Source organism: Xenopus tropicalis, chromosome 3 (genome assembly GCF_000004195.4).
Source record: "Xenopus tropicalis strain Nigerian chromosome 3, UCB_Xtro_10.0, whole genome shotgun sequence".
Classification (NCBI taxonomy): domain Eukaryota; kingdom Metazoa; phylum Chordata; class Amphibia; order Anura; family Pipidae; genus Xenopus; species Xenopus tropicalis.
This window is the reverse complement of record NC_030679.2, coordinates 105290573-105392735: the sequence shown is the minus strand read 5'-3', so window position 1 is coordinate 105392735 and position 102163 is coordinate 105290573. Positions and strand designations below refer to the sequence as shown.

At 39.6% G+C, this 102163-nt stretch overlaps 1 protein-coding gene across 1 annotated transcript; it reads left to right on the top strand.

Annotated features, from left to right (window-relative positions):
• The first annotated feature begins 4917 nt into the window (after window positions 1–4917).
• homer2 (homer scaffold protein 2) lies at window positions 4918–93114 on the top strand. Its single transcript, NM_001016054.2, is given in 9 exon segments — window positions 4918–5359; window positions 38994–39150; window positions 60482–60613; window positions 72704–72796; window positions 76016–76155; window positions 78537–78693; window positions 82666–82776; window positions 85767–85847; window positions 91929–93114. Coding segments are annotated over 9 exon segments (1065 nt in total). The 5' UTR covers window positions 4918–5354; the 3' UTR covers window positions 92118–93114.
• The last annotated feature ends 9049 nt before the right edge of the window (window positions 93115–102163 follow it).

The following is a 102163-nucleotide window of genomic DNA, read 5'->3' as shown; positions in this document are numbered from 1 at the left end:
GCTTACATAGCAAATAAATCACTCTACCATTGAAAGTTTTATTCTTGAACCAACAAATGTATTTTTTTTTAGTTGTAATATTGGTGTGTAGGCAGCCATCTCAGTGCATTGTGCCTGAGTCTGAGCTTCAGAAGGAGCCAGCGCTACACCTTAGAACTGCTTTCAGGTAACCTATTGTTTCTCCTACTCCCATGTTACTGTTGGAGTCCCAAGCCTGACTTGGATTTCTTACTGTTGAGTGCTATGTTGATACCTACTGGGAGCTGCTATCTTGCTACCTTCCCATTGTTCTGCCGATTGGCTCCTGGGGGAAGGGGGGTGATATCACTCCAACTTGCAGCTCAGCAGTAAAGTGTGACTGAAGCTTATCAGAGCACAGGTCAAATGGCTGTGGCACCCTGGGAATGCCCCATGTGAAATTTCAAAATTGAATATAATTGTGTTTTTAAAAAAAGGGATTTCAATGCAGGATTCTGCTGGAGAAGCTCTACTAACTGATGCGTTTTGTAAAAAACACATTTCCCCATGACAGTATTCCTTTAAGCTCCTGTCAGTTTGGTCATACAAGGCTGCAGTTCCTTTCTCTGGACAGTAGAGGGAGTGCCTGTGTTGTCAATAAAGTAAATAAGGTTAAGTTAAAACATTTTTATTGGCTAAGTTTAAAAACTTAAGATGTAATGTTCTATAGAAAGACATATTTATTTTATAGAACAATAGTCCTGAAAGGTTGCTATAAAAAATCACTTCAATTAGAACACAAAGACTGCCTAATGCCTCTATCTATGGCTTTTTGCCTGTATTGGTGGCATTTTGTGCCACATTTTTTGACCCATAAATAACCTCATGATTATCATGGTATGGCACTTATCCCAAGCCCTCTGCTCCGTTACTTAAAAGGGGTACATATCTGTAAATAGCAGTCCTTGCCTAACCTTTGGATTGTCACATGCAAAACACATTACACACGGAAATCCGGCTTAATCACAGGAAAATGTGAAAGAAGGCATTTTTCCATACTGAGTTTAGATTTTTGTGCATAACATGTTTTTCATATGGCAATCTGAATGTTAGTCAAAGGCAGGGTCTGCCTGGGGGGTGCAGGGCCCACCAGGGCTTCTGCCTTAGGAACCCCTGCACCCCTAAGGGGCCCTGCCATGGGTTTCAACCACCCCCACAGGGGACCCCACAACCCGCCCGACCCCTTCCCCTAAGTGCATGTAATTTAACCTTATGCCAGCGTGTCAGGGGAGGGAGACCTGTGGCTCGGGGTTTCCTGGTGCCCTGGAGGCCCAGTCTGACCCTGGTCAAAGAGAAGGTATCTCTAGATTTGTCACCTATGTGGCACAAGTTATTGCGGGTGACAAATCTCCTGTTCTGCCATCACCCTAAAAAGGATCATTCAACTATAAAATAACAGCATTATTGGATCTCCTCATAAATCCTATCTGGTCCACGTCTATGATACAAATGTGTGGTGGGTGCTAATAGTCCAACATCACAGTACTAAAGGGGTATTAAAAGGGTGACATTGGTTGAAAAGTATAAAAAAGGTGTGTAACACAATAGGATATCATATACATCCCCTTTAGTACGGTGGATTAGATTGCTTTATGCTTTCATTAAAAGTCCCTTAACTAGTCTTTAAATTAATGTAGTTTTAGTTCTCATTCCTACAGTCATGTAAAGAAAACAAACTTTGAGTCTCAAAAAGAGTCCAAATAAACATGCTGAACAGCAGTTTTTGGCATTAAGGAAGTGGATATAGCCTACTGTATATTTACACTCATGCATGTAAGTTGCCCAACTGCTTGCCTCACCTAGTTACACTGATATATTTTCCTTGAACAACTACATCTTGTGTTTTTTTTTTTTTTTTTAAAGAAACGGTAACACCAAAATTGTGTTTTATAAGTAATTACGATGTTAAGTACTGCTACCCTGCCCTGGTAAAAATTCCATGTGTGCTGCAGAAAGACTGCTTTAGTTTATATAAGTAGGCTGCTTTTCATCCACAGGGGCAGCCATTTTAAGCAGAAAAAGGGGGAAATGCATATTACTAGCAAATAACAGATAAGCTCTGTAGAATACAGTGGTTTTACAGATCTTATTAGTTATCTGCTAGGTAACCTGTACCATTTAGCCTTCTTTCAATTTAAGTAGCTACGCCATTACTACACATCAGCTTAATTTATATAAACTATAGTGTTTCTGAGGAAAACACATAACTTTTAACAGTGCAGGGCCACAGTTTATTATCTTTTGAGGTTACTGTTCCTTTAAGCTAACCTGTACTGTACAAAATCCAGAGCAAACCAGAACCTTAGTTTTACATTCTTAAATTTCTCCCCCCCAAAAAAACTATTTATACTACCAAGAACCTCATCTTATATTTTGTTATTAAATCTGTGCTGATGCGTCCTACACTTCTATTAATGGTGTCAGTGAGATTAATGTGAAATTGCAGCTATGATGCATCTAAAAACAGTGAAGCACCAACACTGGGGCAAAACAGATCAAAATTGAGTTACATTATTCATATAAATTACAGTTGTCACCCTATGGCCTCTCAGGTGTATGTGACTACTGCAAGTTGTACCTTAGTAACTCAAATCAATAGATTGGGCAGCAGAGATGGAAAGTATTAATGACATCATATTACCTCACCATACCTTCTGTCTCACAGCCTTTCTTATAGGGGTTATTCCTCCACTGCTATTATAGGCACCATCTCTCCCCACTATACCTGCTATCCCACAGCCACAGTCCCTTCCCAGAGGCTATTATCCCCCACTGCTACTATAGGCACCATCTCCCCCTACTATACCTGCTATCCCACAGCCACAGTCCCTTCCCAGAGCCTATTATCCCCCACTGCTACTATAGGCACCATCTCCCCCTACTATACCTGCTATCCCACAGCCACAGTCCCTTCCCAGAGGCTATTATCCCACTGCTACTATAGGCACCATCTCTCCCCACTATACCTGCTATCCCACAGCCACAGTCCCTTCCCAGAGGCTATTATCCCCACTGCTACTATAGGCACCATCTCTCCCTACTATACCTGCTATCCCACAGCCACAGTCCCTTCCCAGAGGCTATTATCCCCCCCACTGCTACTATAGGCACCATCTCTCCCTACTATACCTGCTATCCCACAGCCCCTGTCCCTTCCCAGAGGCTATTATCCCCACTGCTACTATAGGCACCATCTCTCCCTACTATACCTGCTATCCCACAGCCCCAGTCCCTTCCCAGAGGCTATTATCCCCACTGCTACTATAGGCACCATCTCTCCCTACTATACCTGCTATCCCACAGCCACAGTCCCTTCCCAGAGGCTATTATCCCCCCACTGCTACTATAGGCACCATCTCTCCCCACTATACCTGCTATCCCACAGCCACAGTCCCTTCCCAGAGGCTATTATCCCCACTGCTACTATAGGCACCATCTCTCCCTACTATACCTGCTATCCCACAGCCACAGTCCCTTCCCAGAGGCTATTATCCCCCCCACTGCTACTATAGGCACCATCTCTCCCTACTATACCTGCTATCCCACAGCCCCAGTCCCTTCCCAGAGGCTATTATCCCCACTGCTACTATAGGCACCATCTCTCCCTACTATACCTGCTATCCCACAGCCACAGTCCCTTCCCAGAGGCTATTATCCCCCCACTGCTACTATAGGCACCATCTCTCCCTACTATACCTGCTATCCCACAGCCACAGTCCCTTCCCAGAGGCTATTATCCCCCCCACTGCTACTATAGGCACCATCTCTCCCTACTATACCTGCTATCCCACAGCCCCTGTCCCTTCCCAGAGGCTATTATCCCCACTGCTACTATAGGCACCATCTCTCCCTACTATACCTGCTATCCCACAGCCCCAGTCCCTTCCCAGAGGCTATTATCCCCACTGCTACTATAGGCACCATCTCTCCCTACTATACCTGCTATCCCACAGCCACAGTCCCTTCCCAGAGGCTATTATCCCCCCACTGCTACTATAGGCACCATCTCTCCCTACTATACCTGCTATCCCACAGCCACAGTCCCTTCCCAGAGGCTATTATCCCCCCCACTGCTACTATAGGCACCATCTCTCCCTACTATACCTGCTATCCCACAGCCCCAGTCCCTTCCCAGAGGCTATTATCCCCACTGCTACTATAGGCACCATCTCTCCCTACTATACCTGCTATCCCACAGCCCCAGTCCCTTCCCAGAAGCTATTATCCCCACTGCTACTATAGGCACCATCTCTCCCTACTATACCTGCTATCCCACAGCCACAGTCCCTTCCCAGAGGCTATTATCCCCCCACTGCTACTATAGGCACCATCTCTCCCTACTATACCTGCTATCCCACAACCACAGTCCCAGAGAGTATCTGCTATATTACATCTCCAGTCCCAGAGAGTATTAACCCTTCTGCCCATACCCCTTACATTTTCATCAGTGACTACTGTTCTGTCTAAAGACAGTGCCATTATCTAGGCATTCCGAGAGGGAAGCAGATGTGGTATCTGCCCTGGCACAGAGTGGCACAAATAACAGCCTCATATTGAGCAGTTTGTTATGACTTTCCATGTAGATAACTGACCGATAAAGTAATTAGCACTTGATATTTGTGCTACATTATCATTTCGGAGACGTAAGTAAAATTCTTCAGCCTGGGACCCAGGTTACAGGATGTTGGCAAGGGTACGTCCCTCTGTAGCCGAGCCCGGAGCACTTGCCCAAAGAGCCGGAGGCCCCCGGGGAATGGGCACCTTAGCAGCGCTCCCTAATTAGCCGCACTCGGAGTCGGAGGAAAGAAGCAGCGAGCTGCAGGCGTGGGCAGGCGGATCAGGCTGTCCCTCCTCTATCTATGTGGGAGGCTGCTGCTGCTGGAAGCAGGTGGGATCCGTATCGCAGCCGAACTCCGGAGATCACTTCCCACACTCCCATGCCAGGCAAAGAGTGGGGTGCCGGCAGTACCTAGGCAGGCAGAGGTTAGGATCGCACTAACCCAGAGCCCGGCGTTTGTATGAATGGGAGGGCACTGCTAAAGCCTGGGAGGGTGCTGCTATAGCCTGGGAGGGTGCTGCTATAGCCTGGGAGGGTGCTGCTATAGCCTGGGAGGGTGCTGCTATGCGAGCAGTGAAGCAGCGGGAGGAGATCGCTGGATAGAAGCCTCTCACGCCTACTGGAGCGCTCCTGTGCCGGCTGGAGCCTGCCCGATGGGGATTTAAATAGCAGCTGATAAGCCCAAGCGCACCGTATGCACGAAGTCCAGAGCAGTCCCTTCAGGGGAGCAAGGAGATCGCCTGCCTGTGTGGGAGAGGCTACTGCCGAGCCGCCAAACATGGGGTAAGTCCCACAAGCACCTCTCCCCCTGGTCAGCTCCTACTTACACACTTCTACCTGCCACTGCCTCTTAGCTCAGGCCAACTGGCTCCTATTATTCTAACTTTAGGGACATACACCTGTACACTAGCCATGCTCCCACACACACATGAACAGGTAGGGCACCACACAGCAGGTAACAACGTCCATTCTACAAATATCTTTGTGCATCTTTACTTCGTTTAACAGTGGCTGGGGGGGATAGACAGAATGGTGGACATCAAGGGGCACTGGGGCAGAATCCTATTGGATTTTTGAAGTGCATTTTTCAATGGGTGAAAGTAAGAACTCACCATTTGTTAAATACCCTTCTAAAAATCCCATAGGAATTAATATGTGGGTAAGTTTTTATGTATTAATCTCTAAACTCACATTTTAATAAATCTGTCTGTGTATATAGAAATTATACTTCACTTGCTGTAGAGCAGCCCTACAGACTAAATCAAATTAAATATGGTATTTAAAGCATTATCTTTTGAAGGCCAAATAGTAGGGTCCAGTTATTTTCATCCACTTGAAATCCCTTCTAATATTGTTACTGGCCCAGGGTTTAGCAATGCATTCATATACAATGTGAAAAGGGGGGTAAATTTACACTTGAATGTGGATCATTCCTGTGCCTTTATTAGTCCCAGATACATGGAACTGCCTAGAGCAAAAGTTTCCAGCTGAATCTCACATCTAATCATTACTGATTACTATATTTTGAAACTTGCGCAGCACCCAGTGATCCCTGAGGTTACTACTGACTTCCAACCCAACCCCAAACTGACCCCTGCATATAGCTTTTTAATTTCTTAGCAGCCTGGACTCTGTTTCTGCAGATTTAACAGTAACCCAATCACCCTCAGCCCAAGGAGAACAGCAATGCTTTGTGTGTATATTGGGAGAGTTAAGATTGAGCTATATTTTTTGCAACTGGTTAAATGTGGGGAGGAATTGCTGTGTAAGTATAGGGTAAAACTTCATATGTTTCTCTATGATGTAATCAAGCCAGTACCCCAGGGATTGTTGTCATGTACCGTGGGTTGTTATATTTTCTTCACTCCTGCTCTCTCTCTGTAGTATGCTGTAGTCTGTAATTAATCCCTTAGGTGTAAACCACTAAAAGTGCATTATAAATTCCCCCTTCCAGAGTTGGATGAAGTTAGCATTCAGGTTACACTTAGCCCCTTATCCTCGCCCACTGGGAACCCTAGGAAATACAATCCCAAATCAGCAGGAATGTAAATGCAGAATATTAACAGAATATGCTGACTAATAACCTCTTGAAGCGGCACTGCCCTTGCCAGATGAGCTGTTTATGTATGAGAGTTTTGTAACATCCACAGATTATTTGCATGATATTAATGAGAAAACCATAGGATTTAAATATTTGCTGCTTCATAGATAAAAAGTATTGTTTCTGTGGAAGTACATTTTATTGACAGATCATTATTTCCTGTTCCTCTAAACAGAAAGATGCTCCTGACCTCCCCTTGTACAGCTGCTTTAAAACACACCAGGAAAGGATAATTAGAGGGAATTCACATGCCTCATTACTGAGTTTCACTGAATCATTTTCTTGCTAGATCAGGTTAGTTTTTGGTAACAAAGCCTAGCCACTCCCCTATTCTAAAGGAAGCTAATCTGTCTTGCTAGAGGTTAGACTCATCAATTGCTATCACCCACTCCATTGATCAGTGATAAGTGTCCAGCAAGCTACAGCTTCTGTGTCTTATGGTGTAACTGAATCAGTGAAGGCTCAATGCATCTACATATGAGGAGCACCTCTGATAAACTTGTTGTATAGCACTTTCAAATGTAACTCCAATTAAAAAGTTATCTAGCAGTGTAGATTTATATTTCTCCCTCTACTAATCTGGTTTGCAAGTTAAAGGGAAAAAAGGTAGAATCACTGGGGGGTGGCAAGTTCTTCAGCACACCCAGTGATTCTACTTATTTATTTCTTACCAGGGGTAGGCCCTCCTTTCCTTTTAAAAAAAAAATTTACAAGCTTGGGGTATTTTTTCTATGGATGCCAGTATTGCTCCTGGGTCACAGGCATCAAATTGCACATGTTCTTTCACAGGGCAGGAAAGGGAATGCCTGGGACACTGGAACAATATGGTGGAGATGCTCTCACAGAAAAAATATCCCGGGCCACTACAGGGGATAAAGGGGTGCCAGACCAGGGTGGAACCATTCACTTGAATGTGAAGCGTCTGACCATGCCAGTAATGAAAGGTTCAAACACATTCATTATAGCATTTTAGACTGTAAAGAACCAGCACCAGTACAGTCAGGCACTTCCCATTCAAGTAAAGGGGAGGCGCCTTGTGCTTCTCCATCAGCTGTAATACTGTATATGCTATGGTGTGCCATAACCCTTACACGGTCTATGGAGGCAGTGTGTTTCCGTTGAAGTTATCTAGACAGAAGCTACAAGAATGGTTTCCAAGGAAAGAAAGTTTTCTTTGCCATAGTGATGCATCCTCTGCCAAGTCCTAAGTGCAAGATATAGTTATACATTAAAGGGGTGGTTCACCTTTGAGTTAACTTTTAGTATCATGTAGAGAGTAATAGTCTAAGACAATTTGCAGTTGGTCTTCATTTTTTATTTGTGTTTTTTTTTAATTCACTTTTTGTTCAGTAACGTTTCAGTTTGTAATTTCAGCAGTTATCTTGTTGCTAAGGTTTTGATTAACTTAGCAACCAGGGAGTAGTTTGAATGAGAGACTGTTATATGAATAGAAGAGGACCTGAATAAAAAAATAAGTAATAAAAATAAACAATAACAATAAAGTTGCAGCCTCACAGAGCAATCATTTTTTGGCTTCTGGGGTGGCATCATTGACCCCCATTTGAAGATTGGAAAGAGTCAGAATAAGAATGTAAATAATTCAAAAATTATAAAAAATAATTAATAAAGGCTAATTGAAAAGTTGCTTAGAATTGGACATTCTATAACATACTAGGAGTGAACCACCCCTTTAAGAGTTTAATTTGGAAATGGATACTCTAAATAGTAAAAGCGAAAAACCAGTGCCCCTTTAACGTCAGTGTGTTTCTGTTATGGACTTGGTTAGTAGTGTTCAGCCCCTTACCCCATAAAATCCCATTCACCTACTCACCAGTACTGCACCCTGGTATAGTGTAACTAGGGCACAAGAAGAATATTGCAGAGAATATATGTAAATAACAAACCTTAATACCCAAACTTTATTTCCAGATTCAAATCTGACAGAGCTATAGTACGATGATACTTTTATCCCTGCTGTGAGCTGCTTTGTGCTCAGCTATATAAATGTCTTTGGAGACCCCTTTCTGGTAGAATGGTGCAACCTTTGGCAGGAGACTAGGGAACACCGTGGTGTCATTACTTTCATTTTTTGCTTTTAATTTAAAATTAGATTCTTTTTAACTTCTCTGTTTGTGATCTATGCCAAATGCTGAACTTAGAAACACAGACTTTCATCTCTTTAAATCTAAGAATGCCTGCCTTCAGCTTCACAGACTTCTCCTACAGTTCTGCAATTCTCCATTGTGATGTTTTACTTGTTCGGTGTGAAAATGTGCATGTTCTCTCCCCCAGAGCTCTTCTATTATTAATATATTAACAGTGCAATGATACTCAAAGCCCAAAGTGTTTGTAACAGCAACATTTAAGTTGCATTTAAAAATTAGAGCTTGGTGTGCAGAATGCAATATTCAGAATCCAGAGAGCATACCATGAGCACAAAGAGTTATCTCTTTCACCCAAGAAAATAAAGAATACTTTTCTCTTTCACAAAGTAAGGCCATATGCAGGGACTGTGGGTAATACAGGAGATGGTACTAAAGAAAAATCTAGATAAAATATTAGCTATTTAAACTTTGTCTTTTGGCATAATTTACTATGCCCTTTCCTATAGTGAGCAGCCCCGTGCCTGTTATAATGCCCATGCCAGCTCCAGTGGCCCTTAAGATTCTTCTGACAATCAACCTCCCCCTAATGGCTTTTCAGATAATTTTCCTTCATACTTGAACAGAATTTGCACCTTATGTATCTACTGTATATAGTATAGTGTTGACTGCACAAAGGTATGCTTTGGGTGGCAGGCAAAATTCATGAGAATGTAAAACTAGTGGTAAGAGAAATGCTTTACATAGAGTAAAAGACTAGGGTTCACTTATGCAGTGTCAGACTGGCGTACCCGGGGCCAACTTAAGGTGTCAGTCTAGGGCCCGCCACAATAAATCCCAACCCCTGCTGCCCTAATCCCGCAGCCATCGCCACTGCATCCCCCTCCACTGTGTACCACGTCGCAGCTCACTGAAGTGCTCATAACAGTGGGGCCCAAAAAGACCTGGATTTTTCCTGGTGCCCTTGATGGTCCAGTCAGGCCCTGCATACATGTCCATACAAGGAACCTGTGTGCTAGCAAATCTCAAATAATCCAGACCTTTCATCTGTGCCACATCTGAGCCCCTTTGGACAACGGAGAATTTTTTTTATAATATCACACAAACCTTTAAAAAGGCAGCATATCCCTTTTAAAGAGGCAGTTATACCCCCTTGTTCATAATTTCTTCAAATAGGGTTGTTGCTGAACGTTTTAATCACATAAAATGCATGGTATTTATATATTGGGGTATACTGCCTTTTAAGACTATGACCTTTGACTGCTGCTGTGATCTGGGAGAGAGCCATGGCAACCAAAATGCTTTTCACTGCCTATCGCCCCCTTTTATTGACAACAAGTGAGGAACTTTTAGTAGATACAGTAGGCTACGGGTAGACACAGTTATTTTCAGTGAAAGGCAGTGACACGTGATAAAATGTTACATTAGATCTAGTTGTCACAGTGCTGCCATAATGCCATTTGTGCCATAGGCTTTGTGCCTGTTGCTTGGCGATTCCCTTAGAACAATGTACTCATACTCCACAAACTGAAGTCTGTGGGCTAGACACCGGTGCCTATCAGTGGTTATCTATGATTATTGGAATGCAATTACAATTATCTGGTGTGACCTCTGGGTTACTGTATAGGGTTACATATGCACCCAAATAAAAAAAAAAAGACCTTGGAATGTTACAAATATCTTAATCGTATTGCATTTGCATGCATCCTAAATTTTATTGTTTTTGAGCCTTTAAATTAAACAAGCTTTTCTGCCCGGACGCCAGTGGTTCTGCTATATGTAAACTGCTGCTGCCGTATCCTGTAGCTAGCCAGAAAGGCGACTATAAACTGAAAATGTTTCTAAATCCCTGTTATTATTTCTTTTTACATTCCTTTGAAGTGTTATAGTCTGTGCTATTCTTTTCTTTCCTCCAAAAACAAACTTGCAAAACAACACGTTATACATTTTCTTCTGCAGACACATAGGAACAAGCAATGGATGATGTCACAATCTGCACTTTGTTTTTATTTTTAATTAGGATAAGTCACATACTTCAGGGAAGATGACCTGTTTTATGTATATATATATAATATATAATGTGGTTTTTATTTATATCCTTATTACATAAAGGAACCCTTTATTTCCCTAGGCCACCCAACCAGCTGCTAGGTGTACTGTTTATTTGTTACATTTCTGCCAACATCATATGAGCCACTCATATTATCTGTTGATGTAATTCCTCTCATTTTCTGTTCATATTCACTGGTCTACACTTCTTGTGCTAACTAAAGTTAAAGTCACTGGTGGGGTTTCAAATTGTTAGGCATGCCCCTCCCCAGTGATTATAATAATTTACCTGAAACACCAGGCCTGCGGCCAGTGCTCCTGTTCACTGACCACTGGTCTGGAGTGTTGCTTTAGACTATGTCGGACTGGGGTACCTGGGGCCCACAAGGTAACGTGACCTCAGGGCCCTCCCGGTCCACGGCCATATAGGTAATATTTCTCATTATATACTGATATATCCTGTGGATTTCTGCACTTATAAAGAAGCTTTGTGTTGACCTCTTGCATTTTGGGCTGCCTGGATGTAGTGAAAATCACAGTAGTGTAAGTGTTTTGGCAATATCTGGAACTTTTAATTTATTTTATTAATTGTAAAATCCTAGTGGATGGGGATGTGTTTGATCCAAATGCTGACAGTAAACAGCAGACCATCTGCCAAAAAGACATTATATTGCTAATGTTTGGCTCCTAAATAATTATGCGAAGGCAATAGGTTATCAATAGGTAAATCCCTTTTCAGTACAGAGGGTGAGACAGCTGAGCCCAGCCCTAAACCAACATCTGTGTGTACACTTGTAATATTTAGCGATGATGATTTAAATGATGGATATTGACAGCGGCAGAACGGAAGGCAAAGAGAGCCCACTGGTTCTGGGGTCCCCCGTTTTTTTCCTGGTCTACCGGCAGGCCAGTCCGACACTGCCTGTAGAAGATTCTTGTCTCTATCTTCTTCAGCTTCTTCTGTCTTCTTTTCATTCCAGTCCAGGTAGGTGCATGCACAGTAGAGTAAAAGCTATACTTAGATGTGCAAAGCTGGCTTTTTTAGAATAGACAGAAGAGGAAGGAGGGTTGCACAGACAAGCTTCTTCAGAAATACAGAAACAGGCAAGTGCAGTTTTCTGCTAACAGGAGCACTGGCCCAGGGTATCAGGTAAGTGATTATAATGATACTTGTTAACACAGGGCTGTGGAGTCGGAGTCGAGGAGTCAGAGGCAATTTTGGGTACCTGGAGTCGGCAAAAAATGAACCGACTCTGACTCCTACTAAATTTAAATGGGAATAAAAAAAAAAAAATAAAGCAAGTTTAAATGTCCCAATTCCCAAACAGTCATAATTAATTACTTCTCTGCTATAAGAATAAAGCCCAATGCACGCAATGCATAAACGAACACGTTGAGTGACCATGAAGCATGCTTTTCATTGACTGTATGAATGTATAAAATACATTAGCATATTAAAAACAGAGGAGTCGGAAGTATCAGAAACTGAGGAGTCGGAGAATTTATCTACCGACTCCACAGCCCTGGTTTAACACAACATATTTTTCCTGCTGCAAAGAACGTAACCATGCTGTTTGGCAGTTGGGGCAATGCAGGTTGCTGACTGGAATGAACTTGTTACAGTAGACAAGGTGAAAGATGGGGGACAATAGCACTTTCTGCAACCCCTTTCTCTCACTAGCCAGCAGTTCTTTCAAACTTGATGGCTGGAATTGTAGCTTTCTATTATAAGAGAAAATTCAGACCACACTGGTGCTAATGTGAAACCCATCACCACAGGATTTCAAGCACTTAAAAGGATTAATTAGTAGAATGGTTGGAAGAAAACAACTGCACAACTGTTTTTACTATTGTTTTTTTTATCAAATCTAACTAGATATATTTAGTAACAGAAAATAGGTTAGTTCTTATTAAAAAACCATATTGGGTATTTATGCCAGGTAGAGTTATTTTATGTTTGTGTATGGACTCTCTAGGTGCTGGGGACCAAGGTTAAAGCCACAGTTTATTTTCATCTGAGGGTGATTTGCTATCCCTGTGCCCCTATTTATGTTGCTCTATGCTGGAACAGAACTAGGGGTAGGCAGAAGAGGTACCGGCACCGGCGGTGCAGGGGCCCCTGGCTCTATGTGCTATTAAGCATAAAGCAAAACCAAAACATTGTTTCTATTGCCAAGTTTTAATTTTGTGGCAAGATTTTGGTGAATGCCATTTTTTTTTCCCGGCATGTTAATGCAGCAAGGTCCATATAAAATGGGTTAGCTGAGATGGGAGTGAAAGAACTTGACTGGCCTGCACCAAGTACTGCCAGAGTCTTAACCTAAATGAACATATGTGGGATGAATTGGAGCACTGTCCAACCCTTTCTATTGCTATTGTGGCATTAGTGAATGCCGCCAACATTTTCCAAAATCTAGTGAAACCTTCCCACAATTAGACGCTGTTATAGTAGCTAATGAAAGACCAACTTTAATAGCCTTGGTTGGTTTTAGGGTGAGATTGGACAGGCAAGCTTCCAGATACATTTGTTAATATAGGGTATTTATAAACATGGAAAGTTGATGCACTTGGCACTTATTCCCTGTGCATTTATATATATTTATTGTATTTACCGTATATACTCGAGTATAAGCCAATCCGAATATAAGCCGAGGTACCTAATTTTACCTAAGAAAACTGGAAAAACGTATCGACGAGTATAAGCCTAGGGTGGGAAATGCAGCCGCTACTGCTAAGTTTCAATAATCAAAATAAATACCAATAAAATTACATGAATTGAGGAATCAGTGGGGTATATGTTTTTAAATATTTATTTCAAAGAAAAACAGTAAACTAGCTCTGTAAGTGGAGAAGAGGGTCAACAAAAACAACAGGCACTGGAGGGTCTGGTTGTGGGTGGCCTAATTTGCACACAAAGGACAGAGGGTGCTAGTCTGGAGGGACCCATGGCACCCGACTCGAGTATAAGCCGAGGGTGACTTTTTCAGCACATTTTGGGTGCTGAAAAACTAGGCTTATACTCGAGTATATACAGTATTTATTATATCACTTGTCCTCCCTGTGTGTAATTTTGTAAGATTGTGCAGTGCTGCGTACCCTTGTGGCGCTTTATAAATAAAGTTATACATACATACATACATACATACATATTTTGCTATTACGCAGAATGAATGAATTTTTTTGCGGTGTTGCAGCTGAAACATGCATTACATCCATGTCCAGAGTTATCTTAACGCCCATGTTTTTTCCTCTGTGGTCCTCTTTCTCCACTTTTGAAAGCAGTACCACTAACTAGAGCAGATCAATGAAGTTAGATGAAACAATCAGGGGGTTGTAACTTCAGAGACAAATGGGAAGGGACAAAGAAGCCCTATGTGAAATAAATAATTCAGCAAGCTTGCATTTAGTATTAACAACATATATAGCCCTGCTTCATTCTTATGGCATTATATATGTTTCTTTGAAGGTGTAGGCCTCTCTGTGAGCCAGTGTCAGTAACAGGTGTGCATATGTGTGTGCATATTCTAGTTTTCTCTGAAGGCACAGTCACAAAAGGCTGGCTGGGGAAATGTAACACACACCATAAGAGTTATTGGGCTACAGCTTCAGGGAGAATAGCTTTGGTGCCTAAGGGCTGCTGTACATAGGGTGTGCAGTGCATGCTAATGGTAAAGGCTACACAGACCGTCATGTTTCTGTCTTGTTGTGCTGTTCTGCGCATGACATATTTTTCTCTGAACTTGCTTTTCCTCTTTCATATTTATATTTTCTTTACTGTGTCTTTTTTTGGTTTAACAATTCTGAGTGAGCCCTATTAATCTGACATATTAATGTCAATCACGCAGCACAAGCGGTTGGTGCCATGATCTATCTAATGATCAGCTTAGGTGACAAAGGCTTGCCGTTGTTGCTTTATTCCTCTTGTTAGCAGAGCAATGCAGTACATGATTTGCTTACAGAAATATTTTTATTGTTGTACCATTTAAAGAGATTTCTTTGTGGAAGATGTATATAATGGTACATAAAAGGCTATTATATTTTCATTAGTTATTGTTGTATAACTTGTTATAAATTATGACTGAATAGCTAAGGGTGTGAATGCTGTAAATGTTTTATAATTATTATCCTGTTGTTTAAAGTAGACTATTGAAAAAGCAGTCATTTTTTTTTTTTTCTAACATTTCTTGTAGGGCTTACCATGATTCTCTAAAGATGATAGATTGGCAGTATATTTTGTCTCTGTCGCATAACTCTTTTTATATCTCCCCCCCCCCCCCACTGGCCTCATGTCCGTCTGTGTCCTGTTATAACCCTCAGACAACACAAGAGCTTGGGTGCTTGGCCAGGACCGATGGAATTTGCAATAGCAGAGAGCATGCAATGGAAAGTCTGACAAATCCACCTGCATTTGCACATAGGCTGTACAGAGAGATCATACAGCTGTGCATGGTAATAGGTAAAGAATACTTTTATGGTGACTTTAGTCACTTCTTTATAAAGGGGGTGCAGCATGCTTTGCTGAGTTAGAACTGCTCCCTAATAACCTCTTTAGGGGTAAGCTACAATCTCTGTGACCAACATGGGCACGGGTTCAGCAAACAGACTGCTAACATCTGTGTAACTGTAAGCTCTCCCAGTGAGGTTCCCTGTTATAGTTTTGAAGGCAATACATTTGCAATGTGACATGTTGTGACAGCCCAACACGCAGTCCCAGATTCTTTCTGAAAGTTCCTTATTTCCCTTTATTCTTCTGCACTGAACGCTTAAAAAGATAAAATGTTTATCAAACTTAATTAAAAAAGTAGCTTTTGGCAGAGAGCCCAGAAATCTTGTGCGCATCCACAAATCAATTGATTGTGTAAGAAAAATTCTACTATGGTGCATGGTAGGGGCTGCAGGAAAGTCAAATGGCAGAAAAAACTGCCGGGCGACACATCCATCTGACAAAGAGGGAGAACAATGGCCATTGGGGGCCTGCCAATAATATCTTTGCCCTGGGCCCACTGCAATTTCAGGCAGGGTTAGCTGGGGCCCAGTGGAAAACCCAAGTAAAAGGCCTTTCTCCAGCGCACCTCCCTGCCAATTCCCTCCACTGCTGCTGCGCACCAGTGAGTACTTCTCCTGCCACATCTGATTATTACCTGCTTCAATTGGACCCCATCTTGCGCTCCATCACTGCATCATACGGCCCTGCCATGGGCTTGCAGGCCCAACAGAGTTTTCTTCAGGTGCCCTGGAGGGCCAGTCTGACACCCGCTGTTATATTAAGGCAACCTTGTATGTATAATTTGTTTATATTATCTGTGGGTTTCTCTGTCTAGTGTTTCCATGTCCCTTGCCTTTTTGTGACCTAGCCTCAAATCTTCTCTCTACAGAGAAGCAGGAATGTATAGTTATGATGTAAAACCAACAAATCTTAGTACAATTTGTAAATTCTGACAGATCTACATAAAGATAGTAACTCTGTCCCTAGGGACATCCTTGACCTATTTGCTGCATATAGGTGAGTCCAATGGTATAGCACTTCTAAAGGAGCTTACAAAGCTGACGTGTTGATTTTGGGATAAAGGGTATCAGTTCTGTAACCCAGGGCAGTTGTTTTTTGGGTGATGTTGCAAGTTTTTCAATAAAGAATTTTAATTCAAATTTCAAATCAGCCTGAAACACTACTTTTTAAGCACATTCCTTCTATATTAAGATGAGTACAATTCATTGTCACAGTTTTGTTTTCCTCACAATATGTACCCTTTTAAATATTCTCTCTGTGCAGTTCTCAAAAGCTGAGGGTTTGGGGGCACTTGTGCTTTTGGGCAAGGCCACAATGGCCTGGGCCTATGGCGGCACAAATTTATGGGTGGCATGCTGCCCCGCCGCACCGAAGTTTTGAAATTTTGCTCCCATACGGAGCAATGGGGACGTCTCCCCACTGCTCTGTATGTGAGTTTAAATGTCCGCGCATGCGCACTGGTGGGGTGGTCCAGTGCTGGTCACAGGTTGGATGTTACTGGTTTAGGATATTTTATGGTTCCACTGTGTTAGTCACATCACCATATACATTAATGTTTACAAACATGCGTAGCCTTTCTTGTTTTAGTCCGTGAGAACTGGGTGTTTACAATAAGCATATAAGGCCGAGCTTAATAAATGTCTAGAGCCCTGTGCAACTCAATACTGTGCTGCTATATTGTAGTGCTAACATAAAATGGCGCACTGTGTGGTGAGCAAGTGATTGACAGCAAGTTCTGCTTCTGATCTCACATACCTTCTAGTAGTCTGTTGGACAGGGATGAGTTTGCTATTCTTGATTCTTTATAAAAACAAAAGAGAAACTGTTTTTGTGTTCACAGGTTTGTTTTGTATTCAGTCTGCTAACACCATTTTTCCTGTAATGTTGTAACCTGCAGAGAATCCGGCTTCTGCAAGGCTGGTTAGCTCCCAGGCCTCTCCCAGATATAAATGCAGTGTAGGATGATAGTTGCTGTTAAGTGGCATCTTACTGTTTTTCGGAAATCATTTGACTGCCTGTTCTCCCCATGCTTTAAAAAGCTATAATGTGTTTTTTTAAGATGAAAATATGGTTTTAATATACTCTGAATATTGTCTTTTTGATAAAAAATTATTTATTTAAAAGTTTAAACTCTCTACCCATATTGACAGGAGGACACCACCATAGTGGAATATACACTTTTTTATTAACTCTTGGTACTAGTGCCTGGCCGAACTGAACTTTATAGTTGGTTTATTATATATTTTCCTTTTTTCTATTACTAGCATTACTATTCTGCATATTCAGAATCGTATGAAACTGAAAATCCAAGCTGGTTGTCAGGGGCTTCTTAGCCATGAGGCAGGTTGACAAAATTGCCTCAGATGGTGGTGCCCCACGGTTTACCGCAGGTGGCAAAAATCTGCTCCTAGAAATTTAAGGGTCAGATTTATCAAACTGTGAGTTTATAGCTTAATACAAAAAGACTCACTGATGTTCTATTTATTCCTATTGGATTTTTAGAAGCGTATTTATCAATGGGTGAAAGTTAGAACTCACCATTTGATTAATACACTTCTAAGAATACATTAGGAATAAACAGAACATTGGTGGGTTTTTGTGTATTACGGTCTAAACTCACATGCTGATAAATCTGCCCCTAAAGGTCCCCATACACGGGCCGACTATAGCTGCCGATATTGGTCCCTTGGACTGATTCGGCAGCTAATCGGCCCGTGTATGGGGAGAGCAGAGCGGCCTGGCCGACCGATATCTGGCCTGAAATTGGCCAGATCTCGATCGGCCAGGTTAGAAAATCAGGTCGGATCGAGGACCGCATCAGCTCGTTGATGCAGTCCCCGAACCGACTGCCACATTGCTGCCCACATAATCCGATCGGATTATTTTTTTTTTTAACCTGTGGGGATATCGGGCGAAGATCCGCTCGCTTGGCGACGTCCGCTCGCTTGGCGACATCCGCTCGCTTGGCCAGCTTAAGAGTCCTTACTTTTTAAATCAGAATTTCGGCTCTACTAGCAATGCGCCCCCCCCCCCCCCCCCCCCCCCGCTCAACTCTGACATTGAAAAGTTAAACACTGGGGAGGGTGGGTGGGTGAGGGAGTGGCATTGTTTTGGCATCCTCAGGGCAGCAGAAGAGGCTGAAATGCCCCTACTGGTCATCAGTTCACAGTTTGGGGGTCACCAACTCTGAGTTTTACTGTTATTTTTATGTCTTTTCAGGTACTCTGCTATTAAGTTTCCATCCTGACTTCCAAACAGCTGCCTGTTTGCAGTTGAAGTTCCAAGGCAGATTTTTGCAGGATGATTTGTCTTTTTTAGAATACTGATACTAACTCTGTACACCGATATACTGCACTATGCTGGTACCAACCAGTTACATGGAGTATGAACCTACCCTCCTGTATGCAAACACAGCCTGATCAGTGATCAACTGAACCCTCAGGGCAGTGGAACTGCTGGGAAGGGGGAAGGGTACCTACATTTTTTAGTTCAGCATATTGCTGTTCGAGGTTTCATTAAAATGTCCCTAAGATGTAGCAGCATGGGAAAAGTAGATTTCAAATTCAGCCACAATTTGTTCTTGTTAATTATTGGCTTTCTGGCAAGAGACAATATTCTTATTCTACCTGTTTTCTTCTTAATACACAGAAATGTACTAAAGGCCAGTTGTTTCTCCTTTTTATTAATAAAGAGGCATACCTGGTAAAGGTTTTAGTAAGATCTCTTCTTGAACAAATTTATTCCCGCTCTATTTAATTGCCGATTCATCTCATTGAAAAAAAAGGGGAATTTTAATACTTTTATAAAAAAATAAAACCATTCTAGCAACATATATATATAAGATGTGACTTTATAACTGGCCTCTGTTTAAAAGAATATGAATGTTAGTGATTGTATCCCTCTCTATAGTCCACTACAGGACAAAACATAAGAGGATGTGTAGTGGGAATTTTTTTGTCATGAATCTGGTTTGTGTGACTATGAAACGTCTTCATCATATAATTATATCAAATCTTCATTGTTTAATCTGTGCTGCAGTTATAACAGCACATTGGCCACACAAATGTTACCTTTCTGGACATTCCCAGAAATAAAATGCTATATGCTACAACCCTGATCATAGATTATGACCTGATTTGTCCATAAACCTGTTGCACATTGTTTCACATGCAGTCTGCCACAGAGAGCAGTCCTGGCACTTCAGCATTGATATGTTAGCAGGCTTGCTTGTCAGCTTTACATCCATTGTCAAGGCTCCGCTTCTGCATTAAAGCTGTCAAGCATCCTTTTACCAACATACATTAGAGTGCGATAGTAACTACACTAAATGCCAAAAAATGGCAGAAAACCACCAGAGCTAGTTTACTGTTCTTCAATCACTTCATTTTTTGGTACGCCTAGTATTGAATCCAAACAATTTAAATTAACTTTTAAAGGGGAACTCCACCCAAACACAACTTAAGCTTTTTAAAAAGTAAACATAACTTCAAGCAACAGCATACATCATTTAAAAAAATTGCAACCTGTTCATGATTTTTAATGTAATAATATGGTTTGGAACAGTTACCTAAGCCTGGTGCCCTGTTCTCCTGCTGATCTGGATAACTACTTTGAGACTCAAAAACAAAAAAAAACAAAAAATCAACTCTCCTCAGCCTGCTTTCAACCTTCAGTCCCACAATCTCTGCAAATATCATGTCAATAAGGAAAGAAACATTGCAGGCCAATACATTGTGGGTTATGTAGTTCCTGTATGCTGTGGAAAATTGTTACAATTTATAGCATTATTGTTTTAGTCCCTCCTGCCCTGCTAAGGTTTCAAATGATGCAGAAAGGGAAGACCTGTTATGCTACTGGATTCCAGCATATAAAATGGTATTTATTCATACTTTTTGAAGGAACAGCTTACAGTGATAGGTATATTAGGGCTTTCTGTGTTGTGTGGGGCTCTTCAACAAACTTTGGTTCGGTAGCTGGAGTTCCCCTTTAATGATCAATTGATGTGAGTGGATAGAAGGAGTATGATTAAGACTTGATGATCACACTGAAAGCAATATCGTCAATGTGGCCTTTCAAAAATGTTTTTTTTACAAATCAAGGTCTATATAGCCTGCACTTTGTATAGTTTCACATAGCCAAGTCTCAGTGTGTATCCATTACATGTCTTATCCCTGCTATTTTATACAATTCCCTGATGAGATTCTTTGACATCTGGAGACATCTGTTCTTTTGTTTCCATTTAACCTATTTTTACACCATGTCTAATAGGTTTATCTGTTTATCTGGCCCCTATCATGCTACCCTTGCCATTTTTAACATCCCCAATATATTAAGTTTGTGTGTTGGCCCACCAAAAATGACTTAACATTATTTATGAACATATCCACAGTACACTTGTTGGCCATTAGCAGTAGAAAACAGAAGAGCAATTTGTTTTGTAGAGTAGCAGAGGTTCCTCAACACCAGAGACTGTCATCCTAGACTCAGGTGTCCCCCCCCCCCATATAATGGTTATTGATATGGGAACACTGGAAAGGGAAAATGTATTTAGCATTAAAGTTAGCATACCTTTTAAGTCAAGCAAATGAAAGAAAACAAATAGGGTTGCTCTATTATAAATGATGGCAATATGAAGATAGGGTATATTATGTTGGTTTCTAGAATAGTTCCGGAAATTAATCAGCCACAGGGACATATTGTACTCGTAGGTGTCTTTTTTACATGGAAAATTAAAAATGACAGTGCATGTGAATGGTGTTTTCATTAAGTTCCCTTGAATAATTCTGTTACTGCTTTTCTATTGCACAGGTTCTTTGGCTGCTTGTTAAGCATCCCGTTCTAATCAATTCTACCAAATCCTGTCTAGTTAATTATGTTTTATCATTGCCAATTATGCACTAATTAATCGCCTAAAAACAGTTGCTTTGTATTTCTTGTTTTGAGGACAGATGGCATTGCTCACAACCATATGGTTAATTAGCTTCAATCTGTTTAAGGTAAATTCACAATTACCCATACATATCATATTAATCATTTTTTACTGGGCTGGGATTATATTTAGCAGGAGGGACACACCTGTGGTTCTCCAGATGTTATTGAACTACAGTTCCCAAAAACATTGAAGGCCTACATGATGTTGGAAGATATTATACATACAAGTTTAAAGGAGAAACTGCCAACCTAAATATTTTACAGCTTTTTGTGTGTGGCTAGCAAACCTTAAGGGTAGGTACAGTATTGGACTGGCCCACCAGGATACCAGGAAAACTTCCAGTGGGCCCAGGCGTCAATGGGCTTTCCTGCTTCTATCTATTTGTCTTATTTCATGGTCATTCCCTATTTCTGTACGAAAACAAAGAGGCTAAATAGATGGAATTATAACATAAAAAGAAAAGCGACCAGATATCCTGGTCCAACACTGGGTAGGTACCCATAGTGTTTAGTTTTTACAGATTCCACTGAAGGGTGATGGAATTATTGGCTTCATTCTGGCCAGTGGGGCTGTACCCATGCTAGCAAACTTCATTGGTAGGTACTTAAAGTTGCTTTTTAAACCTTGAGGAGTCTGCTGTGTGACTTTTAAAGAGACTAAAGGTGGCCATACACGCACCGATATTATCGTACGAAACCTCGTTTCGTACGATAATCGGTGCGTGTATGGTATATCGGCGAGTCGACCGATATCGCAGGAAGCTGCTGATATCGTCCGACTCGCCGATCGGACCAGTTTGAAAATTTTGATCGGGCGCCATAGAAGGCGCCTGACCAAAATTCTCCCTTAAGATCTGAATCGGCAGAAGGAGGTAGAAATCCTATTGTTTCTACCTCCTTACCTGCCGATTCAGCCCTGAATGGTGTGTGGCGGATCTGACGATGTTTCGTGCGACCGATGGTCGTACGAAACATCGTCAGATCGCCACGTGTATGGCCAGCTTAAGAGAGACTGCATGTCTGGCCTCTGTTGGCCAGGCTGTGTATTTGGCAAAATGATTGCCTCACCAATCAACATGTGATTGGGACTTGGCCAGATTGGAAGGCTGGAGTACCCCATCAGGCAAGTGCTGCCTCAGGCCATCAATGAAACCTTTACACCACACATCTGCATGGTGACCTCATCAAAGCAACTTGTCTGCCCATGGAGATATCTTAGGTATTATTTACACTGGCAAACTGCCTATAATGTGTTACACTAGGGGGCTGATTTACTAACCCACGAACGGGTTGAAATGAGTCCGATTGCGTTTTTTTCGTAATGATCGGTATTTTGCGATTTTTTCGTATGTTTTGCGATTTTTTCGGATTCTTTACGAATTTTTCGTTACCAATACGATTTTTGCGTAAAAACGCAAGTTTTTCGTATCCATTACGAAAGTTGCGTAAAAAGTTGCGCTTTTTTCGTAGCGTTAAAACTTACGCGAAAAGTTGCGCATTTTTCGTAGCGTTAAAACTTAAAAGGTGCAAAGTTTCGCGTAAGTTTTAACGCTACGAAAAATGTGCAACTTTTCGCGTAAGTTTTAACGCTACGAAAAAAGCGCAACTTTTTACGCAACTTTCGTAATGGATACGAAAAACTCGCGTTTTTACGCAAAAATCGTATTGGTAACGAAAAATTCGTAAAGAATCCGAAAAAATCGCAAAACATACGAAAAAATCGCAAAATGTTCGTTTTCAAGTCGGAACTTTTCCAATTCGGGTCGGATTCGTGGGTTAGTAAATCAGCCCCTAGGTATAGCACAGCTCACATTTGTTGATGTTTATCATAATTCCACTCAGGCCGGCGGAACCAGTGGTGCAGCATACTACAACTTCATCCTTACATGGTGTTTCTATTCTTTGGTGCTAGTTTAAGCCAGCTTTACTGAAATCTGATCAAAATTGTGATTTGCGTAAGGCCTTAAGTATACAAAAAAATATATACATTTTTTCATGTGTGTGAATGATAGCGAAAACTGTTTAATCTCTTTTTGATTACTGCTTTATTAAAAAAAAAAACAGTGCACAATATCTGACTGTGAATCTGCCTAAATAACTAAGATGAGAACATTTATTTAAGGGGAACTTTTTTATTATAATCCTTTTTCAATGAGGTGAATTTTTTTATTTACTCCTGGAACAATGTAGCAGAAGCAAACTGCTTAACAGACCTGGAGGAGAACTGATTTCTGCTACATTGTTTTCAAGAGCCCTGCTTTGATTTGATTTAATTTATATTGGAAAGTTATATTTTCTTTCATTATGCAAAAAACCCTTTTTAATGTTAGTTTGTTGTTTGTGTGTTGAAGGTAATTTCAGTTACTGGGCTCTAGGAATGAAATTGTAAGCAACGGAGCCACTTGTACAGATCTAACTGACATTTTTATTCTAAGAGGCCACTATGTTTTCTAAATACAGTTAAAAAGTTGAGTAACTGTGTCCTTGTAGAGGTCATTATAAGGTAATAATGCGTGAAGTTGTTCAAGTTAAGAGCCCTTATCTCTTTGGAGAAATCTGCCAGGGCTGGTTACCATAGCAAGCATGGGAAATCATCATGAGACCGCAGCTATTCCAGTAACACCTTGTCACCAACAACATAAATGTAAGCCTGCTGTGCAGCGCACTTCCATTCCATTCTCTAGCTATTTCCCCACTCCCCCTTTGTTCTGTGTTTACGCCATAGACTCTGAATTACTCAAATATTTTCCATGTAATAACTAGAAAGGTTCCTATGTATTTGTTTATATTGCATGAAAATCTCTCACAAACACATCACAGGTATGGGACCTGTTGTCCATAATGCTCGGGACCCAGGATCATAATGGGGGATGCACACTGGGGCTCCCACAACCTCCAAGGGGTCCCCGCCACCCACTCAACCTCCTCCCCCAATCGCATGTGCACAATGCTTACTTTTGCGCGTTGAGGGAATGCTGGAGGGGATCGGGTCAGACCCTGTCGGGACCTGACATTTTCCAAATAAGAGGGTCTTTTCCATTATTTAATCACCAGAGTTTGTCTACTAAAAACATTTTTAATGTTTTTAGAGTGTGGCAGGAAATTGGAGAAATTAAAAAGTTAATTAAGAAGTTATTACTGCAGAAAATGTCATTTTTGAACATAATGGCTAATCCTTCACAATGCATTATGCCACTGTAGCATTCCACACATGCCTTCAATGTGACTGATAAAAATTACCATTTCCTGCTAGAAATAAACACTTTGGTGCCCCAACTATATAACATGTCTCAGGAATAGTCCTGAGTTGTGCTCAGTTATTAGCTTTTGCCGCATTGATGGAAAATTGTAATGTTAAGTAAAGGCGGGAATTGGTTCTGTAAATGGTGCAGTTTGATAATAATATTGTATTTAAAGCGTATGCATTGACCCAACCAGTTGCTTCCCATTAGTCCCAGTAATTTATCTACAATAAGACTGAGTCAGACACTGCCATAACATCACAATGTATGCATTCCTTCTGTTCTATAGCCTATCCCTTGTGTATCCGAAATATAGATGTACCTCACTTCTTCTTGCATCACATGGGGGCATTTTTAGGCACACCTGTAACAAAAATCCTGTTATCTTGTTTAAGTCTTTCATATAATCTTGCATAATCTCCTTTGCACCAATTGGTATACTATTCAGTTTCCTTGAATCTGACCGTATTTTAGGGAGATTAAATGGGCTAATCTTAATAGAGTTAAGTATTATTAATTATCTTTGCATTTACACAAAGTCTTCAGCCATTTGTGTAGACAGGTGACATCTTGGAAAAACCTGAATATTCAGGTTTTTGAAAAACAAAAAATGCTATCCAATTCCAGTTGATTTAAATATAGATTTGAAGTGGGGTGTAGATTGATTTGGGTTTCATTATTTCATAAATCTTGAATATCTGGATCGGGAATTGCAAAAACTCAAATCACATGATAATGTTAGACTTGCCGTAATAGAGTACTGTCTTCCCTGTTACTTTCATATCTGCCCAGAAATTATTAATCTTTTATTTGCTTCTCTTGTTTTGTAAGATATTCCTGTGGTAGAAGTTTGCCCAAGTGCAGTGACCTATAGCAACCAAATCAGCAGGTAGAATTTACAGGTCATCTGTTTAAGAGCAAACATCTTATTGGTTGCTATGGTTTACTGCTCCTGGGCAAATTTAGTGCCTTTTATTACATATGGGGGATACTGTTACCAGCAGGGTAAATGCCTTGTATTTGATTTATCAGTAGATAAACTGACAGCCTCCTTAATCATCCTTTTCTTCCATTCTTGCTGCATTTCTAGGTCAGTTGATAACCCGGTATATGTACCAATGATATAATGATATCAAACTGGTTGTCCAGTTTTCCATTGTGACCAATAACTTTTTGGTTCCACTACAACAGTGGCTGATTGCAAAATTTATCTTTGGAGATCCTACACCTTAGATGATATATATGGTAATGCAAACTCTATGAAAAAAGGGTGTGTGGGCAAAACTCATCCCATATAAATCGTCCCATGAAAAATATATATTATATAAACACACATAATGTATATATATATATTGCAACTCACCAATAAGATAGCTGTACTCCAGGTGCTATTCAATCAAAGACTTAAAACTTACACAGTAGAAAGCAGTCATGGCAGTAGAAAAGTAGTTATAACTCTTTATTCCTCCACACTCGTATCAATGTATTTTGATCCACAGGGGATCTTCATCAGAATATATACATATTATATACAATTTTTTTGTAAGTGAGTTTTAAGATTTGCACAGACAAAGGATGTGGTTTGTAAAAAAATGGTTTATAATTGAAATGAGAATTTTCCAATATCGGTTATTTTAAAAGTTATTTGTCAACATAAATTCTGTTCTTCTGGTTTGTGTTACTTTGTTCCAGCAGTCAAAACCAGGAAAGCGGAGAAAATGGACAGACAGAAACTGCTTTCCATAGCAATTATGTTTACATAAAACTGCTGAATGTTTAATGTATATTGGAATGTTGCATAGAATTTTATTTCATTATGCACAAAAAGTTGTTTTTTACCCCCTTGTTTTGTTTAGCCTTAACAACCCCTTCGGAAAGCCTGAGCATGTGCAGCCAGCATTAGTCTATTCAAGGCCTGGGGGCCAAATCCGGCCCACCTGGCTGTTTTATGTGGCCCTTGGTGAGTGTGTCTGCCCATCCAGCCTGATCAATTTCCATTTTCCTCACATAGTAACTAAGACTAAGGGGTATATTTATCATGCTGTTTAAAAAGTGGCGTGAAGCATTACCAGTAATGTTGCTCAAGGCATCCAATCAGTAATCAGATTTCAACAGTAGCAAAGCATCTATTGGCTGCTATGAGCAACATCACCGGTAATGTCTTACTCCACTTTTTACACATTGTGATAAATATACCCCTTAGTATCTTACTAAGTATATTAATAAAAAATTTGGCCCGCGACTTAGCCTGTGTTTTAGATTCCGGCCCCTTATGTGATTGAGTTTGACACCCCTGCACTAGCTCATGTGTGTTGATATGCTAATTTTAAGTATAGAAATATATGTATTCAGCTATGAGATCTTGAATATTGTTGGAATGATATCTACATGCTTGTAGTGGGCTTAAGAAGAACGTTCTTCTCTCCCTGTTGGAGTTCCCAGCACGTACACCTGCTAGATTCCCCAAGCTCTTTATTTGCACTTACATAGTGTGGGCAGAGTAACAAGGACAGAGTTAAATATAATCACATTTCTACGAACGCTATTCCTGAATTTCTACTGTATTTAAGCAACTACAGCACTTACAACGCAACTTATTTTCCTACCGCTTTCTAAGCCGTGTCCTTCTGTGTGATCAGGTGGCACAAGTAAAGAATTACTTTATTTCCACAGTTTTATGCCATACAAAAATGTAAATATACAAAACAAATAAATGGAAGTCCTGCTAGTTAGAGGTTATAATCGAAGGGAATTATATAAATAAACTTTTATAGCCGGGGGGGGCATTTCAGCATTCAGCTGTATCAAAAAGACAGAAAAACCGCTGATAGGGCTAGCCATACAAAAGGGGATAAAAATAGCCAAGGACATATAATGTAGAATTTTATATTTTTACTGCATTCAGGGAATATTGAAATCTGTATAATATAAGGGTTCCAGGAGAGCAGATACTTCAAAGTTGATAACAGCTTCCCATCTTGGATCTTTTTAGACCTTATTCTGAGTGTCAGTAGCTAAGCCTTGGGGTTGTTGGAAATTATGTTAACATTATCTAAAGATGAAGTTATATCTGTCATAGGATGCTGCTACAGAGCTGATCCAGAATTCAGTGGTTTCTGTGCTGCAATGTAATGTGGATCTGAAATAATTGCTAATTGTCTATGTAAAATAAACTTTATATTGTCTATATACTGTACTGTATATTTTGAGTTGGTCCCTAAACTCAGGTAAAAAAAACTTGCTTAGAGCATGTGCTGTGAATCAGCAGAAAGGAAGATGGGGAAGTACTGGTGGCATTTCTGGTGTCAACAATCCTCCATGGTGGCTTTGGGCTGGTTCAGAAGCCCAAAATATAAGGTGAAGCAATGCTAGCCTAAGCATGAACAGATCGTCTCCTTATATACCCACCTTTGATCATTTGGTGGGCCCTTGAACCAAGGACCACATGAACGAGCCCATGCGGTCTCTGAGCTGATGGGAAATTTAAACCTGCCCTAATGATATCTGGTCAATTTTAGGCCAGATATCAGTCGGGTAGGCCCAGTGGGGGTTCCCTTACATGGGCAGATAAGGTGCTGCATCTGTCTGAAGGACCCGAATCGGCAGCTGAAATCTCCCCGTGTATGGCCATCTTTAGGCATAGTGAACCACTTAAGAAGAGATCATTTTCTGAAAAACCACAAGTGAAAATATTCCAGATAATAGGTCCCATAAATGTGCAGCATATTTATTTATAGCATATTGCAATCCAAATGGTGGACTGCTTGTCCTTAGAGATATAGTAAGTTGATGGTTTATAAATACATATAATTTAGCTTATTACCTTGGCTTCTTTTAGTGTTAATATGAACTTTTGCTTTTATTTTCCCACTGGTGCAGTAGGTTGTCAAGTGTCAAAAGCAGCACAAGTTGGTAATCCATGTGTGCAGCATCTCTTGCAAACAAACGGCACATAAGGGAGAACTTGCTCAGCAAAGCATTAGATCTGTGACTCACTGCTTTCCCTGATATTGCACGTTAGTTATAAAAAGACTATAATAGCTTGAGCCTGATACTGAGAATAGGCTCACGGGGACCTATCTGTAGGTAAATGTATCTATACTCCTAGCATTACACTTCCCCAGCAAGCTGGGGGTTTTCATTGGTGTCCTGACTTCAGAACCTTTAAAGGCCTTTTTTTTTTAACCAAAATGTTACAGAATTGGGTTTTATTTTTATAAGGGGTCTTTTTGAAATCGGAAGCACAATATTCATATTCTACTTACACATTTATCATAACAACCCAATAGAATAGTTTAAGCTCTGTTTGGAATACGTTGCCTGTTGCCAAAAATATCAGAATATCTGGCTGGCAAGACTTTCACTCTAGAACTGTAACAATTTGCAAGTATAATTTAACTTTTTACCAAGTAGTTTGTATAAGGTATGTACAAGGTTGCTAATAGAAGATCTGCCTTAAAATACAATATTTCATCAGAAAAAAGGCTGGCATCACTGTAGCAGCAATTTAATTTTTGACCTATAATGGGCAGCCAGAGACCCTCTAAATCGGTGATCCCCAACCAGTGGCATGCTCACCAACCCCTTGGATGTTGCTCCCAGTGGCCTCAAAGCTGTGCTTAATTTCTGGCTTGGAGGCAAGTTTTGGTTGCATAAAAACCCAGTCAGTGCAATGCCAAACTGAGCCTCCTGTAGGCTGTAAGTTCACATATGGGCTACCAAATCACAGCTCTTACTTGGCACCCCCAGGGCTTTCTCATGCTTGTGTTGCTCCCAAACACTTTTTCCATTTGAATGTGGCTCAGGCGTATAAAAGGTTGGGGACCCCTGCTCTAAATGATGTTTACCTGTAAAGTTTAGAGTCCAAGCAGGTGTAGTTACGTGGCCTATTAAAGAATCTGGAATATATATATATTCTGGAATATATATATATCAGTAAATATTGCCCTTTTACATACTTTCCCTTGAGCCACCATTTAGTGATGGGCTGAGGGCTCCCTCAGAGATCAGCTGACAGGAAATAATGCAGCTCTAACTGTAACAGGAAGTAGTGTGGGAGTAAAAGACCCAACGCTGTCCATTAATTGACTGCTCATACTACTAAAAAGTATATTTTTATGAAAATGGTTTATTTAGATGAAGCAGGGGTTTACATATGCAATATATTTTGTTTATGCAATATACAGGTATAGGACCCATTATCCAGAATGCTCGGGACCAAGGACATTCCGGATAAGGGGTCTTTCCATAATTTGGATCTCAATACCTTAAGTCTACTAAAAAATCAATAAAACATTAATTAAACCCAATAGGATTGTTTTGCATCCAATAAGGATTATTTATATCTTAGTTGGGATCAATAACAAGGTACTGTTTTATTTCTACATAGAAAAAGGAAATCAGCTTTAAAATTCTGAATTATTTGATTAAAATGGAGTCTATGGGAGACAGGCTTTCCGTAATTCGGAGCTTTCTGGATAACGGGTTTCCGGATAAGGGGTCCGATACCTGTATTTTTATAGAGACCTGCTTTGTTTGGGGGTATAGTTTTCCTTTAACTATTACTATTATATTAAATAAATGTGCAATACTCTTTGCAGCGGTTGGATAAAAAAGCCTGCAGCAGCTGATCCCTGGCCCCTGTTTATTTTGCTACACTGTCTGCTTAGCTAAGAGCAGACTTATTGATTGTCCAGAGGTGGCCAATTTGCATCCTGCAGGGCCTACAAGTCTCAGGCTCACACTATAGCCAGAGAGCACTGATAACATTGTGGGTCATTTGGTGTCCTTCATAGCAGCGCCTAAGGGCACTGTCTGCTAGAAATGTATTCTGTCTGCTTCCAGTGAACAGCTGTGAATTCTCCCATTATTACTCTCTCCAAAGGATTTTCTTTGAGGAATCTTTCAAGATACTTTATGAAATTCAGCCTTTGGAATGATTCTTCTTATTATTTCTGTAGGTTAGATACAGCACTGCTCCTTGCTAAACCTGATATCCCTTTACTGTTACAGGGCACTGATCTGATCTGTTTATTGCATAGAAATAATATTTATTTACATTGTTCTTGTGTTGAGGTTTTCCCTGCTTTTCTGAGCTTTAGGCAACATACACTTCACCAATAGATTTCTCTGTGCAGTGCCCTTTAATAGGTGGTTCACAAGTTAACATTGTGTTAGTTATAGTATGGCCAATTTATAGCAGCTGTTCAGTTGGTCTTCATTTTTGTATAGTTTGTGAATTATTCTCCTTTCTCTTCTGACTATTTCCAGCTTTCAAAAAGGGTCACTGACCCTGGCAGCCAAAAAAACTTTTTGAGGCTACAATTTTATTGTTATTGTTACTTTTTATTACTCTTTTGTTCAGGTCTCTCCTATTCATATTCCGTTTCTCATTCAAACCACTGCCACTTTGGACCCTAACAACCATATTGCTGCTAAAATTATAAACTGGAGAGAAGTTGAACAAATAGCTAAATCATTCATAAACTACAAATATTAAAAAAGCAGAATAATTGCGAATTGTCTCAGAATAGCACCCTCTACAAGTTCTAAAAGTTCATTTAAAGGTGAATAACCCCTTGAAGTTAAATGGGAATAGAAACCATACCCAGGTACAGCCAACACTATTATTTGCTTCCATGGAGCAGTTATTTCTGTATTTTCCTTTTTCCTTTCCTTAAGATAGCCAGGGCTGAAATATATAGCATTTAACAAAGCAGAGGCCATCAGAGCAAGGGGCTTTTTAAGAGGCAGCAATGTAAAAGTGCAAGGCATTTTGCTATGAACTTATTTATCTAATGACAAGTGTCCACATTTAGCTTCCATATATCCGCATCATCAGCAAGAGATAATATTCCAACAAGTTGTAGAGTAAGGATTATAACATCCCTCACTTGACTGGGCTGCAAGTTACTATAAGTTTGATGCAGTGGTCTCTTGCACTTGGTTCCTGTCTGCTAAAATCCAAACCCCTAGAATGCTAAGGAATAAATTCTATTCTGTATGGAAGGTACCAGTCTGGTCTGTTTGAAGACCCTGATGTATTGTGCTGAGATGCAGCCCCTACTCTGACAGGAGATAAATCTATATCTTTAAATCATTTGTTATAACTTCTGTTCTATGGAGCCTAAGAGTATCTGGGGGTCTGGGTAGGCTGTGCTTGCACCTCACTTATTAAAAACACTGTATACATGTTTAAAAATCTCCTCTTCCAGTGCTTGGGTGGTTTCCAGTTTCTGCCTTTGGATATCTAAGCTGTTCCTTGGTTAAATAATTTACAGGTTCTTAACTCGCTTTAAAGTCATAGAAGTAAAACTAAACTCCAGAATCATCTTTCCTTTGCCACGAATGTGGAGGAATAGAAGCTTAAATTACCCTTTTTTCCTATGCTGAGTTCCATCAGATGCTAAGGAGGTAATATAATAACAGCTGCAAAGTTTGCTCCTGCTCTAATAACCCATAGCAACAAATGATTTGCTGGTTTGTTGAATGAAAGCAAACAACTGATTGGCTGATATGGGTTAAGGGCAGTGGCACATGGGGAGAATAGTCGCCCGTGATTAATCTTCAGGCGACTTATCTCCCTGACATGCCATCCCACAGGCAAGAATGTAAATCAGCGGTGGGATGGCATACACATCGAAGTCTCCTTGCAAGGCAGCTATGGGCGACCACTGCCCTAAGTTTGCCCATAAAAGTAAATATGTATTGAACATTATTGGTGGTATTTTCTCATGCAGCAGAATATGGTTAGAAAGGAAGGTTAAAACCTAAAGGAGAAGTGACTATATGAATGAGAGAAGTGTACCTTGGAAGCCAAGGTTATGTGAATACAGCACAGTCATTTGTTTGGCACATTAAATTATAAGCAGTGGTGTGTATGAATGATCCCATGCTTTTCAATTGCCCTTTTGTGAAGAGACTGTTAGCTCAGTATGGCACTAGAAGCTGGAGTGGCTCAGAGGCTGTGTCAGCTGCTGTCAACCTTAGTCAAGTTCCAATAAATTCCTAAGGCCCCGAACACTACAGTGGCTGCTATGTGGAGTGGGTGGTGCCAAGTACAATCACCGACTAAAGCTTTCTGCCTTCCATAGCAATCTTACATGCTGGCCCTACTAAGCTAATTGAGGCACAGTGCAAGCAAATTGGCATCTCCTGTCAATCAGAAAACTTCCCAGCCTTGAGGCTTCCAGTCTCTGACCATTTTAGGGATTACATGTTTACTCTTGCTTTAAATGCCTAGTCCAGTATCATATGCAATTCCAACAGCTTTCTGCTTTATTGTTAGTTCATTTTCACTTGTCACCAAGGTATTAGTTACAGGACATTTTTATTGAAGAAGATTTACGTATACCACTTTCAGATGCTCCTTGTGAGGCTTGCTCTATCTGGTACAGTGGCCTGTTACACTGCCACAAAGGAGCAGGGTGATAATTACTGTTATATTAGCAGAACAACATGTTGCAATCTTTATTTAACAAGCTCAGTCTTGCCTGTTATTGGAGACTCCCTTCTGTATGAGCAGTAGGAGGAATATTAGGATGCTGCATCTGTATGAAGACACTTTAGCTGTTTGTCAGGACCAGGAAATATGGAGGGTACATTGTACTGACACAATACAGACTTACACTTTTTTTGTGCTGTAAAAACCCATGTTTGAGAGATGCTTCATTCAAAAGTCTATGCATGGGCCATTAGTTCTTTGTCGACACTCTGTCCATGAAAGGCTCGCTATGGTAAGAAAATGGGTTGAGTTAGTCCTTCTATCTTTGTTCCTTTGCTTAACATATACCTTTTGTTCTCAAGTTTGCAGTACAAGAACACTAAGGGGTAGATGTATTATGCAGTGTAAAAAACAGCGACAAAATTCACCACACATCGCCAGGCTTCAGCGTGTAAAAAATCACCGTGTAAAATCACCGTAATTTTTTCAAGTGTTTTTTCTTCCACCAGAACTTAGGTAAAATCTGGCGTTCGGATGGTGAACATCTCCATTTGTTTTACACAGCTTTTTTTTACACAGTTTTTTTTCTGAAAATGTCATTTTACACAGCATAATAAATAGGCCCCTAAGTGTGAAGACACACAAAGCTACTTCGTAGCAGTTATATGGCTGCTATATGCAGGAAAATACCCTGCCATAGACATTACTGAGAACTGCCTCTGCTAAAACACACTTAGAGCCAATTATCAGTAAATGATCAGTATTTTTGTATCCACCGTGATTTACATTCTTGCCAGTGGGAGGCATGTTGGGGAGATTAGTCGCCCGTGATAAATCTTCGCTATTGCGGGCGACTAATGTCCCTGACATGCCATCCCACCGGCAAGAATGTAAATCTCTGGTGGGATGGCATACATTTTGCTTCGGTTTTCAAAAGTTGCCCAAAGTTTACTTGCAAGGCATTTATTGTGGGAGAACCCTTTAGTAACTATGTTTGCCATCTACAACTGTCTGTACTGGACTGTACTGCTTAGTTCCATAAAATAGTAGTCCCAACAGAGCCCACGGGTGGAGGTAAGAACTACTCAGCACATTGTTGCAAAGGAGAATACCTGTAAATGCACAGTTTCCCCAGTTTGCTGCAATTTCTGTATTTCATTTTGTTAATCTATTTTTTATCTGCTTTGTTATTTTAATTTCATGACATGCAGACCAATGCACCTGGTCAAATCCAGATATTTGCACAGATCTGCATTGTGTGCACATTGCCCTTTATTGCTGATGAAATGGGAGGAAAGAAGGTGAATCTGCATCATCTGGGGAATTGTGAGTTTTCTGCGAAGGTGAATGCAGTTGGCTCTGAAATAAATTGCTACTTTGCAGGAAATGGTGCTGATGTTGTAAGGTGTCAGATTGCCATGTCACCATGTTGATAGAAATTCTATGCACCCAACTAGAGAATCTGTGGAACTGGGGAAGCCAATAATAGAACAACATAGCAAAGGCGTGCTTAAACTGCTGACTGCTAACACCAGTGTGCATCCTTATTACTTTCATGTAAGGCTTTTTATTTTATTTACTTTGGAAAATGTACATTGCAAATCCTCTTGTACATTAATTTACATATAATGTTTGGGAGAAAGAAAGAGTAACCGGAGGAGACCAATGCATCGAGAGAAATGTGTATATATTGTATATGTATGTGTATATATGTGTATATATTGCCGAAAATGAACCTAGGACCTTAGTCAATGGTGTAGCTACCGTGGGGCTTGCTGGGGATTCTGAAGTGTGATTGGGTATATGTGTGGGGTGGGGCTATTGTTGCCTTACAGACCCAAGTGCTGCAAGTCAGCATTACTAACCATTGGGAATCCATGTCAGCTTTGCCACTGGCTACTATAGTCAGCTGCGTGCACCAGCAGTGCCAGTTCTGCCCCTTTCCTACTTATATTAGTTTTCCTGTGCACTTCACAATTTGTTCTGCTGACACGTTGTGTAACTTGTGTGCATATTCTTGGATTAGCAGGACCATCATCTAGGATTGGCTGTTCTCCTTAAGGAGCAGATGGGTGCTGGCACTAATCCAGAGAGGCTGCAGCACTTAAAATATGCATGGATCTGAAGGGTGGGGAAAGTGCAGGCAAACCGTGTACTACCGGCTAGTTACTTTCTCTTGCTCTGAGCAAGATCAGTCCACCACTAATGTTGGGTTTCAGCTATTACTTGTTATTGCCTTTGTAGAGGTTACTTTGGTTCTAATGAAGACATTTGTACGACCTATTGAACCCCACTTAGAAATCCTCCATCTTACATTGGAAGTGACCATGTTCTGTGTTGCTAGGTCCATATAGTACCTTAAGTCCTTAATCAAAAGAATATGGAATCTTTTGGTACCTAAAACTCAGGTAGACTATAGATGCTATGTAGTAAAAGACAAAAAACAAACAAGAATTGACATTTTGCAATGTAATGTTCATTTTATGGCAGCAAACAACGGCTCATTTTGTTACATTTACTGCACACTGGCGCAAGAGACAAAATGGCCAATGCCCCAGGAAAAACACTCTCATACACATCTTTCCCCCACACATATCACATTTAGTATATTATATCTTTGATTTTGCCAAGTGTTGTTAGTTCATATCCCTTAATACCTTAAAATTTGACCTTAGGAAAGAAAACTTTCCCCTTCATTGGCATTTGGTTTTTCTTTTTTTATTATTTTTAAGTACTTGTTCTAACTCCCGTGAGTCTGTCCATCTGATCCCGATAAGAACACCTACAGAGACACAAACCAATATCACTGCTCATTATTAACATTCTGCAAGGAAAAAAATTGGTGTATTCTTATGTTATTGATTATGTTCAGTTCAGTAAGCACCATATAGACTGCAGGAAAAATACACAGTCGATAAGCCCCTCATTTAATTTAGTTATAGGGAACTATGCTCTAAAGCTGTATGTCTGTCTGTCTTATTTTAATATATATTTTTCACTGAAGCCAGAATCCAGAGTGTTAACTCTTCTGTAAGACAGTACCAAGTGTAGAGGTTGTTTCATGCATGGTGACTATTATATAAACAAATGAGTGTCTGTCACTATCTTCATTGCTTTTTGTATGGATCTCTAACGGCTGTCTAAGACTGACACATGTGCAGCATACATTTAATGGAGTGTAATTCTCCCAGCCTAAATAAAGAGCACAGCCATAATATATATATATATATATATATATAGTCCAAATTGAATCGGCACTCACCGCTCCAAAGGCATTCGCCGGGTGCTAACCAAAGGGTAAACAACAGATTTGTAGAAAGCACTCACAGCATGGATAGGATAAAAAGTTTTCTTTATGTTTATTTAGAACATCGCATCTACGCGTTTCGATCCTCGTGGGATCGTCATCAGGATGACGATCCCACGAGGATCGAAACGCGTAGATGCGATGTTCTAAATAAACATAAAGAAAACTTTTTATCCTATCCATGCTGTGAGTGCTTTCTACAAATCTGTTATATAAATATATATATAATATATATATATATACACTATTGCAATAAAGGCTAGCACTCACAGGACTTAAAGAGATACTGACACCAGAAATGAAACCTTTTTTACATCTATGATAACATTGTCTTTACATGAGCTTTATAATTTTGCCAAAATAGTATTTCCTGATGCTTTTCCATTCCTTATCTGATCTATGAGGGGGCTGCCATATTTGTGCAGCAGTAGGCTGTTAGCATTAGAAGCTATAACTGACAGGCTGAGAAGGGACAGTCAAGTTGGCAAAACAGTCAGGTTTAGGAACTTCAAGCAACAATTACATAAAAAACCAGCCCTAACAGTGAAAAAAGATCAACATGACTTATAGGTAACTTTTTATGTAGATTCATAATTTGAAAAGTCATTTTTTCGTGTCAGTATCACTTTAAGTTAATATTTGTCAAAAATATTAAAAAAAAAAATATTAACTTAAGTCCTGTGAGTGCTAGCCTTTATTGCAAATGTATTTTGTTATTTGATTTGCATTAGCACCCAGGCATATATATATATACAGTGGAGGAAATAATTATTTGACCCCTCACTGATTTTGTAAGTTTGTCCAATGACAAAGAAATGAAAAGTCTCAGAACAGTATCATTTCAATGGTAGGTTTATTTTAACAGTGGCAGATAGCACATCAAAAGGAAAATCGAAAAAATAACTTTAAATAAAAGATAGCAACTGATTTGCATTTCATTGAGTGAAATAAGTTTTTGAACCCTCTAACAAAAAAAGACTTAATAGTGGAAAAACCCTTGTTTGCAAGCACAGAGGTCAAACGTTTCTTGTAATTGATGACCAAGTTTGCGCACATTTTAGGAGGAATGTTGGTCCACTCCTCTTTGCAGATCATCTCTAAATCCCTAAGGTTTCGAGGCTGTCTCTGTGCAACTCTGAGCTTGAGCTCCCTCCATAGGTTTTCTATTGGATTAAGGTCCGGAGACTGACTAGGCCACTCCATGACCTTAATGTGCTTCTTCTTGAGCCACTCCTTTGTTGCCTTTGCTGTATGTTTTGGGTCATTGTCGTGCTGGAACACCCATCCACGACCCATTTTCAGTTTCCTGGCAGAGGGAAGGAGGTTGTCGTTCAGGATTTGACGATACATGGCTCCGTCCATTTTCCCGTTAATGCGAATAACTTGTCCTGTGCCCTTAGCAGAAAAACACCCCCAAAGCAAAATGTTTCCACCCCCATGCTTGACGGTGGGGACGGTGTTTTGGGGGTCATAGGCAGCATTTTTCTTCCTCCAAACACAGCGAGTTGAGTTAATACCAAAGAGCTCTATTTTGGTCTCATCAGACCACAGCACCTTCTCCCAGTCACTCACAGAATCATTCAGGTGTTCATTGGCAAACTTCAGACGGGCCTGCACATGTGCCTTCTTGAGCAGGGGGACCTTGCGAGCCCTGCAGGATTTTAATCCATTGCGGTGTAATGTGTTTCCAATGGTTTTCTTGGTGACTGTGGTCCCTGCTAATTTGAGGTCATTAACTAACTCCCGTGTAGTTCTAGGATGCTTTTTCACCTTTCTCAGAATCATTGACACCCCACGAGGTGAGATCTGGCGTGGAGCCCCAGAGCGAGGTCGATTGATGGTCATTTTGTGCTCCTTCCATTTTCGAACAATCGCACCAACAGTTGTCACCTTCTCTCCCAGCTTCTTGCTAATGGTTTTGTAGCCCATTCCAGCCTTGTGCAGGTCTACAATTTTGTCTCTGACATCCTTGGACAGCTCTTTGGTCTTTCCCATGTTGGAGAGTTTGGAGTCTGCTTGATTGATTGATTCTGTGGACAGGTGTCTTTTATACAGGTGACTAGTTAAGACAGGTGTCCTTAATGAGGTTGACTAATTGAGTAGAAGTGTCTAACCACTCTGTGGGAGCCAGAACTCTTAATGGTTGGTAGGGGTTCAAAAACTTATTTCACTCAATGAAATGCAAATCAGTTGCTATCTTTTATTTAAAGTTATTTTTTCGATTTTCCTTTTGATGTGCTATCTGCCACTGTTAAAATAAACCTACCATTGAAATGATACTGTTCTGAGACTTTTCATTTCTTTGTCATTGGACAAACTTACAAAATCAGTGAGGGGTCAAATAATTATTTCCTCCACTGTGTATATATATATATATATATATATATATATATATATATATATATATATATATATATATATAATATTTTAGTGAAAGCATCTGATTCTACACAGGTAAGGGTTCCACTTTCCAGTAAATCTTGCCTCGTGCAAACATTCCCATATAGATAATCATCCTGACGAAGGGAGGGTGTATCCCCCCCAAAACGTTGATCAAGGTGGTCATAATAAATGGGTTAAGCTCCTCGACTGCATATGTATGTGTGTGCGGCTCCGTTACAGACACATATAGATAACCTTCCCATATAGTCCCGCCAGCAGGATTTAAATGGCACTGAACTTACCTAAATTAAAAATCTAATGTGTCTATTTGTTTTTTTTATTTTGTTTTAAAGGGAACAACCGATCTTCACCACAAAAGCACATGTCTTCCAAATTGATCCCAGCACTAAGAAGAATTGGGTCCCTGCAAGTAAACAGGCAGTTTCAGTTTCTTACTTCTATGACAGCACAAGGAACAGCTATAGAATTATCAGCGTCGATGGGACCAAGGTAAGGATCCGAAGATTCATGTGCCGACCAACACACCAAATCATTCTTATTAATAAATTGATGCACTGGGATATTACAGTGTAACTATTGCTACTTTTTCTATCAATAACATGTGAAAATGGTTTTGTTTTGTTTTTTAGCTTGGTAAATGATTGCACTATGCACTTTCCTTCTTTAGAGCCTACTCTCTCCTCAGTTGTGCACCACCCCCCTTACTCCTATGTATGATTAAACACCCAAGCTACCTTTAACAATGAGATTTACTTTACTAGAAAAAAGCAATATTATTCCTTTTTTAAAAAATAAAACCCTTGCAAGAATTTTTTCAGGTTTTGCTGATTGTGCTCCTAACATAAAACTATATTCTTGATATTCCTAATAGTTTTTTTTCATTTAACATTAATGACTTCTTTTTAGATATTAATATCAAGAACATCTCATTTGATATTCTGTCCTTCCTGTGCCGTAGAGACACATTTTAGCTAGAGCAGATGTTCTGCACAGCAGCAAAATAAGATCCCTTTTCATGTATGACCAATTAAAGCTTTCACAGTCATCAAAGAACCTTTTACAGGAATAATGTGAAAGAAAAAGTCTTGCTTCTCTAGAACAGGGAACCGTGATATTTACCTGCAAGCAATGAACAATCTTGGAAACAGCTTAATAGGTTAGTTAGATATAGCGGTACCATACATCAAGGAGATCCGGGCATTTGTGTTCTCTGCATTGCTTACTCTCAGTCCGACTCCCTTTGTAATGGCTCTGAGAACTGCTTTTAGATGTTGTTTAACCACTACCACCATCTACAGCAGACTAGCGGCTTAAATAAGAGAGGGTAGAAAATGGATTTTCAGTAAATAATCTGAGTGTTTTCATGAAGGTCTAGGGTTTGTTTTATTCTGTCTAACACATTGGTTTCAGACCTTTGTATGTGTCACAGTATAAAACTAGATTCTTCCCCTTCCACGAGGTTAACTAGCTGCATGTCTGTGATGGGAATATCAAAGCCCTCCAGAGTGATCCCAGCATCCTGCCCAAACAAATGACTAGAACTGGAGGTGAGGAATAGTACTTAACAACAGCTGACAATGCAAACTAAACATACCCAAGAAAACACTATACTTATCTTCTTGTACAAAGACTGATTATGTGTTATAGCATTTTCAGTCCATGGTTTACAGAAGATACCCCATGTCCTGTTTTTTCACAGGATGAAACAATTTTTATGTGTAAAGCTGGCCATACACGTGGCGAACTGACGATGTTTCATGCGACCTTTGGTCGCACGAAACATCGTCAGATCCGCCACACACAGTCAGGGCTGAAACAGCAGATAAGGAGGTAGAAACAATAAGATTTCTACCTCCTTCTGCCGATTCAGCCCTGACAGCAGATTTTGGTCAGGCGCCTTCTATGGCGCCTGAACAAAATTTTCTAACCTGGCCAATCGGCGAGTCGTCCGATATCAGCAGCTTCCTGCGATATCGGTCGACTCGCCGACATGCCATACACGCACCGAATATCGTACGAAACGAGGTTTCGTACGATAGTATCGGTGCGTGTATGGCCAGCTTAAGGCTAAGGCATGTCCTCAGTGACTTCCCACCAAGGCAAAATTATAGAGGAAGTAACCCTGCCAACTACAAGGGGGACAGGATGTATAGGGGGCACAGACTGCTAATAAGTTATTTCAATAGGTATATGCAAAATGCCCTGTCGCTTAAATTAAGGGTGGTCTAAAAATGCTTTTCCAGTGGAACCAAGTAATTGCTTCCCACCAAGGATTAAATACAAAAGGATGTTACTCAAAATGTGATAATGGGCATATAGATTAGTGGCAATATCACCCATAAATACAACTAGAACTATTTGACAACGTGATGAGCAACTGCTGAGTTAGTTGCCAACCTTCTAATGGAATTCCCTGTGTTTAAGTGTATGTCAATATGGATGAGAGGATGAGTGTTAAAAAATATGTCAGTAGACCCCCTCTTTAATAGATCACAGTGAATGTCAGCCCTCCAGTGCTGAATTCATCTAGTAAACATTTGCAAAACTGCTCTGTCATGCCCCTCTGGGGACATTTATTGTATAGAATGTCAGAAGACACCACAGTCACTAATGAATAATAATAGGCTGAGTGAAAATATTTTCCTATAGGGCAAGCCTTAAAATTTTTATCCTATTCTAGAAAATTATTTTGCAGAAAAATGTGAAAAGCAACAACAGTTCTAAAAGATTATTGAAATTGTTTTTATAATCATGAAAAATGCTCAGTGCTTTATAAATAAAACTTTTCTAAAGTAGCTTAATGAGATAAGCTTTATCAAGTATAATGCACAAAACGAAAAAGAACTCCAAACACTCCGGACACAGGGGTATGCTTAAAGCAGGTCTTTATTATTCCATTTAAAATCAGAACGCCTAACGCATTTCGTGCACGTGCGCACTTAATCATAGGCCATGGCGTTTGGAGTTCTTTTTTGTTTTGTGCTTGAGGCTTTTCCCTTCAGCTGTGGGTTCGGGGCTCTGGGCACCCGGACCACTTGTGGACGGTGAGCAATTTGATCTTCATTTGATTTTTTCATATGCTTCTGTGTTTGTGATTTTTCAGCGAGAGGCTCGGGGTTTGTACACCTGGGCCTTATCATCTTACTGGTTACTATTTGTCAATACTGTTTTACACAGAAGTTGCATTAATTCATTGATATATATTTATTATTATTGTTATATATATTCTCTTGAGTGGGACTTTGGATTATCAATTATAATGGCTTTACATTGGCCAGTTTTCATTCAAATATTGATCGTATTGATTGTGTATTATGTATATTGATTGTTCAACTGATCAATATTAAGCTGCTCTATAAATAATAATAAATGTGCCCCAGAATGAGGGAGTACAATAAGGTTAGAGTGGATCAGCTGGCACCCAGAAGTCATTCATGGAACTTTCATATGGATCTCCGGTTTTAAAACAATTCTCCTGAATTAAAACAAACGCTTGGGAACATGGATTATTCAATTAGCAGATTGGTGACTTTCTCAGCAGTTTGTCATGTCCATCAGTATTGGTGTGATAACCAGTGGGTGACTGCATGAAGTGCTGAACAGAAATCATTTGCCTATAACATCAACACCTGCATGCAGTGCTAAGGTTAACTAACTTCTTAATGTGCTCGGCTTACTGTGTATCATAAGAAATGTGATTCACACATTTGAGATATGACTCATGTCTCTTGCAGAGTTCATAATGGCATATGAACAATTCAATTCAGCCTTCAAATTACAGTAAGGAGTTTATCAGTGCTGTCTCCATTAAAGTCACGGCACATCAAAAATGCAGAATCCTGCCCTAAGATTATTTGCCCATCTATCCATAGAGTGTGGGCTTCATGAAAATGGATTATACTCTAAAAATAGCATCACTTTACTATTCCATACATTCAGAGATATAGGTTACAGGCTTTTTTTGGGTAGTGTCACAAGGGTAACTATTCTGTAGCAATTAGACACCCAGATAGTGAGCAGTATCCCCACCATGGAGCAAGACTAATGTTTATGCCATCTGAGACACTTAATTTAAAGGTTAAGCTGGCCATACACACACCGATAATATTGTACGGAACCTCGTTTTCAGGCTAGCTGATATATGTAAAAATATATATGTGTGTGTGTATTTTAGCATATATAAATATGCTAATGACTGTAGCTTATCAGCGAGTATATTTTATGACATTAGTATTCTTACAGTCATCTAATTCAGCACTTTCAGCTCACTTCTCTACTCGCCTCTGCTTTACCCTCCTTTCTCTTTTATAGCCCAAGATCTTGTAGTATATTTTTGACGTGAAAATAAACACCAATGAAATTTAGATACCAGCACCTAAAAATCACACCACCCACACAAAACTCCCCCCATTTCCACTCATGCCAGCCTGCCACAATTCTCCCCAGTTATAGTTACACGTAATTTATTTGGGTTGAAAAGGGGCCAAAGTCCATCAAGTTTAACCCCTCAAAACGAAGGGCTTGAAGCAGCGTCCATTCTCTCTATACCTGTTTAGAAAAGACCTGTGTTGCAAAACTTTGGTTTTTATGTTGACAATATAGCCTTATTGTGCTTTTCTTGCACTTGTCTACTGAAGGATGTTTATTATTGGTGGAATAGGCTGTTTTTAATTTGTTCTAAACTTGGAGGACTGCTGGCTGGATGCTGCCCTCTAATGGAGTCCTATGCCACCCCCTGGCTGCCCAAGGGCTCCATAAACTTTATGAAATTATCATTTTAGATTGTAAGCTCTTTTAGGCAAGAGATACCTCTTGTATCAGTTGTGTTTTTGTATGTAACCTGTATGTTGAGAATATACACCTCTATATTGTACCACTCTGGGGACTCTGCTGGCACTTTATAATTATGTAGCTCTTCATACAATATTAGGATAATGATACCCTGGGCATTTTCTGCACAGCTGTATTTCAGCCAGCAGAGAAAAAGTGGAACCTACTGGGTGCTGTGTTCCATTGATTTGATTGGTAACTCTTCATTTAGTTCTTTGGGGCCAGAATGCACATTTTTGTGTTTTGAGACTGAAATCCCCGTTTACAGTCAGTGACAGGCAGCTGCTGTTGCATTAAGTGACAAGTGACACAAAAGGAAATGCCTGGTGTGCCCTTAGCTTTAGTAATGGTGAATTAGAACATACGCGAGGGCTGCCCTACATACTCTCTACATGTTATGTTAGCAATGTGAACCGTTGACACTGAAAATGACAGAAATTACTGCTTGATCCGCCAACCACTATTTTATAGCCTTCCTTTTGGAATGCAAAGCCCTCAGCCATGCTCTGAAAGCAGATCCATGGGCACCAGGAGCCCACACACAGGGAGACTTATCACTATGGTGCAAATTGCATGAGAGATTAGCGAGGGGATTTAATGACTGCGTTCTGGTGTCACTGACACTCTTGCTATTTATCAATCACATACAGCTGCCATTCATCAGATGCTGATTTGTCTTCTACAAACATTTCCGACATCTGCCAAAACATGTTTTTTTAAATTTGTGACCCATCAGCTGTTGGGAAACAACAACAATTGGAAACCCTCAGCATTGACACTTGAGCTAAAGCCATGCCATTGAACTGCTGTTGAGGAACTATGATGTTTGTAGTTCAACAACAGGATAATGCTCCCATCCCACAGGATGTATATCTTGCTTAAATAAGGAGCACAGATGTATGAGCAGGCAGCACTGTTTACTGGATCTCTATTGTGGCGCTAATAAATGAGCACCTTGCAGACATACGGGGGTTATTAATGGTCTGAGTCTCAGCAGAGCGCTGCCGGAGATTATAGGGAGCCGAGGCATCTAATATTTTTATGGTGCTTTTTAACATAATGATATAAAATGAGGCCACATTAGTAAATGCTTGCTATTGTTTGCATCTTGACCTAATTACAAGATGGGGAAAAAAAGACATCAAAGCCTCTTATTCTGTGTAATTTCTTTTTGATGCCAAATGAAATTTAAACATTAAGGCTGAGACGTTTTTTACATTTGTTCTTTGAAAATCTAATATCTGGTTTATTGCGGCTAATTATTCTGGTATTCTATTTGTGTGTGGGAACGCACCGCCTCTCCCCGCAGTGTTCTGCTGAGCACTTGCCCCTTACTGTGAGAGTGTTATTAACCGGCAAATTTCCCAGGGCCTGGGCTGCCCACACACTTCTTCTTGGCCCTTATTCGCTACACACTACAAATTGCTCATTCATTTAGGACAATATCATTCCAAAATAGCTTACAGATCTTCTGCGGATATATAACCAGTACTAAATATGATCTTTATATAAAATTTAAGCACGTGTTTGTTAATGCATCCATTCCCCACAAGACCATTTAGCAAAAACCTTCTTGCGTTAGCTGAGATACAGTAGCGTTTGTTTCTCAATTATTAATGGGGAGCTATCATGAATGAAAATGCCATTATATTTGTTATGCTAATGTTTTCTTTAAATAACAGATTTTTTTCCACTGTATCACTCATTCAATGTTCCCTCTAAGCTGTGCACTCTTGTGCATGCACACAGATTTTGTACCAGCACACAACAAATTGTGGTACACAGAGAGTTTGTCTGAAAACACAAAATTTTGTATTTGTTCTGACCTGAGTGGGCACACACGTTTAACATGTGCTCTCAAAATAATTTTTTTGTGCTTATAGCCAAAAATGAATTAGAAGGAACATTGTACTTATTTCCTTTTGCACAGGCAGCTGGCCAAGATCTACAGTAGTGGTGGGAGTTATGGTTAAGCTTATTTTGGTCTGCAGGTTTTTTTTACATTACCAGTAGGGATGCACCGAATCCCAGATTCGGTTCGGGATTCAGCCGAATCCCGGTGTTTTTTAAGGATTTGGTTTCGGCCGGATCTGTGGTCCTGGGCGAACTGAATCCGGACCCTAATTAGCATAAATTAGCATATGCTAATTAGAATTCTGAAAGGGTTAAATGGCCAGTGAAAAAAAATTTGCCCCCCTTCCGATCCTAATTAGCATATGCGAATTAGGATTCGGATTCAGTTCGGGATTCAGCCGAATCCTGCTGGGTGGGTTCGGAGGTTCCGCTGAACCCAAAAAAGTGGGTTTGGTGCATCCCTAATTACCAGTGAATGCCACATCAGGCTTATACATACTGCACTGATATTTTTCTCTACATTATAGGTCATTGAATGTTTGTGGAATATACAGCACAAGCGAGCCAGCAAACAGGACTTTTTAGGTCAATCATAAGTCAGACCTATCTCCCTATTACACAATGCTGCCCACACACCCATCATTTTTCAGGACTGAGAAACCAGCCATTTTGGAAATATAGGAAACATATCTGTGTAATGGCAAAAAAATAAAATATTGAAAAACCCATTGAGTCTCTGAGGCTCTGTGGTTCTAATTATATGTGAGTTTGCATAATTTTTTGAGTGATAGACAAATATACTTACATACCCACCCACAATTATATAGGTTAATGGGAGTTTTGATGCTGGAGAATATATATATATATCCAATAGATGATTTCGATCCTTACATTTTCTTACCTGTCTTTCTTCACCAAAACTCTTCTGTTAATTGTATTCAATATAATGATGATAATCTTGGAACAGTACTCCACCTTGGGGTGTTGGGTGCTGGTATTGGGTTTAGTGATACTTTTGTAATTGCCACCTCCACCATTTTGTGCAAGGGGATATTAGATAATGTAATGCAAAAATGCCAAATGTGCAGTTAGACTTGATCTGCAATTATAAGAAAGGGCTTTACTTCCTCTGAAAAACCAAATGTTCAAGTCAGGTTGGCAGTGTGGGCCAAATTAGCAGCAGTAACTCAGTTTAAAGGTTGATTTGTATGTTTTTCTGTTTCACATGGTGTGTTTGAGATAGAGAGAATAATGATAAACTAAGATAATTACTTCTAGGTAAATTAGCTTTTCCTTCGGGTACTGCGTAACTGTGAGGGCAATTGCTTGCTGCAATAACCTAGTTTTAGCTAGCATTATCAAGCAACTAGTTCAGGTTGCTTACAAAACTAGATTGTAAGGCACGGTTGTTAAGCTTGTAACCCTGCAGCCATTGTGTTCTGCAACGCCCAGCATGCCCCAACAACTAATGAAGGACATGAACTATAGTGCAGAACAGTTCTTTCCTTACTTTTACAAATACGAGTGGGAAGTGCATGAACAAGAACCTGCCATAATTATTGCTGGCACAAATAGATGTTGCTGACTGGATAAAATGTCTACTTTCAGACACACCAGACTCTGTCCTCCCAGCTGTCCCTATTTAGACAAGTGCAAACACCTTGATTTTCCAGTTGGGAATGTTGGGAAATATGCATGCATTTTGGAAACCTCTTGTGGCTAGCAGTTATAGTGCATGTAACTACACCTTTTTGCAATATTACTTCTATGCCACAATGTATTGTAATACAGTAATACCATCAAACAATCACAATTAAGGATAGGTAAATTTTATTATTTTTGCACTTCTAGTTATGTCAGTATTTATTTTATATACTGGTCTTCTCTCTATTAGAAAATATCAGTGGAACTCCCTCTATAAACTAGTAACTAGAGGGTTGCAAAAAGCAAAACAAATTCTTAATTCTTTCCCGAAAACTTGAGTTCAGATTATCTGGGGACATTCCCCATAATCATAATTTGGGGTTATTTCAATAATGTAATGTTTTATTTTTTAAACTTTGGACTCATCTTGTGATATGAGCTCCATGCTGCATATAAAAGAAACTTATTTACTCTACCTAGGGAACAGAAATAATGATAATACGTTTATTTTCTAATGTGTTTGAGAACACCATGCATGCAACAATAGTTTATTATGGTTTGAAAAGATGAATCAAACTTACATTTTAGGTTAATGTGGTACCTTTTGCACTTCAGCAGGGCTGCTGTGGGTTTTTTTCCTTCTTCAGAGGCCTCCCTATACTTAAAGTTAAGGATTTATTTCCCTTTTGCTGATGTTCTAGTGTTATTTTTATGCCCAAAGGACATTTTCATTTCTTTTCTTGGCCATATGTAGACTGTTATCTGTGAATTTATGGATATTTATGGATTTATGCACTCTGTAGAAGTTTTATAGTGAATAATAAATATTTTCTTCTACTTGTTATGTTTTTGTTATAATGCTTGCTTTGTATCCTATCCTCAAAGCTGTGCAGGTTGGTTATCCAGTGAAGAGAGTTGGTCATACAGAGGGAGATATTTGGCCATCCGGGAGGTGGCAGGTTGGCCATTCTGAGTGAGAGTGAGGGTTCCAGGGCCTCCACTGCCAGGGGGTTGACAACTTTGGAGGCAACACGGTGGCAGAGATCTACTCACCTCTGTTCTCTAATAAATAGCAAAAATAAGAAAAATCCAGGAAAGATTTATGTTATTTATAAAGTGTAAGTTTATTTTGCTTGACAAACACAATAGAAAAGAATTGTGGAATTATTTGTGGAATTATTTCTTAGGGTGACAGGTCCCCTTTAAGTTATTTATTTAGCCCCACTTATCGATGTATCGCCCCCGTGCACTGGAAGGGTCTTCTGGTACAGCACCCAGCACTTGCACAAGTGTATGCTTCAAGGTGGGTTGAGGTCTCTATCATCGTGCAGTGACAAACAGTGAAAAGGCTTGGAATGGTCAAGCTAAGAAATCACTCATGGAAAACAGAATTTTAGGCAATATCCTCTCCTTTGCTTGTTCTTGTTTTTGGCAGTAGTGAAATACACAGCTTGGAACAATGACTCAACTGAACAAAGGCAAACCTATTGTTCCTACAAATGTGTTACTCTCAGACAGTAGAGTATGGAATCTGCCATGTAATTAGAACTGACTCATCAATGTTATCATCCTCTGACAAGTGTGTCATTCTATAGAGAGCATATTTAACACAGTTCTATGAGTAAGCAACATTGCTGCATGTTAATGGATTTTAAGATTTTCTTATTTTTGCTCTATTAGGATAAATGTTTATTGTTATACACCTAGCATTGGTAATAAGCCCTGGAAGAAAGTCTCTGCTGACAATTATGTGCATACTGCAAATAAACATTGCATTTTTCAATATTTATAACAGGTTAGGGTGGAATAAAAGACACCAGAGAATCTGCCAGACATCAGGGACCAGTGTTTAAAGGTGGAAAGCAGAACTGTGAGTGACCTTGATTATTTATAGCTAGGCTGAGATGAATAAGGAACCCAAGAACATGCTGAGGCCTATTTTTGAGAAAGATGCAAAGTCGAGGAAGGTCATGCTTGGAAGGTCAAAAAGAAACCTTAGGGGAAAAGAAATTCAAGGCTCATGAAAGAACAACATCAGCAGTATGTTTCTGTTGTGTATGACTAATGGAAATGTATTTTAATCTTTTGCTTTGTTATGCCTGTTATATACTGGCTCAGCTCTGGTTACTGAACACTTTCTGGGTGCACACCGAAGATGATGTCAGGTAGTCAAAAAAGAACAGACTAAAGGATTAATAGCACAATGCTTTTTCTCTTTATATAAATTCATCTAAAAACATGAACAATTGATTTGAAAGTAGACCTTTTAGTTCATGCAAGTATTAGTCTTACCCCAGGGGCGTTTCTTGGCCCTAGCCACCCCAAGGCAGACTTTCCTATGCCCCCCTCGCATTGCTAGTGCAGAGAGCGCAGTTACGTTCTCTGTACTAGAAGAGCCAAAATTTCAATTTAAAAAATGGAGGTTCGGCTCTTAAATTCACCAGGAGCATCTTTTCACTGCCCTCTAGTAAGCTTTTCAGCTTGTGTCATGGAAGCAGCACCCCTGTTTATCCCCCTTTATGAGCTTAATGCATCCACTTCCACGGTGCTTTACTTCCCACAGATCCACACTGGAGCATGTTGTTCAGAACACACAAATTGCAGCAAGAAGAAGTTGCACTAGTGTGATATATAATCTTTGCTCATCCAGAACTAGAAAGAATCCCTTCAGGAGAAGTGATGAGCAAAATAAATGAAAATCAGTGGCTGGAGAGGTAGGAAAGAAGAGGCAATTCTGACTGTGCTCCTATGTTCAGTGCCCTAGGCAGCTGCCTCTTTTGCCTACCCCTAGTCCCGGCCCTGTATAATAATAATTTGTTCACACCCAAATATCTGTCATAACCTTTAGAATGGATCCTGAATGTGATGAAGTGAATATTTATATTAAGCTGCGAGGAGGTGGATTTTTTGGAAAGAAGACTTATAACCATGTGTGGAATTTGAGGTTGCCAGCCTAATGGTTCTCTGCCGTCAGTTAGACTCCATTCTTCGCAACTCTTTTTTATCTCCTTCAATACACTGCTGTGCTACAACCCTCTTATCAGAACCTGGCAGTGGCAGAGCTGAAAGGTGTGTGTGGCAGAGTATGGCACACACAGGCAGCGTAAGGCAGGCAAAGTATGGCACACACAGGCAGCATAGGGCAGGGAGGGTATGGCATACACAGGCAGCGTAGGGGAGGCAGAGTATGGTACACACAGGCAGCGTAGGGCAGGCAGGGTATGGCACACACAGGCAGCATAGGGCAGTCAGAATATAGCATACACAGGCAGGGTAGGGCAGGCAAAGTATGGCACACAGGCAGCATAGGGCAGTCAGAGTATAGCATACACAGGCAGGGTAGGGCAGGCAAAGTATGGCACACACAGGCAGCATAGGGCAGTCAGAGTATAGCATACACAGGCAGGGTAGGGCAGGCAAAGTATGGCACACACAGGCAGCATAGGGCAGTCAGAGTATAGCATACACAGGCAGGGTAGGGCAGGCAAAGTATGGCACACACAGGCAGCATAGGGCAGTCAGTATGGCATACACAGACAGCATAGGGCAGGCAAAGTATGGCACACAGGTAGCATAGGGCAGGCAGAGTATGGCACACACGGGCAGGGTAGGACAGGCAGAGTATGGCACACACAAGCAGCACAGGGCAGGCAGAGTATAGCACACACAGGCAGGGTAGGGCAGGCAGAGTATACAGAAGTAAGGAGAGAGGGAAACCTATCATGTCTGTATAGGTAACTGATCATGACCACTCAAAGATAAACAGTTTGCACTGCTCCTACAGTCTGTTTGAGGTGTGAACAGGGGAACAATATAGGATCTTACAGTCTGAGGTCTCACAGGTGTTAACAATACAGGGGGATTACAGCCTGAATCTTAGATGTGAACAATGAAGAGGACCAGTTAATCGCAGTACTGATACAATTTAAAGCTTACACAAAGGTAAGCAGTCACAGCAGCCAGACAAATGGGGGCCATAAAAGAGGGGGCTGTGGGCAGCAAGTTAGACAGCACAGTACTAGAGAAAAAGGATGTTGGCTCTAACTGTGTATTGCTGGTGAAATGCCATAAACCCTTTTGGTAGGGGCCTGCAAACCTTTTACACACACATAGAAAAAATATTTATGTTCAGTTTTCTGCCAGTGTATTCAGTAAGTAAGCTCTTCAAGGGGACACCCATGGTGTGAGTTGGGGAATGTTATCGTATAGATTTATAATCTTTTGGATTACATTCTTTTTTTCAGCTTTTCTGCCTTAATGGAGAGGAGAGTGCTGAAGCGAAATCTGTCACTGGGGAAAGACCATGGCGAAAAATATAGGCAAAAGAATGGTTTAGCAGGTCCAGTCCATCTTTCAGGGCCTTATTTATTACAGTTAGAGTTAGCAGAAAAAAAAATGCAAGCACAAAAAAGACTGGATCTTATATAAAAAAAAAATACAACAGAATATTTTTGGATGTGTTTTTACGTGGAACAATTAAAATTGCATGTAAGCGAGAAACACATTGGTCTTATCTTTAATTGCTGTAGTTTCGTTTCCCATATCTGTCACCTGCAAACCTTTCTGCAGCATTGCTTAAAGGGGTTCTGTCATGATTTTTATGGTGTACTTTTTATTTCTAAATTGCACTGTTTACATAGCAAATATTTTTTTTTTATTTGTAACATTGGTGCGTAGGCAGCCATCTCAGTGCATTGTGCCTGAGTCTGAGCTTTCAGAAAGAGCCAGCGCTACACATTAGAACTGCTTTCAGGTAATTTATTATTTCTCCTACTCCCATGTAAAGGCCGTGACACAAATCTCCATTGTAGTGGGCGACTAATCTCCCCACAGTGCTATCCCATCGGGCAGAATGTAAATCGCCGGTGGGATGGCATACATGGTGCCACAATTTGCTGAAGTCACCGAAGTTTCCTCTCAAGGCAACTTCGACAAATCGTGCCGCCGCGTATGCCATCCCACCACCGATTTACATTCTGCCCGATGGGATAGAATTGTGGGGAGATTAGTTGCCCGCGACAATGGAGGAGTCCCAAGCTGGACTTGGATTTCTTACTATTGAGTGCTATTCTGATATATACTGGGAGCTGCTATCTTGCTCCCTTCCCATTGTTCTGCCGATCGGCTGCTTGGAGGGGATGATATTACTCCAACTTGCAGCTCAGCAGTAAAGTGTGACAGAAGTTTATCAGAGCACAGGTCACATGGCTGTGGCAACTTGGAAAATTAAGAATATGGCTATAAACTTGAAAATCAAATATAAAAAATCTGTTTGCAGGATTCTGCTGGAGAAGCTGTATTAACTGATGTTTAACTGTGTATGAGGGTGATGTTTGAATCTCTTTAGCAGAACAGTGTCTTCTAAATAATGCATGGGACATCTCTTGGCCTACCACCCCTGGATAGAGAGGGCCGTAAATTAGATATTGCTTGGGTAAAATAACTACAGTATACTATGTGTGATACATGTGTTCTAAGAATGTGTTCTGAATGCTTATAATTAGGGCAACCTGTTGGACGAATTTGTTGAAACTAGTTAAAATGTTTAAGTGTATATCAGACAACTTTTAGGTTTATGAGAGGGTGTGGTTATATTACAATGACACATTGCTATTGAGTATAGCTGCAGGGATTCTATAAAATTAAGAGGGACCATTAATTAGCATTATCTCAGGGGATAATAAAGAGGCATTGGCATGCAAACAAGTGGAATTAGCAGTGATAGCACTATTTTGCAATAAATGGTTTATATAATCCAAAGAGCTTCCTTTTATAGAAATTTTAAAATTTTAACCTGACATCCTTGCAACAAAAACAAAATCAATGGATATTCCAATGGATATTGAAATAATTTTCCAATATTCAACTTGGGTAATATCCAAATTACTTTTGGAACTTGCTTGCAAGAAGCTGGCAGTTCTGTATTCCTTGCTAGCCTTGCATTAGCTAGACACATAGTCATAATATCCTTTGGTTGCTTCCAATTACTACTCTATCTAATTACTACTCTATTCTTGCTTATGAATTGCAGTCCATGAATGAAGGTTACAGTATCATGTAAAGATCCAGACAATTGTTCTAGGGTGAACTGGTTGTAGGGAACCAGTTTAGTACCCAGACTCCTACTATGGAGCCATGCTGTTAAAAAACACGTAGAGTGTGGTTTGGCATTGTCTTGCTGAAATAATCAAGGCCTTCTCGCCATTTGTATGGCAGCATGTGTTACTTGAAAACCTGTATATATCATTCACCATTAATGGTGCCTTCCCAGTTTAAAGTACTCATACCATGTGCGCCAGATGATCCTTGTCCTCTTTATCCCATATGAGGGGGCATCCATGAGTTCTAAAAAGAAGTTCAGACCACTGAACAGATCTCCACTTTGCCTCCTTCTTAAATGAGCTTGGGCCTAGAGAAGGTGGCAGGGCTGGATCATGTTTATATATGGGTTCTTCTTTGCATTGTAGAGTTGTAATTTGTGGATGCAGTGACAAACTGTGTATTCCTGGGCCCATGCAGTGATTCCCACTACAGAATTGTGTCTGTTTTCAATGCACTGCTGCCTGAGGGCCAAAGATCATGCCCATTCAATATTGGCTTTTAGTCTTGGCTCTTGCGTACAGAGATTCTTCTAGATTTAATCTTTTAATATTATGTACTCTAAATCAGTGCTGTCCAACTGGCGGCCTGCGCCCCCTCTGTGTGGCCCTCCACCTGTCTGGCTGCTTTGATGGTTTACCTTTGAGTAAGATTTAAATGGTATCAGTACAGAGATTATCTGCCCCCCCCGCATGGTTCTCACCTCAGATTCAGGCTGTAATCCCCCTGCATTGTTTAAATATGTAATCCCCTGTACTGTTCACACCTTTCAATCCCTGCATTGTTCACCCCCTGCAGTGTTCACACCTCAGGCTCAGGCTGTAATCACCCATATTGTTCACCTGTTCACACCTCAGACATTGGATGTACTGCTTGGACTATGCTACCTGTGTATATGGCACACACAGGCAGCATAGGGTAGGCAGATAATAGCCTATATGGGTTATAGAGCAGGGAGAGTATGGCACAAATGGGTAGGGCAGGCAGAGTATGGCACACACGGGCAGCATAGGGCAGGGAGGGTATAGCACACACAGGCAGCCCCATGCTGCCGGTGGGAGGTGAACCTGGCAGGGGTTTGTTTGGGGGTTTGTTAACAGTTGGAAATAGCCATTAAATGGTCCCTAAGGTGTGTAATTATGTGCTGGAGGTTGCTGTGCTATCCTCAGGAGAGGAGGGGGCATATGGATTTAAGGGCATGTCTTAATATGACATAATATAATTCTTTCACATATGAATGACAGTTGATATCCCCGCAGTGAGGACCAAGCATTTGGGTTTTTGCTGCACTACCGCATTATGATAAAATAGGTGTGGTTTGAAGTGGTTTAAAAAGGGGAGTGGTCAAAACTGGCTTCCATTAGCGGCCCTCCACCATGTATGCTAGAGAAATTCCAGCCCTCGGCTCTGCAGAAGTTGGACAGCATTGCTTTAGATGATAAAACTCTTAAGGATCTTTATTGCAATATTTGCCCCCTACACAGTATATCACAGAGTGGGGTACCTTCCCCATCTTTACTTCGGAGAGACCCAGCCTCTCTGGGGGCATGCTTCTTTTATACCCAATCATGTTACTGACCTGATGCCAGTTGATGAAATGTTCCAACAGGCAATTTATTTAGCATTACACAACTTTTGTTGCCCCTGTCCCAACTTTTTTGAAATATGTTGCTGGCATCAAATTCAAAAGGAGCAGATATTTTACAGAAAACAGAACATTTTTCAGTTTCAACATTTGATATGTTGCCTTTTTTAGTATTTGCAGTGAAATATAGGGTTTAAACTGCCATAGTGTGAATGTTGAAGAGATAGATATAGGCAAAACTGGTTGGGACCAACTGGGGTACTGGCCAGAAACCTGAGGATGGGGTGCTTTTTGGGGCTGTTATTTACTGGGTTACCATGGATTACAGTCAAATTGGGAATCTAAAATTGTATATTTTCTACCCTTTCCAAGTCTATATTGTCAGGATCTGGGGCTAAGCCTCATTAGATGTGGTTATTCATAATTACCTGTTGGTAATATGTTGAGGAACCAGTTCTGCTTGTTCCATAATTTATAGATAGTCCTACATTGTACAAAAGAACCTGAATCCTAATTAAGAGCAGGGCCATTCTAGGGGCTCCTTTTGGTCCCTCTCTCTTTCATGCCACATGTGCTGCTGTGGCTGCTCCTCATGGGAACAAGTGAGCTTAATTGCTAGTTGTGTAAGCAGTGACTTGTTAAAGGAAGAGTTAACCCCTGAAGAGTTGCTCTAATAAGGGTGCATAATGCTAGTTACACATTTGACAGAACAAGATACAAAGAAGATGTATATCTCCCTGCAGCTCTTGCTTTTCTCAGCATTACAGAACACCTTAAAGGTTTTATTGTTATAAAATCATAAAGCCAATGTTGCAGCTTCTCTAGTGTCTTAGATGGAGAGAAGCAGTTTAACGTAGCTTTCATTTTTATCTGGTTTGTGCTGTTTCCCACATGTGTAGGTAAATGTCACAACATGCCCTTTCTGCTGAAAAACTGATCTCTATGCTTAACTCTGCCTCTAAGGAGAAATGATTGCTATAAAACAAGTTGCTCCTACACAACATAGCATTTTATTACATACAGGATTCTCATGCTGAAAGCTTTAATGTGATTGTTACATGCCTTAGTCAATAAGGTGGATTTGCAGAGGATTGTATAGGAGGCATATAACCAATTGTGAGGTATATGTGCCAGTAATCCAAGCAAGGACCTATGCAATTCACCTGTTTCTCATTAGCCATATTTCTTGTTTATCCTTGCTTTAATCATGTGAAGGCATGCTGGGAGTTGTTCCGCAGCAGAAAAAGGCAGATGAAGCAGAAGTGATCTGTGCATCTGGCACAAACTGGCAGTCTTTTATCACTGGAAAGAATAGTGTGGGGTGTGTGCCAGCTGCTCAGATCATGTCTGCTCTGTTGGTAGTTCGTAGCAGTGACCATAAACACACACATATGCACATAATCCATTGATTTGCTCTGTTTTGTGTTTCACAGTTAATATATGTTATAGAAATACAATGTATTAGTGGTAAAATTGTTACTTTTTAGAGTTGTTTAGATCTCCAGATCAGGGCCAGTTTTTCGCCAGGGCAGATTGCCTGTAGCTACAGATATTGTTTTTTTAGCCACCAAATTCAAATCTACACCCATGTCTTAATGTAAGAATATTTGTATTTATGTATGCAGCACTGTGCATTTTTACAATTCAGTACACAAAGGGGAACAAACTTTGCAATGAATCAATATAGACAATAATGTAGTTATTTGTGTTACGAATGTTAAGAAACACAAGGCTCCTCCTCCCCAAGAGCTTGCATATACTTATATGACATCTCTGATTTATATTCTCTTTTCTCAAACTTGAGGGATGAGTAGCATATGATTGAGCTGATGCACTCCCTGTTCTGATGGGATTTTTAAACCTGCCAATTCACATATAGCTGATTTTAAGTGAGATATGTCAGGTGGAACCCATCTGAGGGCTGATACGCTCAGGTAGACCTGCCTCGATCTGTCTGCAGCTTTCATCTTAGGCTGATGCCACACGTGGCGTTTTTACGCTGCGTATTTTCTAATTCTCTCGGCAGCTGAAAAACGCACAATATCATCATCCATAGAAATAACTTGAAAAGACTCGAAGCAAACCACACAATGCGTAAATACGCTAGAAAACGCCTTACCACAGATTTTTCAAGCGTTTCCCGAAATACGCCAGTATTTGCACAGCAAGCTATTCCTATGTATACACAAAGGAAGCTGCCAGACCTAGCGGAAATATGCGGCGTTTTTTACTATTTCGTGCTATTAGCACCATGGAAACGGGATTTGCTGTGTCACCAGTACTAGGCTGAAAAACGCCATAGTCAGGGGCTGTGTGGCTTGTGCGGCGTTTTTAGGCTGAGAAAATACGCAGCGTAAAAACGCCACGTGTGGCATCAGCCTTAACCTTAAGGTTCCAGGGTATCCAGCCTTCTGACTTCTCCTGTTTAGTTCTCTTTCAGGGGTCTTGTGTCTCTGAAAAGCTTTTTCAGCAGTACCTACCTACTACGACTACTAATAATGCTAGTACAAAAAAAATGGCTGTCACCTTGAATTTTTCATTTGTGACCACAAACGCCTATGTGTCAGGGGCTATAGAATTTAGCAATAGGCTAAATAGTAAAACTAAATCTGTAGCTTGGCCACTAATCATAGAATGCACTGCAGATGCCAAGCAATGAATATTGTGTACGTTGCTGGCAGTCTTGTCTTTTTTTCTAATGATTCATTCCAGCCACATACTATAATGCATTGTTTATACAGAAATAATCTCTAATAGAGGTGACCTTTTCATGGTATCCATCACTAAAAGGTTAATTCAGCTCATTCAGTTGTGAAAGGGAAATGCGTTTCCGTCGAGCACCTCTACATTTACATGATGACAGCTGCTGATTTTCTGCACATTGGTGTGTGATGGGAGTGAAACTATCTCACTGGCATCATGATTAAGTATCCCTTTGCCTTAGAACATGTGCGTATATTAAACACAACTGAGATGTTTAACTGCTACTAATATTTTTATCACATTTTTACCAAAGACCAAAATGAATAAGGTTTTCCCTTTATTTTAATAGCCTATATTGGCCCAGGCAGATGTTTGTGTTTTATGACATGCTCGTCCCTAGCATCCCTGACAAATCCTGTGGAATTGCTACTTCTGGGTAGCAATGACTTTAATTCCTTAATGACAGTGTAGCACCCAGTACTGTCTATCACTGCAGATCAAAAGATTTCTAATTATAAACATCCTTTGTGTTTTTTGGGACTAGTTCTACTTTGCTTTTTAGATACCTATTTCTTCACAAGTCCATATTGACGACACCTCAAAGCACTTGTAGGAGATTAGTCGCAGGTGGTAGAGGAGATTCACCACAGACAATTTGCTAGTGTGCCATAGCTATTAGCGTTACAACCCTCCTACCATCATTTGAGTGCAGGAGAGGTAATTGCTGGGTTTAGGGGGTGGCAGGGAGTCTGGCAGCAGGGCAAAGGTGCCTATGCATAGCAAACAATAGACAGTTATTTATTATCAGACTCTTGCACATTGAATATTGAATAAATAGAGTTGTGTGATTGCTATTGGGGTTATTTCATGAGAACCCTCACCATGTTAATCCATATGCCTGGGGCACAGGGTAATGAAGGGACTTGCCTTAGGTCACAAAGAGTTGACATAAAAGTCAAACCTAGGGGCTGATTTATTAAGACACGAATTCGAATTGGAAAAATTCCGATTGGAAAACGAACATTTGCGACTTTTTCGTATTTTTTGCGATTTTTTCGGCGTCTTTACGATTTGCGCTAAAAAACACGAGTTTTTCGTAGCCATCACGACTTGAGCGAAAAAACGCGAGTTTTTCGTAGCCATTCCGAAAGTTGCGCAAAGTCGCGATTTTTTCGTAGCGTTAAAACTTAAAAGGCGCGACGTTTCGCGCAAGTTTTAACTCTACGAAAAAATCGCGACTTTGCGCAACTTTCGGAATGGCTACGAAAAACTTGCGTTTTTTGCAAAAATCGGATTGGTAACGAAAAAGTCGCGATAATTTCCGAAAAAATCGCAAAATACCGATCATTACGAAAAAAACGCAATCGGACGCATTCTGCCCGTTCGTGGGTTAGTAAATGTGCCCCCTAGTGTTCTCTCAGTGTCTAGTACCAAAGCCAGTCCTTTATTTACAATACAAACTTTACTAATAAGCTGGCCATAAATTTCCAGGTCTGCCTATTCAATCTCGTGGCTGAACAAATTAATTATTGGTCAGTCTGGCCAGACAAGAGGGAGGTCAAATTGGTTGGGGTGATCTATGCTGTGTATTTTAAAAATAACTTACATGTGGCTCACAGAATATATTTACCAGCATGTGTGAGCTGAATCTCTTTAAAATAACTGGAAATTATTTGGTGCTTAGGTTTTTTTTTTTTTAGCTTTTTCAGCTCTTCTTAATAATTTGCATTTATGGCCTGTGCGTGTGTGTGTATATATATATATATATATATATATATATATATATATATATATATATATATATATATATATATATATATATATATATATATATGCATGCACAGGCATGGTTATTGCTCTTGCCCATTATAGTGGGCTAAATGGTAGATGTGCATTTTGCCTGTTATAAATGAGAACAGCCTTGATAGCTGCCACTTATTAGTAAATCTTTCCTTTGTTGTTAAGTTTATGCTCATTACTATTGAACAAATAGATACTGTACAACAACTTCCAGAAGACCCACTGACAGCTGAAGAGCTGTAGGTCAATATCCCAGTTGGTCATGTCTGACCTCCAGAGTCCAGAATCATGAACACTGCTTCACTGGAAGTTATACTGTCTCACATACTCAGCCAATAATAGACACCTATAAATCATATACATGCTTAGCTAAATTGCATTTATCACATCACCTGTTCTTCCACCCCCATGAACTCATCTTCCAAAACAGATTTCTGGCCTATTTCTAACAATGGTTCTCTGTCTAGGGATCCTGGTTCAAATATTGGTTTCAGTTCCTTGTGACCCACAACAAATTACAATTATTAAATTCTTTATTTTGCATTTAACATTAAAGGGGATACAGAAGGAAGGAGAGGAGGGGAGGGGAGGGAGGCAGGGAAACAGGTACACATATATTTAGTCATCATTGAGCTTTGAGCAGAGACTGACAACATTGCTATTAGGTAAACAAATGACAGTTTACAACCAGAGGGTTTCTGTGTACAAGAAGGCACATAGGCTTCCCAGCTGTACAAGCCATACATTACAGCGTGTCATGGGATTTCTTTCAGGCTGTGCAACTAAGGCTTTTTAGTAATAAACTGAACAAAAAAACCCACAATTTTTTAGTCAAATATATTTAGCAATTTTTTTTCTCGCTCCTCATTAGTTTGGCAGCCCCCTATGTGCCTCAGGGTTGATTTCACATGAAGTGAGAATCCAGAAGGCCCCTTTGCTTTAGGTGTACTCCATGGAGTGGTGTAAAATGCCTCCTTCAAGCATAATCCACAATCTTACCTGTGTCCCCTTATGAAATGTCCATAAGGGAAAACGCCATAAATACATTTATCTACATCGGTGCTGTACATGATTTCATTTGTCTTAACTAAGTTGTCCAGCATTTCACAAAGTTGGGGCCAGATTATAGTAAAACACTGATATGATGTGATGTAAAGAGGTCTTCTCGGCATGCCAGAGCCATATAAAATCCCTTGTAGGACCACATCTCTCCTGATACCATATTTAAATTTTCTATAGTTTCTAATTTCTGCTTATATTATTAATACTTCATATGCACTTTTCATATTTGTTTTCTCTCTTAAGGTAATTATAAACAGCACAATATCGCCCAATATGACCTTTACTAAGACATCTCAGAAGTTTGGGCAGTGGGCAGACAGCAGAGCAAATACAGTCTTTGGCCTGGGATTTGCCTCTGAACAGCAGCTGTCAAAGGTAAGTTCAATACATATTGGAGAGTATTCATTAATGTATTTTATGAATGTATTTATCTTTTTTTTTTTTATATATACATATAACCAGACTTGTGGCTTCTGTTTTTTCATGGATAGTGGATAGAACTATTAGCTGTCAGAGGGGGGGGCAGACAAGAGGTGGACATCTCTGGCCTTGTGTTACCTTTGTTGAAATTTTTCGGCTTGCTGATCTGCCCATATATGCAGAATAACTATACACAAAGTACAGATAGAAGGAAGCCACAGAGCAGGAGTTGTAGAAAGTACTACACTTAAAAATAATCTTGGTGGGCTGCTATATGACGAAAAAAACCTCAAACAGTTCCAGCAAAGTAATTCCCATAGCAACCTCCCACTTGACAGAACATCGCACGTATACATCCTCCTACATTCATTAGAGCAGTGCCTGTCTGCTATATTCAGATAATACGTATCACTTTCATGGCTTCTCTGTGTTGTGATTTCTATGCCTCTCTTTCCGTCACAGCGGCATACACATAATTCTGACTCTGGAAAACAAATTTAATATTTGTTTGTATTATTTGTGTGGCCAAAAAAGACTTGTGCTATAAATAATGCAACAACTAGTGGTTGTTCTGCAGCAATTGCCAATGAACAGCTTAAACTTCATTCTACAATGAAGGGTTTTCATGATCATGATGATAATTCTAGCACATTTGCTGCTGAGTTGTATCCAGCTTTGCAAATGATTTATTCACTTCTTGCACTCAGACTTTCCTCTATTTTATTAATGGCTGCATTTGCAAAATCGTGCACTTTAAAACTGTATAGTATGTGCTGGGATATGTGTGTGGATTTAGGCAAGAACTGCTTTATAGGGGGGCTCCATCCAAAAACATCTTTGTGTAATAAAAGAAAATGCAATTCTCAGAAAGTTTCTGATTTGCATTTAGTAAATATTTTTAGTGGTTTTACAATAATTTGCAAATGTAATTTCATTTGAAAGTAGTGTTTGTTTATCCCTTTCTATTCAGTGGTTCTGATTTTTTAAACACTGTAACTGGAGTAAGTTCTCCTCCTGGTCTTTTAATAAGCTGGCTTCTGCTGCATTGTTTTGAGGCTCAGAACCCAAGGAAAATAAACAACCAGACAGATACTGTTTTAAATAGCAATTACATAGAAATTCATGTTTTATAATATGTGTACATGTGTGTGACATATAAACATGCACAATGTGTTACAATGTGTGTAATATATAAATATTTAATACACACATTGTAACACATTTGTTTTTGGGTGAAACGTAATATAGGTATGATTGTAATATTATACATAAGAGCCATGAATATTCTATGAATTATATTCTTGTAATTTTGATCAGTGATGTAATTTCTGTCACATGACTCACTGAAACTTGTGTATTATTAAAATATGAGGATATTAGAAGTTTCTTTCTATTTTACATGATTGTAATATAATGCAGGTATGATGGTAATATAAGAGCTATTGTAATATAATGTATGTATGATTGTTGTATGGTTGTAATATTATATAGATATGAATTGAATGTAATGTAATATAGGTATGATTGTAATATAATATAAGTATTATTCTACAGGTATGGGACCTGTTATTCGGAATCCCCTTATCCAGAAAGTTCCAAATTACGGGAAGGCCATCTCCCATAGACTCCATTTTAAAGGAGAAGGAAATTCATTTTGGCATTTTACTGCTAATAGATTAGCTACATTAGTGCAAACTAGAACACAATATTTATTCGGCAGAAAGCTTTACCATACCTGAGTAAACAGCCCTAGATGCTCCCTCTGTTTGTTTAAGATAGCAGCTGCCATTTTAGCTTGGTCTCGGTAGCCTCCATGCTGTAGCTGTAGCTGCTGGTAGCTCAGATCACACATTCTGATGGGAGGAGGAGTGAATTCTTATGGAAGGGGAGCAGGAGAAGGGAGAAAGGAGAGAGCTGTGAGACTCCTGCCCCGAGAATGAACGATTTTTCTGAAAGAGTAAATCTGATACTGAAGTACATGTGTATACAAAGGAAGACAAGAAATCCTGTGTTTCTTTTGATAGAAGACTCAGTGCAGCGTTTCTGTGAGTGCTTATGGCTGTATTTATATAGATTTTTCTGATAAAGCTTACTTAGTTTTTACCTTTCCTTCTCCTTTAATCAAATAATTAACATTTTTAAAAATGATTTCCTTTTTCTCTATAATAATAAAACAGTACCTTGTACTTGGTCCCAACTAAGATATAATTAATCCTTATTGGAACCAAAATAATTCTATTTGATTTAGTTAATGTTTTGACTGAAAAAAGATACAAGGAAGAGGGAAAAGGGAAGGGGAATTGGAGGGTCTCAGTCTTCATTCGATTTAGTTGTTTAAATGTTTAGTGTTTAAATGATTTTGCCGTAGACTTTATGGAGATCCAAATTAAAGAAAGACCCCTTATCCTGAAAACCCCAGGTCCCAAGCATTCTAGATTACTGGTCCCATACCTGTAACATAATATAGGTATGATTGTAATATAATGTAGGTATGTTTGTGTATAAATAAATGTCCTGTGTGCGCTACTATTTCTTGTGTGCACTTGTGCCATACAATGTGTGCAACCACATGAGCCCACGAATGAGATGCATGAAGTTACATTCATGGCGGGGTTTGTTTGTCTAGTAACATGTGCTGTACATCTATTACATATTTTGGTAACGTAGAACAGGAGTTTTTGTTTCTGTTGCCAAGGGATAACTAAAGCTGGCCATACATTTTCAGATTTGAGTCTTCCAACGAATGTTTGGATATTAATCGTACGTTTAAATGCAACAATATAAAATTAATATTTGGACTGAAATTGTAGGATAAAGTACCAAAAATAACAAATCAGAGGATGTTCTGAACATGAAACAGTTGGCAGACACCAATCATTTGGAAGTGACTTTTATTATAGGTTCCCCGAGGATATCGTCAGATACACCATACATTCACAGATTTTATTGTTATCCTACTGAAATTTTCTAACCTGGTTGGTCGACTAACCGACTGTACCAAAAAATTACAAAAAATATTGGGACAATAATTCTGAGCCCACACATGGTCCTAAAATTGTATGAAACTTTTTTTATGGGTGCGTGTATGGCCAGCCTAACTGAGTTGGTTGTGTAATGGGTCAGTGTATTTCTATTATTATATCTGATTGCAGTGCTGTTCTGCTGTAATTAAGAATTTCAAACCCTCTACAGGCATTAAGTACCTTGGGAGCAATTGGGGTGAAATGACAGTGTGTACCTTTGGGAACATACTGTATATCCAGTTTAGTGGCAACAGGTGGACTTGTATTTGAACTGACCATCTGTCCTGTTTTGTACATAGTGAGTTATGACAACCCTTTACAACCCAGATCTGTGGTTTTTATGAATCTCCCATAGTTCTCAGCAAAACTGAGGCTGTGGGTTGTTCTAGTTCTACAACAGCTGGAAATTTAACAAATGTTACAGTACTAAAATAACAGAGAGCTTGGGTTATTTTGTGCCTGATAACTCTATAGAAACTGAACATTAATTAAAATAGCACATACCGAGAGCTATAGTTGCAGTGCAATACTGGCGGGCTTCTGTAACCTGATAGATATGGCATTTATATGAAAACATTTTTTGTACAGAGTTTTGACGTGATCCAAGAAATGATTCTTCTTCCCAAGGGAATAAGGATAAATTGTTACTTTTTCTGCTCTGAAGGCTCAGTCAGCAAGAACTGTGAGGATTCGCTGCCTCCTATGTGTAAGTTCTGGCTGGCATCTAATAGATCCAAAGATTTTACAGTAATCGGTTCTTATATTTACATTGAGAGTGGAGACAGGGTGGTTGGGGCAGGAATGTGCCACTAAAATATTTATCAAGCCATGCCTATTTTTCAGGACCATGCCCAGTTTCAAGTAACCAAGGCAAAAAACCTATGTGACTTTTGGATGGTAATATTCTATTGTGACCTTTGTAGAGTGTTTAAGCCAAGGCAAGCAACATGGCTGCTCTTGAGCCTATCTATAAATATTGTGAAGTAGGAATGCTCTTTCTATAATACAAACAAGCAATGGTGTCATTATTGCTCATAGTTGCAGACATCTGTTATATGCCCAGTTCAGCTATCCATTTAGTACCTGATCACTTGTTATTTCAGTTGAACTTAAGAATATATATTTGGGAGTTTAATATATATAATATATAATATTTTTTCTGGCTATGCTATAAGGTTAAGCAATAAATTGCTTATGAAAAAATGTTTTAAACTTGTATTCACATCATAAGCAGTTTATTGCTTAACCTTATAGCATAGCCAGAAAAAATATTATTCTTTTTCGCTAATATCATTCATATGCTGTATAACGTCCTCTCTCCACTGTCCATGCCATATACTGATTATCATTAATCTCTCTTAGCTTTCTGCTTCCCCTGGGTCATTTCTCCCTTGGATGCCACCATCCCTTTAGGTTTCATCCTGTGTCTGTTCATATTTCCATGACCGTAATTAAACTTTAATCCTGTTGTCATATGTGTGCCCAGCTCTGTTAGGTTTTCATTTATGTGATGAAGGAAATCTGAAGTCCATAAATAATACTCATATGAAGGCGCTGTGACATTCCTAGAGATGCTTGACGTTCAATGAAAGACCTTTGAGGGAGCTCAAATATGATCATATATCTCTAAACACATATTTCTCTAATTGGTTGATTCTATAGGTCTTTGGCTCTTATCTAATCTAAATATATACTGAAAAAAAGGCTTCAGTGAAGCAGAAGACTAGTATAAGTGCCCGATCTAAATTTCAGGTCTTTTAACCTCATCATTGCAGTTGCTGGCAGGCATAATTTCTAAGCAGCCTGCGTGGAGCTGGGGATGAATACACAAGTGTGCATGTTCTCTTGGATGAATAGAGCCGGCACGGTGAAGATGCTTTTGTAAATTGTCTCAGTCACCTCTCTCTGCACTTCTCTTCCATGCACAGTGAAAAGTAACAAAGCTATTCCACCCATTTTAGTTGCTTCTCATCTGTTCAGAGCTGAATTCATAGGAGTACAAGCAAGCAGGGCACCCAAACCCAGGGTCCCTAGAGGAGCAGTTTAGTGCAAAGTGAAACATACCACAGCTCTAGGGTTGCCACCTTTGTGGCTAAACCCAAACAAATGGGGCAGGGGTGATGGTATCGAGGGTGGGACAGTAAATCTAAGGGTGGGAATGATGACATCAGGGTCAGGCACATTGAATGGAGTTATGATGCCAGGGTATGGTTAATGTATCACTTACAATTGGCTGGAATTCCGTTCCGTTTTTTTTAATGGATAACTGGGGTGTCCAGTTCAAAACCAGATGATTGGCAACCCTAATTCTGTCTTTATTCTGCCTGATGAGTAAGCCCAATCCTTTCATTGTATGGGGTCTGTTATACCAGTTATCCAGAAAGCTCTGAAATTTGCTTTTTTCTGTAATAATAAGAAATAAATTGAATAAATAAAACTTGAAGCTAAGCCATGTTGATAGAAAATCTCAGTATTTAAATGTTTTTCATTTATTGTCCAGATTGTTGTTTGGGTTTCACAAGGTTGAAGACCGAACTGAAACCTGAGTTAGCAAAGCTGTAATAACACATAAAACGACCCCAAAACCCCCAGAAATGTGTTCAAACTTTAAATAGCCTGCCAAATTTAGTAAAATGGGAGTGGTATTTAGTGGGTGTTGTAACAAAAATGGGGTGTGGTCAAAACATTTTCACCGTGATACATGCGGCTTTTCTCTTTGTCCCCCTTTCCATTTTTCAAATGTTGGGAGGTATGCTACAATACAGAAAATCCCGCAGCTGCATGGGGCCCCGGGGACAGGGGTGTGCAGTCCACAGGTCCACTGAGTTTAACACAGTAATCCACTAAGCATTCTGAAAATTAATTTAGTATTTTTATTGTCCCCCATGGTATATTAATAGAGCAAGCTGATTACTGCAACAGTGTTAGAGTAGCTAAGGGTAACTGACTACAAATTTTCCTGAACTTCATTCTCAAATCTTACATTTCCCCATGGCAACTACTGCATCATCTGAAACTAATGTTAGTGAGAGACAAGCAGACCTATTCCTAAAAATAACATTGTTTGTTCTTAAACACAGTAGGCTCATGTCTGAGTGAATCTATAGATTGTGTCTTAGATGCTGAAAAAGGTAAAGTGAAAAAAAAGAAAAAGAAATGTAGAATAAACTGATTGCACCACCCTAAGTCACATGAGGTCTCAGACCTCAGAATATTTAAACATAACATTTATTACCAAACTGTGATAAAACCCCGTATGTCCAATCAAGTTAAAATCTGTAGTCAGAACTTTCTCACCTCCATAGTAAACATCAGCCAAGTTAAGATTTTTTTTTTGTGGGAAAAAAGTCACAACTTTTCCAAGGTTTTCTATGGGACAAAACTGAATCCAAAAATACTCCATATAAAACTTGTCAGGATCATGTAGAAGTCAATGGCAGATTTCCAATCCCTGGAAGATTTTTCTTTGCTTTCGAAACTTTGAGTTTCAGTTTTTGCGACTTTCCTGCAACTTTTTCCCCCTTGTGCTTTTTCAGTTAAGATTTTTTGATAAATTATTTTTATTTATTTTTTTAAATATATGTGGTGGAGGGAGGTTTCTGGAAATTTTAGTTCCATATAATTAGGAACCTTAACAATTGCCTTTACTTGGTTAACAAAAAAGCCCACAGATAATTAAGTTGCCTCTGTGGTTGGAGCTGCTGAATATTCTGGGTAAGGAGGGCAGGGTGGATTTGCCAGTGCCCTTCCCAATTAACATCTTATCACTTCCTCCTTCCTCTTGTGTCCTCGACTCTTAACTTATTGCTGCTGTATTTATCTGTATTTATTATTATACTTTGTATTTATCTATTATCTTATTAACACCCTGTTTGTATTAATGTATTCTACTGTACAGCGCAGCGTACATAAGTAGCGCTTTATAAATAAAGATATACATACATACATACATACTTCCCCATGGATATGGCTCAACACCGTACTCTGCGGGATCATATAGTTGCTCCAAAGCCTAAACATTTGGATCAGCACAATTTGTGGCCTCAGGTGGTCCAATTAAGTTCCACTTATTTGGCTATATTAGCTGATCTGAGAGTATGGCTGACTTTACTGTTACTTTACTGTCAACACCTCTCTCCCCTTTAGTACAAAAACCTGCGAGAAAGAGCACACATAGCAGTGTATGTATTTCTGTGTTGCCAAATGTTTGGGGATTGAGAAATACTTCAATACTAATTCATCAAGTCCAAAGCCAGTTTTTATTCCTCTACTCATAAGTAGGTCAGAGGCAGCACTGTATCAACATTTATACATGCTATTGGCAGGCTGTTTCTGTCCTGCCTGCCCATCCAAGAGGTAAATTGTTTGTACTTGAGCTTCCCCACAGCGGCTGCTTAGTGTGGCCCACAGTTTTAAAGTGGACCTGTCACCCAGACATAAAAAGCTGTATAATAAAAGTCCTTTTCAAATTAAACATCAAACCCAAAATCATTTTTATTACCACATCCATACACATTATAAAGGCATTTAAAAATCCCAGCTGTCAATCATATATTGCCTGCCCTGCCCCTATGCCTAGGCATAAAGGTGGGGCAGACAGTTACTTTGAATTCAGAACTTATTAGATGTTGCTTCTCTCCTCACATTCCCCCTCCCTCCTCACCATGTAATTTTGTAACCAGTGCATGGACATGGGCATCAGGTCCCCCCATACTGGCACAGAAACAAGATTTTAGCAGGATGCAATGCCTGCTTTGATAACAAAACACCACAAAATGGCGCCTGCCTGTTTGCTGCAATTGTAAATTCCAAGGATGAAGAAAATACGATTTAAATAATTTATATGGTGTAAGTAAAGTTTATTTTGCTTGACAAACACAATAGAAAACAATTTAGAATTATTCCTTAAAGGACAAGGAAAGGTTAATATCAATTAAAAGTAAGTCTAAAGGCATTCTTTTTAAGTACTTACTGCATATCTAAATTCCCAGATCCCTGCTTGCTTCTCTGAGATATGGTGCTGGCAGCCTACAGCAGTGTGAAGCCTACAGTGACATCACTGAAATCTCTCTCCCCTTCCTGTAGGTGCCAGTGGCAGCCTTCCTATTCTCTGAGCATGTGTGTAACTTGATCCTCTCTCCTGTTCTGAGCTACACATGCCCACCAGCCAATCAGAAGTGGATCTGGCAGAGGGGCGGGGGGAGGGAATGAAACACATGTGCAGTATGAAGCAAGGAGGGAAAGGAAGGGAGAATACCTTTTTAAAGATGGCTGCCTGTTCTAGAAAATGTGAAGTAAGTGTGACTGAGTAAATATTTGATTAGGTGAGCCATAACTGTGGCGTTTTTACTAAACAACAGGAGGACTATTGGGCAGTATGCTTTTTACATTTTGACTTGCATTCTCCTTTTAGGTGACAGGTCCCCTTTAAGTAATCAGGGCAGTCACTCCTGTTTAGACCCCCCCTGATGACAGCTCTGCAAATGGCAGATGATCAATGGTGATGTTCCTTCTGTTATTTTATTCACAGTCAACTTTCTGTTTAGTAAATCTGCCTCTTCCAGGTTAAACTCAGTGAATTGATTCTGTAGGTCTTTGGCTCCTATCCTATAAATATTAAAACAAATCAGTTGACTCTAGAGCTAGAGCAAGTGATTAAAGGATCAAACAATATGAGAGGCTTACAATTTCCATATTTATATCAGTCTCAGCTTGCATTAGCACATAAACTGATTGGTGTGGGAAGGTACACTGAAGTGGAAGATAATGAAACATCTGAATGTTATTTGTTTTATTAATGTTTTTTTTTACTGAAATAAGATCTCTTTAAAATGCAAAATTATCTTTTAAAAAGCCAGTTTACATTAGATGGAGCAGATGATTCTGCCATAGATGTACCCTATTGTTTACTAATAACCCTTTGGTTCCCATAATATGTTGTTGTGCAGCAATATAATTGCCAAAGCAGGTGGGGGTAAGGCACATATAAAAAAAATATTATACACCTCGTTATATAAATGCTAAACTGATTTCTTCTAAACCAATGCTGTTTGACACCTACATATTCTTTTTTTTTTTTTAATTGTAATTTTTGCTGCTTATGTTACATACCTGTAGTGGTGTTGATGGGTAACGGTATACATACATACACCACATTGGCAGATATTATGGATAGAAGCCAATAGTTTAGCCCATGAGTTCAATTACTTGTACCAAATCAGGCTGTCAAGGAGGCTAGTAAGCAATGTTATATTGTTAGATTGTAGACATGGAGCAAAATGATTGGAAAAGAACAATGGCACAATGTCTACCAAGCACTAAGGAAGTTTGAAATGAATTAGCAAGGGTCACAAAGGCACGTGTACATCATACAGTTGTCAGTTGTCTTCAAGCAGTAGTAGATGATTAATACATGCTATGTATGGGTCAGTTGTAACTTGGAGACAGGTCTAACATAACGCTGACTGTAGTACAATCCCAGAGAAAGAAGCCCAACTGCAGGGGTCTTTCATCTCAGATAATATGTGTGTTGGGGACTACATGAAACTGCAACCTTATGCCAACCTCAGGTGTGGCAGAATCACTTTAAAACTGTATTGAGATAATGAAGAGGTGTGTACTATTCTGCTTAATGTCCACACTTTTGCTTAATTGTAAGCTCTTTTGTAAAAGCATAATTATAGGTGTACGTTGACAGAAAGGAATTACATTAGGAGAACAAAATCCTAGCAATGAACATAGCTAAAAATGCTATATTTTACATACTGAACTTACTGAACCAGCCTAAAGTTTCAGCATCTCAATAGCTGCAATGATCCATGACTTCAAACTTGTCACAGGAGCTCCCCATCTTGGAAAGTGTCAGTGACACTCACATGCTCAGTGGGCTCTGGGCAGCAGTAGAGAAGCTAAGCTTGTTATCAGGCAGAAAATGAGGTTTGTCTGTTATATAAGCTTATGCTACATAGCTGATTATAAAAGGAACTGTAACACCAAATATTTTAAAGTAAGTAAAATATAATGCACTGTTGACCATCACTGGTAAAAGTTGTGTGTTTGCCTCAGAAATGCTACTATAGTTTATATAAATAAGCTGCTATGTAGCCACAGGGGCAGCCTTTCGGATAAAAGGCACAGGTTACACAGCAGATAAAAGAAAAGTTCTGTAGAATACAATGGGAAACTACTCAAATTATCTGATATCTGCTATGTTACCTGTGCCCTTTCTCCTTTTTTAAATTTGAATGGCTACTTCCATGGCTACTCAGCAGCTTATTTATATAAACCATAGTAGAGTTTCTAAAGCAAACACACAACTTTGTACCAGCGCAGGAAAAGAGCACATAATATGTCAATTACTTTGATGCACTTTCATCGTTTGGTGTTACTGTTTCTTTAAATTCTGATGCTAATTGCACTGTGTTTCAGTGCTGCCATGTAGTAATTATCTGTATTAATTAATAATATTGTAACATTTAAATTCTATATATACAGTATATTAGCTGAAAAGGAGATGGGGAGCTACTGGGGCATCTTTGGAGGCACATATCCTTCCTGCTAAGGGTGAAGACACACAGAGCTACCAGTAGCAGCTACTTGTCATGGCTACTAAAACAGAAAATACTGATAAGTTTACTGATAAATATCACTGCGTGTGTTTTAGCAAAGACAATTCTCAGTATTGTTTATGGCAGATTTTTTTAGGGTAAAGACACACAGAGCTAATAGTAGCAGCTACTTGTCATGGCTATTAAAATAGACAATGCTGATCATTTATGATTATTGTCTTTGTGTGTTTTAGCAGAGGCAATTCTCAGTATTGCCTATGGCAGGGTATGTTTTGGGGTTTAGTAGCCGTGACAAGTAGCTGCTACTAAGTAGCTCTTCTTCACCCTAAGGGGTTTAGTAGCCGTAAAAAATAAGTTGCTACTTAATAACAACAGAAACGACAATTAATTAAAATCAAAGTACCTTTTTACCAGAATATGTGTTTTGCAACATTCATATCCTACGTGAGAGTACAGCACATACCGGTAGTTCTATTCATTGGGAGGAGTGCTACATTCTGACTGAGTGGTGCTTGTATAGCACTAAGTGGATGCTGGGAAAGCACAGAGAGCAAGGAGTAAGCAGTGGTACAATGGCTGAGAGACTGTTTATACAGCAGTAGAACCACATTTCTTACAGTGTTTTGCTTGCTAACAGGTTTGTGCAGAGTAATAGTCGATGAAATGTGTGTTTACCCTCACACAACTTTAAGGCAGATTTATTGGTAATTACAGAAGGATTCCCAGCAGTTTGGTTTTTTTTCCCCACATTTTCTCTGAAACAGAATACAAATACATTGTAAAATGTAAGGGCTCTATGTCTTTTTTGCAGATTATGTAAAAGAAAACATACTGCTCCTATAGCATTAAGGTTGGAGTTTCCCTGTTCAGTGTTGTCCAGCTTCCATATAGTTGGCTGACTGACCAGATTTCTGAGGACAGGACTATAACTTAACATTAATATTATACAAAAAAAAAGGTCTCTGGGACCCTTGGGATAGGCTGGGCCTCATCTTACCTGTAAGCCCCTTAATTTGAACAGTTATACACTATATAGGCATTCCATCTTATCATATAAGTTATTATAAACTGATCTGTGTTTGTAGGTTCTTACGTTAGCGATACATGGTTGGTGTTGGTGACCATTTCAACAGCCTCTTGTACTTATTGTGAGAAAACAGTATCTGTCATGAACCACATTGGGCTGTAAAAGTGCCCTCAGTTGATAGTTCAGGATGGACTCCCCCATGTAATCTGGTTGGATTAGCCCACTTTGGTCCACCAGTTAAGCACATATAACTGTATTTGACCAGCTTAACACTTGAGTACTATTTCATCAGAAATTACATTTGTCTCCTCTTCATGTTATATTGTCATGTGAGTGACAGTGAGTAAACCAAATGAGACCATCAGTTGTGCTTATATCCAAAGAAATGTTTAGTTGGTCATGCATCTCTTTTGTGTGTGCTTGTTAGTTTGCAGACAAATTTCAAGAAGTCAAAGAAGCAGCAAAGTTAGCACGGGACAGATCTCAAGAAAAGATGGAGACCTCAAGCAATCACTCCCAGGTAAGTTATCATACTGACACATATTACTTGTAATGTTGAACTACATCTAGCTACATAAAACACCTACAGCTAGCTGGTGTCTAAATATAACAATAAGTACATATACCACCCCTATAGGACTTAATCCTGCCAGCTGGGTATGCTCAAATATAATTAAATACAAATGTGCAGCAATATTAAAAAATTACAAATATACACCTTTATTCATAACCTAACAGATGCTTCTAACAGATTCCAGTATGGTGACCCCCCAACTTTGAAGTAGAGGTATGGGATCCCTTATCCAGAAACCCATTATCCAGAAAGTTCTGAATCATGGAAAGGCCATCTCCCATATACTCCATTATTAACAAATAGTAACTCTGATTTATTAAAATGATATCCTTTTTCTCTGTAATAATGAAACAGTACCTTGTACTTGATCCCAACTAAGATATAATTTATCCTTATTGGAGGCAAAACAAGCCTATTGGGTTTATTCAATATTTTAATGATTTCTAGCAGACTTAAGTTTAGGAGATCCAAATTACGGAAAGATCCCTTATGCGAAAAACCCCAGGTCCGAGCATTCTGGATAACAGGTCCCAAACCTGTACTGAATTATAATTACTATAGAGGTGCTGAACCTTTCTTTAGACTGATACATTAATTTCAATATATAAAATATGGCATTTCTAGCCATATTCATTGTTTGGGTTTAGTTCTTGTTTAAGACTTCTTTTTATAGTTATATTGAGCTTACCCAGATCTATAGCTTTATGTTTGTGGTATAAACAAGCAGGTCTTAGGCACAAGCTGGAGAAGTCACTTTGTGCATCCTCATAGATTTTCAATAAAACCTTCTGCCTGTGCCTAATTATTATTGTTACAGCTTAGCCCCAAGGCAAAACAAAGCTTGAATCTGTTTACAAGTGTGTGTGTGCATACAGATTTGAGTGCCATGCAAAGTCTCTGCCCTCTTGTGAATGAAAAACTCTAGTGACTATAATATTAAAATGTAACGTTTAGGCCAGAACGCACGCTATTAAATACCATTCACTGCACGACTGACAGTTGCTATTATTGGAGGATTTAGGGAGAGAAAGAGATTCCAAACAAGTTACTAAGCGAATGCTGCTGCCATACTGCTACTGGGCTATGTTTAATATGTTACTATAGCAGCCAAGCATGAGCCAAGTCTTACCTTTGTAGGATTTAAAGGGGAAGCAAATAGTGTTCCAAAATATTTAACCACTTTGTCTGTTAAAAAAAAAAAAAAAAAGCTTAAAAGCAGTGGGTAGAAGTAAATATTTTATCCAGTGTTGCCAAAAAGAGGCCCATATAATATTTTGGGGGTGTTTTGGGTTTCACCATTTCTTCTGGGATTATATGGCTTAACATATTGCATATTTTCTCTTTATAGTACATAATGGTTAAAAAAGTTGTTTTTCTACATTCAGTGCCAGCTTCGTACAAAGTTGCAGTATTGTAATTTCTGAATTCTTTTCCCCACTGCTGGCCCTACTTTTGTGTTCTGTATATGTTCTTTTGGGTCACCCCATCTCCCTTACCTGCTGCCTTGTGTGGCCTTGGTGACCATTAACACGACAACAAGCACTTCAGTCTTTTAATGGCTCAAATCCATTAGGGCACTCTTGTATGACAGTATTTATGTGGGTTCTCAAAACCTATAGCTAAACTTAATAGTAGCATACTTTGCCCCAGCAGTGAGGAATTTCAGTTGCAGATCCATCAGCAGCATGGTCAGTAACCTCCAATGCTTCTTTTGTTTAGCTGTACAAAACCACATCACTAAAGAGTCCAGTAGTATAACTGATAAATGGCTTATAACAATAAATCAGAAATGTCAAAAATATTTCAGGATCTATTATGGCAAATATTACTACCCTTTTAAGTAAGCAAAATTTTAGTATTTTTTTGTCTCTTTAAGGTATCATATGGACTGGGGCACATCAGTGTTGTAGGGTAGGCTAATAGTGATCTAGCCTGCTATGTCAGAACATGTACTCCTACATCAGCAGCATCTAGTCCACCCAGCTTGGCGTTTGGCTGCCATGACAGCTTGTTCTCCAGATTGATTACAGATTGCCAAGATGTATGGTCTTTTTCCAAGCTTCAAGCTCCAGCCTTATAAATGCATCCTGTTATAACAAGTGAAAGCTTCCAAATTCTCCGCTAATTGTCAGAGTCGCACACTGGCAGATAAACAAGCTGCTCTCCAGCTCCTTGTCCAGCAGCTTTGGCTAGCAGTTAATAACATGTTAGAGTAAAACAATTAAGTATCTTCCTGAAGGAAAGATGCATAGCATATAGGTTGTATAAGGTTCCAGATTTCTTAGGGAAAGGAAAATACTGTATCACCGGAAAACTATTGTTTCTTCATGAGTTCCTCTGGGGGAAACACCAGTAAAGTATTCTACAGAATGTCTGCTGCATAAATGGTACATTAGTGCCGTGACGTGTATTCACACACACAGCCACAACCTTGAAATCTGATAAGATTCAAAAAATCCAACAATTATTCATTTGGCAATGGAATAGACAGATACTTAGTTCAGGTGGAAAGGTTATGCAAGGTGGTTGTTCTCTGGCATATACTCTGTACAGGTGGGAAACATTCTTACAACTGCTATAATACCTCAAGGAATTATGGGGCAAACATCTTTTCAAGACCAATAAGACAGCCTGCTCTTTCCCCCTAGTTATAATTTATTTTCACAAGTAAGTATTACTTGCAGAATTGCCATCAGTAATCATAGGGCCCAATTACTAGCTTCCAGGCCTCCTGGATGGTATGCCCTGCCACCATGTAGGAATGTGGCCACAATGAAAAATAAAAGTCCACTGTGAAGAAATGACCACACCCTTGATGCACATTCATATCAAGCCAAAAGCCCGGCCCACTTTGCTGACCATGATTTGTACCTTTAGGTGTCTTTGGGCCCCCTCTGCGACCCGTGACTGGAGTACCCCCTATATCCCTCTAATAGAAGCTCTGAATACATACTCCTTTATATATACATTTATGCAGACGAATAATCATGTGCCTGTCTATGGCTTTTCTTTTTAGAAATAGTGGGTTTATTGAAGTATATCTTTATTTTTCCTTGTGAAAAGTCTACATAAGGAGGCCCTGATAACTTGCTTTAGCTCAGTACTAAAGCTGTATTTGCAGACATAAGTATTTTTGATTGGTCCTGCCTTTGGTGTTTGCTTTAGGAGTCTGGACGGGAAACTCCATGTTCAACTCGCGCATCAAGTATTAATGGAACAGATGATGAAAAAGCTTCTCATGGGGAGCCGCCTGATGCAGAGCTGAAGATTGAGAATGATAAACTGAAGACTGCCCTAGCACAAAGGTAATCTGGTTGTACCCAGGTGTCACAATGCTGTCAGTTTAATAATTCTACTCGACAGGCTTTTACAGTATGGTCATCGGTGTACAGAGATGTGCTATTAGCTTGCTACAAATTATTAAAGGCTTTCTAAAATGATTTAATTTTCTACTATCACAAGCCATTTTGGAGCACAGAAGGCAAGAAGGCACTAGTAAACATTTTGTATATTTCAATAAATGTACTAGTTTGCATATACACTGGCCTTCTGTGCTCCTCTTTCCTTTATTTGTAGATACAATATGAGTTTGATGAGCCTGACTTTCTGAAAGGGCTTTAGTGCTGAACTACTGAACCATTCTGGAGAACAGAAGATGTAATTTAGTTTGTAGTAAGTAATTTAGTTTTAGTTGTAAGTAAATAAATAAGTAAAGTACATAAAATCACTAACTTAAACACTCACTTTCTACTGTTGGATCAGAATTAGCAAGTGGTGAATAATATGTGACTCTCCAGATGGGATTGGATAATAACTTCTGACACCCCTAGCTGGCCCCAGGGCAAGACATTAGGGCATATGAGCGTCTGCAAGTGCAGTGATCAAAGTGCAATTTCCCATAATGCATGTTGTTCCCCCCACAATTCTGCACTGTGCCTACAGTTGTTTCTGATTCACCAATAGTACTGCACATGCACTTCATTGCAAACCGGGTGAAGTTGCACCAAATATTTTTGAAATCCGTCTGGTGTCATTTCTGGTTTTCAGCGTGCAAGTGATATGTGTGCCCTATTCTTTTAGCGCCACTGAACTGTGACAATTCATACAGGTTGCTTATGGAACCCTCAAGCTACTGCCTGGTCCAGATGTGGCGGTATCTCTATTTGGTCCCCTGCTTCAATAGGCACAGCAGCGCACAATTCGGAATGGAAAGCAGAAGGACTGAGCGGCGCCAACTGCAATTATTTAATAGTTTTTGAATTATTGTCAAATAAGTAAATTAGTTTCTGTATTCCATTGTATAGGATTTTGTATTTAGCCACATTCAAAATCATAAATTCAGTGCAACAACTGTCTTAAATATTAAAACTTAAATATTAAGTTAAAACTTAAATATTAGTATAACTCCAGTCTCCTCCTTCATCTTCTAAAAGTATCAGTCCTTTTCTTGCAAATACTTTAGTCATTCTCATGTTTCCTATACTTGCTGATTATAATGCCTGGGCAGTAGATATCTAGAATAAAGGCTTTAAATTAGCTAATTTTGCTTATAAATTGCGCAAAATGTTAGTGACCCTCTTCACATGAAACAACATGAGTTTGCTATAGCTAGCCAATGGCATGCCAAATAGCAGCCAGATTTTCCCTTCCCTTGTAGAGCTCCAGTTGTTCACCATGAATAGCAGTGGTATGTAGAGCCTTGGGCTTCTGTCACTTAGATTTGAGATGGAGACCTTCTGTACTTATCCTAAAGTAATTACACACTGGCATGTGTCCCATGGGCAGAAAAGCAGTATTTATGTTGGATGTCTCCTTAAATTAAGGTGGTGTTGGTTGGTTTGTACCTAGAAGCTTTTCAGCATGTGGGCCTGAAGGGATTACTAATTTCTGGCACAGAGAAGCTGTTGTCATTGTTCTGGGTAATGTTGCACAATGGAGTTTATTCAGTTTGTGTCGGGCCAAGCCAACCAGGTGCCCTAGGCAACCCAAACAGCCTCCTCACCCAGAGCTGTCTGCTGTCTGCTGTCCCTCCACCCCCCAGAACTGGGGTAGGCAAAAGAAGAGCTATGTGCCTAGCGCCCCCTCACCATTGAGTCCTAGGTATGCGCCTCTTCTGCCTTCCCCTAGATCCGGCCCTATATTAAGTACAGGTATCCAGAATCCCACTATACAGAAAACTTCAAATTATGGGCCATTTCCCATTTCCATTTTAATCAAATATAATCAAATAATTACATTGTACTTGATCCTAGTTAAGCTGCATGAATCCATTTTGGTGGCAAAACAGTCCTGTTGTGTTTTTTTAATTTTGAAATGATTTTTAGCTGACTTATGATATGAAGATCCAAATTGCAAAACAACCTCTTATCTGGTCTTACCCAGGTACCAAGCATTCTGGATAATTGATGACATGCCTGTACTATGGAAAGAGCTTTGTTTAATAATTTTAATGTAAATTTATATTGAAATGTAAATGTTTTCTAAAATAGGGCTGTTCACGTGGAAGCCTGTGCAATAGATGTGTCCCCCCCCCCCACCCAAGTCTGTTCAAGGGCTCCACAAACTTCTTTATAGGACACCATTTTAATATAATCCAGCCCTTAATCATCCAGAGTGACTCATTACATGTTTTCTTAGGACTGGTCACTGATACTAACATTAGCATTTGTTCTTATGTCAATACCAGCTCCTCCAATGTGAAGAAATGGGAGACTGAGCTGGAAACACTAAGAGAGAACAACGCCAGGCTGTCAACTGCCCTTCAGGAATCCATTGCCAGTGTAGAACATTGGAAGCGACAGTTTCTGAGCTGTAAGGATGAGAGTGATCAGCTCAGAAATAAGGTAATTAGTAAAGAATGTGCCTTTTGCTTTATCACCCAGCTTTGGCCTTGGATCAATAGCCGCCTGTATATACATTAAATATTTAAATCGTTTTTGTATGTTTTTGGAGAGGCGGGTGGGAAATGCAGAAAGCTAATTTTAACAAGCGATTTGTGACTAATGATCTGAAAACAGAGGAATGTGATATTGGCCCCAGAGGTGAAGTTTATGTAAAAAATTAACCTTAAATTGAGGGAAGCAATGTCACTTTGTAACTGTTCTCTGGTTTATATTTGGCATTGCCTTTCTCCAGCTTGGAATATGCAGTGCTACCTGGTGGATATAGTCCGTACCTGGCAACAGAAAATAAAAAACTACATTTGATTTTGACTTGGTTCTCCAGGGTGAACTGTCTTTCTTTCTGTTAAGGGTCTCTACTGGTTATATCGCAATGAGCTTAAAGGTGGCCATACACATAGCACTTCCGATCTTTCGGGGGACCATTGCTCACCACTATCCTACTGCTAGGGTTACTGACCATATCACCTGAAATTAAACTGTTTTTTAAATACTATATATCATAACACTGTATTTGCATTTACTTTAGAATTTTACCATAAAAGTATTTACCCAATGCTTTTACCGTACCAATCTGATCCCCCATGTTCCTCTATGAGGGGGCTGCCATATTTGTGCAGCAGGAGTCTGACAACATTAGAAGCTGTAACTGACAGACTGAGAAGGGACAGTCAGGTTGGCAAAACAGTCAGGTTTTGGGATTTCAAGTAACAATTACTCACAAAAGCAGCCCTATCAGTGAAAAATTATCATCATGGCCTATAGGGAACTTTTCATCTGAATTCACATTTTGAAACGTAATTTTTTTGTGTCAGTATCACTTTAATTCCAAAATTAAGAGGTGCTGAGACAAAATAAACTTCATAGCTTGTGTTTATTCATGTGACTGTAGGTTACCATATTTCAATTGACAAATTAAACCGTGCCCTCCAAACAGTCATGAATTAATTAAATATGAATATCTAGGACAATGCATTACTCCTCTCAGCAGCCTGCAAGAGATACTTGTCTAATTTACAGTAAGATGATTTATCATATTTAAAAAAAATTGTCATTAAATTATAGCTTATAATATAAATAAATGTATTCTGCCCTTAGCAAAATTATTATGTTTTAAGACAATAAATAAACTTCAGAAATGTTGCTGAATGTAATTTGAATGTTGCTTACATCAGTACTTGCTCCCTTTCCCCTTTGATCTACATGGTTGGCAGTCACAGTAGTGTGCTGCCTTGTAGATTTGCATGCATAGTTCTGCTTAGCGGAATACCGGGACAAGCAGCCATAGATACTATATACAGGGACCCATCCTTGTCAAAAAGCAATATATATATGAGGATAACCTGTTGATTTTGGAGGCCTGTTTTTCTTTCTTTTTTTTTTTTTTGCATTAATTAAATATTACTACATCTGTCAGATGAGTGTATAGCCCAGCTCAATTTTGTAAGACTTAGAAAGCTGTGCTTATTTGGAAGGAAGCAGCTCTGTCCCTCCAGCTGTCAGTCAGGCGTGGTGTCAGTTCGACAGAACGCATCCTACAAGTCTGATGTAGTTGCATGAGTAAAAACATAATGGAACTCAAACAAAAATCTGATGTGTAAACTACATGAAAGAATTGGAATCCGACACAACACGCCTGTTGGAAGGGAATGCTGCATGCTGGGTCTTCATCCGACAAGATAAAAACTGGTGGTGTCTGACAGACTTTTTTTTTTCTCATTGTAATACATTGACTGTCGGATCTAGACACAGGAACAAAACCCCCCGTCTGACTTTATCTGATCCAACATTACATTAAAGCTGTGGGAATCAGATTTTTTGTAGGATCCTACAAAATCTTGTGCTGTTGCATGGTGTGTAGTATTACGTGGTATTGTATGACAAGATCACATAAAATCTGACCCACAAAATCTGATCAAAATCTCCTGTGGAGTGTAGCCCTAGGGCAGCGGGACAAGAGTAGTTTTATCACCTGGCTGAAAATGCCTTCCATGTGGGCGACAAAACTGAAAATACTGCAGACAATGTAACTCACTGCATGCAAGCCACTCTAGTCACGTGATAGCACAAACATTCCTGGGGTGTGAGTGAGCAATATTCAGAGTAGCCATCATTGGAAACACCACTTACATATCCATATGTAGCCATATTTAGCAACATAAAATTGCTACCATTAGAAAAGCTTTAAGCAGATAAAAGTGTTTTCCTTTTGGTGTTATGTTCCTTTGAAAGCAGGTGTTCTCATATATTTTTAAGATTGATATCAGAAGAAGCAGTATAATAAAAGTTTATGTAGATTTCTTTTTAGATTTATGTCCCATTGAAAGCAGGTGTTACATATTATTGATTTACAGTTTTATTCATATAGATTGTCTTTAATTACCCCTTCATAAAGCTGCATACTGCTATACTAGGTTAAGGGGTTTTTTAACTTTTAATATGACATAGACATTGATATTCAGAGACAATTTGCAATTGGGTTTTCCGATTTTATTTTTTGTGGTTTTTCTGTTATTTAGCTTTTTGCTCAGCAGCTCTCCAGTTTGGAATTTTAACAGCTATCTGATTGCTAGGGTCTTGTTTACCTTAGAGACTAGCTGTGAATGAGAGACAGGAATATGAATAGGAGACTGAATAAAAAGATAAGGAATAAAATTTATCATAGAGCAATAGATTTGTGGCAGCTGGGGTCAGTGACTCCTATTTGAAAGCTGGAAGGATGTAGAAAAGGGAGGCATGCAATTCAAAAACTGTAAAAAAAAACCAATAATGAAACAATTGCAACGTTGACATGAATAGGACATTCTATAACATACTAAAAGTTAGGTGAACAACCCCTTTAATGTACAAAGTAGAAGTCACTCAAATATCACATACCAGCATGATTGTAACCTTAAAGGAGAACTAAACCCTAAAATGAATACGGCTAGAAAATGCGATACTTTATAAAATGAACTTACTGCACCAGCCTAAAGTTTCAGCATCTTAATAACAACAATGATCTAAGTCTTTACAGTTGTCACAGGAGCTCCCCATCTTGGAAAGTGTCAGTGACACTCACATGATCAGTGGGCCCTGAGAAGCTGTTGAGAAGCCAAGCTTAGGGGTTGTCACAAATTATCAAGTAGAAAATGAGGCTGGCCTGTAATATAAGCTGATGTTACAGGGCTGATTATTACTCACTGTGAGTAAGTTACTAATATGCCTTATATTGAGACATTTATATTTTGTATATACAGTAAATTATGCGGCAGTCCCTAAAGGTGGCCATACACTAAAAGAGGTCACCAAGCAAGTGTATCTTCTCCTGATATGCCCACATACAGGCCCTAGGGCCAAACAATTTAATTAAAACAGCGGGCATAGGCGCCAATAGAAAAATCAAGCCTGGCGTTCGAGATCAATCAGGGAGGCCCATCGGTGGTGCCCATACACAGGCAGATAAGCTGCTGAATTGGTCTGCCCGATACTGGCAACTGAAATTGGCCCATGCACGGCCACCTTAAAGTCAGTAAGTGACAGCAGCACAGAGCATGTGCAGGGAATCAGTAGATCAGAAGATGGGGAGCTACTGGGGCATCTTTGGAGGCACAGGTCTGCTGTGGTTGCCTTGGGCTGGACAGAAGCCCAAAACAGAATGTTCAACATTTTTAGCCTACTTCTTTAGTTTTACTTCTCCTTTAAAACTCTTCCAGTGTATACAGTATATGCCTTACATTAAGCGATCCTAGGTTTGTTCGTTGCCACTACACATCTACTTAGAAAAGTACTTAGAAAAGAGTTAAATATATGGGGTGTAATGTTGATCCCTTACTATATACACACAGACTAAAAATGCCCCTTTATGTGTCAGTGTATCTGCTGTTTAATCATTGTTCATGACACTGGTATATACAATATGCTTTTGTTTTCTAGATTGGAGAACTTGAGGCACAATGTGATGAGATAGAGAAGGAAAAAGAGAGGAACAAGGAGCTCAGCAACAGATTACAAGAACTGGAAGTTGAAATCCAAGACAAAGAAGCAGTACGTTACCTTATAACTACAGTGTCTTCACTAATCATAATATCTGTGGAACATGAACGGTCACGATGTGCAGCTTGTCAGCCTTAAAATGGAGAACAGACCTCTGTAAATGTATTGTGTTACTATAGACCAGGGCTGTCCAACTGGCGGCCCGCGGGCCGACCCCCCTCTGTGTGGCCCCCCACCTGTCTGGCTGCTTTGATGGCTTACCTTTGTGTAAGCTTTAAATGGTATCAGTACTGAGATTAACTGGCCCCCTGCATTGCTCACATCTCAGATTCAGGCTGTAATCCCCCTGTATTGTTTAAACATGTAATCACCCTGTGTTTTTCACACCTTTTAATCCCTACATTGTTCACCCCCTGCATTGTTCACACCTCAGGCTCAGGCTGAAATCACCCACATTGTTCACCCACAAATAAACCCTGCACACTACAAAAAACATATACTGAGGTGGTACTGCAATTAAAAAGTTTTTTAATATATAGTTATTGTGCAAACTGTAGGAGCAGTGCCAGCACACAGGTAGCATAGGGCAGGCAGAATATGGCACACACAGGCAGGGTAGGGAAGGCAGAGTATGGCAGGTTTTTGCTGTACTACCACCATTAATATGGGTATGGTCATGTGATAACATAGGTGTGGTTTCAAGTGGGTGTGGCTTAAAAGGGGGAGTGGTCAAACTGGCTTCCATTATCGGCCCTCCACCATGTAGGATGGAAAAATTCCGTCCCTCGGCACCACAGAAGTTGGACAGCACTGCTATAGACTATAGTACATTACTGGATACCACACAGTGCCTTAGCAAAGTTTAGCCCTCCACATATGTTGCCTTTTAGTCCACAGTGCTTGGCTCATACAGTCGGAGCTGCCCATGTGTGCCCAGTAATAGCATATCCCAGGCACCAAAGATCTATAACGTCAGCGAGGGTTAAAAAAATTACCCTCTTCACGCGAGCAGAAAAGCTGGGGACCTGGACATGAGGAAATACAATGTGTCAACCAGCCCAGGGCAGTGCCTTTTTTGTTCCTCCAGCTTATTGCACTACAACTCTAGTGGGATTCCAGGAACTGTAGTTCAGCAGCTGGAAGGGAAATGATTTAACTGAACTTATTCTAGGGCTTTACTTACCCTTTAAGGAGCAAATATTAAAATTAGAACTTGTCTTGCATTGTTCAGTGTAGTGTAATGTTTATTTTCTCTGTTCCTCTTCCATTGTGGCTTGTGCTGTACCCCAGCACTGTACAATATATGCATTAGAAATGTCACTCTCTGAGGGTTCCCTGAAAATGACAGTCAGTTGCTAAACTCCCAGAATATCTGCACAGAACAGCATAAAAATAATCATATAGCTGGGAAGTATGTCATTTGGATGAGTGACACAGGAATCATTATAATGGCACAATCGGTCCTGCTTTTAGAACAGTACAGTAAATTTATCTGTAAATCTGCCTCAGATGTGCTATTCATTGCATAGGGATTTGGGTGTTGGCATATTTTCTTTCCCCAAACCTTAGTCTGGTAAAGCAAACCAGCAATATCTTTTTCAAACATGGATTGTACCCTGTTGTTGAGCTGAGCTGTCTGCATCTCCCATTTTTAGTCAGTTAAAGGTGTGTAATTATAGGGCATTGCAAATTCATCTGGACCTAATGGGCCCATGTGGCTCTACATAATGACATATCTTCCCACATAATAAAAAGAAACTGATGTATGAATGGGCCATGTACAGGTGTAGTGTGTAAGGGACTAACCCACTGGTGATACAGATGTTTTGGTTCACAAATGAGGAAGGTTCTGCACCAAAATTCGTATCAGGGCCCTTAGGCCTCTAGCTGTGCCATTAGTCCATTCAAACATCTGCTGCTGAAATAGCCTAACTCATAAGTTCCTGCACCTTTTTACACCAAAGCTCATTGTTTTCACCTTCCCAGGCCTAATGAACATTGTGGGTTTTGGACCAGCAGGGGGTGGCAAGGGATCCATAGGCAATGCTTTCATTAGGAATTATGTTTACAAATAACTAATATTTGAAAATGTGTTATTTATTATATTGGAAATTGGCTTTGAATTCCATTTGCTTTCATTATGCACTATTTCATATTTCTGGGTAGCCATCCCCTTTACCACACTGGTGTTTTACTATGGAGTAGCCACTAATGTGCCTTGGCCCTTTAACATCAAGCCGCAGATTTGATTCCTGAGTTCTGCTCATTCTGGACAGCACTTGTATTTGCCTGGAAATAAATCTATGCAGAGTGCTAACAATCAATAGTACTGTAGCAGTACAGAGATAAGAAACAATTCTGCAAGCACTGGAGCTATTTTCCTTCTATAAGTCCTTACATTTTGGTAATAGGAACCTGGAAGCTTATGGAAGAAAGCACAATTCCTTTGGCATGGAATCAGAGAATAATCATCCTGTCCAGACATCATTTTACCTGGGCTTGTAAAGATCTTGAGTTGGCATGATAAGTGATACAGATTGTTAGTGTGCACTATAGTTTAAAAGTATAGATAGCAGAAATTAGTATACATTGCTTTGTTCCCCGAATAAATTAGCGCACACACCCATCCATACACGAATTGTAGTGCAAAAAATAAATCCTTGGCAAATTGAAATGCTGTCATCTTAATTGTACGCACAGGAAGTAACTGTCAGTATTGCTTTACAAGCAAGGCTAGGATGTCTTTGTAGGGTGGTCAATAAAAGCATGGGGAGTATTTATGTGAGAGAGACACGTACAGGGCGAAGACCTATTAGCAGTTGTCAAATACTAGTCATTTTCTAAATGGTGTTTCTGAGTAAGATCCCCTTTTGTATTGGTATTTGGATGAACAGAAATGCATCTCTGTGTCAGAGATATCTCGCTAGAACTGCAGGAAATTCACTCCAGTTCATAAGCATTTTTCCTTGCAATCTATTTATCATTTCTTAGTGTCAAGGGGGAGGGTGTATTACTAACATGATATTATGTTCTCTTCTCAGGAACTGGAAGACCTCAGGAAACAAAGTGAACTTCTTCCCCAGCTGATGGCAGAGTGTGAATCTATGACTGAAAAGCTTCAGGTACTGAGATGTGCAGGATAGAGTAACACTGAGCAGTCACTGTTTGGGACATTTTTGAAATGGTTTATGGCTGGGACATCTGATCTCTCTACACCAGCTTAGGAGCTCCATCACTACTGACTACTCCATGTGCAAACTTGTACAATAAGCGGCAAATTTATCAAAATGTGAGTTTAGAGGATAACACATAAAAATATCTTTTCATTCCAAAGGTTATATTAGAAGCGATTTCACCACTTAATAAATACGCTTCTAAAAATGCCAAGGGAATGAATAGAATGTGGTGGTGAGTTTTTATGTATTAAGCTCTCTCTCTCACATCTTGATAAATCTGCCCCTAAAGCTGGCCATACACGTGGCGATCTAATGATGTTTCGTGCGACCATCGGTCGCACGAAACATAGTCAGATCCGCCACACACAGTCAGGGCTGAAACAGCAGATAAGGAGGTAGAAACAATAGGATTTCTACCTCCTTCTGCCGATTCAGCCCTGACGGCAGATTTTGGTCAGGCGCCTTCTAAGGCGCCTGATCAAAATTTTCTAACCTGGCCGATCAGCGAGTCGTCCGATATCAGCAGCTTCCTGAGATATCGGTCGACTCGCCCACATGCCATACATGCAACTAGAAGTGCTGTTTATTTTTTCAGTGCTTCTGAAGTACAAAAGAAGGTATTGCTGCAGAAAACTGCTATGTCCTGCAGGAAAAATGGCAACTTTAGCACTTTTACTCACCATTGTATAAAAATGTTTATTTTGCAACGCAAGTGAATAGTTTAAATAGAACAGCGATATGCCTTCTGGACATATTTTTCCTCGAACACATATAAAAAATAGGGAAACCGATTCCTTACTTGAATTGGCCAAGAAATTCCTTTATTTTATCAACAATTCCTTTTCTGGTATAACTTACCTGCACACCCTATATCTGCTGAATGGCTGCCCTTCCAGTCCTCCTTTTCTGTATGTGGCCATCTGTTCTTTAAACTTTAATAACCTTACTTAAAAATTCAACAGCAGCAGGAAAAGGTGACTTTCAATTAATAAACTAAAGGGGTTATTGAACCTAATACTGCTTGAATAGAACATGATCGGACTTGTTCATTTTTTCATTATGGATAATTCTGTCCCTATAAATACCTTTTGCTTTTTATCATGTGGGTGCATAATTTCCAATCTTCTTGCTTCTGCATAGCTACTGCCATATAGTTAATTATAACCTTCAAACCTATTAATTTCCTTTTCTCACAAGGTTACAGCTGACTTCCGCATATATACTGTATATGTGCACCTCTTAAACTGATAGAGATTCCCAGTCCCATGAAACTGCGGCCCCATTCAGGGAAGACTGATTTATACAGTGATTGCGCCACTGCAATCAGAACAGCACTTAATAGTGCAAAGGCCAAGTGACCTGAACCTTGCAATGATTGCAGCATGCTTATAATTATCCTCTAGTGAGAACAGAGCTGGCATCCCTCAGGTGCCGGTGGCATGTCATTAACAGAGTGAGGGTGATAAGTCACAGAGCTTTACTTTAAATAGCTTTAAATACTCCAGATTTGTTCATTTACAGCAACATAACCTTAGCCTTTATGGCTTCTGTAGCTACGTGCATGTGACTTTTTTTTTACCAAATAGATGCTATAGTATCTATGAGGTTAATCTACAGTATATAATAGTGAACCCCCCCTACTGTATAATAACTTATTATATAGGAGTATTTGGACTATATAAATGCCCAAGTCAGGCGCTTCACTGCTCACAGTGCTAATTTATAATACCCAATATAATTTTAGAAGGGAGATGTATCTTTATTTCTAATAGCAGGGCTGTCCATTTGGGAACCCGTGAGCAAGATATTACTTCACAATAATAATTTTTGTCCCTACATAGGGTCTCTGCTGTTGTCTCTTTGTGTGTAGTATTGCTGCTAACCATGGTATGAGAGAACCCACAACTTGAAAGTGCAATATGATGAGTACCAGGATAGGAAAACATTGGAGCCCTTATGGTATTCAGTTTCCTTGTATTAGCTGTCTTTAGGAGGGCTCTCAGCAGGAGATAGTTCACTTCACTCCATGTGGGGATAATAGCCTCTGAGAAGGGACTGTGGCTGTGGGATAGCAGGTATAGTAGGGAGAGATGGTGCCTATAGTAGCAGTGGGGGGATAATAGCCTCTGGGAAGGGACTGTGGCTGTGGGATAGCAGGTATAGTAGGGAGAGATGGTGCCTATAGTAGCAGTGGGGGGATAATAGCCTCTGGGAAGGGACTGTGGCTGTGGGATAGCAGGTATAGTAGGGAGAGATGGTGCCTATAGTAGCAGTGGGGATAATAGTCTTGTAGATTGTAAGCTCTTTTGGGCAGGGCCCTCTTCACCTCTTGTATCGGTTATTGATTGCTTTATATGTTACTCTGTATGTCCAATGTATGTAACCCACTTATTGTACAGCGCTGCGGAATATGTTGGCGCTTTATAAATAAATGTTAATGTAATGTAATAGCCTCTGGGAAGGGACTGTGGCTGTGGAATAGCAGGTATAGTAGGGAGAGATGGTGCCTATAGTAGCAGTGGGCTAATAGCCTCTGGGAAGGGACTTTGGCTGTGGGATAGCAGGTATAGTAGGGAGAGATGGTGCCTATAGTAGCAGTGGGGGGATAATAGCCTCTGGGAAGGGACTGTGGCTGTGGGATAGCAGGTATAGTAGGGAGAGATGGTGCCTATAGTAGCAGTGGGATAATAGCCTCTGGGAAGGGACTGTGGCTGTGGGATAGCAGGTATAGTAGGGAGAGATGGTGCCTATAGTATCAATGGGATAATAGCCTCTGGGAAGGGACCGTGGCTGTGGGATAGCAGGTATAGTAGGGAGAGATGGTGCCTATAGTAGCAATGGGGGGATAATAGCCTCTGGGAAGGGACTGTGGCTGTGGGATAGCATGTATAGTAGGGAGAGATGGTGCCTATAGTAGCAATGGGGGGATAATAGCCTCTGGGAAGGGACTGTGGCTGTGGGATAGCAGGTATAGTAGGGAGAGATGGTGCCTATAGTAGCAGTGGGATAATAGCCTCTGGGAAGGGACTGTGGCTGTGGGATAGCAGGTATAGTAGGGAGAGATGGTGCCTATAGTAGCAGTGGGATAATAGCCTCTGGGAAGGGACTGTGGCTGTGGGATAGCATGTATAGTAGGGAGAGATGGTGCCTATAGTAGCAGTGGGGGGATAATAGCCTCTGGGAAGGGACTGTGGCTGTGGGATAGCAGGTATAGTAGGGAGAGATGGTGCCTATAGTAGCAGTGGGATAATAGCCTCTGGGAAGGGACTGTGGCTGTGGGATAGCAGGTATAGTAGGGAGAGATGGTGCCTATAGTAGCAGTGGGGATAATAGCCTCTGGGAAGGGACTGTGGCTGTGGGATAGCAGGTATAGTAGGGAGAGATGGTGCCTATAGTAGCAGTGGGGATAATAGCCTCTGGGAAGGGACTGTGGCTGTGGGATAGCAGGTATAGTAGGGAGAGATGCTGCATCTGGAAGGTACTGTACTATTATGAGATATTATGCTTTATGGTGGTAGTATTCACACACCCCTAATAGAACTAAAACTAGCAGGCATGTCCGCACTGATTTAAGAAAAATCACAATTTTTACCTGCATGTAGTAAAGTAGCACAATCTGTTTCATAGAGTTAAAGACATATCAAATCCTAGGCATATTCACGTCTTAAACATGCTCCCAAGTATAATGGCAACATTTATACCACCATTGCCCCTCAATAATGCAGACATTAAATAAGACATTACTTTTTATATAGTGTTGCTATATTCATTTTATGGATAAATAACCTGAGATTTCTCAGGAGTATTTCCTTACATAGAAGGAATGAAAATCACTTGTATGGATGGGGAATATGCCTGGAACAGGATTTTATTACAGAAAAATGCTGAGAAATGCTATACGATCCAGTAGTGTTAGCCTAATTATCGTCTGTACAATATAGCAGCACAGGTTGAGCTGCTGACATCAGCACAGGATGCCCTCTCAGGGGGCCTTCTTTCCTATACAGCCATATTAGAAGTTGTCATGACATGGAAATTACTGTGACTGTCTTTCCTCTCTTCTTGGCTCAGCTTTACACTGCCCTGGGCTCCAGCAGAGTGTAGCAAAGCAGTTCAGGCAGCTTAAAAGCTAATCACAAGGTATCAGGGCAGCTACATCCTATAAATAAAGCAGCTGCTCTAGAAGTCACACACAATATAGATGACTACAGTGGTTCAAAAACAAGTTACAGCAAAGAGTGTCATTCAGCACAGGGGAAAAAGCAAATCAGTTACACATGATTGGTTGGTTGTGGATGTGTATATTATATAAAGGCTGGAGCATGCAAAGGTCTTTCTAGTAATATTAGAAGTCAGTCTTTTTAAGGTGTCTTTTTGTCTAGGGTCCCAGCTTTACAAGTTTTTCCCCCTCAGGGGGGAAGATTGTGAATAAATGTACATAAGGCATGATTAGTTGATAGATAAGTGACTGCTTATGATTTAGCTTGCCTTCGGCCAATGGGATTAAGCCAGTCTGTGCTATGTGCTTGTGATACCTGTGATACCCTGGAGTCAGGTACAAACTGGGATTCAAAATAGGCCCTGGAATTTCTAGTACAGAGGCCCAAACAGCTCCCATCCCCACCAGCCCAATAAATACTGACTGTCTACATACCTCCTAAGTGTCCCGCATTGTGCGGGACAGTCCCGAATTTAAGATGGCTGCCTGCAGTCCCAGATTACCTATTAAATGTCCCGCATTATCAGCAAGTCTATAGTTGGCTGATAATTCATATTCACAGACCTCAGACCTGTGGCAAACGTGCAGATTTGTAAAGCTGTACGTGTAAACGTCTACAAACAAGATGTAAAAAAGGGGTGTGTTTTTAAAGGACAGACATGGCTTTCCGTGAAGAACAGCTGTCCCACTTTTCAGTTCTAAAATGTTGGAAGGTATTTGTCTACGGCATCTTACAGCAGCCCCTCAAACATTTGCCAGAATCCACAGTCTGGGACTGCCTGGAGTTGTCTGCCAGCATACACCCCATAAAGTGTGTTTCAGTCTTCTTCAGCTAAAGTCCCTTATTGTGGCATATCAGTTCTTGGGGTCCCAATAGCTCACAGTTGGGTTCCCCAGAACAAAATTAATGACATTTTTTTAATCATGTCAAGTTTTAAAACTTAAAGGAGAAGGAAAGGCTAATAAAGAGTTAATCTCAAGCTGCAGGCATACCTTCAGTTGTCTCAATAGTGCCCTTAAGTCTCCCCATATTTCTCCTGTTCAGATGATCAGAAGCCAAACAGGAAGAAAAACTGCTGAGCCGTGTTAAGAAAGTTCCCATAATGCCTCACTACTGCACCCAGACCGAGACTAAGGGGCACATTTACTAATCCACGAACGTCCGAAAAGCGTCCGAATGCGTTTTTTTCGTAATGATCGGTACTTTGCGACTTTTTCGCGAATTGTCGCGACTTTTTCGGGCTCTCAATACGAAAGTTGCGATAATTCGCGAAAGTCGTAATGGCTATGAAAAAGTCGCGACAATTCTCCAAAGGCATAATGGCAATGAAAAAGTTGCGACAATTCACGAAATTTGTTATGGCTATGAAAAAGTCGTGACAATTTACGGGAAAGTCGTAACGGCGACGAAAAAATCGTAAAAAATACGAAAAAGTCGCAAAATGTTCGTTTTCCAATCCGAATTTTTCTCATTCGGATTCGTGGATTAGTAAATCAGCCCCTTAGTGTACATGCTCAGTTAGTTAGACTATGAGGAAGCTTCCTGCTGATTGGCTCAGATCCACATTCCTAAGGGGGGGGGTGAGTTCTTATAATTCTTGAGGGATGGGGGAGCAGAAGAGGGGAGAGAGCAGAGAGCTGCCTGTCTCTGGCACATGAATTACAGACACAACAAATCTTTTGACAGAGAAGTCAGTGCAGCGTTTCTGTGAGTGCTTATGGCTGTATTTACATAGACCTTTCTGATAAAGCTTACTTAGTTTTTACCTTTCTTTCTCCTTTAACGTTGGATATTTTTTCCTTCCCAGGATACTGAGATGAGGAATCAGGAGCTGGAAGAGAAAGTAAGGACTCTGAAAAAGGATATGGATGAGAGCAGGCACAGACATGGGCACTTGAAATTGGAACTCAAACATTTTTTGAATGTATTTGATGGAAAAATGGATGACTTGCATGAATTACGTCAAGGACTTTCCAAATTACAAATTGATAACTAGTCCCACTAGGGTGTTGTGGATATGTCTTCACATGGTAGGGTGTGCAAACCACTTGAAACACAGGGTTGGAGGATGCTGTGCTCACTGCTTTGAACCTTTTTCTATTACATGCAAATTGCTGGGATTCAGACTGTGTTTTTTTAATTCAGATTGGCAACCAATAGCTGCCTAAGACTCTAAGCCATTTGTTTCAATTACTACAGAATCTGTCTAGGGTTAGACTCGGTGTAATGTGACGGACAAGTGATCATAGCACTCGGCGTAAATGGATAGGACACAAAAGTGGCATGGTAATTGTTCCTGTCACAGCACATATTCCTTTGCTCACATCAGTGCAGAGTAAATGAAGCAGGTCAGAAGGTCTGTGGAAGGGCTGGAGAGTGGTAGGCCCCAGTGCAAAAATGTTTCTCAGCCCTTGCTTCATAGGAAAAGAAAAATCACATAGAGTGCCCCTAAAGTGCAGGGCCACAGTTTAGCACCACCAGCTATAATAAAGGCAGCTCCACCTTGAATCTACACTGCCTCCTATAGCCCCAGGAAGACTAGAATGAATGCACTGCAATAAACAAACTAAGCACATAGCCAGGAACATGATTATTTTACTGCTTCAAATACCAAGTTGGAGTAATCAGAGATACACTGACAGAGGCAGATGCCATAAACACTATTCATCTTCTAAGTGATAAGGTTTCTTTCTGAATACCAGGGGTCCTTTACCTATGGGTCTGATCTAAATGCAGGTTGCCATGCTCTTAATGGTTGCTCACCATAATCCCCTTAAATACAATGGCATTATTTCCTATTATATATTAAATTTGTGAAATATAATAATAATAAATTGTACACTTCTAGTATACATTTTTACATATAAACTGGTGCAAAGCTGACTAACTTAATTTTAGTTCCCCAACTAGACACTGTTTGTGATTAAAGTAAATATAATTATTCCTCATGTCTTATTTATAATAAAATTTCTCTTCCATTTTTAGTTTGATAATTATGAGCTGTTTCATCTGTACTTACACCAGTGTTGTCTTTACATTCATCAAAGAATCTTCCATTTGCAGCAGTTCCAGCATTGCACGCTTTAGGTTCCTAGCTGCCAGTTATTAAAGATATTAAGGGGAAATTTCAGCCCATGCCTTTTATAGCTCTTCCCATAAGTGCCACTGGCTTGTAGGGGATTTTCTCTGAAAAGTAACGTTCTTCCCACAAGAGCTCAAGTAGCTGCTATAAGTAGCTCCGTATGTCTTCACCCAAATAGGTTTTACATAACTTTGTTGTCCTGTACATGATGAAATGTGCACCAATCAAGTGGTGACCACAGGGGATGGCATGATGTTGCAAAACACATTTTTCAGATTTCTTAATGCTGTGTATGGGAATGAGCTTTCATGAGAAGTGCCATGTCTGAGGGATTTCTCTATAGACCTTAGCAGACCCCAGCCATCTGATGATCAATCTACATTGCTTTGTTCATTGCTAACTATAAACAGTGGTGTGAACTGAGTTACCTTTCTGCCTTACATTCTTTATAGTGAGGTTAATGGAAATCTAAAGCTACAGGCTTTGATTTATTTCAACTCAAAAATCAGAACAATATTGTTTAGAAAACTGCATAGAATGTGTATTGTTATTGTTTGTTAGCTTAAATTTCAAATCTAAATGTCCATTTAAGAGGATATAAGTATGAGCTGCATTTTATTGGGAACCTGTTTTACAAAGCCCCCTTGGTGTACCAAATTTAAATGCATTTGATTTCATGGCCAATGTTTAAAAGAATCAATTTATAGAATACATAGAAATGAGCACAAGAGCCCAAGAATATGATTTATTTAATAAAATTAAATAATAATTTATTTAAATAAAGATAGCTGCATTTGTGAGATATGATGACTGTGTAGTTTATGAATTGTGGGTTGATAGTAAAAGTGCATTCTCGGTCAGATAGGATGCCAATTATGCATACAAGCAAGTGACCAGGTACCCACGCCCTTCCAGCAGCAAAGACTGCAAAGACAAACCCATGTAAGAATAGTTAAAGTCTGCACAAAGTAAAAATTATAGTAAATTAAAAACAAGCATGGGGTGGGAATACAGCCTATTTATCAGACTCAGCTTGTCCCTCTACGTGTAATCCGGTGGCTGATCACTTGTTGCATAGAAGGGTTATTGTGTACATCTGTTTAAGTTTCAGATTTCGGCACAACATAATGAACTTACTGTACATGGTCAGTGTGCCCTGGGCTGCTGTTGCCAGATAAAATTTAGGGATTGTTGCAAATTATCAAAACATTAGCAGGGAAGTGCGGTTCCATCTGTCATAGTAACTGATGCTACAGACTGATTAATAGTTCAGAAAGGATTGGTTTCTATGGTGCCACGTAATGTAAATCTGAAATAATTACCAATCAGCCTACATATTAAGTTATACTGTATATTCCATGCCAGTCTTTAGGCTCTGTCAGTTGACAGCCTAGAGTATGTGCAGTAAATCAGTAGTTAATAAGATAAAGGGCTACTAGGGCATCTTTGTGGGCACAGACCTTGTGAAGGGAAAGTACGTAGATGGAAGTTCCTCTTTTCTTTACAAAGCGATTATATTGGGATGAGACAGACTGCTAGGGCAAAATCTTCTGCAATCATAAACTGGTTTATTTTTTATTGTTGAATTGGTAAAACGTATTAATTGCAGAGGCAAAGAAAATGGCAGCTCCAGCTTAGAGCCATGCACATTTTCTTTGTCTTGGCAGAGGTTTTTTGCATGGTCTACCATAATAGAGCCTTTTGCGCTCAGAGAAGGGCTTTATCCCACTTCAGGCAATGAGGAAGGGCTCAACTAGGGAAAGCATTATGGTAACTCATCTGTTCTAATACATTACTGTTTCTTAAAAGGGAAAGAAACACCTCTGCACTATAAAGCTTTTAATAAATCATATCTATAAATAGCTTTATTTAGGTGGGCTTTCTAAATGGATTTTGTCTAGTATAGAAAATATTCAGTTAAGTTGTGTTTGACAGCCATGTAAGGCTACAAACAACTGTTGCTTTGACACGTTTTTACATATACATTTGTGTTGCTGTTAAACTATCTGTGACTTTTATCTAATTCTGCCTCACTAGGCCCATAGCCCATTAATTCTTGTTTGACCTTCTAGTGGTTAATTCCTTTGGTTGCCCTTGGGGAAAGTCATTAACCATATTCAATATTCTGTCGGTCCATAAGGTACACCTTTTTATGTGCCCGAAGGCTACATAGCTGATAATTCTGACAAATACATTTTGCACCCAGTGGATGTAAAGTATCAGTAAGTGGTTACACAATTCAGTTTCTCTCATTCACAACCACCCACGGACCCGGTTCTAGATCTTGATATCTAGATCTCAGTGTTTATTTCTTTAACCAAAGTTGCCTTCTCCTGCCACAGATCAAAATGGAAATACAGACACAAGAGGGATAATAGTAACTACTTCCATGGGGCCTTGTAATAACTCAGTTCTGCTCTAGTTTTAACCTTTGGGGTGAGTAAGTCTCTCTATTAGTAAGAACATACATTTTCTTACAATGTAGTTGTGTTACACAATGTCCTGTTTCTTTAGATTAAAAACTAATATGGCTACCTCCAAGATGCTCACTATTAGTAGAGATTGTTTCCTTCTCTAAAAGGCAAAAACATGAACTGAATAAGTAGACTTGGAATCTATTGTAATTTGCATCAATCTAGCGGTTTTCCAGCTGCTCTCAATGCTGCTCCCACTATTCCGTGATCCTAGTATATTGTAATGGTTGTGTTGGAATTTATCTGTACGAGTTTACATACTTCCGAAAGACTTTTAAGGGACAGTGTTTGGTGAGAGAACTTTTATTTAAAAGGACAGGTCTACAGTTTTGAAGCAATAGTTAATATATAAGATGCCATAATGTAGAAATGAATGAGCAAAAATGAAATAAAGCACTTGTGAAATATGCTCAAAGAAGTGATTTTTTTATACGGAAAGTGTATCTGGATAAAGTATTATTGTAATTTAATTAAGAAAGTATTAGAAAGCTGTTCAACTCTAGTGTGCATAGCATGGGTAGAGAGGTCCTAGCACTGGCACTGACCTGTGGTAGAAATAAGAGCCTCCAGCACCATTCTGCTATTCACACTGGCAGGGGAACATTGGGAGTTTTTAGCTCACAGTCTCTGGAATGACATTCATTGCCTATGTCTTACCCGTGGGGGGATGCATTATCATTCTTGCCTCTGCAGTGCTATGGCTCAAGTATTTTCATGTACTAGCGGTAAAATGAACATTGAGTTACTTATGTCATACAAAATATTCATACCTCAAAATAACTCATTTACTAAAATCCAGTACATCACATAGCCATAAAGTGCCAAAGCACAAAGTGCGGGTGAGTATTTAATTATGTTCTCTGACAGGTCAGCTTAAATAACACTGTCTTTTCTTACTGTGGCAAGTAAATTTGCTTCAGGGATCCCATGAAATATGTATGATGTGGTTTGACATGGCTCAGTGTAGGGTAAATAAATGAAATGAAGAGTGCAATCCTCCTTTTTCTTAGTCTTAAATATATTCTTGAAAATGTCTTGACATTTCATTGTTCTGCCTTACAGCTATGGCAGGACCCAGGGAAAATAGGTCCAGGTTAGCGTGGATTGTACCATCTATTAATTTCCATTTAAATAGACAGTAAATTAATAGAGCTATTCTTACTGTGTGCATGGAACAGCTCCTCTCTGTATTTATACACATGGCAAAGAAGTGCAATTTTACATGCCTCGGCACAAGTATATTTGAAATCTCTCAGTAGCAACAGCTATTTAAAATAAATGGTATATTTGTAATACCAGTGTATGGGGAATGCCTTAGGCAATTTATACAGTACAGTATGGCAGCTTTCACTTGCTCTACATTACAATTATGCAGGTAAGGGTTGTTCTCTGTATATAAGCTATGTATGTGACCATTGGTCACAGGAAAGATCGTAATTGTGACACTTATGGCCACCTTAAGCTTGTCAGTGAGTGCCAGATTTTTTATCAGACACGCACAGGGAGTACACATGCCTTCCCAAATGAGCACTAAGTGGTGCGCTCTTGCAGGAAAACAATAAAGAGTTTTCCTAGGTAACATAAATGATTGCCCTAGGAAATGCTTCTAAAGTGAAATGCTAAATAATCAGCAGTCTTTTAATGCAAAAAAATCAGCTGGCACTCAAGGGGTTAAAGATGACACCTCTTGTGCAGATTCTGTTTAAACGCAAGCTGCACACACAGATATTGCTTTCAATAGCTGATTATAATCAATAATAAACAGGTGGCCTCAGCGGATCATTAACTGTATATTGAATGTGGTGTTTATTATTATTTTCAATTACTAATAAAAAAAATACAATTCATTCTTGCACTCATGAAGGTTGATGCACTGACTGACCAACTATAAAGAATTGTGTACTAAAGGAGCTCTCCATTCTAATTCTGTATTATCTTCTGCTAAATTTGGGAATAACAACTTTCATCAACTTCACAATTTTTGAATGCTCTGCCACAGAACTAGTCACCCTGAAGGGATATGATGGGTTCATTCTGTCTCTCCAAGGGCAGTGCCATAGTATAGTGTTCTGTCAAAGCTGGATGCCTGAGTGGAAGCTTTACAGGGTCGGCTGCTGTGAGGGATATATTGCAGGGATGTTACAGTCAGCTGCCATCACTGAGGGCCACAGTAACCATAGTAACGTAGCTCACTGCTCTGTCAGTTTGATAGCTAGATTAGTGCTCTCTTTCAAAAGGTGCCATTTAAGTTACCCTTAGGCATTTACTGGAATACACTCAGGGTTTCCACTGTGTTTGCTTGTCCAGAAAAAGGGCATTGTATGACCCTTTTATATAAGCATTTGTTTCTCTTCACACACTGCAGTGAGGAGAGGCTCTCCAAACACCCTGACACACACAAGCACTTTATGTACCTTATTTATATTTTTTTCTTAATGGCATTTAAAAAGCAAAAGTGATTTTATTTATATATATATATATATATATATATAAAATCTCCATACATACATACATACAGTAGGATGTAAAAACAAATAAAGGTTCTATTGCAGGCTCCTGAATCCAAGCTACAGCAATATGCTAATCAGCCCCAGGATGCACTCATATTGTTACTATAAATGGGATCTCATACGTAATAGGGTGTTTCATGCCAGTAGGCCCTTGATTAAAGCCAGTCATTTGCGTATTTGTACTATAAATAGAGACCTCTATGGAGTCATTACTATGCAGCTAAATGAAACAAATGCTGTTATTTAGAGCTGTTTTTTGGGAGGTGTAAATAGGGGGCCACCGCTCTATGTCCCCTATCTCTGTGGCTCCAGAGATCAATATTTGTAGATAGTGAAGAAGAAGAATAATATAGTAATAATATTTTGCTCTTTGCTACAGATTTACCACATTTCAAAGAAGGACATGTAGTGTGGGGCATATTTATTGTAGTGTGTAAGAAAATCACCAGTAATGTTGCCCAGTGATGTTGCCCATAGCATCAGATCTTTGCTTTTATTTTCTAACTTGTAGGTAACCATTCAAATCTAATTGCTGATTGGTCACAGTTAATATTGGCTACAGACTATAATAAATATGACCCTAGTAGGGTACTAAGTATAGAATGGTATAGTATATAGAATATAGTAACGTGGTGTCAATAAGCCAAATGGCTTGAATAGAGGCAGAGCTGTCCTTCATGGGACTCAACATTTCCTAATGCAGCTTACAGCCTCTGCATGTTACTGAACTACACTTCTGACATCTAATGACAGCCAGAGGGCAATAGGATAATAATGATTTACTCTAAATTTCTAGCCAATACTACAGTTGTGGGTAACCCTAGCCAGCACTGACCTCAGCTGCTAGAAAGTTGGGTTAGAGGGCAATGCATTAACAATTCATTAAATTAATAATGCTTTATCTTTAAAGTGTGTAAATATTGGCATTTTATACTGCGGGTCACATTAATATAATGATTTATGTGTATATCACTTTAAAAATAACAATCCCCTTTTCATTGGTATGAATCTCATTCAGTATTTTTCTATAAGCACAGCTTGCTTGCATGACTTTATTTCTTGTGTGGCTAAATTGTGGCTAAATATGTAATACAGTGTTTTGGTTTAATAGCTCCAAACAGCAATTTACAGTACACATGTTCCAGGATTTAATAGAGGACATTCCCCTGCTCATTATCCAGAGCATGTGAGACTGCATGCCACTAACCGATGTTCCCCCTAAGCTGTGCACTCATGCGCGCGCACACAAATTTTGAGACCAGTGCACACAACAAAATTAAGTTTGAAAACACTTAATTTTGCATTTATTATGACTTGAACAAGCAGTTCTTAAAAATGCACACACAAGTTTAAAATGTACACACAAAAGAAATTTCTTTGCACACATAGCCAAGAAGAAATTAGAGGGAACATTGCTACTAACCAACCAATTTGTATAGTTATCTTACTCTTAGCAAAGGCATGGAGTGGTGGGGAAGAGATGCTCTGTGGGCATGAGGTGTGGGGGATCTAGCAGTTTGAAAGCTTTTTTTATATGGTATAGACTTCTAGAACTGCTCAAAGGAAAGTGACATAATGAATATATGTTCCTTACACATAAAAAACATTATATGTGGGTTTTCTATTTTTGCAAATTGATCCTGATATGATGTACATGGTTCTGCGATCTATTACATATAGGTATGTGCTACGAATATTACAGCAGTTTCATTGTTTGTTTCACAAGGTCATTAGGAATATAAGCCCCAGATCTGAGACAGGGCATCGCACAATGATTGCAAGATAAAATGCATGATGAATGTTGCACAGGCAACCCTCTGAGCTCTGAAGGTTCTGGCCACACTGACCTACTTGCCATACATTTTTGCACAGATAAAAACTGCCTTCAGCACAAAGAGATGACGGTTGAGGTCACATGTAGCGCTGGCTTTGATGGACTAAATAATTATCTACATCAAAAGGCAAATGATCAATGTAGAGGCCCTACACTGCCCTTTCTAGTTTGGTTTTATATGATAAAGTAATTTGCAGGCTATTCAATATGAATTTCCTTTAACTTCCATCACCTTATATTGGATCTGATTATATTCACTCTTCCCAACATATTCCATCTGAACTAATGTCTCCATTGCAATTAATAATCTGATTGCTAAATTTTAATCATTTATTTTAGGCATAAACTCTTTTTCCTAACCACATTGTTGACCAAATACTAAACAATTCCTTCCCCAAAGCTAGTGCACCTCTGCTTGTTTTCCCATTGTATCTGATTTCCTTAGCCCTCCTACCATTGCAGTCAATAGTTTGGCCTAAATCATTGGTTCCTTTACACTCTTCTTCCTAATGTACATCTTGCCTTTATTATAAACTTTACTATCTTTTACTTTCTCGTACTCAAAGTTTAAATTCTTGTGATTGTGAACAAACAGTTCTCGTTCATCACATGTACCACCTTCCAAATATGTTATACTGATGGTCTGTGCATCTCAGCTTCTTCTCTTTAAGGTTTATAAATGTAAGTATCTAATTTAATTGTACAGCTAGATGTAAGAAAGCATCATATAAATATATAAATATTTTTTTTTGCATGGAAAATAGCCAAATTGTACATTTAACCCACTTTATGACATGAGCTCATTTAGCTGGGTTAATGTAAAAAAAGGTGCATAAACATTATATAAACTGCCAAAATATATAGTTTTATTCAAATATATATGATTCCTTAGACTAAGAAGAATCCATGATACTTTGCCTGTGACTCATAGGGACTATTACCCCCTCCTTAATTGTGAAGTGACGGATTCCCTCTGCTTGTGAAGTATGTGAGTATGAGCTGCTCCCACCACAGAAAGCAGAAGGACTTCTAGTCCCAGAATCCAGAACAATGCAGAGAGAGGATGAATGACTTTACCAGCTTAAAAGGAAGGGGGTGTATGTATAATGGTTCCTAAGAGTCGCAGATTATCATGGTTCTTTGCAATTACTTACATGTGCATACAAAAATAACACTATAGCAGTATGAGATCAGTTACCTGGACAATCTGTTATTCAGAAATGCTCCAAATTACAGGAAGGCCCCCTCCAATAGCCTCTTTTTTAATCAAATAATTACAATTTTAAAAGATGATTTTCTTTTTTTCTGTAGTGATAAAACAGTACAGGTATGGGACCTGTTATCCAGAATGCTTGGGATCTGAGTTTTTCCGGATAAGGGATCTTTCCATAATTTGGATCTCCACAATTTAAGTCTGCTAAAAATCATTTAAATAATTAATAAACCCAATAGGCTTGTTTTGCCTCCAATAAGGATTAATTAGATCTTAGCTGGGATCAAGTACAAGGTACTGTTTTATTATTACAGAGAAAAAGGAAATCATTTTTAAAAATTAGAATTATTTATTTATAATAGAGTCTATGGGAGATGGCCTTTCCATAATTCTGAACTCTATGGATAAGGGATCCCATACGTGTACTTTGTACTTGATCCCAACTAATATATAATTATGCCTTACTGAAGGCAAGACATTCCTATCAGGTTTATTTCATGTTTAAATGGTTTTTAGCAGACTTAAGGTATGGAGATCCATTACAGAAAGAAAACCCCAGGTTCCAAGCATTCTGGTTAACAGGTCCCATACCTGTATATATGTATTTTTAGTACTTCAGACAGCCTTTATGGACCTCTCTTACTACAGCCCAATTTAATGGGCTCATGTCACCTTTCAAGCAAGGTATGTCTAAATCCTAAAGGTAAAGTCTTCCTGAAAAGACTACAGGGCTCAAAGGCATAGTGCCATAGCACTTAGAACATGCTGAACCACCTGTACCTAAATGCACATGAAGACTTTTATTATGTAAAAAAGTATAGTTTGCAGTATAACTATGTTACTTGGCTACCTTCATAATTAAAAATAGAAATCTGTACAAACAAAACCTTACTCGTGATTGTGTGATCAGTCACCATGGCAACTCATCA